Source organism: Ostrinia nubilalis, chromosome 14, assembly GCF_963855985.1.
Source record: "Ostrinia nubilalis chromosome 14, ilOstNubi1.1, whole genome shotgun sequence".
NCBI classification, from domain to species: Eukaryota; Metazoa; Arthropoda; class Insecta; order Lepidoptera; family Crambidae; genus Ostrinia; species Ostrinia nubilalis.
In genome coordinates this window covers 15,055,383-15,199,561 of record NC_087101.1, presented here as the reverse complement: position 1 = coordinate 15,199,561, position 144,179 = coordinate 15,055,383, and the positions used below count along the sequence as shown (strand labels likewise).

The 144,179-nt window shown below is 36.2% G+C and overlaps 1 protein-coding gene across 1 annotated transcript; it reads right to left on the bottom strand.

Annotated features, from left to right (window-relative positions):
- Nucleotides 1-60,671: 60,671 nt before the first annotated feature.
- Nucleotides 60,672-127,364, bottom strand: LOC135078233 (uncharacterized). The gene is made up of 4 exons (XM_063972835.1): nt 126,940-127,364; nt 69,649-69,708; nt 63,121-63,195; nt 60,672-62,846 (listed from the first exon to the last, which is right to left on the bottom strand). The coding sequence occupies exons 1-4, from the start codon at nt 127,066-127,068 to the stop codon at nt 61,848-61,850; spliced, it is 1,263 nt and encodes a 420-aa protein (XP_063828905.1). The 5' UTR covers nt 127,069-127,364; the 3' UTR covers nt 60,672-61,847.
- Nucleotides 127,365-144,179: the final 16,815 nt, after the last annotated feature.

Genomic DNA, 144,179 nt, shown 5'->3' with positions numbered 1-144,179 from the left:
GATGTTTTATTTTTGGACAAATGCCTTCCCTAAGGATATCCACAATGACCTACATAAAAATGTATTTTTACATCGAGCAATATTAAAGATGTATTAAATTAAGTATTCAATCTCTCTCGATACTCGCTCGATATATTCAAAATCCAAATAAGAAAGCCATAGAGAAAACCCTTTCTAAAAATATATTTTCTCCAGCTGTTAATTTTATTAATTCTTAAGTACTAAAATCGCGTAACTCTGTAATGCAAGGAACGTGTTTCAATAAGCGATTTATCGGAACAATCGCGAGGGAATATGGCTCGTAACATTAACGGCGTTAAGTGACGAAGTAAGTTTGATAGGACAATAAAATATTATGTTCAGGCTCCTACGCACATAGTTAGTGTTGTTGGGACGTATTAATAAGTATACTATACAGGGTGACAGGGAAACTCGACTTATTCCTTGAAAGGGAAATACTAGAGGTCATTACATTACTCATTAGCAATAAATTAAGTCTAGTGAACCTGGGGTCAGAACTGGATGGTTACTGAGTTATTCGATTTTTTAGAAATTTCTGACTTATTACCAAAAACCATTAATTGTGAATAAACTACTCTACTCTAAACATTGAATTGATAATTTTCTGAAAGATGAAAAATTAGGGATCTTTTAAACAAAAACCTCATTTTGCCCACTGTTGGACGTATGACTATCATTCCATCAAACTTCACAAAGCACGATCTCCTGATTTTTGTTATCCTTCTGAGGTTATCGGTCCACCGGTTTATAATTTTTCACATCATTTTGACACTCTGACTTCTACTGATTTATCTTAAAGAGGTGCACGGTTGACGATGTCTTCTTCACGTATAAGGGCATCAATTACAGTCCTAAAGATGCGAATACACATGCTTGCATGCTTAAAGACAAGAGAACATGTTATTTCTTGATAAGCTCCTTTTTTTTTTTTTTTTTTTTTTTTTTTTTTTTTATTTTAAGCATATCTGACCATGTAATCGACTCTTTACAATTAAAAAACCTATTTGTCGATTTCCCTTCCGACTCAACTTGTATTATTAATAATAAACTGTCATTAAATAAAATATTTCAACCGTGAAAACCTTAACTTTTACATTAAAACCAAGAATAGTTTTTAATGCAATATCCATTATTTCTTATTGTAGTCTTTAATGGATTGTATTAAAGTTTATTGCTTTCATGATGATAAAAGTGATATTGCTAAATTGGATTTTAAACAATTAACGTTGAAGATGTCACTTATAATGGATCCATCAGACACGGCTTTATATTAAATCGTTTATCGTTTTAAATGTGAAGTTAGGGACCTCGCATTAAGTATTTTTTTCGCTGTATTAGCATAAAATAAAATCAAGTATTATAATAAAATGAATAATCATTTATCAATTCAAAAATCAAAATCCAAAAATACAGTTTAGAGACTGTAAATATCATTTCAAACGATCTTTCAAACTTTTAAGCGGAATAGACAAGAGTTACATCATCATAGTGTGCTTAGGTGATATGTATTAGAATAATATTTTGCTTATTTATGTGTTTTACACATTACTTATGCACTTGCACACCATAAGTTAATAATAATGGAACTGGAGACCAAAAAGAGAGATCTTCTTTGAAGCCTTAAATGGGCTACAGGTGAATGTCTATGGTACCAATCTACTTATTTAATGTCACTATGCCTCCTTGATTAAGGGGTTAAAGCCCCAAATAACCCGTCTGTCCCCTAACCGTTGGGTGCTAGTTACAGAACTGTCCGCATGAAATAAATGGCGCAAGTCACACAGTATGATACCAAGCCTGCAGCCAAAGCTGTAATAAATCTTTGCTAGAGTGTCATACGTACGCATCTCAAGTTTCAAATAAGCTTCTAGGCTATGTAGCATAAAGAATAGGAACTTGGAAACATTATTTAAAATATTAACTATAAAAGCGAAAGGTTCTGACTGATTGACTGACTGAATCACTCACTCATCACGAAATCTCAGAAACTACAAGTGCTAGGAGTCTCAAATTTTGCATGGGGGTTTCCTTTTAGAACGTAAGTGCTTACTAAGAACGGATTTTACGAAACTCCATCCCTAAGGGAGTAAAACGGGATTCACGCGTACCAAGTCGCGGGCGGCCGCTAGTTATTGATAAGTATGATAAAAAGAAATAAACACTGATGAATGATAAGAATAGATATGATCCAGAAAGACAGACAAAAAGTAGCTCAAGAAAATAATTGCGACAGTCTATTTTATTATGGCAACACTGTTAAATATTTATGATAAAATGCAGACCTTTATAGTAACGTCACTCTGCATTTAATAATTGCAGCAAAAGAAATATAACTGCAAAATAAGCGCAATCCATCACTGAAAGAAAAAGATGGATTATGACAAAGTAAATACAAAAACTTGATCTATTACATTTAATTATAAAAGAAGTAGCAGAATGTAATTGGTTTTTTATTTAAGTGTCATCTACGAGTACTATTATTAGCTTTGTGACACTAAATTCGTTTCATCAAGTGGCTAAAACTATTTCTCATTCACTTAGAAAGTGTTAATCAATTTCTAATTAAAAACACTGAAAAAAATGCATTTTCTGTAAGACGTACGTTTTTGATTTCAGATAAAAAGAGCTATGGCATAATTAGTGGACAGTTTCCTAGACCATCAAACCGCTATCAAGATGTTAAAATTCCATACAATATCACAAAACAAATGACAACTTGAATTTTCAATAGTAAAACTGACATTTATATTTTAATTGCCAATGTTAAAACGAGTTAATGAGCAAAAAATTGCAGTCGCAGTCAGAAACAATTATTTTTTACGGCTATGAGTTGCGTTTACACCCCCCGACTTCAGTCATATGAAATAAGTTGTCTAATAAAAGAAAACATTTTGTAATTGATACTTCCTAATATTGAAAATCTCATAATACTCGTATTTTATTTAATAGCATCTAAATAACTTACATCTTTAATCAAATGTGACCATACACGTTCGTTCGTTCGTTTCAGCCAAATGACGTCCACTGCTGGACAAAGGCCTCCCCCAAGGTCTTCCACAATGAACGGTCCCGCGCTGCCCGCATCCAGGCTCCTCCCGCGACCTATACCAGATCGTCGGTCCACCTAGTAGGAGGCCTGCCCACGCTACGTCTTCCAGCCCGTGGTCGCCACTCGAGAACTTTCCTGCCCCAACGGCCATCGTCTCTACGAGCTATGTGCCCCGCCCACTGCCACTTGATTTTAGCAATTCTGCGAGCTATGTCGGTTACTTTGGTTCTCCTGCGGATCTCCTCATTTCTGATTCGATCACGCAGGGAAACTCCGAGCATAGCCCGCTCCATCGCCCTTTGGGTGACCTTGAGCCTTCTTATGAGGCCCATAGTAAGCGACCACGTCTCAGATCCGTATACCATCACTGGCAACACACATTGGTCAAATATACCATACCCAGTCGAATGTTTTTAATGGGATTTTTATGATCTAACAATGAGATGTTTATAATGAAAAATTATAAGATACTCGTAAAGCTTGCTAAGTACTCGTATGTTTCATGGAATACCTAGATTTTTTTAATCGATAAAACGCCCAAGGTCTTAGGCACACAAGTACTGTTTATGATATCAAAAAACGTTTTTCTTTTTTCAGATGGATTCAAACACAGACCGACCAAAACCGACCTGTGTAAATCCCGCCCATCCACAACGCGACCTGTCCCCGGATAAAATGATACCGTGCGTAAGTAGCTTAATAATTACCATTAACATCTCTCATTTTACGACTGCTAGTTTATAAATTAATGATTTTCGTTTTTTCAACAATTACAAGCAATATCCAAGGCCGATTTTATAATTCCAAGAATGAGTTTTATGTTGAAATTGCGGTCTTAATTTAATCCAATATAATTATATGAAAGCTCTTGGAATATACTGAGAATTTTCTGCGAGGGAATGTACCTACCATGATGTGTTATGATATCTCCCATTCAGGTGTAATTCTTTACCGTCATGTTTAATAATAATTTTATTTAACTAGACTTCTCAAACGTTTAGCTGGTTGTGTCGTGTTTTATAAAATTGGTATGATTGTACAAGGAAGTTAATTTTAACAAAACTGATTTGCCCGGCAACTACGAGTTATATCAGGATCAGTACAAATAATGAGCTAGTACCTACTATGAATAACTTTTACAACTGCTGGATAACTGTTCATGCTCTGAACACTAAGGCTGAGTTTCACCACCTAACTTTGACCGTAACTATGACGATAACCGGTGTTTTTGTATGGAGTTTGACAGATTTTTTACGTTTGTCAAAGTTAAAGTAAGATGGTGCAACCCAGCCTTAAAGTCACTCCAGTTCAATGAATTCAAACCTACAACCGTGGCTACTATTGTAGACCAGGTAGTTGTGAAGGTGAACATCAGTTATGTATGTTTATCATTCCCAAATATTTTGATGTATGTTTTTCCACTATCTTTAAACGTATTTTTACTGGATAGAAAATGTTTGTAGGACAAATAATTCACACTCGAGTTAGGTATAAACAAAGCATCTCGCTCGAAGAAATCTATACTTAATATTATAAATGCGAAAGTAACTCTGTGTTTGTCTGTCTGTCTGTCTCTCTTTCACGCCTAAACCACGAACTTATTTTGATGAAATTTGGCATAGCGATAGTTTGAGTCCCGGGAAAGGACATAAGATAGTTTTTATCCGGGTTTTTGAAACAGGGACGCGTGCGACAAAGTTTTTCTGTGACAGACAAAATTCCACGCGGGCGAAGCCGCGGGCGGAAAGCTAGTTCAAAGTAAAAGGCACTTTAATTTCTAAAGTTACTTTAGTTAGACTTTAAAAGCATTCGGCAACGCTTCACTTATCCCGCCTGCTTGAAGATTCTGAAAATTAAAAACAGTCCTTTGTATACAAAGTTGTGTTTTAGCAAAGGCCCGATTGTGTTCTGAACTTAATCCCGAAGTGATTTGAATTTCAGAATTTAAATCAGTACCCTCTTATCTATCTGATCTACTATGTTTGTTTCCAAATGGTAGATACTGTAGAAAGTCGGAAATAATAATTATGGTAATAGTTTTAATGGCTCATTTGAATGTAGGTATTAATAAAAGTATGGTTTATTTTTCAATAATTCACCAAGCGGAATAAACATTGGTTGTGCAATTATTAATTTGGGATATTCTTTTTCTATTTATGCTTGCTTGAACTAATTAAATTATTGTCTTTCAACTAAGTTTCAAAATACATGTGATTGGTTTTGAGTTCATTCCTTTAGTTCATTTATTTGATTTGAAGCCCATATATTAATGGTTGATTAATTGAAATAAAGAAACCTTAACACATAGCGTAAGACTGATTAGCAAGCAATAATGAATGTGTTTATAATTGATTTATTAGCTAAAAAGGTATTTAAGATGACGTGAATAAATCTGAGCACAAAATAATCATTTACATGCAAATGAACGCATCATTTTTACTCTTACAATTTCCATCAAAAGTGCCACTATCAATCTACATTGTCGTTTAAATTCTGGCCAGTCTGATATTTCCAGATTCCTGGAATATTCCTGGAATGGCTATCGATAATAGCGGAACCTCTTCCATCAGGCAGTTAACAATTACCGAAACCCTCGGGCCTCAAACGTTGATCAGCAACCACTTATTAAGATATCGGCCATTGACTTTGGCGATTATGCAAGGAATATAGCAGAATGTTAAAAATGAGAATTTTAAGTGGTCAAAGCCCTTGTTGATGATAGCTCAAATGGGTCAAAAGTGTAACTAAAAACAACAACAGGCAGTCCGTATTTCACAATCATCATTCATTTGTAATTATTACCTACTTATTTTTTTTATCTATTTTTTTTCTGTACTTCTGATTCTGACTTTAGCAACACAGAACGTATTTTGGTAAACTTCTTCTAAAATGTATTTTAACAGTACCTATCTCTACTACATTTAAGTACATTTCTAAAATGACTGCTCGGAGGTATTGTTGTAATTTCAAAAGAAAATGGCTCTTCATTTTAAGAAGAACTTTATTTAGATGAAATAATGCAGACAAAAACAAAGTCTCTACTTATTCTAGCGCTTAAACTTAAACGCTTTGCAAAAAGCTAAACCAGTTTAGAAATAAGTGGCGTTATTACACCACATACCAAATACATATTCATAATTCAAAATAAATCTTGTAACAAATTCCTTGGTGGCCACTTTGACATCGTTACCTGTGACAGTTATTTGACGATCAGTTTTTAAATTAAGTCTCATACCAGGGCCCAGTAATTTCACTGTAATACCACACGTCGAATCACCGTGACAGTCGCCAATAAATGTACCGTTGCTCAAGTTTGAAAACAACGAGATTGTCGATTTTAAACTGATTGGACGAAGATAATTTATTACGCTGCCCTTATGAGGTTTGGGCTTAAAATTCGGGTCAAAAGCGTAAGAGTTTTATTAAATTTTACAATGTTCATTTTTGGTTTTGTTGAAGGTGTTTGAATCTGTGTAAAGCGGACTGCTTTGCAAAGATAATAGTACAATCAATATTTTATTAAATATAAAGTATTTACATAGTTTATTTTTATTCAGAACAACAGATTTACATATTACATAAATATAAATATTTATGTAAAAATGCTTACACAATAAACCTGCCTACATGTAATATACGAGTACGTAATGCTCCATGTGTGATCCATATTACAGGTGTTCTCTTAAGTAAATAAAAAAACATCATTTCAGTATTAAATAAAGAATTTCACATAAACCTAAATATAACTTTAGATAGGTAAGTACCGCATTAAACAAATGGTAAAGTTACTGTTAGGGATATATTAAGTCCGCTACAGAGCAATAAACACAGTGGTTGGTAGTAACATAATAAATATATTGGTATCAAAGCACACGTAGAATATTTACAATAGAGAGTTCGGCACAGCCATTACACAGCTAAAGACAACATCACATTTGAATATAAATGACAGTTCTATCATAGCGGTTCCAGCTAGCCAGCTCTACGTTATACAGCATGAAGGTGCTCATCAACACACCCCCTCAACTCATGCTTTATACAAGGCACTAGAGTACGCGCAACCCTAACCCTTTACTCAGCAAGTGATGCCTTATACGAGGCAAAGGTTTGGTGAAAATATCTGCCAGCATATTTTCAGTTGCCAAATGTTCTAAAGTTATCGACTTATTGTCACGCAGCACATCCCTTATAAAGAAATGCCTAATGTCGATGTGCTTACTTTTCGCGTGATAAACACCGTGATCTTCAGCTAGACAGATAGCAGCCAAGTTATCAGCATGCATGCTTACCTTAGACCAATGGTGAAGACCAAGTTCCTTCAGTAAGCCATTCAAATACACTGCTTCTTTCATAGCTTCCGCTAAACTTACAAATTCAGCCTCACAAGTCGACGTCGCAACGATGCGTTGCTTTTGTGATGCCCATGAGATACCTGCTTTGTTAGGGATATATTAAGTCCGCTACAGAGCAATAAACACAGTGGTTGGTAGTAACATAATAAATATATTGGTATCAAAGCACACGTAGAATATTTACAATAGAGAGTTCGGCACAGCCATTACACAGCTAAAGACAACATCACATTTGAATATAAATGACAGTTCTATCATAGCGGTTCCAGCTAGCCAGCTCTACGTTATACAGCATGAAGGTGCTCATCAACAGTTACGATAGACACTGAAAATTACCAAACACCGATATCGGTTTTAAATTGAAATAAATTATGTATCTCCGTTATTATTTACTAAAGAAACCTAGCAATTTGGTAAATTACACATAAAAGCAACAAAATTGAGTGGATTGGAAGTTTCTATTACTCTGTAAATAATAAAGTATTGTCCGAACCAACATTAACTGTCGAAAACAGATCGATATCGCTACAAATGTCTTTTTAACGTCGAAAATATAACAAAATGTAACTACCGACCATAACAATGATCCAAATAAATGTCCCATACATCAATCATACTAGAATTAATCTATACTTAGGTAACAATTTCAAAGTTGACATGTTGCGTGCCTGCGCCCAAATAACGGGCGGTCAATTTACATCAAATTACATCGTGTGTCATTAACAAAATCCAACTGAATCTTATTTGGTGCACAAAAACCGAAAACTGGACCTTCATCCCACGGTATTCAGTTGAAATTGGAGCTATGGGTGGTATGACCAGGATTGGTGATGGTGTTAAGCTAAAAAGTGAAGCAAAAAGGTGGTCCCACGAAAATGGACAGCGCAGATGACACCACGGTGACTGTAATGACAATTTAATAGCTTCGCCTTCTGTTGGTGAACATGCAATCAAGGCAAATGATAAGGCCCCCATTACTGACGGGTTTTTTGTCAACAAATTGCGGTTACTTAGAAATGCTTTAGTTTGCCGAAGCAAATTACGGCTGAGGTTGGACGGATGATGCTGGGACGATTGGAGATGGGTCTATGTTATGTTTGTTATTACTGTTTCTTTGTTGCTTTCATTATTGTGGGATCTGTCCGCAGATGGTGATGTTTCTAAAAAATGAAACCAATTTTTTCCTTTTGTTATTAGGGTTCTTTTTGTATGTCATCCTTAGTGTTCGAGAAATTCGGATGAAGCTCGTTTCCACCTTTGGCCTGATCATCATGTTCCATCAACTGTGATGTAAGTAGACAAAGATATTATCCTTTTTGTGGATATAAAAATCTTCTCAAGCCTCGTTGACGTAAACATATTTCTAGATATTAATATTTTTAATTATGCTTCAAGACTTCCATTTATATTATTATCTCTGACGATAAGTAAATATTGACGGCAATTGCAAGGAAAGGTCCTGTAATCTCAAACGTCTGAGCCGAAAGCATTTGATACAGATATCACGTCTTTATCTAAAGAGGCTGCCGCGGGACGCCTAAAAGCTGGTCAAGGGTGAGTTTGGATAACATTTCTAAGTTCCGTATACTCAAAATGTAGGAGAATCATAAACTCTCAATGGTTTTTTTACATTTCTTATACTTTTAAGAAGTACTAATTAATTAATTATTTACTGATCAATTTTATTGTAACAACCTGTCAAGACTAAGTTGCACCATCTTATTTAACTTTAACAAACGACCAAAAGTCTGTCAAACTCAATATAAAATGACCCAAAGTTGATAGAGCATCTTTACTTTTTTTAGATTTTTCAGAAATTTACGAATTCAAACCTACTCATAAGTTGCAAGTTCAGTCAGAACAGTTTGAGAAAATACATACTCGTATACTTTCTTGGGAACCGTTTTAACGGAACTCCCAAGTATGATAGGTAACTTTGCCATTTTAAATTCACTGCGAGTACTTATTATCATGCGCGGGCTGTCTCTTAGTATGCAGAGCCTGCGACGACACTTATTAGTCTCAAAAATTCCCCCAGAAATTCCCCTTCTAGCATGGCCCTACTCCATTTAAAACTTGGGTAGTCAACTTATGTTTTATACATAGACGATATTGCTTTTGATAAAGCGGTTAGGGAATCTAAAATTTAAAGTGAGATCGAATACTAATGGTGTGGGTTTTGTACGGTTCGTGTTCATTAATATTAAACTGGAAACACATGGGGAAAAAGCCTGTGCTAAACTGGTGTCATTTAGAGTATACATTAAGCAGCGCACGTATACCCTCGGATAGTATAAGTCGACCAGTTTTTGGCTCATACATTGTTGTAATGGACCGTCCTGCCTTTTTAGTGCAAGTTTAATCATCTTTTTATTAATAAAGGATCAGGTAGATGATGGACAGCGGTTACAGACGTCCATTGTAATTATTTTTAGCATGATATTCTCAACCTGACAGCGGGTTTTATAAATGTCAATATTGACTATTGTTCCAGAAAAGTACATGGAGTTCACTGTGAGTGTTTTTGTAGAGCTATCTTAATTCCGAATCCAACTCACTAAATTGAAGTTATTAATAATAACCTTGCAAATAGGTTACTTCTGTAGCCTCTAAGGCTGGGTTGCACCACCCACTACTTTGACCGTAAATTTGACGATAACCGGTGCTTTTTGTATGGATTTTGACACTTTTTCACGTTTGTCAAAGTTAAAGTAAGATGGTGCAACCCAGCCTAAGAGAAGAACAGTGAAGTTATTTAGTACGCATTAAGGATTTTGAATCTCAATCAAGATGCGCAGCATCTTACAATGCTTCCCTGAAAAGTATTCTCGCATTATAGACCTTAATGACAGTGAATATTATTCTATAAACTTTATCAAATGGCATTGAGTTATAATGTACTACGTACTAGAGAAGACATGTCAACTAGACTGTTTCTGGCACGCAAATAGGTCCACGGACCGAAATTCAATTAGTATGTGCTCAGCGGTTGCTGTGACAACACGCTTGAGTGCAGTTTTGTTTTTTGAAATATGCCATCCTATAGACGAAAATACTGTTCAAATAACTCCAGATACATATTAAGTAAAAATCAAGGAATGACTTTTTACCATTAAGTTGTACATTTATGCAATTTAAAACACTAATTTAATTTTAATTTGTTAATTACAAGGCGTCACCGCGGCGGCAGCCATTTTACGAAAATTTCAAAGAATAAAAATCGCAGACTTGACACTGACGCATAAATTAGTATACGAAAGGAAGGTTAAATACAGCAATAAAAAGATTTTTTTAAAGATTATAAGCACTTTGCATTGCACAAATTACTAATAGTCCCGTCCAGCCCCTTGTGTTAAGCTAAATAAGCTTGGGTTACGGGTGGGCTCACACAATAGTCGTGCGGCATCATGGATCAAACTTGTTTGAATCTCACTGCTGTTGTTCGTATGCGACTGGTTAGTTAGTAAATCACCCTAATTATTGACACCTAGCTCACGAGATAGGCTAAAATTATAATAATTGTACAGTGTGTCTGGTCACCAGTGTCCGACCCGTTAGGGCGCAGTAATATGATCAATTTTATCGACAAATCCAGTATTAAAAAATTACAGCTATTTTATTTTATTTAGTTTCTGAGTCCGGATGGATTCATTTATTTACCAAATCTACCGATGTACAGGACCTATGAGTAAAAAAGTGATTCGTTCGACAGCTGAAAAAGTAAGCAATACGTTGTCATCAAAATCTTCCATTTAAATTTCTTAGAAACACTTGAACGTAAAAAAAATGATGCTTCTTTTTAGATTTTTCAATGTTACAAAAAACTAGAAAGTTTTACATTTTTAGATGCACTAAGTCATTACCTAAAAACTGAAATACCTTGGTTTTAAATCAACTAGTCTAGGTGCTAGCTACACAGGAGATGCAGCGGTGAAAAGGAGAGGTGGGAATAGTCCCGTAACTTGTACCTCACAGCTATTATACGTGTACTCAACCACTGAGATAGTTAACAATAGAGACAATAAAATAACTGAAAGTTTCTGACTTTCAGTTATTTTATTGGTTCTGGAGTGAAGGCGTGGGTCATCCCTAGCTTTGTTCCTACCGTGACGAGTGGGAATTTTTCTAAAATCTCAAGATGGACTGACTGAAGATAGCAGGAAGACGCTGGGTGCAGGCCACTATCAACTGGGCGATGTGGAAATCATTAGAGGAGGCCTTTGTTCAGCAGTGGACGTCCAGTAGCTAAAATGATGATGACGATGTTTCCTTACAGTATCCAATTCAATAGGCAGAAACTAAACGTAAACGAAGTGTCGCCTCTGTAATGGTATCATTATCTATAACTCATAATATTTCGTGCGCTGTTGGATGACAGTTTTAAACTAGAGATGGGTAATTTTTTTATCGAATTAGAAAATACCAGTTAACGATTTTCAAGGCGATTATCGATTACATTAGATTTTAATCGGGAAGAAAAATAATTAAAGGCTTAAGCATCAGTATGAAGCCCATACGCACTTGTAGCACAAGTAACACGATTAGCCTCAGTCCCCTCAGTTGTGAATTCGGAATCTACAGTTGTAATTTTAAAATCGCATCACAGAGTGAAGTAACTAACACCAAAAAACGGCAGAGCGAAGTGATTTCGAATGTTTCAACTGCTACGTTTTGTCACTTGTTTAGGAGGGCTAATTTTAGTCTAAGGGAGGGGAGTTTAGATTACATTACAGGAAACGCACAATATAATAAAAGAAAATAATGTAAGTAGCTGAACCTTTTTGCTATTGAGCACCATGAAAATTTAACACAATTTAGCCGATTTGTTTATTTTCACAATCGATTCACAATGTCTATGATGAGGCGACCGCAGGAACGTCACTATTCGTGCAATCCTATCAATGAAGTACGACATTTTCTGGTGCAGATTTTATCGCCATAAATTATGAAACTTGATAGTCATGGATTTGACTGACAGCTGTCCGTCAAATTCCCGCCCCGCACCCCGCACTGTACATATTTTGTTCGCGATGTCTGTTCTATACGTAGTAATATTACTTCAATGTCAAATGGGTTGTTTCTGTAGCGTCTAACGTCCGTATTTACAAATGTTACTATGAGGTCTCACAGTGCGCGTGGACGCACAGGGTGACACATGAACCAATCACAGAGCTCTATCCAACGCTGTGCGTTCGATTTGCTGCTTCACTCAAGCAAGCATCGTTTGTGAATACGGGCGTAAGAGAACAGTGAAGTCATTAAGGAATCGTTTTGATGCTACATTATTAGGATCTATCTCTCAATCTCAATCAAGCTGATCTGTTTACAATGCTTCCCTAAAAAAGTCATCTGGCATTAGAACGTGCTGCGTCCGCGCTTCGACACGCTTCGGCACAGCTTGACGAATCAAAACAAATTATTCAGAGATCTATTGTGCAGTGATGGGCTATCTTTGTAATGCTTACGTCGTAGTTGTAGTTGAGGGAGATCAGCTAAGTCAGTAATCCAAATACTAAGTTTATGTTTTAAGTGTAAACAAAGTACCTACATAAAGTTATTATTGGGTAATACAAAGTTGCATAAGATAATAGCTATGGTTGCTCATTTTTGATTTAGAACACAACGTGAAGTAGGTATGATTTAATTAAAGCCTTAAGTAGATTCTAATAAAACAAAAAAGATAATGAAATTACATTAATTATTACGATTAATCACGAATGCCTAAAATGTCAGTAATCCTAAAATTTTGTTTTCTTTCAGTATTTGCGGATATTTTCTACTTAATTAAAATATAATGTTGTTGCATCCTGTTAATCCCCCTAAAGGTTACAATAACTGGCTACTATATTATCACCTGGCGTTTGTTGCTATAGTGTGTATGTCTAAGAATTAAATAAAAGCTAACTTGGCCTGGCTTTTCAATTCCCACTATGTTAGAACTTGGTGACTTGCGTCAGATGAGGGCTCACAAAATGTTAATTCGTCCATGTCCACTCGCTATAATATGGAAATTTGGTTCTTGTTCGTTCGCATGATAGTTATGTAATATTTATTTTTTGGGTGATGTTGCGTAATTGAATTAAAATAGATTGATACAGAATCAAGTTTACTGAATACGTTATTTGAAAACATGTCATGTAGCCATAGTAACATTATTGTAACATTTATGTGAGGCAAAAGTATTACAATGCTCAAGACCAGCTACTTTGAGCATTTGAATATCTACTATTTGAGTACATCAAAAGATAACTATATTCTGTTTTATTTACTTTAGTGTAGTAGCAAACGTGAGACAGTTCGTATCTCATTTATCTCTGAGGTTCTAACTTCAGTTCCCATTGATGACGCACTAAATGATAAAGACACTCTAGCACGTTAAACAAAGAAATTTGATTTTGCATTTTGACACACAAAATTCCATCGATTGTGTCATATGACCGCCACACAAAAGAAAATTCTATCAAAATTGTTAAACAATTTCCCGATCCACAAAATAATATTTTAATAATAACACTTTATTTTTGTGTATTATGTAAATAAGTGATAATTTCACGCGTAATTTGTGTCAAGCATGACCCATATAAAGCATGCTGCGCCATTTTGCCCACCGCAAAAAACAAAAATGCAGTAATCCGCGTTAAAATATTGCCCTCGCTATTTTCACAACTTTCACAAACGATAAATTTTACGGAAAACGCTTCAGTTGCGTTTGTAAAAAATATTATTGGAGATACAAAATATTTTCGGTGCTAAATTGATTGTGTAATAGCGATGATAGGTTATGAAATTTTCGGTAAAGTTTTTGCTTATTTTTAGGATAGTGAAATTGAGGTCTATGCTTTACTGGTACGAGTTACTTTATAAAATTATTAAGAAACAAAGTTGCTATTCTACCTATCGTTCCCACCGCTGCGACAGCACACAACCAGGTTGATAAAATCCCGACTTGTGAAGGTCATGTCTGTCTCAGGTAAAATTTGAACTGTTATTATCTAAGAAGCTCTTAATCTAAGGAAGAAATACCAGGGTGTAAGATTATCAAGATTATTCACTGAGAAAAATGTTTGGTTACTGCTTACACAACAAAGATGACCACCGAACTAAGTGTTAACTATAACCAAACTAAGTCTAGCTCACTACAGAATTATTTGTTTAATTTACACAACATTATGTTCCTCATAACCAGTGTTTGGTGGTCACTTTTGTTGTGTAAGCAGTAACCAAACATTTTTTTCAGTGTTATTAAACCACATAATATAATTCAGATTACATAGTAACTAAACTAAGAAAACTCAAAGGGCCGACTCAAAATGTGTTTTCACCACAATTTCAAAAAGAGGGTCCCACTTGACTATGCACATACGAAAATGAACTACATTGTAAGCGAAGAGGCGTCGATCATTCGATACTATCAGTGATGAATAGCCCGTATCACCAGTAGTGAGGGGCTCGGAATAGATCACCCGTATCAGATTTGGCACTAGTATGCTATATCGGCGATTTATGTAAATGCCCTCTTTAGAAAACGCTTATGATAGGAGCATTCTTATCAAACAAGGCCCTTTCTGCATTTTGTTTGGGTTATCAGATCGCTGGCACACTAAAAATGATTTAGGTATTTGGACCAGGAAATACTGAGAAAGCGTTTTTATAATAATAAACGAAATAAGCTTGGTAGAGGGCTTGTATATCGGTGGGTCAGTGATTTTTCTAATATCGAGTATTTAACCCTATGATTTTCAATAAAATGTAGTAGAGACATTCCCGTGTTTTCCCAGATAACAGTGTCTAAAATAAATTAAAACATAAGTATTTATACATAGTTACTATAATTTTCCTCAGTGCACTGTTTTATTTATAAGGTCTATTTTCTTTATGGTCGAAATAAAACATACCTCTTTATCATTTAGTTTGAAATTATGTGACTTTTTCCTAAACAAAAAACATTCATAATTCTACATTTCAAAAAAGTACCCTCACAACGGTAGCAAATCAAAACCCATATCTCCAATCCGATCTCATAATAAAAATATTCAAAAACAAGTCCCGTATTGTGCCTACGAAACAATATTTCAAACGAGAGACGATTCGACTGAGATAAGCATATTATTATTATTGACTGGGTTTGATTTTTATTATTGGTTACTTACTTTGAAGTGGTGAACGAAATTTTGTTACGAACTAAAAGTAATTCAGATTTTTTCATGATCAACATCCTCTGAACATACATATTTAAAATACTTTACAGTAATATAAGTATATGTTAAAAGAAAATAATTATGAAGTCTGGTTCAGATACAACAGATGAAAGTATTTTGATGATAATATCATCAATCATAATTATGTTAGTTTTTGATTTCAATGTTAACTCACAACTGAACTCTAGTTAAATTAAAGCTAAACAGTTGAAGTAGCTCTAAGATCAATAAAGTAATTTATATTACCACTTTTCTAACATAGTTTATGTAAGTACCTTATCAGTTATGTTCTATCAAGTTAAAATGCCAGAATAATTGGGTTTTGTGATAAAAAATGCAACAAGAAATGACATTATTCAAAGTTACTTTTTCAAAGCAACACTCATGGGAGTGAAAACTGACGAATTTATTCAACACAAAGACAGAGAACATCAGACGATACACACGATCATGCATCGAGCTAATGCATAAAATATGAATCGCTCTGAATTTGTCATATAGAGGCGATGCTAATAACTTGAACAGACACACCCATCGAGTTGCTTTTGTTGTTGAGATCAGCTTGCATCTCTACAAGTGTACAAACCTGCCACATACTTCCTATTCGCATTTTAAAATGTTTTCTTGGTAGAGCTGGTTAGGATTAAGATTATAGGTAAAAGTCCTTATGAAGCCAACACATTGACTTGCTTTATCATAATGTTATTATGTTACTACATATTTTTTTTTGATACCAATAATCGAGTATTACTAAATATACCTACATAATAGTTTTTTAACATTAATATTGACTCTTCCAGTCAATAAGTATGGCATAATTATGCGCTCGATATTTAGGCTGAGTTGCACCACCTTATTTTTGGGTTCTTACTTATTTTAACTGTAACAATAATAGGTGCATTCTGTGTGGAGTTTGACAGACTTTTGACGTTTATCAAAGTTATAGTGAGATGGTGCAACTCAGCCTTACTTTATTTAAACTGTATTGCACCTTAGTATAATTAGATGTATACCATCGCTAATTTACTAAATACTTTTATTATTGTGTGTGACTATGTTTTATGGAATTTTAAGTGTTATTTCGTAATGTTACCTGTCTATCGCCCTGCCTACACAATCAACACGCACCGCGTTATTTTACCACAAAATGTCAAAGTTGTACAAAAAGTAAAAAGCTTTGACATTCAGACGCGAGCAAACAATGCCGTCATTGTTTGAGATTCATGAAATGTCAAATCTATGAGCGACGTCACAAATGTCGCTTGACACGACAGGTTGGAACGATGTTGTTTGTCGAATGATGTTGTATGGTGTTTGTCTATTGCTAGCTTAGATGAGGGTGAGGTTATGTTAGTGAATAAGAACCTACTTTTAATATCTAGCGGATTTTATTTCTAAAAGACTAAACGGGAACTAAAACAAGGTTTGCTACAAAGAATTGTTAAACTTAAAAGACTGAGGAACCAAAGGATTTCCACAAAGACCGGTCCTGCACCGCCCGCATCCAGGCACCTCCCGCGACCTTCACCAGATCGTCGGTCCACCTAGTGGGAGGCATGCCCACACTACGTATACTAATTTCATAGTATAAGCAATACCTATTTTGCAAAAAAAAAACTACACAAAAGCTCTGCAACTTTAGCTTTCTTCAAGTAATTTTATTCCCTAGTGTCAATAGCATTAGTTAAACTAATTATATTATAAAAGTGTTTTCAAAACTTACTTATGCTTAATGCTTAGTAACGCTTTCCGCTGTTTCCCTATCCATAACTTCCAGCAACGACCTCAGGCTGTGAAGCGGTGGATATGTGAAAAGCTGTGTAATATAAAGTAAGCTTACCGAGAAAACAGGAACTTTTGTCTGTTTTTCTGTTATTTAATAAACATTTGTGCTGTCATAGGTACAGACGTCTCAAGGAAACCCGGTAGCTGTCATTGTCAGCTATTTATTTACTTGTCAAGACAAGTTTTAACCGTTCAAGAAACGGGCTCGAGATTTGATTACTTACTAAACTTGGTTAAGTATTGTTTGGTCTATTACCAGCACTTAAATACCTAACTATTGATATCAATTTTTTATGCAGGACAAGGCAGGTATTTGACCGCAATCGTACCTGGTGTTAAGTAAGATGCAGTCTAGGATGGTACATATTTGCCCTGTAAGTGCCTATTCACTCTCGCCTTGAAAAGGCCCGGATTATAGTCTAGACCTAATTAAGATATGAACACGTGTAAAGATAATGAGTCTCGCAGATTATTATGGATTATTATCTTGAAATAAGGTAAGCATCCCTTAAATGCATAGTGTTGCCATTTGTCTACGAAGTACTTTTTTAATTATAAAAAGTAACACATTCTATAAGCGTTTCTGAACGTACGCTAATATCATAGGAAACATCATAATAAAAATAAAAAAACCGCAAATGAAGGTAGATTTGAAAAAAAATTAACCGATATTTGACGTAGCGATCGCGAAAGAGAAAAAATTGGTAGTGTTAAAATTTGTGGTATTTGAATTTCGGATTCAGTGAGAATTAATTGCTAAAACGATTGGAAAAAAATACATACGTGTTAGAAATAATGTAAGAATTCATTATTATAACTTATTTTTTGGTAATCTATCCCGAATGTGCCTTCGACTTGGTTTTTGTGTATGTAGCCAAATGTTTACACCATGCGTTTATGCCCTAAAATTGTTCGGATAGGAATTGTTCCATGGTTTGCTTATTTGGCTTTTCTTTTCAGCATGTTTGGCTTGCTATCTGAAAAGGAAATTGAGGCAGCTCGCTGCTTTAAATTATGGTGCAGTCTCAGAAGATGATGAAAATTTAGATGATGATAACATCGATTTTTACCCAAACTTACAGGATTTATTGCATGAACTTGACGAGGAGTCTATAGATCATAATCTACCCTTGGAACATAACGAAGACCTTACCCTTGGAACATAACGGAGACCCTTCCATAGTCTATGAAGAGGAGCATATTATTATATTAGTTCAGATGGTGTTTCGTGTCAGTTCTATTGAGATTCGTCTTAATAGAATACGAATATTTGAAGTAAACCCTTTTTGAGTAATGTATAAATTCGTTTCGACTACAATTTTCGAAACAATGTCATCGTTTATGAACTGGATAAAGATCTGAAATGGCTCCTCCAGGTCAGATATTTCTGTGGGCAGTTCCGAATCCCCTAAAAAAGCAATGCCATCTTCGTCCCATTTTTTTTTTTTTTTTTTTTTTTTTATTTGTGTTGAGCGGCTATTCTAGTTCAATAAAGTCCTAGTATCACTGCGACCGTTATCGATCTATTGTGATCGCCGCTGTTTTCCTTACAGTTCGCCTCCGAGTCCTGCATCCATTAGGAAGTGCAGTATCTTTTGGGGGGCGATATGTTTTACATCTTGTGGGCTTAGGATGTGTTTGCCCAGGTGTAAGCTCCGCTTGCGCATCAGAGGTCCGCAGTCCGTGAGAATGTGTAGTGGCGTTTCATCTGCCTCTTGGCACATCCTGCACGTTCTTGTTTCGGACAGTCCCATAGTGGACAAGTGCTTGTTTAAGCTGCAGTGTCCAGTGAGGGCTCGAACTAAGATGCGCATTTTGGTCCTACTCAGTCCTATGATCTGCTTAGAGCTTTTTCGATCATAGGCTTTTATGAGAGCTTTGGAATGAGTTAATCCTGGCGTGTCTGACCATGCCATAAAGGATTTGTTTAAATAGATGTTCTCCAGGGTCATTCGAGCGAGACTTTTGGGAACACCACAAAAGGGTTCTGGACCATATTGTGTTCCCTCCGCTCCCGCTCTGGCTAGTTCGTCGGCATTTTCATTGCCCTCGATTCCCGCATGACCTGGAACCCATCTCAGCGTTACTCTGTTCCGTTCTCCTAGAGTATTTAGTCGACTCATGCAGTTTTCTACCAACTTTGAGGTGATTAAGTTGGAGTTTAAGGCCAGCAGCGCGGCCTGACTGTCTGAGTTAATGTAAATTATGTGGTTGGCATAATTTTTTCGCAGGTTAGCTTCCGCACATTCAATAATGGCGTAGACTTCTGCCTGAAAGATAGAGGCAAATTTGCCCAGGCTTTGAGATAGCCTAAGCTTCGGCTGCTCTCCATACACGCCAAAGCCTACGTTAGGGCCCATTTTTGACCCATCAGTAAACCATATAAGGCTGCCCTTCTCACAGGTGACTTGCTTGTTCAGCCAGTCCTCCCTGTGTGGTATTTCCACTTTGTAGTTCTTTTGGAAGCTACAACTTGGAACCATGATGTCAGAAGTCATGCAAAGAGTAGGTGTGCTCTTTATAGCCTCCAGTAATGTTCTCATTCTCTGGGATATGCAATGGAAGCCCCCCTGAGCGTCTATCCTGTAGGCACTTGCCTCCGCCTCCTTAGCAATGTGCATACTTAGGGGCGTTAGGCACAGTAGTGCGTTCAGGGCCGCCCCAGGTGCGGTTGACATTGCCCCAGTTGCCATGAGACAGGCAAGCCTTTGCAGACTACCTAGTTTATCTTTTACTGTCTTTTGGCTGGTTTTGTGATACCACACTACAGAGGCGTACGATATAGTCGGCCTCACGATAGTGGTATACAGCCATAAGACAGATCGGGGATTCAAGCCCCAATTGTTGCCCATCATGCGGCTACAAGAGCCTAAGGCAATTTTTGCCTTTTGTATGATGTTATTAAGGTGAGTATTCCATGTAAGTTTCTGGTCGATAGTGACGCCCAGATATTTGACTTCCGTGGAAAACTCGATCTCTTTTCCATTTAGAGAGGGTTTGACTAGTTTGTTCAACTGTCTACGCCTGGTAAATGGAATAATGACAGTTTTATCAGCGTTAACTGATAAACTGTTTCTTTTGCACCACCCACCTATGGTGTTTAGCGCTCTTTGCATTATGGAAGATATTGTACTTTGGCAGAAGCCCCTTACTATGACAACAAGGTCGTCAGCGTACCCTTGAGTGTCAATGTTGAGGTCGGCCATTTTATACAGTAGTGTATCAACCGCCAGAGTCCAGAGAAGGGGCGAAAGCACGCCCCCTTGCGGGCATCCTCTGGTGGTTGTAACTTCCATAGTGGTTTGAAGCAGAGATACCTTAGCTCTCCTGTTGGAGAGCATCGACTCCACCCATCTCGTGGTCGTCAGGTCAAGGCTTTTTGCAACCAGACCTTCGACCAGCAGTGTAGTAGGAGTGTTGTCAAAAGCTCCCTCTATGTCTAGAAATGCGCAAAGCGCGATTTCCTTGTCTTCCAGTGCCTTTTCGACCCTGTCAATCAGGCTGATCAGGGCTGTTTCCGTAGATTTACCTCTGCGGTAGGCATGCTGTGTGTGGTGAATAGGTTTCGTTTTTAGTGCTACGTCCCTAATATAGATGTCAATTACCTTTTCCATAACCTTCATAAGGAAGGATGAGAGGCTTATTGGCCTAAAGGACTTTGGCAAGGCGTAGTCCTTTCTGCCAGCCTTTGGAATGAATATGACTTTTACTGTGGTCCATCGTTCCGGTATATGTCCCCAGGCCAAGCTGGCTCTGAAGATTTTGACCAGATGTGGAGTGAGGATTTCCATCCCCTCCTTCAGTTGAGCAGGGAATATGTTGTCCTCGCCACACGCTTTATATGGTTTAAAGGAGCTGATGGCCCATTTTACCTGGTTGGGTCTTATGATTATAGCAGCCCTCCGCCAGTCGTCATTCTTCGGCCTGCGAAGGTTGCTATGTGTAGTCGCCGTGCAATTGCTGCCCACCGATCCAGGGAAGTGGGTTGCTGCCAGCAGCTCCAATGTGTCGTTTTCACATGAAGTGAAAGTTCCATCGGGTCTTTTCAGAAGCCCAATCTGCCTAACAGGAGTTTTGGAGATCATTTTTTGGAGTCTTGCTGCTCGAGGAAGACTTTCGACATCCTCGCACAGTTTCCTCCACGATGCTCTCTTTGCTTTCCTGATCTCAGTGTTATATTTGGTTAGAGCTTTCTTATATGAGTCCCATTCATGGGATTTTTTAGCTCTATTAAAGAGTCTCCTGGTTTCTTCTCGTAGCTTTTGCAGCTTAGAGTTCCACCATGAGACTTTACTTGTGGATGCTTTGGTTTTCACAGGGCAGCTGTCCTCGTAGGCTTTGGTTATTCCTACTGTGACTACCTCCACTGCTAATTCCAAGCACTCCACAGTTCTGATGATTTTTGGGATCACATCAAGGTTGGTTTTTAACTGGTCCCTGAAATGGTCCCAGTCAGTAGCCCTTGGATCCCTGTAGGTTTCGATTCGCCTTGGCAGCGATGCTTCCAGGTTAAATCGAATGTGTCGGTGATCTGACATAGAGTTTTCATTACTTACCTGCCAGTCGATGACGTGCCTGGCTAAGGCATTCGTTGCGAAAGTTATGTCAAGAACTTCTTGTCTGTTACACGTTACAAAGGTCGGTGTGCATCCTAGGTTGAGTGTATGCAGATTGTTAGATAGAAGGAAGTCATAAAGTAACTCACCTCTTTTGTTGATGTCGGTGCTCCCCCACGAGGTGTGGTGGGCATTGGCATCGCATCCCACAAGCAGGTCGGCGTTGTGTCTTTGTGCGTAGGCCACAACGTTCACCAGGTCTTCTGTGGGATTGGGCTTATCACCGGGGAGGTAGGCTGAGCAGACGATTACTCTAGCCCCACTCCACCCTTGGAGATTGATGTATCCTGCGACCAGGTCGTCATTGCAAAGCTCTGGAACAGGTAAAAGGTCAATATTTTTGTTATGAACGATGCACGCCCTGGGTCTATAGCCACCATTATTGAAGAGAATCTTACCGGCGGCCCCTAGCCCCTGGATGTTGCCGTTGGATATCCAAGGTTCTTGGATCAGAGCGAGGTCTATGTTCTGTTTGGCAAAGCAACACTCCACCACCGCAGTCGCAGCTGCTGCATGATGGAGGTTACCCTGCAAGATCCTCGCTCTGCTGTTGTAGGGAGCCATTGGCTTAGCGTAGGGCGGGTGTGTGAGGCTTCTTGGGTAGGGGACGTGGACGTCCTCTATTCCCTCCGCCTCCTCTTACCCCCCTACGACTTGTGCCGCCCCTCGTGGCTCCACCCCGGCCTTTGGTCGACCTCAGCGGAGGCCTTTGGCGCGAGGTCCCCGCAGGGCTCCTCGTTGCCTCTTGCACTCCAGCAGAAGTCGACGGCCTAGGTGTTTCCACGTTGGGCTGTTCCGCGGCAGAGCCCCCCCTGACATTAAATATTACATATTTAAAGCCAAGGCCAGCTCTGCCGTTATTTGCACGGAGAGTCTCCGCCGACGGATCGTCCAACGAGAAGGTCACCACAGTCCCTCCCGCCTCGGCCCGCTTATGGAGAACTCGCCATAGCCCCGGGTTGAGACCATCATTCTGCGCCTCCAGCAGCGGCAAAGCCTTTTCGACCGTTGCCGCCTCGCTGATGGGTATGAAAGTGGTCCCCACCTGTGGCCTAGGCAGTTCGCTCTCGGGTATGGTCGAGAGTTCCGCCTCAGGCCACGGTTTGATTTGCCTGATCTCTCCCACAAGCCAGTCATGGCTTTCCTGGTTCTCACAGTTAACCAGGACCCACCCCGTCTTGTAGGAGAAACCAGCAAATCTAGGTCGCGGGACTCCCTTCTTCCCGGCCATCTTGGCGATGGACTCGAGAAGGGCGTCATGCAGCAGTCGCATCTGGTCCTCGCTCATGGGGGCCGAATTTCGGACACCCACTCGCACGGCGCCAGCTACAACGCTGTATTGTACCTTAGGGAGGGGGGTTGCCGTGACGTCCAGCCTAGAGGTTTTCTTCGGCTGTTCCCGCGGGGATTCTTCCTCCGAACGTAGGCGTTTTTTCGCCTTTGGATCGGGAGGAGGATTGTCGACCGGAATTTGATCCCAGGGCTTCCTGCAGAGAGCAAGGGCTTGTTCAGCACCAAGTTCCGCTGCAATCAGCCTCCGGAACCTCTTCCTGGCCGCACCACAAAGCCTGGCACGCTTTGTGTCCTTCGGGGTCTTTGTCGACCCTGTTTGTGGTTCAGCACTAGTGCCCCCCACAGACATAGCCGAGAGACTCTCCGAAATTTTGGAGCAAGGCGATTTGGAGGTCAATGAAGGCTCTCCGTCAGGCCTGTCCAATTGTTCCCCTAAGGGAGGAGTTTTGGGTGTTTTTATAAAAGTATTCATAAAAGTTCCCACGAGTAGCTAGGGAAGTAATCGGTCACCCTCGGCAGAGCCCCGCATGCCCAGGGAAGAGCTGAATACTGCACCGAATCGCTCTGGTCTCGGGCAGGCACCGTTCAAGACTGAGCTCCCTCTCAGCCACGCGTTCATCGGCACGGTTCGCATCACACCTTGAATTAGGGGGAAATCGTCCATGGTACTTTCCCAAGGTAGCCATGACCACACTTTTTGAGGAGGCTAAGGACCTCAAGGTTTGTGGTATCCCTAGGAGAGGAAGGAAATGCAAAAGCAAAGCAGGATTGGGGTAGGAAAAGGGTGTTAAGGAGCATGGGATGCGTCTGACCATTTCCGTTACGTCTGTTTCATAAGGAACCAGACCAAAAACAGGCGGCAACCACGAGAAGGATAACAGTCAGGCTTGCCTTGAGGATCTACACAACCAGCGCTCTCCCTCAAGGCCAACACCAAAGCAAGCGGCCGGGACAGACCGTGCAATGAGCGAATTGGCAGCGTTACAGCGTTAAACGCATATAAGTAACACACCCTTTCGCTCGCCCTTAAATCATCAATCATCTTAATTATCTTCGTCCCATGGTAAATTTCTTTTTTTCCAAATCATCTACGTGACCCGTACGGCTAGGTGATCAGCAATTCCTGGAATACCTGAACTTGATTGCGATGAAGTACCCGCCACAGGTTCCGCCATGGAAACACCATCTAATATGTGCTCCTCTTCATAGACTATGGGAGGGTCTTCGTTATGTTCCAAGGGTACATTATGATCTATGGACTCCTCATTCAGATCATGCAATAAATCCCGTAATAATAGATGTTATCACAATCTAAATTTTCATCATCTTCTGAGACTGCACCATCATTTAATGCAGCAAGAGCTGCCTCAATTTCCTTTTCAGGTAGCGAGCCAAATATGCTGAAAAGAAAAGCCAAATAAGCAAACCATAGAACAATTTTATGGCATACAAACGCATGGTGTAGACATTTGGCTACATACTGTTATTTTTCAAAAATATACTTCTTTTTCGTACTAAGATTTTTTTAATTATTTTTCCCCCTATCTGTGACTAAAAACCTAATTGAAATATTTTTTTCATAACTAAATAAAAAATCATGCATTTAAGGGTTATTGTTCATATAAGTAATTTTACGTGAATTACAGTAGTATTCACGTTTAATTTCCCAAGTAATTATTTCATTTTAAAACAGACTATCAATGTTTGGATTTTAGTGCATCAACATAATTTTCCGTCGTGATCCCGATCAGACGTTATTTACAATCTACCCTCACCACCGTAAATAACAAGCAAAACTATAAAACGTGAAATACAAGACGATTAAACGTTTGATGCAAAAACTGGACGGCAGTTAAAATTAGTCAAACTGCAAAACTGGAGAAGTTTATTGGTCGGCGGTGTTGTAAAATCAGCGGATTTATGTTAAAAGATGGAGCGGGTGACGCGGCCTGGGCTCGTGGTGTCTCTGGGAGGTTCATTTATACTTTCAGACACGATTTGGAGGCGATTACTGGAACATATTTTTTTAATTACAAGACATTAGGTAACTACTTTTTTTATGCACAACGAGGAAGCTCTTGGCCTGTATCTCACCTGATGGTAAGTGATGATCAGGCCGAAGGTAGAAGCGAGCTTCACCCGGAATCCTCAACCACGGAGGAACTGGCTATCTTACCTCTAACTGCTGTTAACATTGTTGTTATGGCGACAGACTTAGACTTACTTGTTGGAATCTTAGAGAGGTGTAGCCTATCACAGACGTGGAAGCCGACAAACTCTTTATAACACCGAAATTTCTTGACTTTGTTAGTTTTCCTTGATTTCTATCTGCTATAACGTGTCACTCAGTTTAACCAAGCACTACTCTCTATAAAGTCGAAAAATTTATCAGCCCTTTAAGTGTCGTTATGTAGAATTCATAGTGTAATATAAAAAAATATATACATATAGGTGTACCTACCTGCTGCTTCAACTAACCGGAACCCAACAAATAAGGCTGTGTTAGTTCCCTGTGTAACTAAAACAGTCGTTGAACTCGCAACGAAACTGATAAAGAAAAAACAAACTCTGATTAGTCCCAATACCAAGAATTTCCTTCAAAAACGAGCTCAAGCTGCAGGTGGTAAATCGTCAATTAAGGAACCAATATACGATGACAATAAAGGCATCGACGAAACCACTGCATTACAGATATTGGCGACTTTTCATACAAATGGATATTGCTCTGTATTCAATTAGGTTCTTAAAAGTTGCATGCTGTAAATATTTCGTAATTATCCTGATTCCCAATATAAGGGTTAGGGTAACCAAAAATTTGAAGACATTTTTTAAGCGTTAAAAAAGCCGGAATACAACTGGAATATATTGTACAAAGCAAAACAGTGCAGCATTTTTTTTAAGAGCTTAAGCAAGTTTTTGCTTATAATAAATTGTAATAAAAAAGTTCTGACAGTTGGTAACCCTAATTAGGACCACTTAAGTTTCGCATCGGCCATTATAAATGTTCCCCCGAAACTTGATTGGCCGATAAACCGGTGCTTACAAGAAAAACTCCATTAAACTGTAGAATAATTAGTTACAGGACATTATTACGATTTTTTCACCGAATGAGTGCTCGCATTTTTACTTGCAAATAAGGCCGGAATTTACGTAGCCGCGGGAGAACAGCCAGGTCATTTGACTTGAGACCGATTTATTCACAATTTCATTTTTTTTTTAATAATCGTGTAATTTTGAATCGTCTAACTTCTTACAATATACCTTGTTTAATAGGTAGGTGCTAAAAAGTTACGTAGGAGTTTTTCAATAGAAAATAGATAAATTATAGTGCACAGTGCACAACAAAGAATATTTACGTAAAAATTTGATGTTATTTAGACGGCAAATAGTTTTATGCCATAACAAAATTAAACGTGTGTTGTCAATTCATTCATCTGTTGTCAGTGTTGTCACACACTTAGGCTGAGTTGCACCATCTTATTTCAAGTTTGACGAACCTCAAAAATCTGTCAAACTTCATACAAAATGCACCGGTACCCGTTAAGTTAGGTGATGCAAATCAGCCTTAGTAATTTTAATAGTTTTCTGTATAGTTTGTTATGGCTGTTCTCCATGAACTGTGGAATGTGTTGTGTTGCCAGATCGGTATCTCAGTACGTTGGGTATGCTTTTAAGTGACACACAAAATGTCTTGATACGATACATACTTGAGGGTAATTGTCGAACAACTTAATTATTGTTAGTGTCGCTTCATACAACGAGTTTGTATTGGATAATTTGTCGTTGAAGATCGAAGTTAATTAAAAAAGTTTCTGGGAAACGTAACGAGAGGAGGAGATTTATACAAATTAATTCATTTACTTCATGAATCTGAATAACAAAGGTGTTAATTAAAAGAGAAAATTAATTTTCAGATCTGTTGCGATGCTATTTAATTTTAAAAGTAAGATAGAGATTGTACAATATTTTAAAACATTTACTACATAACACTAAGGCCGGGTTGCACCATCTTACTTTGACTTTGAAAAACGTCAAAAATCTGTCAAACTCCATACAAAACAGACTGTTAGTCATAGTTACGGTCAAAGTTAGGTGGTGCAATTTAGTCTAAGTTTATTGTGTGAACAAGCTTAATTAATTATTTCAAACCTTACACCAAATTAACAAGCTAGCAAATCAAAGGACAATCATATTATGTAAGCATTGTAAAATTTAATGGGCTGGCTCTTACAACAACAACTAAGTTACAACTTACTACACAACTACCTAATAATACATAGTATACTCAATAGATATGTAACATAATATTAATCTTATATTGCTAGGAGCTTCCATGACTGTAATAATAATACCAATGATGAATATGATATTAATACGAAGCCTGCTTGCTCAGACGATGCATTATTTATTATCAAAGCTTTGTTACTAATTCACTTTAAAACTTTCTGAACTGTGTGAATTCGGTTGGTATTTAAATGCGCCATAAAATTACATTTAATCAATTCCAATATTTAGTGAATTGTGACAGGTCCGTTCATTTAACAAAATCAATTTAGCTTCAATCCACCATCAGAAGCTTTGTCCACAAACCCACAAAGGAGTCATAAGCCTTCAATATAACGCTATAAAGCTCTTTTCAAAGCTCAATTCGATTTAAAAGTGAATTATTGCTGATTCATCGTTGTAGTAAATTGAATATCCGTTTGTAATGACCTTCGTTTGTGCATAAAAGCTCGTCCGAAGGCAGCCGGCGACCGACTTCTTATTACTTCAGGCGAGACACACTGCTGGGACGGACAGCCAGCAAATAAAAATATACTCTTTTTATACTTTGATCGCTAAATTTATGGCTCGCTATATTTCACTTAGTTTTACATTTGGAATGCTAAGTTTGCTCGTGTAGCCAAGTAGTGTCGTGCTCTTTCTTATATTTTCCAGAGTCGTGTACCTTACAGCCTATTATTTCTCCATTGTAAAAGATAGGGTTTCTTTTGAGTTATGGTGTCAAAGTGCATAATATTGATGACTTGATACTCATACTGTGGTTACGCTGTCAAAATTTCTCAAGCAATCAATCAAGTCTACAATAACTGCTTTGCTTCTGGTTCTCGCTTCATCTGTGTCGAGCGAGTGGCAGTTCACGCATCGATTACTATCCAATTTCGAGCAGCGAATATCTTTCGGTGGATTTTTTGTCACGCCATCACGCGTCGCGGCTAACTCTGATGGCTTTCTTACTGCCACAAAGTCTAAGATCAGACTCAGTCAGTCTCATGCAGTCTCATAACCTACGTAGCTTTGCTGGTCGTTCTTAAATCAGCTGTGTCTCAACGCGAGCGGCAGTTCACGCATCGATTACTATCCAATTTCGAGCAGCGAATACCTGTCGGTGGATCTTTTGTCGCGCCGTCACGCGTCGCGGCTAACTCCGATGGCACATGAGCGCTCTCTTACTGCCTCAAAGTCTAAGATCAGACTCAGTCAGTCTCTTAATCAACGTAGCTTTGCTTGTCGTTCTTACATCAGCTGTGTCTCAACGCGAGCGGCAGTTCACGCATCGATTACTATCCAATTTCGAGCAGCGAATACCTGTCGGTGGATCTTTTGTCGCGCCGTCACGCGTCGCGGCTAACTCCGATGGCCAATGAGCGCTCTCTTTCTTATACCAACACGCTCTGCTGGGCTGTGTGGGTGTGTAATTTTGATAAAAAACGAGCTTCTGATTGTACTTCCGATAGTCTGCGGCTGGTGGTGTAACAATTTTGTGGTTTTATAGCTATAAATCTTGTAAGTTGGTGGTGAAAGTTCTTTTTTCAATTGAAGTAACTTAAAAACTTATTTTCTACAATAAATGAATGATTTCATGTTTATGAAAGCATTTAAATTTTGATTATTGTTCATTCATCCCACAGACTTACTTCCCACGACAGTTTAAAAGGTTATGCTTATTTATGGATCACAATTGTGAAAAACAGCTTTGATTAAAGCTTCATACGCGTACTCGTAAAAACAGAACTTTTTTATAAGTCCATTAAAAGTTTGCTGTCTAATATTCTTACTATGTTGTATGTGTGTAAATAAATTAGATAGACCCAAACAACACACATACTTGTACATAACTTTTATTTGGTTTAACTCAATGGCTTTTTTCTTATTTTAAATTCTTGTTCCTTTTCTATGAAGTCTTGAAGTTATAATGTCGACTCACGCCATTCCGGTTACAAAAAATTGTTACCTAAAATACAATTATGTTAAATGAATTTAGCAACAGCCTGCGCTTAGTGTCCTATCTAAAATGCATAAAATGGAAATAGGAAGCATTAGCATTCGCACTAATGATTGCGAAAGCACGAACATTTAACTAAAATACCTCTTTACATTTACATTAGGGTTACACGAATGTTGCACAACCATAACCTGGCTTGAACTAGAAACAGTATTCAGAATTGAATGTCATCAAAATATGAATGCACGGAAATGCACCGCTAACTTCCTAGCTTTTTGGGCATCTCATAAAATACGAAGCGATGAAAGCTTTCATTAGAGCTTACAATTAAGCTCTTGTGCTCAGCTGGGGTAAAGCACAGTGGGACCTGATGCGGTAGGATAACTGAGCTTCCTTGGGCTCATGATCTACAACAGTAGGAATCAGGGTACGTTCCTTTGTTGTCCTAGTAGGAACTAATATCAGAAACATGTCTAATTTCACTACTGCGACTACTGTGTAACTATAACTAAGATTTAGTTTAGTAATTATCTACCAAAAATGAGAGCATACGATGGATTTTAGTGGATGGGTACCTGCTCTATACTTGGCTAATGACGTAAAGGGATTCATAACCTGCTGTTGTTTCCACGTATAGCCTTTTCTCAGAGTTAAAAAAGACTGCTATTCATTGATATAATTCTAAAAAATCTATGCACACTTTCATTCTGTATCCTTCGCAACACACCATACCCCGAGCTATTTCAAATAAAAACAGTGTAGTGCCAGATATTCACTATCTCATACTAAAGCAGATCACTTACCACTGTTGTAAGTAAAAGCACAAAATATAACAGAAGGTAAACTCATGTATGTACCTCGCTTTGCATACCTCTCTCGCTCGCACGCCCGGCTGTCGCGCTAGGGTTGTCTTGTCATGTGTTGCGTTTGTTTCGTTATGATAGAAAAATGTTACTCTTAATACTATGGAAGAAAGACAATAACAGATATCCACGTATACTTATGCAGTTATATTTAGTACGTTATTATAGTAATAGTTTGCAAACAAATACACGAGAAGGAAGTAGTATTTAGTTGAGTGGTTGACACTTTTATCCAATAATTCCTAAAACCTCTCTAAAACAATTCGTTATTCCTAATAATTGAGTTGGATTTCAATTTGTCAACGTTAAACGAACTATTGAAATACAAATAAATACCATACTTACCTCCCGGAATCAACTGTTAGTTTCAAAAACGAAAATTTAGTTTTTAATGTTGAGTGTAAGCAACCGTCTACTTAACAAATGTTATAATACCCCTTTTTTGTTGTTCACTAATTTTCGCACAAACAAAATAATTTTACGAACGCATGAGAGCAGCGTCACTCAAGCGAACGCAGTCACGCCTCGCATTCGTCCGAGACAGTCTTGATAACGCGTACGTGAGCGGTGTCTATGTGTGCGTGGCTCGAGCGCGCTTAGTATGGAGTTTACCTTCTGTTATATTTTGTGGTAAAAGCTAAAGACCCTACGTATTCTTCCTCCTTTACGACAAAGCCCACATCTCGCCTGACCCCGATCCGGCCAAACTATTCGGAATTCGCCTGAAACGAAATAGTGCCCAGTATTGGACTGGACCAATAAATAAACGAGAGCCATATTAAGATTTTTCATTTTTGGTGCTGGAAGTTGATTTTTAAACACTGACGACGTTTGGAATTGGAACTGCAGTAGTTCTTTATTTCTGAATCAGTGGAAAAAGTATCTACAAAAATAGACTTTCTGAATTCATGTATCAGAATACGGAATTCGTTTATGAAGAAATTTTACAAGTGCACAGACTTCTTCGGTCGTAATTTTATCAATCACGGTGATTCAAGCCTAAAGTGTGTAAATGCTAAAGCCAACTAAACTGGAAATTGACATATAATATTTTACTATTAGAAGAAATTAAACCTTTAGTTAAGCTACTATTCTCACTCGTTAAATAGGTACTACTATTTAGTCGCTTACACACAGTTATAATATGATCAAAACGCCAATTCATGACATCACGCCACGTCACACCACACTCACATTCTATCAACGGCTGTCAAATTGGACGAATAAATTCGCATCACGCCTCAATGACCTTGCACAGTTCCGATTAAGCGCTGCTTCTTCTCAGTACTGGTCCATTTATTGTCCAGAAGCAGTGGTAGGGTTAATACTGGGACGTTCGTTCGTTCGTTTCAACCAGATGACGTCCACTGCTGGACAAAGGCCTTCCCCAAGGTTTTCCACAATGAACGGTCCTGCGCTTCCTCCCGCGACCTTTACCACATCGTCGGTCCACCTAGTAGAAGGCCTGCACATGCTACGTCTTCCAGTCCGTGGTCGTTACTGGGACGTGTAAAAATGCTTTTTAAAAGCTTATTTGCAAAAATAAATAAGTTTTAACTATGCTGCCGCTGTCAAGAACCCACTCACCATAAAGTAAGCGGTTCCCAAGCTGTATAAATTAGATCACTTTTTAAGTAGCCGCCATCTAATCAGATGATCTCTGATTATAAGGCGCGACTCGAATGCCTCCACTTGATTCGATTAAAGTTTTATTGTGGATTAGAGTACACGTCAATCAGGCTAATAAGCAATTCAAATTTGTTAATCTAGGAGGGAGGACGGCCATACATTTGCATTGCGATGGGCTCTGTAGTGAGTCAGCATTAAACTGATGCATTTTGTATCTGTGTCAACGTGGGGTAATTGAATAGGCTAGCTTTGTCATAAACTGAGTGTAGCGTTGAATGTTCATTTGGATTTTGCATCGATTTCAGAGTTGAAATTTTGGTTGTAACCTTAATTTAATCTTAATAATATCACAAAACAGGTTCTAGGTGTGTATAAATTACAGAACGAAGCTCAAAACTTAATTCAAGTTCAAACTTTTTATTTTCAGTTGCATTTCATCCTATCCTATTTAGACCAGAATCTGTGACAAAGTCAATCTTTGAGGATTGAGCTAATCAGGGGAGCCTATTAAGCCGCTTACCCTCTTTGATTTATATTGTTCATTAAGTTGCAAAGGAATCTTTATAAGAAAGTTTATAGCGTTGCAGTTTTGAATTAACCTGAAAGAAACAATACAGAAATCCACGGTATTTTATGATGCTTCTAAGAATATCGGAGTAAAAGAGCATTGATAGTCTTCACACGTCACATTTTGTTCTCAAACGGTGCGCTCACCTCCATACTAAGATCGATGGGGGCGTAAACTGTGACGTCACACAAGTGCTATTTACGTAAAACATTTTTCGCTTTACCGTCCGTTTAGGTATGTTATTTATGTTTTGATTTTAAAAGAATGTAGCGCTAACTCTGTGACCAATCAACATTGCCAATAAAATAAACGAAATATTTAACAGATAAATACTACGTACCTACTTTAATTTTCAATCAAAACCTAGCATTAGTTCATCAAAATTGATTCATAATTATGTACTAAATATCCATAATAATAAAAATCAGCAACGTAGAAAAGATTATTATAAAATGCATACTATTAATCCGTAAGTAGGTAGTTAAAATTCTGCAATATTTTCTTGAACGGCCTCTACATCAATTTCAATAATCACCCCGACTAGTCTAAGCCCGCGGGTAGACTCACATCTTTCGATGTAACATCCAACCTCCGGGAACTGTGTATAGCCCCGAGATACGAGAAACTTACTATCAGTAAAAGTTGAATTACATACCTTCATAAGACACTATTTGTAAAGTATTAATTACCATAGTGTAGCTACCCAGTTACTACACTTAATAATAAGGTGATTGAAGCCCGTTTTCACCATCAATCCCTATTTTTAAGTGACCCTTAAGATAACAAAATTCCTGTTGTGGTACCATAGGGGTCACTTAAAAATAGGGATTGATGGTGAAAACGGGCATAAGTTTCTTCCGCCACCTCAGCACTAGCCGCTTTTGAGATGGTGGTAGGGCAAGCCATAATGGAACTTGTAAATGCTCTGAAAAGAGGCTACATACTAATAAAAAATTAATTTGAAAATAAATATGAATGTACCCCTACCCCCTTATCAATAAAAACTTACACCCGGAATGAACACTGGATTAAAATGACATTTCCATACTAAATGACAATTTAAACCAGAGTTAATTCAACTAGGGTGTAACTTTTATTAATAAAGGGGTTTGAGTAATTAGCACAAACATTAAAAAATCATGAATATTGAAAAATATTTTTATAACAGCAGTGGTTCGCTTTAAAACTCTTTTCCAGTAAGTGCGAGCTTGAAAACGTAAAATTTATTACTCTTCCAAGTGTATACCTACAGAACAGGGTACGTTAATGAAATATTTAAAAAGCCGTATATTTTTTCATCAGCAACTCATCCTTCCACTTTAGTACGGCCATAAAAAAGTATGAAACAAAAGTGGGTCACGATACATCGCTGGCGAAAAGGTTACAAAAAATATAATGGGCAATGTTTGTTATATTTTAACGGCCAAACATTGTATGTTATTTGTTGGTGCTGATGTTATGGCTGTTATCTGTAGAACTTAAATGCGTTTGTTGTTATACGGGATAACGACATCAGTTCGAGGGATATTCAGTTTCAATACTCAGAAGAAATAGACCCGTATTCAGCAGCAAATCGAACGCACAGCGTTGAATAGAGCTCTGTGATTGGTTCGTGTGTCACACTGTGCATCCACGCGCAATGTAAGACCTCATAGTAATGTTTGTGAATACGGGTGATAGTGATTATGTAATTATGCATTTGAGGTATTGATAATACGGCTTTGGTAATGGAATGAAACCCTTTCCTCTGTAGCTTTGTGTGGCCGTCACTTAAACCCAACCAGTCAATAGTGAATAATTCTAGGATATTATGAACTGTTTAGAAACCCGTCAGTGGCAAGGAAATTGATCAGATGAATGTATAGTGTAAAGTGGACTAGGGACTTTGTTTTCAAAATTGCAAATACATGACTGAAAGTGTATTCTATCTTTAGCCTAGGCGCATACCACCGATTTTTAGTTGGGATAGTTGGATCGGGCTGTTAATTAGTATGGAGATGTATGAATGTGCGCTATTCTTCTTACATATAAATTAAAATCGGGTCCAACTATCGGCCAACTAAAAGTCGGTGGTCTGCGCCTAAGCTTAGAAAGACTAGTTACATAATGTAACGTTGCCGTTTGCTGTTTTTTCACAAATTAATATTTCTTCTCAATATTCTGATTTTGGATACCACTAGCGACATCTATTGGCGTGATTTAGAATTAATTTGCAATAGATGGCGCTTTTTGCTCAGTTAATTGAAATATACTTTGATGAAACATTTCCTAGTGTCTTTATATTGATTATTCTATTTTTCAAATAGAATATTTTCAGTGTTCTGGAAATTGTTTTCATCATGGTTTTATTAGTACAGTATTTACTTTTTCAAACGGCGAAACGAAACGTATCGCGATGTCTATGACAGAGCGGCTGTCAGTGGAGCTGTCAAATCACTTAGGAATTTGTCGATCGTGCGCAACCGCAATTTGATTATTTTCGGGAATGTAATTCCTTTTATTTCAAATCGGGTGGTGCAAAATGCATCCACGATAATTTCTTGATGAATAAATAAAAATAACACACATGAGGTAAGTTCCCGTCGGAGAATTTATTTATTTTTCGTGATTGATATTTTTCGTATTCCAGTACGTGGTTATTTCATGTGATCGTTTCTTTCAGAGATTCCCTAAATTCTATTCGGATGAGGGTATTGGGTTGCTGAGGGCTGCGAGCGAAGCTCAAATTAGTGAACAGCCTTCGTAAGTATTTCTTTCCCATTGCGGTTTTTTTCATAACCTAATGCCACGTTCCACATGTGATGCTGACACACGTATTTTTCGTTTCAGATGCGGGATTTCATAAATTTCAAATTTCATATTTTCATATTTCATATTTTACGATTTTACATTTCATATTTTAGATATTTCAATATTTCATATTGATTTCTATAATTATTACTCCTTTCTGAACTGCTGATCTCTTCGCATTTCCTCCTTGTCATCAAACCTCTGTCTCTGCAAGAGTTTGAACGCTTACCTGTCAAAGAGATGCAAGAGCTTCATCTGGCACTGCGCGCTTGAGGCCGTGGAGGACGCCGCTTGTAACCTAAAAGTGTGCGAGACCCGTTGGACCCCGGAAGAAGAGAGGAACGTTCAGGGTAACGACTTATAACCGCATGGCTTCCAAGGTACCCACTTTTCCATCCTTCAAGTAGGAGTCTTTCCGACCTGACATCGCGCAGTTATCTTAACTAGTAGAGTCTTTTAATATTTAGGCTGAGTTTTAAGAAATTTGTAGTGGCAATAATATTCACCAAACCGAACCTATTTAACGACCCTGAATCCCTTGAGATTGGCACTATTACAGTAGTTATTATAATATCGTAATTGTTAACTATATACGAGTATACGAGATAAAAATAAATTGTGTCAATTGAGAGGGAGCTGTTTTATTTACATTTTTTAATTTCACACAAGGAACGGTAACTTATATAAATTTCTGCAAGCCGGACAGCCACTCTTTTCCACGTGTAGACAATTCACCATCTTCTCTGTCTGCACCGGTGGCGGTTCAATTACAGTCACCAAGCCGCCAGGAAAAAATCCTTACCTTGCAGTGGCGCCCATCTTTTGTTGTTTATTATTGCCACATTATTTTTTATGAAGTTTATGGGTGGAAAGCCAATAATAGAAGCAACATTGTGTGCTGACTATCCGCTCATACACTTCTATTTTATTGTTAAACATTTTTTATTAGGGAGTCTCTCATGTGTGTGCTGTTGTTTGTCTTGTTTATTTTTGTTGTAATTTAATTTATTTGTGATGCCCACATAATGTTTTTTAGGTTGTCAACTTTATACATTATTATTATGTTAACCATTATAACAGAGCGTACTACTCTATATGAGGTTAGTTTACATGATGTTAGGTTACATATTTTTTTTGTGTTGCAACTCTTATTTTGTATGTTGGGACAAGTGAGTAACATTTTTTTTTTTTTGTTAGGTTATATTTATTTTATACCTACACTGTTTTTGGGCTTTATAGCTTATAACTTTTAGTTGCTTACTTTAATTATTTTGTTTTTCATACAAGACAAACACAGTTTTAGTTTTAATTTTAGTGTTTATTCATTTGTACTAATATTAAGTAAGTACATAATGTATTTTAAAGTACCTACCTGGATATTTTGTTACTAATGCTAACTAAAATCTTTAATAATTATTGTTTATGTACTTAGGTAACAATTTGCTTTTGTGTCAATATGGACATATAACTTTTATTTCATGTTGCCTAGTACACATTACATATTTTGTATTACATAATGTTAGCATAATATTATAACCTTTAATTAATTTAATTTGGCTAAATTTTGATAACTTAAGGCAGATATTCCTATTAGTTTTTAGGCATTATACTGCAGTGTATTATAAGGTTTGGTACTTAATGTTAACTGGCTAGTGAGTTGTTTGTGGGTACACTTGCTAACTTGTTGATTTTTATACGGGAATAACTTAATTGATTATTTTTTGGTTTTGATAACAATTGAAAGTTGTTAATTTTAGTAAAGTGCCATTCTCTTAAATTTGTATAAATTAATGATTAATTTTCATTTAACTTTTGGAAAATATTTTTGCCACATAGTTTTTTTTCAAAAATAATTTTATTAGGCTACCTTCTTTAAGGAAGTTTTTTTTTAAATTATTATTATGCCAAGGTTCTCAGCCGTAGGACTTGTTTCACAAGTGTTGTTTGGTATTCTACCAACAATGACGCCAAGGCTACTTTTCCCTTTTAGGGAAACCTTTAGGTTAGTTTTTTTTTGTGATCGCCCCATTTAGGGTATGCGATTTATTTTTCTTTTTTCGAGTGGACAAGTATCTGCTGTATACTTGCCTCGTGTTTTTTTCTCTGTGACTTTATAGTCCAGATTTTTGTTTCCATGTGTTTTGAGCACTATTCCCTGTGGTTGTGTTTTGTTGCGATGACGTCCAATTATATTGTGATCAGCGACGTTTTGTTCTGCGGTTTATAACCCAGGCATTTTTATTTTATTTTAGCAAATAATGTTAGTTATGGCCGAAATAGCCTAACAACGTTTTGGAAAAAAAACGAGTAGAATTGCATGTCAAGTTCTACTTTACTGGGGAAATCGAGTACCACTGGTTCACAGTTGGGACTTTATGGGGAATTTTGGATGCTCGGACAGGAGAGATTTTTTTTGGTTGGTAGAACATCAGTCCTGGTAGATGGATCATTTTGGTTTGGTATTGCTTTTGTGAAAGTTTAGTTATAGTTAGTAAGTTAGTTTTTTTTTTCTCAATTGGACTTTTTGGGGGTCTTTCTGGTGTAAAGATTCACTTATTTTTTTTTCTCTCTTATTTTCAGTTTGTAGTTCGCTGAGGGCAGCTCAGATTCTTTCTCCGTGCGAATGTCTAGGGGGGAGGGTATTGTAACGTTGCCGTTTGCTGTTTTTTCACAAATTAATATTTCTTCTCAATATTCTGATTTTGGATACCACTAGCGACATCTATTGGCGTGATTTAGAATTAATTTGCAATAGATGGCGCTTTTTGCTCAGTTAATTGAAATATACTTTGATGAAACATTTCCTAGTGTCTTTATATTGATTATTCTATTTTTCAAATAGAATATTTTCAGTGTTCTGGAAATTGTTTTCATCATGGTTTTATTAGTACAGTATTTACTTTTTCAAACGGCGAAACGAAACGTATCGCGATGTCTATGACAGAGCGGCTGTCAGTGGAGCTGTCAAATCACTTAGGAATTTGTCGATCGTGCGCAACCGCAATTTGATTATTTTCGGGAATGTAATTCCTTTTATTTCAAATCGGGTGGTGCAAAATGCATCCACGATAATTTCTTGATGAATAAATAAAAATAACACACATGAGGTAAGTTCCCGTCGGAGAATTTATTTATTTTTCGTGATTGATATTTTTCGTATTCCAGTACGTGGTTATTTCATGTGATCGTTTCTTTCAGAGATTCCCTAAATTCTATTCGGATGAGGGTATTGGGTTGCTGAGGGCTGCGAGCGAAGCTCAAATTAGTGAACAGCCTTCGTAAGTATTTCTTTCCCATTGCGGTTTTTTTCATAACCTAATGCCACGTTCCACATGTGATGCTGACACACGTATTTTTCGTTTCAGATGCGGGATTTCATAAATTTCAAATTTCATATTTTCATATTTCATATTTTACGATTTTACATTTCATATTTTAGATATTTCAATATTTCATATTGATTTCTATAATTATTACTCCTTTCTGAACTGCTGATCTCTTCGCATTTCCTCCTTGTCATCAAACCTCTGTCTCTGCAAGAGTTTGAACGCTTACCTGTCAAAGAGATGCAAGAGCTTCATCTGGCACTGCGCGCTTGAGGCCGTGGAGGACGCCGCTTGTAACCTAAAAGTGTGCGAGACCCGTTGGACCCCGGAAGAAGAGAGGAACGTTCAGGGTAACGACTTATAACCGCATGGCTTCCAAGGTACCCACTTTTCCATCCTTCAAGTAGGAGTCTTTCCGACCTGACATCGCGCAGTTATCTTAACTAGTAGAGTCTTTTAATATTTAGGCTGAGTTTTAAGAAATTTGTAGTGGCAATAATATTCACCAAACCGAACCTATTTAACGACCCTGAATCCCTTGAGATTGGCACTATTACAGTAGTTATTATAATATCGTAATTGTTAACTATATACGAGTATACGAGATAAAAATAAATTGTGTCAATTGAGAGGGAGCTGTTTTATTTACATTTTTTAATTTCACACAAGGAACGGTAACTTATATAAATTTCTGCAAGCCGGACAGCCACTCTTTTCCACGTGTAGACAATTCACCATCTTCTCTGTCTGCACCGGTGGCGGTTCAATTACAGTCACCAAGCCGCCAGGAAAAAATCCTTACCTTGCAATAAAAGGTTTAGATACTAGCAGCAATCACAACCAAAACTGTAAACGGAGTAAGCAAATCTCACGTACATTTCTCTCGCCAACCAGTTGCTAGATGCTATCAATAATTGGCATATCTATGAACAGGGTGCGCGGGATCATTTAATTTTCTTAATAATTTTCTATCGGTGCGCGCCTCGGGCGAGGAGCGCGCTGGCCGTTGTATTTTACTTTTTAGTTATACTGTATAATCAATCTCTGTACGGTTTCTTAGGCCTAGATGCAGTAAATGGGGCGACGGCAGATGAAACTAAGACGGAATGGTTTTTGCTGCAGTGGGTTTTCAATCTAACTCATACAAAACCATGACAAAAAACTGCAGCGTCATTTGACGCAGGTATCGCTGGGTTGCGAAAAAAAGCCTTTTGATGAGTTGAGACAAAGCAAGAGAGTTAATGAAACGCTGGTTACGATCAATTAACGGAACTAGAAAAATCACAGAACCTTTTTATAGTGATAAAATGATCTAGAGACCATGCGACACTTTGACCAACATGTGGAACTATTAGAAGCATATTCGCATAAAGTAAAATGACTTTAACCACCATTATCATAGCAACTTCTTAACCAAAAGTACTTACGTGTTTTAGGCTGAGTTGCACCACCTAACTTTGACCGTAACTATAATGATAACCAGTGTATATTGCATGGAGTTTGACAGATTTTTGACGTTTGTTAAAATCAAAGTAAGATGGTGCAACCCAGCCTTAGTCATTTCCCTTGCAAACCAAAATTATGGCAATGCACTACCTACTCGTATACTGCCAAAGCTACGATCAATACAAGTAAGACTAGGGCTGTCTAATTTGATATAGGCTTGGAGTTCTTTTGTTCTTCAGAATATCGCAGCATCTGCATTTAGTTATACTGTGCCAGTAATCTGAATCGGTTGCGGGCAGTGCCAGTGATTTATATGAGGTGGCCAACGTCCTCAGAAGCCTCGTCTCAGTGAGGCAATTTCGCAACCGACTGACTCCCAGCACTGTACCCACTAGTTAACTTATAACGGAATTAGATGTACTTAATGGTATACTATGTAAAAGAAATGGATGTTGAGATAAGCATACTGAAAAGGGCGACTATTGTGACAATCAATTAAGAACGAAAAAGTGTTATGGTCAAAAATAAGTTATTAATGAAAAAAAAACATAAGAGACTAAGATTGAAGATGACTTCAGACATCAGGGTGTAATATCCAATGATAGGTGCTTTTAAACTAAAATATTTAGTTATAAACAAAGCTAGTATTACATAATTTGATGTCAATTTAATATACCTATTAAATTATTTATTATTTAGTATGTTTAAATTTGAAATCTAAGTAATGAAACATAAACAAACAGAAAAATTGTACGAAATTTCACTTAAGCAAGTTGACTGTGTCTGAAATAATGATATCTCAAATTAATATCACAAAAATTTTCACTAAAAACATGCTTTGATCATGAAACACATTCCGTGCTCATGAAAATTAATTAGCATTCTCATAAACTTCGCCAAAATATTTTTCCAAAAATACCCAGAATCAGTATGTTTACGGAGAACAAAGTAAACGTAAAGGTTGTAATAATTTACAAGAAAATAGCTATCATCCGAAGATAGACGCAATTTCGCCGGACACAAACGAGATTATAATGGGTGATACGGACTAACGCGATCCTGTGGGAACTGCGACGAATAATGACAAATTACTGCGCTCAAATTACAATGGGTAGAACAACATTGGACAATTACAGGTGTGGTCACATGTCTTGCTAGTAATGTCCAACCTTCATACGAGATACGAGATTATAGTGAGAACAAACCAACAGTAATTAGAAATTCTATTCAATATTATCTATAGAGAAAAAAAAATACGCCTAACTTATTCAATTGTTATTTTTATGTAAAGACTTAGTAATGTAACTAAAGCCATGTGGTGAAGTCAGAGTAGAATACATTTGTACACTCTTCCCGCGGGTGTCGTAAGAGGCCAAGCCAATACACCAAGTCTTAATTCATCATTTTCTATTGTCGTCGTCATGACGTTTCCTACTTGAGGAACTGCGTATCTTTATCTCATTTGTGTAATATTTTCCCATGAAATAAAAAACATAAATGATTTCAATCAAGCACCTCGTTATTACTCCATAATGTAAGCTATCAAATGACACCAAATCGAATCAGACGTAAACGCTGTGCGAACACCAGTATCTGATCTGGTATCGGAAGATAGGTCACGTAGGCAATAAGGCTCCATCGCTGTCGCAAAAACACGCAGGACTGCAATTCGATTGGTGTAAGGGCGCGCGAACGCTGAGATACAGATAATAATAGTCCATATTATGTAGCAAGCTATTGAATGTCCACTAAAGATCGTTTCATCCACGAAGACGCACCCCGCCAATTTTTGGTCGAGGGAAGCACGGGGCGTGGGGAGTTTGTATTTAATTGAGTCATTAAATTGTAGTGTGCGTGTGCACTCATGGATAATTTAGCGTGTACCGATAACACTCAAACATTAGCGGAAGAATGGTGGGGCGCGTCTTCATAGATGAAACGATCTATACGTATGGTGAATCAGCATTCAGCAACCTAAGGTGACGCTAAGAGAAAGCAGGCTTTCGAAATAATATTGTATCAATTTCAATGATCGCGCATTCATTTCTTGTATTATTGGATATTCAATACATAGGCAGTGCAGGGCCGGTTGTTGTGGAAATCCTGGGGAATGCCTTTGTCCAGAAACGGGCATAATTTGGCTGTAACGAATGAACAAACTGTATTATTGGACACTCAGTAGATATCTTTTCGAATTTGTGTCTCAGCTTACGCGCACCCTAAGGCTTTGGATGTATGGATTTGCTGGTGCCAATGTTTGTTCCAAAGTTGGAGGAAAGTTCTTTTAACTTGGGGATGTGGGTGGTAGCGTTTGTCTATATTTCTTCATGAGAATTTACAGGTGCTTTGCGTACATTATTGTAGAAGATAGCTTGGAAAACTTTTGGAAACGTGTATGATAACAAGATAAGAAAATAATTGGTTAAATTAAACGCAAACAAAATCTTCGTCGCATTTAATTTACGAATAATTAAATTCAGTCCATAGTGATTTTTTGGAACCATACATAAGCATTGTTCAGATATTTTGTTATCTTTCATTTGCTGTCCATGAATATGCTTTTGTATTTTTATCATCGTATTGAAATCCCTTTCAAAAACCCTAAAGGCCAAAATTCTTAAAATTGTTATCTTTTGATCCTTTTATTAGTACCCTTGTCGGATGTTTGATGCAGTCGGAGTGAACCAAACGTTGGCCGCCAACGTGACGTGACTGCGCGCGGCGCACGCGCAGTGCAAGCTAAGTGGAGTTTAGTAAATTGTATGTTGATTACAACGTGATACAGGCCTCATTGTTGCTTAGGGTTCCTTTGGTTTTAATGTGACTGTCTCCAGAAAGCCTTCTTTAAGAGATGTGTCCCTAATCCGTTCATATAATGATTAGTAAATTTTATGTTGATTACTACGTGATACAGGCTTCATTGCTGCTTAGGATTCCTTTGGTTTTAATGTGACTGTCTCCAGAAAGTCTTCTTTAGCAGATGTGTCCCTATTCCTCTTTTGCTTTAAGGCTGATTTTGATAAAGCCTAATCTTAAAAATTCATAAATTCCAACTAGCTATTCTCCTGTCGCATTACCAATCGAATAATTTTTATATTAAAGGATCCAAAAATGCATAAAATTACTTAGGTGTTTACACATTCAGTTTTGCACAAAAATTCTGTGATGTCAAAACTTTTCATAACTATTTCCATTAAAATTTAGATGTTATCACTTGGGTATCTTAAGACGAACTTAAGATAAATAATCATTTTGCCTGCAGACCCATCCTTTTCTTAGTCCGATGCACACTTCGCTGCGTTTTTACAATGTCCGCTATCTGGTGGATCGGATTTTTGCTGTCGGATCTTGAATAGAAGCTGTTTTGCTGTCGGGACAACGCTGATGCACTTTAAAGAGGTAATTACAAAGTAGGATTACACTTGAATACACAGTAAAATGTATGAGCTTGGATATTTTAGTATGTATACTAATCTTCTTCTTTTCGTGTTGACAACAAACCTACATAGTGTCAGCCTAAAACTCTGCTAAACAAGTGGCATCTACTAATGTAGGCTGTATTAGCCCTAGAGTGCTCGCGCTATGAGCATTTTGCCGCCCTCGGCAAAAAAAATCGAGTTATTTTCTACACGATGCGTTTGTTAAACTCAAGCGTTTCAGTAGCTGCCTCCCCATACTTCACCTCCATGTATTAGAAATTAGAAGAAATTTAGTGCGCAGGTGACCGCAATAGAGAACGATTGTTGAACGTATGTCACGTTTTGCGGCAAATTGCTCACTGCGCGACTACTGACGTAAGTAAAATTTGTGTGTCTGGTTTTTAGTGTAGTTGGAAGATTATTAGTTTTCATTGCGTATAATGTTGTTTTGACATTAATGACGTCATAACATTGATAATTACTATTAGTGCTTAATTTATTTCATGTCGTTTTCGGTAAAATTCACGTAAAATACAAAAAATGAAAAAACAAGGAAGTGGTCGGATTTCTAAGAAGCTGGTGCACTAAAATTAGTGGAAAATGTATACTAAAGTTATGAAGAAAGTAAACATAGTCATTACAATACTGTTATAGAACAATCAGCGGCAGAATCTGAAGATGATGTGCCAAGGGTGCAATAGTTGTGCAACGCACATTAAATGCACATGTGACAGGCCTGTTTTGTTGAAGCACATGTCATATGTAAGGAAAACCTTTAAGTGTGCTAATAAGTTTAATATTTGATGATGTATGTAGGTAAAAACAATAGTGTTTCTAAGATTTCTATAAATATTTCATAACATTTCCAAAATATTTTTTTTTCTTTAAATTTTAACCACAAATCTTTAATAAGCGTTATTTTCTAATAGTGTATGCTTTATTCTATCATTTTTAACTGATTTTCATATTTTTAAACTGTTATTTGACACACAACCGGACTTTATGTTTGGGCGGCAAAATGCTCATACGCGAGCACTCACGTTTCACGGAAAGGCGCGACTACTCTAGGGTTAGAGCCAAAGCACACGATGCGTTGCGGCGACGCCGGTGCGACGGCAGAGCGGTGTCGCTTTGTGTATAGAATTCCTTGAGGGGAGGCTTGCATACAGAAATAAACAGGCGTTGGCCATTATGATCTTAAATTTTTGATACAAGAAAAGTGTTCAGAGATGATGCTACAATAGTTAAATTAACGGTGAAGGTGTCCGACTGGCCGACTCGAGATCCGTGAAACGCTGGTGCAAAAACCATTACCGCTGGATTATTGTTGTGAGCCCACTCGTAAAACAAATATTTTAGCTTAGTTTTTTTATGATGTGACAGGAGGCATACGAGCAGACGGATGACCTGATGGTAAGTGATTAATACGAGGAGTTACAATACATAGGCACTAATATTGTTTAAAAAAATGAGCTGATGAGTTCCAACAGTTTGCTATTGACATTCATTCGCCCAACATTATGCCACGCGGTCATAGTTCATACGTCGCCACACCCGACTCCGGCGCAGCCCCGCCCACCAATTGATACCGGTTCCGGTAATGAGCGCCAGGTGGCGGCACCGTAGACAGTGGCCTAATTGAGGAACGGTGGATTTTTGTTGATTAGCGATGTAGGTATTGATGATGATGCTGTGATCATTGAAAATTTTCATCAGTATGCTTTCATTCAATCTTTATTGGTTAGGTATGTTAAATATTAAATGTTCTGGTAATGAGCGCCAGGTGGCGGCACCGTAGACAGTGGCCTAATTGAGAAAATTGTGTATATAAGTGTGTGAATTTTAATTGATTAGCCATGTAGGTATTAGTGATCTATGTATAATAAGTATGTATTTACAAAAAAAAAGTATTTAAGCATGTTTATATTCGTTGTCTAGTACCCATAGTACAAGCTTTGTTTAGTTTGGGACTAGAAGCGCAGTGTAAAATGTCTAAGGATATTTATATTATATTATTAATGATGCTGTGATGTTTGAAAATGTTTGTTCAGTGTCTACTCTCAATATTTATTCGTTAAGTTAATAGTAAAAGAAGGCACTCAGTCCTAGCTAATAGCAACTTTAAAAAATACAGGTTCAAATTTTAATTAAAGATCTAAGCTGGTGAATATAAACATATTCTACAAACACACCTTTTAATTACTAAACCTTATTATTAGAGTAGAAGATAATTATCAAGTTTACAAATAGTCAAACAAGTAAGTTATTTATTTACAAACCCTTGTCCAATACTAAATTTGTACCGATTGGTTACAGTGTTTGTTTAAACTATTAATTGTCTACAAACAGCTTCAGCAGTTTGTTGAACAACACGAAACAGGCATTGTAAATATCAATTAGATTAATTCAATTCCATTAATATTCACTTCCTACCCACATCCACCTCTACAATTATTGTAGACAAATATTTACTTGTACAGAGAAATGTTTAGGCCGGGCGAGAACGCGTCTTAGAGTCGATACTACACTCAACCCGGACGAGTTTAATGCGCACCTGGCAGCCGTGACGTCACATCGCCGCTCTGGTACGGACGGGGCGAATACGGGTAGTGCGAGAGAGAGTCGCATTCTAGCGAGGTGCGCAGTTAACCCGATCGGGTTGCACTTGTAGTCTCTTTCATAGATGTCGAGAAATTAGATCTCTACTGACAGAACTGCGCATTGTTTTCTCAGTAAAGCAAAACATGCTTCAGTGAATACAGAGATGATTTTTTTTATGCAAGACAAGCAAGGTATTTAACCGCAATCACACCTGGTGTTAAGTGAGATGCAGTTTAGGATGGTACATATAGTACATAATAATATCTGCCCTATAAGTGCCTATTCACTCTCGCATTAAAAAACTTAAAACTATTACCACAGAATAATAATAAGTACTTAAAAAAATGTATGCTCAATTTAATTAACAATATGGTGTAATTTAGCCTGTCTCAAGAGTCAAGCACCATTTTGTTGACAAACGTCAGTGATCGGCACTGCGCCGAAGCTATAGGGCTGACTTCGGTAAAATGATGTGACGTGACTTGACGTGAGGTGCCAAACTGCGGAAAATGGCGGAGGAAATACATGATTTAGCATGAATTATCATGAATAATATTAACTACTTATTTACCTCTCAGTGTCTTGAGGCAACTTAAAAAATTACATTCTGTTTTTTATTATTATTTAAGCAGTTAAATACTGCACAGTATTTAATACACCATTTTCTTTATTTTCTTCCATCATACACAAGAATACGCGTGCGTAAGTCAATGTTCGCTCGTATGTGAGGCCTTGTCGAATAGTATCCTGTAGGTGGGCCATCGTGCGTGTTTTGTTTTCGATGTATACTCGCGGAGATGAACAGGCCTGCTATTACATGAAAGTATTTGAGTAATTATTTTATTTCAGGTATTCTGAAAGATTTTCACAATAAAAGTAAAAATGGGAAAAAATTTAGCACGAGTGCCTTAGGAAGAAAATACTGTTATTATTTATCTCCGAACAACTTACACGTTACTATCGTACTGGTTGCAGAATTATTACCTATTCGCAGGAAAGAAAAACTGGTGATACGCAGCATTTCACAATAATTATCTCCCTTTCTTGAGAATATTATGAACTATCCGTACCTCTAAGTTACCAACCCGTACACAACATAGGTGATTCAAGCGAAGATTACTAGAAAGGAACTTCAAAGCAACAACGTTTGCGATCAACACTAACATTGTACCAACCTGTTCTAGTTAAGCCTCAGATTTCGATCTCCGTGCTCGGGCGGCCTTCTCGCCTACGCGCCGACAGCCGGTCATTAGCTGGGCTGCGCCTGCGTCGGCTCGAGGGCTCTCATCTTAAGGCGAAGATTTTGTAGCTATTCTAGCAACTAATGTTAATTTGGAAATAAGAAAATTATCATTATTTGTTGAAACAATAAGCCTGGGTTGCACCATATTACTTTAATTGTAACTTAACGTCAAAAGTATATCAAACACACAAACACTGGTTATGGTTATAGTCATGGTTAAATTAGGATGATGCAACTCAGCTTAAGTATTCAACAGTCAATTTACTATTGCTGATAAATAATAAATAAATATCCTTGGACATTTTACACTGCGCCTCTAGCCCCAAACTAAGCAAAGCTTGTACTATGGGTACTAGATAACAAATGTGGTTGATTTTAATATGTTTTACTTGTGGATCGATTGCGGCTCGAAAGCGCAGTTTAAGACTAATAACACTTATCGAGCGATAAGTATGTTGTCCCGAAGTGGTGGTAGAGCACACATTTTCGGAACTTGAGATATTACACGTTTCTTGAAAAGGGTTGGACATACATATAAAGTGTGAATTGGATCATCATCATCATCTCAGCCATTGGACGTCTACTGCTGTACATAGGCCTCCCCCATTGCTTTCCATGTTGCATGGTGAATTGGATACTACACCAAATTATGGAACACTTTCATTCGCTACTCTTGATGTTCACAAGTGGCTAATTTGATATCACAAAATGCAAAAGAACAACCCAATGATAAGTACCTTCTCATGGGCACCGTTAAACTGAGCCTTAACGCTGCGCGGATGGAACTGTCTCTAGTAGATCTGAAGCTTCAACTGAATAATCATGGGGTAATCACTTAGGCTGGAGCATGGGGCTGGGGATAAGTCAGGTCAATTGGAATAGAATGATTTCAAGGGTTAGAACAAAGAACGAGTCGTTATAGCTAGACTTTATGACTGCGACTTGGAAGGCTAACGCCCGTATTCACAAACATTACTATGAGGTCTCACAGTGCGCGTGGACGCACAGGGTGATACACGAACACAGAGCTTTATTCAACGCTGCTTTCGATTTGCTCCTTCATTTAAGCAAGCATCGTTTGTGAATACGGGCGTAATTTTCCAGCGTGATAAAGTGATAAAGAATTGGGGTCACTATAGTATAGCACTTAACTCATAGCCCTCATTAATTCAATAGTCCATCAACTCAAGGGGATCAACAAAACAGCTTGTAAGCTACGTAGTGTTGGATCTCTCTCTCTTTTCACGTTTGGTAGTAGACTGTATCCATTAGCAGTCTGCAACTAAACGCCCTTGGAGCTCAGAACTTTCGAAGTTCAATAAAAACTGTGAGCACATTATTAGGTACTTTAACCAAAATCGAAAAAGTGCCGAAAACAAAAAACAAAAAAAACTCAGTGCCTGAGGTATGGCCACGGAATGGGTGACATTGACATATTATGACGTGACAGAGCATGCACATCTGAAGGATCACTGAAGTTTGACCGTCACAAAAAACACTCTCACGTGCCACACTCAAACCTCAGGAATTATCCTCCTCTATCATCCTCATAACTTAGGAACTGACTCAATTAAGCGCTGGACCTTAGTTAGCTTGCATTGGGAAGTTCCATTTCCAGCAATGAACAGATCGCATCAGACTATACACTTCTGTTGCAATTTAGCACTTATTCCAACTAATACTTAAGATACCACAGCAGATAGCTTGATGTGCAGTCGTCTGTATTGACTGAGGCAGGCTAATAATGATGAGAACAAATCATTGTCCGTCACGGTCTAGTAAGACTGACATTAAATTTAATCTTTTATATCCAGCAGTACATGTGGTACATTATGCGCTCTGTGTATGAATTTCGCGTTGTCACAAATAAATCCATATTTAGCTTCCTAAGATCAAAAATACTACGTAATTTTCAGCAATATCACAGAAAATTTATAAAAAAATCTAAGTTTGGAAACTAAGGGTTTTCCACAGTTATTTTTTTTTATATTTTCCATCACCCCTTAAAGATTTTATGTAGTTAATGTCCCTTTATAAATTAACTACAACCACTTCATGGCAATATTGCTAAACAGATAGAGAAACCCAAGAGAGATATTTATACTTCTATACTAATATTATAAATGCGAAAGTAACTCTGTCTGTCTGTCTGTCTCACTTTACGCCTAAACCACTGATCCGATTTTGATGTTTGGCAGGGAGATAGTTTGAGTCCCGAGAAAGGACATAGGATAGTTTTTATTCCGGTTTTTGAAACAGGGACGCGCGCGATAAAGTTTTTCTGTGACAGACAAAATTCCGCGCGGGCGAAGCCGCGGGCGGAAAGCTAGCTAGCACAACTTTATTTGCCTACAAACTTGTTTTTGCTGTACCCATATCACTGTTCATCCGACTTGTTTCCACAACATTTTCTTTACCCCAAGAGATAGATGTTCTAAAAAAAGGCCAGCCGTCAGTACTACTGCTAGTGCGTAAAGCTCTCGCGTTGATACGTCCGCGATAAGCTTCCTCCGGGCGCCGCTTGACACTGCTCACCTCGGTAATTGCGTAACGTTCTGCGCAGAACGCCGGTTATTATACAACCGCGGTCGCCGCGCATCCACCGTAATGAATGTGTGTAATCAACCATTTGATACGCAAGGAATAGGTTACGGTTAATGTGCTGTTTGCATGGACGTTTTTTAGTTGTAGGTGAAGCTTTTGCAGATATTTACGCATCCTTCTTTTGATTGTACTTAATAATATTGTTCTTTCGTATAAATAAATAGCTTGAAGGTCTTTAAAGGAAATTATTTGTAGATAATTGTTTTAATAGTCATTAATAGATACTTACTTCAATATTTTTTACCTAGTTGTAACAACGATGACATACAGTGCATTTTGCATACTTGTATGTTAATTTCGAATTACAGATGTCGTCTGGAAGTGTTTCAATGAGTTGATTTTTTATCTTTTGTGTAGTTTTTGCTATATGAGCCAATAAAGTTCTTCTAAATTTCATAATCATCGTTTCCATCTTTTATTTTCACAATTATACAGTGTATTTGGATTCTTTAATAAATTATTCATATTTTGTCCTGACACTTTTAGCTTCCCTCAGAATTAAAGTTAATTCTATTCCACAGATAAAATCCACTCTTCTGCAGTATATGAGCCATAGCTCTCGATTGTATCGGAGCCGTAAGAGATTGTTGTCTTCGCGGTCGTTAACAAGAAAGACTGTCCTACACATTTGCTTTGCATCTGCCATTTAGATAGCAGAGACTTAAAATAGGCAGATCGACGCGTTGTAAGGCCGTGGCTTTTGGCCAGCGGTGAGAAGTTACAAGTGTATTGTATATTGATAAATCGCAAGTCACAAGTGAGACAGACCCAGTTCACGTTTTGGAACTTGTTAACTGTATCTATTGGTGTGTAATCACACTAAATTACATAGACTGAAAGTGATCTTGTACAACTGGATCATGAATAAACTTCGACATTGAGAATTATCCTTGAGGAAGACAGGGAGGCCTTTTTCAAGAAGCGGATTTTCTTTGAATGTAACGATATAAATAAACATAAAATCCACGACTCCGGTTATAAATGTACGGTTCATTATACTAACATTTACTGGTCCTAAGGCAGGATTCGAATCCGCATCTACGGCTGGTGTTGCACCTACTTTACTCTTGTTTATCTTATAGTTTATGTCATTGGTTGGTAGCAGGTAGCTTATTAAACTTCATTTCAACCTAGTGACGTTGCTTCCCGCTACATTCACCAGATCATCCTAAATAAGATTAGCAATAGTTTACAAAACACGAAAACCCTTCCCTCATCCTCGTGCAAAACCTCCCCGCTGTCACACCACCACATCCTCCATCCACATTACTTTATCAGTCCTCGTATAGCAGAGGCTTGTAATCGGGGGATAATCCCAATCATATGATATGGAGAAATATTATGGGACTGAATGCCGTATTTCCAATACTTGTTATCGGTTTGAAGCGGTTTATAAGTCGTTCGTGAAGTGAAGGCCAATTAGATATAGAGCGAAGTAACTGGCTGTTTGCACGATTGTAGAATCAATTTGAAAATATTTCCTTCTATATCTTTAAAAGGATACAAATAAAAGCAGAGCTGTAAAGTTGTAACGATTATGGTTTATAAATAAAGTTTGAATCAACTTTTGTAAAGAAAACACAAAGATAAGGCTTTTTTTTTCAACAATTTTGTAGAACAAGAGTGAGCTTCTGTCGGACTACTCATAAGAGATATTTATCTCGATCCGGGGCCTTAGATATTTTGTATCCCACTTTAAGATTTCAAATTGATTTATCTGAAAATTGAATTCAATTATTACGCTTCCTCCATGTTTCGGAGTTCAAGTTCAGCCGTATAGTTAATTGAGCCATGTTTGACTTGAAGATTGTGTTATATTACAGGTTTCCTAAGTTTCAAAGAATTTATACGATGATTGTATTATCTTGAAGAAGGTGGATGATCCCCAAAACATGTTTTTGTTATCATCATCAACGTCATTTTAGAAAGAAAGAAAGAAAGAAAAAATATTTATTTGGTACTAAATGATACACATTGACATTACAAAGTAAAAATAATAAAATTGTTGTACCAAATTGGTCTCTGCTCAGTATGAGGCCATAACGTACTCGGGAGCACGTTACGGCCACTGGTATTCTGCAGAAACCATGAGAGAGGGGCACGTGGCCCACAGCGAATGTTACAACTCACAACATATTAAAATAAAGAAAGGAGATTAAGTAGGTGGGTACATTATTTGTGCTATTTTGCGCTATGGAGCATCTTATAATGAATATAATGTATAGTAATATAATAAATATGAGAGAAAATATATAATTATGTGTGTATAATCATTTAGCTATCATTATTATGTAATGTAGATATTTATATTATATACGTTTAGGTAGGTACTTTAGATATCCTTTTGTATAGATAATAGATGTAATTTTAACTTTACCTTGAAGGCTCTGACTGTGTCACTATTACGAATTGGTGGAGGAATGTTGTTCCAACATTTTGTTGCTAAGTACCTGAAGCTGCCACGAAAAGCGGCAGTCTTGTAAGGAGGACATATCAATCGATCTGTAATACGTGATTGGCGTTGCGTGAATTTCAATTTGTTAAACAAGTAGGGAGGACTTTCATAATTTATTACTCCAAAAAGAAGACTCGCGAAATGCATTACTCGTCGTGACTCCATGTTAAGAAGGTCACTTCTATTTAAATATGGCGTCACGTGTGCTTTGCGAGGGATCGAGAAACAATATCTGGCACAGGAGTTCTGGACGCGTTGAACAAGCTTCTTAGTCCGTCCTAGCAGGCAACCACCGATAACTGTATCAGCGTAATTTAATTTTGATAATATCAGAGTTTCACATAGGCGTACTTTCAATCCTTCACTCAAATACTGTCTGATTTTAGCCATAAGCCGTCCACTGCTGAACATAGGCATGCTAGTCCAGTAGAATTAGCTTTTAAATCGGAAATAATTCCTACAAAAGATTTTATTGTTTTAATGGCTTCATTGGTTGCCCATTAAGACTCTCCTAAGTTTTCGACTTCGACGGAGTTGTGCTTAAGTGGTGGGGGCCCCCGAAAGAGGCATTTTTTCGGTTTTCCGGTTATACCGCGTAAAGGACTTACCCTATCAAAAAGTGGTCTTCATGACGGTTGAAGGGCACTTAATCCTGCATTGAATAAGACCAAATTCATATGTTTTGGACAAACCGTTCTCGCGCTAAAGTTCGGCAAAGTAGAGAATATACGTATAATTAATGACCCTCTCCATGTCCAATGGTTTGTTACCCACAGGCTTCCAAGTCTTGAAAAGGGCCACCTCAACCAGTGTAACCCTATCAAGGCTTACGAGCTTGATGCGCCTATCCTTGTTCGTCCCAGCCGTTCCTTAACTGCGGTTGCTGCACCTCTTCCTGGCACTCACCTGAACGACTCTGTGTTACCTACTGTGGCTGCCCCTCTTCCTTGTATCCTCCTGCATGACTACGTTGCTTAGCCGTATGCCTGGTCTAAGGTTCGACGCCAAAAATCAACAACAACAAGTTCATATTAAAACGCTGAAGAGTTTTTTGTTTGTTTGTTTGAACGCGCTAATCTTAAGAATTACTAGTTTGATTGAAATCATTATTTTTGTGTTGAATAGCTCATACATTGAGGAAGGCTATAGGATATATACAATCACTCTACGACTAATAGAGGCGAAGCAGTAAAGAAAAATGTTGCAAGCACGGGAAATAGTATTTAAACTATTTTCACTCGTACGAAGTTGATTTTGTGGCGTCGAACCTTGGACCAGGCATATGGCTAAGCAATGAAATCGTACAGGAGGGTACAAGGAAGAGGGGCAGCCACATTAGGTAACACAGAGTCGTTCAGGAGAGTGCCAGGAAGAGGTGCAGCAACCGCAGTTAAGGAACGGCTGGGACGAACAAGGATAAGCGAATCAAACTCGTGAGCCTTGTTAGGGTTACACTGGTTAAGGCGACCCTTTACAAGGCTTGGAAGCATGTGGGTAACAAGCCATTGGACGTGGAGAGGGTCATTAATTATACGTATATTTTCTACTTTGCCGAACTTTAGCGCGAGAACGGTTTGTCCAAAACATATGAATTTGGTCTTATTCAATGCAAGATTAAGTGCCCTTTAACCGTCATGAAGACCACTTTTCGATAGGGTAAGTCCTTTACGTGGTATAACCGGAAAACCGAAAAAGCGCCCCTTTCGGGGGCCCCCACCACTTAAGCACAACTCCGTCGAAGTCGAAAACTTAGGAGAGTCTTAATGGGCAACCAATGAAGCCATTAAAGCAAAAAAATCTTTTGTAGGAATTATTTCCGATTTAATCAATTTTTGTGTTTAATTCTACTGGCCTATGCCCCATTGATTTGATTTGATTGATTGATTGATTTCATAATGATTTTATTATTCTTTCTCGTAATAATTTGCTATTGGAAATATAGGTAAAATATGTAAAAGAATTCCACCGTAGCCGATACCAAAAACATTTCATTACCGAAAAAAACGGTACCGCACAGAAACCGAAAAAAACGGTATCGGACCTCCGGCACATAAGGAATAAGTAATGTTCTCAAGTTCTGCAATAAATCTTAAAAGAATGCTTTGGCTGCTCCCAAAAGGATACTCGTAGAAGCGTTCACCTTCTATTTTCCCGTTATTTATGAGCCTATGCTTTACACTGGGGCCGTAATGCAGGAATGCTTAGAAGACCTTTTTGGATTAGGTATGATCTGGTGGAAAAACTAAAATGTAATATGAACTATGTGCAACTTGTACAAGGCAGTAATTTGAAGTATGTGTCTGTACAAGGATGTGACTGACATACGAGTAGATTATCTATAAGATTTTAAACTGCAATTTAATGTGTCACATTTGCAATGTGGTCTTAAACTGATTAAATACTGTCCTTTAATCAGTTTAAGACCACATTGCAAAAGTGGCTTTTCGCGCGATTATTCTACTCTCTCCAAGAATTTTTAAGCTATAGGGAATAATCAGCAAAAAGTATCTAATACACTTATATTATAAGTAACATTAATATTTCTACGATATATTTGCATGCTATTGTTGATGGCTGGATAGGTGATCATATTTTGTTATTATCGACCTTCTGTAGACCCTATTCAAAGACAAATAAATATTTCTACTTTTTCTATTTTTTTTTCTATTTAACTTTCGCGTTCCATTTCAACTAAAATTAATAAACTCATTAATAAACGTCGCATTAAGACCCGTGTCTTACCTACTATTTGAGTAGGTATCTAGTTGGTGGGATCTAGGACGTGTGGTGTAAGTTAATTAGGGAAAGAAATAATGAGTTAGTTTTGTTTTTCGGTTACATCGTGTTATGATAAGGATGCCAGCTGTTCATTATGTCTTCGCTTTACATACTTAATTAGCATTGGTGTTGAATGTTTTACCTACCTTATTTATAAAGTTATTACCATTTCAACTGAACGTATGATTTTGTCGTTCGAGCTTAAAAAGGGCCGACAATACTGCACCTCCCGTCACTGTGGGTTCACACTAGAACCGCGGGCCAAGAATAAAATGGGTAACTAAAATAAATGGCTGTATGTTACCATAATCATAGATTCCCAAACAAATGTACCGGCTTTTTTCCCTAATGAAAACTAATGTCCCGTATTCTGTGCCAGTTTGTAGGCCTAATTGTATATTTATTACCTTTTTTTCATCCGCGGATGAAAGAAGACTTTTCGGCTATCTCTGCCGCTTTGCTTGGCTCATAAATAATACAGTGTAGATGTTAATATTAACTAGAGCGAATGAAGTTATCAATAGTAATGAACTGAATAATAACATTGAGGACAAAATTGACCCGGTGTCAGATATGGCTCTATTAGATTAAAAACATAACGTGCCTTCTGAAGTACAGAATCATTATCAACTTTATCAAGCTGATTCAAGCAGGGGCGTACTTTTCAAAATGTGAAAAAATACACAAAGCATCTAATTCTATACTACACTAGCGGCCGCCCGCGACTTCGTACGCGTGGATCCCGTTTTACCCCCTTAGGGATGGAGTTTCGTAAAATCCTTTTTAGCGGATGCCTACGTCATAACATCTACCTGCATGCCAAATTTTAGCCCGATCCGTCCAGTGGTTTGGGCTGTGCATTGATAGATCACTATGTCAGTCAGTCAGTCACCTTTGAGTTATATGTATATTTAGATATTTATTATTATTGGTAATATCACAAGTTTAACGGGAGTCTTTCTCTAACATCCACCATAGCGCCTGTTGGCAATCAACTACAGAAATACCTGATGAAAAAAGCCCTACCTAATACCATTCCTATTCACAGCTAAGACAGTAACTCAGAAAGATAAGGGAGGTATCGTTTAGAGAATACTGATATGTAGGATGTTAATAGTCCTGTACTTTCTTTTACATAATATTGATTGCCCTAAGGACACTGTGGTACGCACTATGCATACTGAGCAAGAAACATTTAACATTAGTTGGTGAATATGCAAACGCGTAATATTACCATATGGCTAACATTAAAATCGCAAAAACTGGTTCTAACATTATTGGGAAAATAGGGCTGTTTCCAATTAAACTGCTCGAGCTGTTGGTACGAGTATTAAAGAGTGCATTTAATGTACGCGCAAACGTTGGTACTTACAAATTTTGCTTTGGAGATAACATCGAATGTGTAAAACGAGGTTGTGCAAACATAATTGGCGATATACATAGTAAATGAATGGCGCAAAATGAATTTTAATTTGATTTTTGCAAGGTAGTGCGTATTAAAATTGCACTCCGATCGTAAACATCGCGCAAATTGTAATTAAAATCATAGAAGCGATGCTACTCCTTTCTATTTGAATATACGCCGCTATTCACATTCCTTTTCATAAAACAACACTCGTTGATTACGAAAATATACTACAATGATATTCTGATTATGAAAATTCAACTATCAAAGTGGGATATTTTACTTTTGGTGGTCTTCGTGGGAGGTGTCTCTAGTAGTGGACTGACTACGGCTGATGATGATTGTCATTATGATGATGAAACGATCGTAGGCCTTGATTTACTGAGTTTCAATCGAGTTATAAACGTCATGTAATATTTGGAATGGGCCTTAAACCCTCAATATAAAATGACACTGAATATAACACAAATATACATAGATTCATGTGGTTAGTCTAAATATTGAATTTACTCGCCTACATGAAAAATAGGTCCGAAACTGTGAATAAGCTTGACTTCCGAGCATTGTTCAGACAGCGAGCCTAAAAGCTTACAAAGCAGATTAAAAAACAAAACGTTTATCCATACCATTTCAAAAACGAACACAAAAACGCATATCTAATCTCTGTGAGTTATACGACCCCATGATCGTAGTCATGGCTTGACTTGCCTTCTTCCATTTACAAGTCATTTACATTAAGATACCACATTTGCATCTTGGAATGACCTTTTCATAACCATCACGTTGGCTCCCAACTTGGCGATTAACTTAATGGATTCCTCAATTTAATGAAACCCAAACTTGGTAATTGGCTTTTAAAGAGATAGGACAGAATTTACGATGACTTCAGGTTTTTTGGACGCTCCAGTGGACTTTAAAGTTTTATTAAAATTCTTGACGGGACAAACAGAAGGCTCGTTTGTTTTAAAGGTTACTTCTATCGGTTTTATTCGTTTGTTTTTGAGGAGTGATTCTGCTACCTCTAATAGAACAACTTTCCTTATGACTGACCACCGTCGACGAATCGTATCGCTTGTTATGGTTTGGACAGCTTATGTAAGTTTGTTATTTCATAGTTTTACCTAGATTATTCTCAATTTTGAAAGTCGTTATATTAATAATCATTGAGTAGCTTGTAATAACATTTTTTAGGTAATAACATTTTTTAGGCAATCTTAATTCGATATGGTCTTAAAGGACAATGTTCGTTCTCCATACATTGTTCGCCGTTAGATCAACAGTGCCGAAAAAATACTTTCTAGGTTCTAAATGACACAAATCTTTATGTAAGAACAATTATTCCTGGCGGACCAATTCTATAAACTTATTGATAGCAATATTGTTATCATAACCTCTTACTTACTAGTATTGTATTATATTATTTTATGCACTTCGATTTGGGAGATGTTCTGTATTGTAGTTGTCGCAGCCAAATTGTATTATAATATTGGACGGGTTTTGGAAATAGCTCGGCGTTCCACTTTTATGATTTACTTACTTACATTTTGCACGTAAATAAATAACATGAATCCTATGTTTACTTTCCACTCTTGACATTTAACACGTGACTTACCAAACTAACTATCTCCATGGTTACCGTCTTAGTCTATGCATGACTAGGGATTGAACAACTTTTAATTGAATATTATTAACAATTCTCGATAATTATTATCGATTGAAAAATATTCGGTATTTGAATCGAAAGATATATTCAATTTTATCAATATCAAAATATTCAATTTTAATAATAAAATAAACATTATTTACTACTACCTATGAAATGTTCTGAACATTGCCTGGAGCGCTCCCCCAATCCTGGGTTTTCCCTTTCCAAGCTGAGAGGACATCATTTTGGTTCTATCGATATGTCGCAGGCAAATTGTATGATTCCGCATTTTACAAACGGCGTCGTCAGTTTACAAACGCTCGCTGTTCTATGAAATGCCGAAGGCAAAATGTAAATTGCCTTGGCACTTTATAATATGCCAAAACATTTGATAGCCAATTCAATCGCTGTTTATAAAATGCCGCGGCAAATTGAAGTATTTAGTTCTTTTTCTTACCACGCGAGGCGCTGCTAATCAAAACAAGAAAAATGGCGTCGATTAGTGGTGTTGTGATACAGAAAACAGTGCAAATTCTACGTATTCAAAGGACTTTTCACAAAAAAAGACATTTATTATACTTAGTGAATTAAGAAAATTTTACGATTTACAAATAGGAGCAGTGAAAAATCTATGGAAAAATAAAATAGTTTTTGAGGTTATCCGGCACGTAAAAAACGCTAAGGTGACAATGGAATCTGGTGCTCGGAGGACTGCAACTGTGGAATATATTGGTATAAAAAATATTGTGTTATGTCTTCTAGACTTCTTCTTGGTATAATTAAAATGTAAGACTTATCTAAAGGAGTGACTATCGAAACTTATTTAATGTCATATTTTTATGTACCTACCTACAGGTACGTCAATAGTTTAAATTAGTTTAGTGTTGTTTTTGTTACGAAAATATTTTAATTCCTTAAGGAGTAGCAAGAATTTTAGGTTTGTCTTACTTGAAAAGATACCTACCTGATTTCTGAAATTAAGTCTGATTTGTCCAACATGTGTTTTATGATGGTCACCCTATTGCAACAATCATAGTCGAAATTTTATCAATTGAACGAGTCGCCAATTTGCCTTCGGCATTTCATAGAACAGCGAGCGTTTGTAAATTGACGACGCCGTTTGTAAAATGCGGAATCATACAATTTGCCTGCGACAGATACATTATAAAGGTACTTAATATTTGAAATGTATTACCAATTATTGTTATAAGCATTTTGAGCGAATAAAACTTTCAATTCTATTAGAACTTTAGACATTTCTCTCACTTTAAGCGGCATTGGATTTTTCATCGGATTTTGAAACTGTTACAGATATATTAAAGATGATCCCATATTGTTGTCATTGTCTATATCAGTGTTATGATCACAATTCTTTTTATTTTATTCATAACCTTCGACCAGTTGGACACATTAGATAGCTTCTTGTAGTATCGTGCAATATATTTTTAACTTTTAATTAAAATCTAGTCATACTGTAGCAATATGGACGATTTATTTTATTTACAAGATCGGTATCTTATTGTCTATGATGACCGCAGTCAACATCACTATTACATGGATTCCTAACAATGAAGTACGGCATTGCCTTGTGCCGATTTTACATAGATTTTATCGACACAAAAAATTTGGAACTTCATAGGATATGGAGCAGGCCACGCCCTAAAATGTCCGGATGTCGTCATAGTATTATGGAATACATATAAAAGACTTTTATTATTTCATTTTCTAATCCTCAAGTGTCCGTTACAGTCTAATTAATATTTAAGTATTCAAAAAGTAAGAGATTAATTTTGATACTTTACTGCTGTGCCCAGGAATCTAAGGCGGTTTCTGACAATGTCCTTTATTAGCTTGGCACAACTGGATTTTCTTAATGTCTCTTAATGTTTTGCTTATAAGTTTTACCTGATTCCTATCAGTTCCTCCAGACCATAGGGACCTTTGTACTGAGTCATCTAATATTCGAATACTTTTACTATGCCCATTATTTGAGCCCCAACGACAAAAATCGAAGCGGGGTCTCCACGTTTTCTGACGCTTAAATCTTTTTGTTTGATCAGGCATTTGTTGACAACAAATTCGTTGACGTTAATCCCCAGACAATGGCTCAGTTTAATCCCAATGACGGCTGGCGAGTGTCCTTTTTGAGTTAATGCTAAAACGTCGGGTTAATATTTGTTTAAAAGATCTAAAAGGAATTAATACTACGCCGTTCGAGCGTGCAACCCGCAGGAGGTCCGTTTAGGCACGTCTATTTTGATCTAATGGAATAAAAACATTTTGCTCCATCTATTGTCACAAGATAACTGTAAAATAACTTTTGTTAAATGTCAAAGGAATTCCAAAATGAAAATTCAAGTTAATTTGGCAGACATATTTATTTATATTCGTTAAAGTTCAGCGCCATTTATAGCAAGTAATATTATTTACAAATTCGAGTGAAGGTACAAAATAAATCACGAAAATAAATAATTTTAACACCTAACTTACGCTACGCAGATTTTGGTTCAAAAACAAAAACTAAGTTATCTTTTGTCCGAGCGCAAAATCGTTTTGGCCTTCTCACTCTTTTCTCTACGGAAAATACTTACGATATTTAGTTAAGTACGCTGGTTATGGCCTAACATCGATTTTAAACAAATATGACTACAACTCGATTCATAACATGTAATTACAATGAATATACTAAGAAACTGGAATCTATTGATTCTGGCTTTTTATAATCATCACGTTTTACACACCTCAAAATATTATCACTTTTACTCGAGAATCAGAGATATTTGTATTGACGTCCAAGAAAAATATACTTCCTCTGTATTTTTACAATAAATGCTTCAAATATTTACAAATAGATACATTATATTTATTGCTGAAGAAGACATCGTAGAGTTCACTAGAGTGAGTAATTTCTTCGACAAAACCTATTAATAGTAAAATATATCTAACAACTATATTAACTAAACAGTAATAAGGACTAGTTGTAAAAATAGTTCTAGTAAATATTTATAACGATAAGTCTATAAAACATGATTCCGTACAGAGATTTTCCAACAAAAACACAAAGAGAATCCACACACAATTCGACGGTAGGTACACATATTATATCCATTATGTACAAGCAGTATATAAACCAATTTTTATAATTAGAAAATTATGTTTTCACTATCTGCTCTTAACATATGTACATTACTATATTTTCTGGTGTTAACCTTACTGTGTTTTCATAAATACATTAGAATATTTTTCTCAATTTACATTTTCCCTAAAACTACATACAAAAAATTCACAATAGGTGTTTTATTACAGCGGCATATTTCACAGTGAGTTCAAAGTTTATTACAACTGAATAACATTAAACACAAAAGTTAATTTCAGAGCTCGTATATTACGATTCTGTGTTCACTTTCACACGTCCGACCCATTTGTGTAACGCAAACTCCACTACAGTTTTGTTAACGCGATATAATTTCGTCCAAAATTTTGTTTAGGAACTGAAAGTGCGGTGTTCTATGGACAGCATGTCGAAACTATGACGTCACACAACCACATCACGCGTCGCCGTCTCGTTGGAAGGCGCTTCAGGGGCCAGGACTGGCTGGACGCAGTGTGCTGTTGGCACGAAATCCTCCACCAGCTTCCTCTTGAGCACTGATGATGATCCCACATACACATTGGTCCCTGGGAAGGTGCCTCGTCGTCTCCGCCTCCACACAATAGCAGCTAGCACCGCCAAGCCAAAAGCAATCATGGCTGATAAGAAACCTAAAACTAATTCAGAGTCAGGTGCTCGCTCTGGCATCCTTTCCCCTCGCATAGAGCTGACGAGGACCGACATGAGTCGGTCCCCCTCGCTGACTTGGACATCCTGCACGCTCTCAGTCGAGACGCGTTGAGCTCGACTCGTGTCAATGGTCATGGTCTCAGACCTCTCATTGTCAACACCTGGTGTGCGAGACACGAGCTCCACTTGTATATGGTAGATGGTATCAGGCCACAACGAGAGAGTCACTCTTGTAGAGTCAGTGAATAGATTACCCTTGAGTCCACCACCGTCGACTTCCCATGTCACTAAATATACTCCTCTAGCTATTCTCGGTTCCCATGCGATTTCCCCGATGACGAGAACCTTCTGATGGATGAGTGAGATCTCTTTCAAAGTCCATTTGTGTTCGTCATGGTTAGAGGTGTTGGTGTCGTGAGCGACCCAGGTTTCGTCTGGGCTGTAGATGGTGACTAGTCCTTGCGGGTCTACCACTAAGACTCTGAGGAGTGCTCCTTCGTTGTTGGAAGGGACTCGTGTAGCGAGCAGTTGCGTTTGGATGATTTGTCGCCATGGCCCTTCGGCTGCTCGTCGCATGACGACGTAAACGAGGGGAGCGGGGCGGGAGGCGGCGCGCGGGGCAGGCGGCGGCCATCTTGCGAGGGCCCCGCTCACCCTCATCACCCCCTCGCCCTTCGTGTGGATGACGGGCTGCGTTTGCGACGCACGTGCTGCCTCCGAGTGGAATTCGCACGCGACTTTGCAACCGGGGAACTGCAAAGAAGGATTTAATTAGCTAAGTGAGGGGAATTAGGGCGACAAAGGATTAACGTTAACGAATAGGTGACTTAAACTTTTGGCAGCCGGCAGTTTGTGACTAAACTGTAATGTTTTGTTTTTGTTTTCAGGTACTGCGACGGCATGTCTATTAGTATGCTAATGGTAAGTAGTTTCACTTTAAAACAATATCGCAGGTAATGTAGCAAATTAAAGAAATATTCTATCAAAACTATGTACAAATTATTCATGGTTTATCTTTTCTACTTACACAAATATCTTTCTCGTCACACACAGCGCCCCAAACTTGATAGTTTGACTGGAGCAGCTCGCAATTCTCCCAACACTGTAACAATACAAATTAGGTTAGTGACATCACAAGCGAGTTTAATCTGGCAACATTCGCAAGGTTTATGTAGATGAAATCATTTGTGGGGCTCTTTAGAGGATTGCTTTCATTATAATATTTCTCTTTTGAGCAGACTAAAATTATCTTTATTAATTAATTTTCATTATTTAGTCAGTTGAATACTAAAAACAGATTAGTGCTTAATACTTCAATGCGTTTACTGTAATTATCAACGAGTAAGTATCAGAACCTAGCTATAATTTAAAAAAACTTCACTAAAAGACACAAAAGAATGCATCCTAGTGACCTCAATACATCGAATGAAAATAAAATAAAGCTTCCAGCAAAGCACATTTAGTCCGAAGCTGATCGTCACAACTTGAACTTTGATTTATCGCAGCGTACGTCATTAGGAGCAAGCGGAGCGTCAGCTATACGTCAGTTTGATGCTGCATCAAAGAGCGGGCGGTTAAAATAAACAGCCTTACTTATAAACGTTTATTAACCCTTGGCATGCCTGGTAGGGTCTGTCAGACCCACACCAACGCGCGAACCGTTGTAGTTCGTTTAAATTTGAATTTTGTGCCTCACCGTTTTTAGTAGCTGGCCGTTACTAACCGCAGAATGCCCTCCGCCCACTTCCCCAGTCCGCGGCGAGCTACGAGCGTAAAAGGACGTGCGTAAAGTGCGTGCGGGTCCCACAGACCCCACCAGGCATACGGCGTGACTTTATTTTGTAAGTATTTTTCTTTCTTTCTTCTTATGAATATTGGCATTTGTCCGTTAAATAATATTAGTTTGTACATTACATTAACATATATTTTTTTTTTTCAGTTTAATCATGAATAAACAACTAACAGACGAGGATATAACTAGTTTACTATTCCTAGAGTTCAATGAGGAAGACTTAGTTGCATTTGATTCAAGTGGAGAAGAGTTTGACGTTGCTCTAGAGGATGAAGAAGCTGTTCCTGAGGAATGCTGCTGTCATCTCTCCATCACCAGATGGAAATGGACGTAGCTACTGGCGCAAAGGCATCTGAGATCATAAGTTTCTACAATCGGACAAAGAGCGCCGTAGACAATGTCGATAAACTCATACATTCTTATGATGTGTCGTGCAACTCAAGAAGATGGCCACTGACTTTGTTTTTCTGGATGCTGATAATACTGCTGGAATCAATGCCAAAATTATCCAAATACTTAACATTCCAGAAGATAAGAGCAATTGAAGAAGTTTTAAAAAGGGTTTGGCTTTAGCGCTTCTTGAACCACATTTGCAATCAAGAAAATCGAATATTCGCCTTTCCACTGATCTTCGTAAAAGAAATAAAAGAATAGCCGAATGCACTGGTGAGAAAGGTTGCCCACCGTTAAAAAAATCAACTCCTGGAATAAAGCGCAGATGCCATGTTTGTCCCGCGAAAAATATCGGAAAACCCAGTACATTTGTGAGACATGTAGTAGTCACATTTGTCTTGACCACTCGATTTTTCAATGCGCAAAGTGTTACCAAACCAAAGCTTTACAAAGTGTAAATGCAAGTGATGAAGACTAATTATTTTGTTATTTAGATTAAGTATATGATAGTGCCTTACTCTGGATTAAAGTCTGATTAAGATCTCATTACTTTTGATACTAATTATATGTTAACAAAGTTATAGTCTCGAAATGTTGCTTAAAAATGTGAGTTAAAGTTTAATTTCAAATATTTAAATAAAGTTGATTAATTTCTAAAGTGATTTTTTTACTATCTCTTTTATGCCCTTTAAGCATGCGTCTTGAATCATTAAATCACCTTACATAATAAAATTTATAGAAAAAAAAGCTATTTTGAAATCGGGGTCTGAGAGACCCACCAGGCATAGCGTGTAACTTTTGCCCACCAGGCATGCCAAGGGTTAAAATTAAGACACAGTTTAAGGGTCTATTAAATAATATCTTAACTTAAAAACGATAATTAGTGTTAACCAACGTCTTAGTGACTGCTTAAATAACTGTCAAGTTAAACAGCGTCGGACCCTTGTTTAAAGCCCTAATTACCAAAATGGCGGATCAAAAAGTTAACAGCTGATGCGTGACGTGCCATGCAACGCGCTGTGTTGCTGCGCTGCGCGAAGATACACACAAAAAATAGCATGAAACACATGGCAAAGGTTGGCGCAAACATAATACAAAGTGAAAGTATAACAATAGATAGACATTACAACGGTTGGTGTTTCTTAATACCTACACAGTTAAAATAATTCAATGGACTAATAATACACAACATGTTACGTCGGCGAAACCCGAAACACTAAAAAGACTTGAGTTAAACATTCCGACAATAAAATCCTAAAGGCTTCCTAAGGGTGCATGTGCGTGAGAAACTAAAATTACCATGCCTTAAAATTGCGCTAAAAACTAACAAAGCATTTACATCTTAAGTTTGTACAAGAAGTATTACAATTATCTAGTGTATATTATTATAATTGGTACATAATTTTAATATGGCGTATGTGGGACATAGTCGCTACAGTACTTTTGTTTGTTGTTGTAGACTTGACAGTTGACTGACAGACAGCGTTTCATTTGACATAACTTTGACGTTTATTATTCTTAATTTTAGCATTGGCTTTCGGCATTTTGGCATTAGAACTGGTCTGAAGTTCGGTTCAGGTGGATTTAAAAAAGAAAAACTCTAATTAACAGTTGATTAGTTAAGTGACGCTTAAGCAGTGTTTATAAGTGAGAAATATTTAATTACTGATTAAGAAGTTAACGAGTCATTAGTTAATTAGTTGCTTAGACGTTGATTAGTTGATTTTTATAAGTAAGGCTGAAAAGTTTTTGTCAAATTAGTCAACTGTCGAATGAGCGTGGTTATGATCATTTGTCATCGCTGCCGGATCGGGGCGTGCTTGGAAATGTGGTAGAGACTGGAAAGGACACTTTTAATGCATTGTAAATGTGAAAGTATAGTTTGACTCTACCTAAACCGTTGAAAGTGAAGTATTTACAGATCATAGACCCAGAATAAAATGCAATTGATTGTATATTTAGAGAAGTGATAGGAACGAAGGAATCTCTTGGTAAGGTTTGTACGAGAAATCCACCTTTTCTCATGTTGCATGTAGAATCTATTTATTTTATAAAATTTATTTATTTCGTTCGTTCGTTTCAGCCAAATGACGTCCACTGCTGGACAAAGGCCTCCCCCAAGGTTTTCCATAATGAACGGTCCTGCGCTGCCCGCATCCAGGCTCTTCCCGCGACCTTTACCAGATCGTCGGTCCACCTAGTAGGAGGCCTGCCCACTTTTTATTTAAATCTTATAAATTATTTTATTTATTTAAATCTTATAAATTGATTTATTTAATGAAATAAACTCTACTATTATATTTAGTTACAAAAGTAGTAAGTACTTACAAACAGATGAATGAGTTAGTAACGATGATAGAATTAAATATTTTTCATCCAGTCAAAAATATAAGCACCGTCATAACAACTTGTCCGCGCGAACGTCGCCGGAGAAAAACGTATTTATCAATTCAACGGTGTACCAATTACGGGTGAGTTATGGGCCAGATCTAGCCAAAATTCGAGTCAAACACAGCATTTGTCATTGGGAGCGCTCATTAGTTGGGTTGACGTTAACTTGACGCTCGCCTCGGCAAGCTTTCATAATTATAACTGCCGCTATAGGGTAAGGAGAACAAGCAGCCCACTGCGGATGAAACGTGGCGCCAAAGGTAAGTTAGTAATAGCCAATAGCCAAAACGTATGAGTTACATAGTACATACATAACGTTGCAACAATAGCATGTCAGTGGATAGGTAAGTAATAGTTGTTGAGCATTTTGACGATTTGTAAGTACTAATTTAATTAGTCTACAGGAATAAAGATAATTTTGATTTTGATTTTATAGGTAATTAGATGAAAACACGGATTACACACAAATTGGCAGCTAGCACATTTAATATCACAGTAGCTTTATATCCTTTTCTAATCTAATAAAACCAATCGGTATGTATCACCAAACAAAATATAGACCTTCCAAGTAGAGTCCACCGAAATAATTTTAGTACCTTTGCAACGAAGTACTTATATGGTCCAAACAATTTTAAAACTTTTTTTTTATGACAAAACTTTATGAAGCTTAACTTTATAAAATACGTATCAAATAGGTACGTATAATACCTACTTGAGCTTGTTAAATATAAGTTAAAGAACTGGCTGTTCTACCTTGTGCATGGTTTAGTTGACTTGAGTAATTAATTACTTGTATTGACAATCGACTACTCGTAGATGGTGGCGCCTTTGAAGACGTATTTTCTTGATTCGAGCAATTTCCTCCAGCAAAGTGAAAATTATTTTTAGAAGCAAACGCTTTAGTTAGTTATAATAGTGTTCCCTTAATAATATTCAAACTTGTAGCACTGATGGATCTATTAGGTAGGTAATTGGAAAAATAATCAATTTAACAACTACAAAGCGCTGCTAGAAAAAAAGATTTTTTTAGTTTCATGAAATTCAGATGCTCTAGGTACCTGCTAAATCATCAAAGAGATACATAGGCTGAATTGCACCACCTTATTTTACCCGTAACTATAACGCTAACCGGTGCTTTTTTTATGGAGTTTGGCAGATTTTTGACGTTTGTTAAAGGTAAAGTAAGATGGTGCAACCCTAGCCTTAGATAGATGACGGGACTATTCCCACCTCTTGTTCCCACCACTGCAACTCCTGTGTAGCCAGGATTTACAGCTTGACCGCCACAAAAACCCAACCAATGAAGGTCAAGTTTGTCCCGGGGGAAAGTTAAACTGTCATTGGACCCGCAACGAAATTAATCAGAAGAACATAGGAGGAGTTCGAAATTAAGCCTTAGATAGTGTTAATGTTAACAACATTACTATGGCTGCAAGTGATTTGCTTGGGAATGAGTAGTGGAAATTACCCTGATTTTATCGACAAGCGATTTCAACAGCACTATTATTAAATTGCGGTAGCGGGGTCTGTTTTATGATGTATTTGTTACTAAAAATGAAAGTTTTTACGACTCCGTTGTTTATGCCGCATAAAGGAAGGCCTTCGGAATTACTTCCATTAACCAAACACTAAATCTGAATACAATTTAACATTTAATGCTTCGAACATAGCGAGCCTTAAGTGCTCATCGCGGGATTACTGCAAAAGTTGAGGAGGAGGCGTAAAATGTTATGGGAACATTCTGATTACGCCAGGCGGCGGGCAGACGAACTAAATAATGTAGGTATAGATGGGAAGAAGCTTCAAAACTAGTCAAGGTCGTGAAGAGCATGTAATCTGGTACCTAAACGGATTCTATTAGTAATAACATTGACTTGAAATTGGATCTACCACAAAAAGTCTAGTGTGTCAATGATTAAGACTTGGATCACTACTGAATGTAAGAAGAAAGAAAGAAAATACATTTAATTGGCACTGGCACACTAAAGACAGCAAATTACAGAACTTAAACATGATTACAGAATTTGAAAATGATGCCAAAGAGGCTTCCACTCAGCATAATGCCGCAGTGCGTAGCACCACGACCCTGGTTTTCAGTGGTCGCCTGTAATCATGTAGTCAGTAAGTTTTTATTTCAGGACTTATCAAGTGCAAATTTTATCTTGATAAGCTATCGTCCATACAGTACAAAGTTACTAATGCTAGCTGACCCGGCGAATTTTGTACCGCCTAAGTTCATCAAAAATAATGTGGAATTCTAATGGCGAAAGAATTTTTCAAATCGGTCGAGTAGTTTCGGAGCCTCAATAAAACAAAGAATCAATCTTTCCTCTTTATAATATAGAGTGTATCAAAGTTAAAATAAGATAACAAAGAAAGAACAGATAGTCGTCTTTGTATGCTAGTGTGTATTATAGGGACTTTACATGATACAATGTTAACACTTATCATACTTAGCAACGGATTAAGTCCATGACTGGTTTGTCCGCATTTTATGAAACTGTTATCGACAGAACACTTTAGCACCAGATCGCTACATGTTCCGCCACAAATTGGTCTCAGTAGAACACAGATAATGCTCGTTGCCCACGTGTTTGGAATAGGGTTGTCCTATACAGTCAAATTTATCCAAATAGCAAATTGATCGGAAGTTTGTTGTAGGCGAAGATGAATAAATTGATGGTCAAATAACACTTCCCTTATTAGAAGAATATTAGTAATTTTCTAAAAAATTCGAATTAGTATTCTGATAACATTTGAAGGAATCGACGGTGGAAAATTATGAAAAGGATTTGATGACAAGACCAACCTCTTGCTTTAAGTCTCCTTTTCTTTTGCGTTTCTTCCACAGGGTACTAGAGTTTTTAGTTTGAAGTTAGTTCATATCTATTCTCTACTAGCCTAACGTACACCTTGATAGTGTTGCGATCGTTCGAAAGCAGCAGCCCTGAATAAATCCAAAGCAGTGTAAGCACTTACCATAAAACAGTCTGGGCCCTGAAGACACGACGACTCCCCGCTGGGTCGCGGCGTCGCGAACTGTGAACAAACACACTGCACGTCAGTCAAGGGACTTTATTACGTAAAACTATACATCTGATCTAAATTAAAGTTTAGATTGGCTTTCTATCGCGTGGGTTGCAACGACTGATTTCCCAGTATTGGACTTATAAACCACCTTATGCGCCTGATATGTCTCAATTGAACTGACAGTTAAACGATTCAAGGTTTCATTATTATAACCAAACTATTTGTAGATTCCAACGAGCTTTTGCGTAATAAAAGTGCGGGGTATCTCTAGCATGGTATCCTTCCGTTTGGCCAAATTACTTTTCGCCAAATTTCACTTCGCAAACAACTTATCGCCAAAGTTTCATTTCCCAAATGAACTTTTAGCAACTGTACTTTTCGCAACTAATTCATTTGGTCAAATTATCATTTGGCCAAATTTTACTTGGCAAATGTTTATATAGCAAATGTTTTATGTTGCCAAATATTATATCCCAAATAATTTGTTTGGTCAAATTGACACTTCACATACTTACCCACCGTTACCCACAAATCAAAGCATAAGGCACATGATCATGGTTTTCACAATAATTTTATGTAAAACATTGCAGAAAATAGTATGGTTGCAAAAAGTAGGTATTGCAGAAAATAGTAGGTTAGGTTAGGTTAGAACAGTGACCCTTAATGCGCGAAGGCGAGCGAAGCGTGCCGCGGCAGCGGCCGCCGAGCGCTAGAATCACCTCTATTGTTAATGAATCATATGGAAATTTCGATACAAAGATTGAAATAAGGAAATTAATGTATAACAAATTTTATATTAACTACCCACTAAACAAAATAATAACCACAAGCTAATTTGTATACCATTCTATGCACCAATCAAATTATTTTGTAAATAGTTTATCGTGAAATATTTTTTCCTAATGAAACATTTGGCAAACCATACTTTGCCAAACAATAATTTTCTAAACAATAATATGCCAAAAAAAACATTTGCGAATTAAAAGTTTGCAATAAGTTGCTTTGCCAAATGAGAATTTGCCAAATGAAAATTTGCGAAACGTTGTTTGCGATGTGATAATTTGGGAAACGTTTTTTGGCCAAACATTAGTAATCCCTCTAGCATACGTAATTGTATTCCATAACTCCATTTATTTGTACAACCTCAATATTTTTACAGTTAAAGTAAATCTTTACAAATGAACAAAATAGCTATGGCATATTTTTCGCTGTGACGCTGATTGTGCGAAATTATCCGTGTGCTTACCATGAGTTTACGTTAGGTGTGCTCGCTAGCGACTGCGTAAAATAAATGACAATTGATGACATATTGTGCAGCGCCCCTAGCAGCTACTTTCAAGAAATAAAATCTTCATTGATTTTTTGACGTACTCGCTAGCGAGCACACATAACGAAAACTCGCAGAAAAAAGCTGAATAAGAAAATTGTTTACTTAGTGGGAATTTAATCCACACATCCACAATAATATCGATATCAAAACAGATCCCGCACAGCGCAAGAACGCGTCCAATAATAGCAGTAATTTCTGCGTAAGTACAAACAAAACAAAAGCATGGCCGCCGTAAATTAGATTTGATCTTTGTTAGTGTCCTTCTGTTCTTCCAAGAATCCTTGGCGATTCATAATTTATAAAAGTTGCAGCGATGTGTTGTAAGGGTGAGGTCACACGACTTAAATCATTACTTGATTAAATCTTAAATCTTTAATCGTTCTTTCATTCTGCGTTTTTGTAGTCTGTGGTTTTAATCGCTAAGTTACTTTGACGATCCCTTTGAAGGAATTGTAGCGTCTTATATTCGGTCCTTCGGTAATCCCTTCAAGTCTTGCGAAGATAATTTTACTGTGCATTAAGCATTTTGTGGCCGTAAAATAAGAAATAGGACGATGACTAACCATATCATCTCAAAGTAGATACGTAGTACTTTTTACACCTGCAAAGTTATTGATAAAAAAGTAACTGATGTGGGTGTGTCCTCTCATTATATTCAGCGCTGTCCTAGTCACGTGTCACCAATTGTCACATTATTATGTCAGTAGAAGATGTCAACTTGACAGGAGGTTACAACCCACCCAATATCGAATGTGATAAAAAATTATACACCGTTATTCTTCGATATAAAAAAGAGTCATTGTCCTAGTCCACATGACATTATTTATTACCCACATTATATGCATTTTTATAGTAATATTATCTTACATATTTCAGTTTCTCACATACTTAACAGGAAATCAAAATATTGCCCATTCATAAAATAAATCGGTGCGACTTCTAAAAAATTACACATTAAATTAAATTGTTAATAATGATTTGGATTAACAAGCCAAGTCTCATGTGTACGCAGCTTTATCGACGAAAAAGGAAGCGGCTAGATGTACATGAGATGAATAGAGTCGGCTCATACATTTTTTGCCGCGACAGTGAAACCTGCACCGAACTTCTTTTGAAATCTTGATATGTTTGCAAGATATGTTTCTTGCTGGGGCGAATTGAATCGCGTTTATAACTTATCGAAACACAATAAATTCAGCTCAGGTAGTAAATTGTTAATGTTGCTACTTAGATGTTGATTAAAGTCATTAAAGCCAATTTCGTTATGTACATTTTTATAGCTTTTAATTAAGCTCACCGGGGTCTTGATGAAACATACTCAATGTAATTAATTTACTAAATTACAGTAATGATACCAGCTTCTTTTAAATTAACGATGTAGTTTTCATAAAATTAAGGTTTTATACTTTAGGTATCGCAAATTCGTAACAAAGAATCACACGCAAATATCAAGTCAAATCCTTCATTACCAACCACATTAAAACTTGTCGTTGGTAAAAAAGCGAGGAGCTTAATTAGTGTTGTCCCACAGCACTTTAATTCGAACCCAATATAAAAAGCTAAGTTTAATTATTCGACGGGGCACCGATACATTACTCGTTATCTTCGGTCCGAGAAGGTTTTATGCTCGGAAAAAAGGGAATAAATGGTCGGGTCGAGCGGCCAGTTTAATGTATTTGATAAAGGTGACAGCCATCTGCTTACCGTTGCCGCAGTGGCGGATGGTCAGCCAATACATTGATAAAGTGACGCTTTTGGTGATATGACACTTTTCTATTCAGCGCGTATCAGAATCAGAAATATTTCAATAGAAAAGTGTCTTATGCCCGTTTTCACCACCAATCCCTATTTTTAAGGGACTCCTATGAAAACAACATTCCTGTTATGTGTTACCACATGGGTCACTTAAAAAATAGGGATTGATGGTGAAAACGGGCATTAGTGAAATAAATCTGTCATCAAATATTAGGTAGGTACTTACTTACTCTAGGGTGACTAAGTACGTAATATTTGTGACAGATTCAATTTTGCGATCAGTTATCGAAGCAAAGTAAAGTAGTTAAGTAAAAAACGACGTAACAAAGCATTTTTAAGCGTAACTAAAACTGTTACGAGTTATTGAGTTTATGGGAGTTGAAATATTTCTTTTAGTGTTACTAAAAACATTAAGTTTTAATATGTTTGCTATGTAATACGAGGAGAAAAATATAGTATTCGAGGAGAGTGTAAAAACATAGTAAAACATCACTGCGTATAATTTATGGCCTAATGTAGAGACCATTTCATTTGTTTAATGTTCTATTGTCTGTTTACAAATATAAGTGAGATTATGATGCAATACACACGAGTAACTACAATTTATTATACTATACAGGGTGTCCCAGGGTGTACCAGCAGCTGTCTGGTGTAAGAGGACACTAACTATCGATACTACTGTATACTACATAGGGGTTAAATCGATAGGTAGGTTAGTGTCCTCTAACACCAGACAGCCGCTCGTACACCTTTCATGGGCCACCTTGTATTAATGTTATGAACTTACTATCTCTCCTTATCAAACGTTTTTACCCTCATTAACTCTCTTTAATGGACACTACTGTACAATTTTATGACTCTATCCAAGTGGGCTGGCTTATTCATCTGTTCTGTACGTCTCGCTCACTTTAATTGCTCGATATGAGACAGAAGCTCAAATGTCAAACGTTTTAATGCAACGGATCCGGAACGGGTGTTTGTCATTAATCCGTTCAAGTGAAAGGCTCCTTAACCACAGTCGGAGAGAGACGCAAATGAGGCCGGATTAGTCAACATTGTCAGATATTGTTGGAAATAAATGATAGCATTGCAATTTTTTGCAGTGCCTATGTCTAAGTGAAAAAAATAGAGTTGTTTTAGCCGAGTGCGCCAGAAGGAGGGTTATTTTTTGAAAGAACTCAATCAGATGTAAGCGCTAATTCCACATCTATGGCTTTCGTCTTTATTTTTTTCAAGATTTAAATGTAGTTTTCGTAACAAGTGGAATTGCAAAAAGCTCTGTCCCTTATATTACATTGATGAGCAAAAACACGTTTAATTCCAAAGTTATTTCAATTTCAGTTATAATGAAAATGTAAAGGTTTCGATAAGTTATATACGTTATTTTAGTATGCAGCGTATATTTAAATGTATGTATTTAAAATTAGTACGCGATACCTGAGGCGAATTTGCCCGTCTTCACGAAAAATGCATTTTACCTACATGCATTTTGATACACAAATTACAAAAATAACTAAAAATTAAAGCTCACTTATCAACGTACAGTAGTTAATTTATTAATTGACTGGAACGAGTAGAGATATAATGATTCTAGAGGGCTACTACATTCCAGTATGAATGAAAAATAAAAAGCAAGTTTAACCTCCTGGGGCCCGAGAATTATTTTTGTCGTGAATTCATATGAAAACTATCCAAATAGTATTAATAATTGATATAATTATCATAAAAAATAAAATAAAAAAATTTATCTGGAAAACGGCAATTTTCTCAATGTCATATATTTACGACATCGGTTCCCAATGTCAACGACTTTTTTATTTCATGTACAGGATGTCCCATAATAAATTGCACAAAAGTAATTCCTAGTTAAGTTTCTTGACTATCTACAACGAATTTGAATCGATTTTTGAAATATATTGAGATGCCAAAAATTTTTTGTTATATTTTTAATTTTTTTTCTGCCTGTACTTACTTTTTTCTATGCAGTGGATGCAACTATTGATATTTTTTAAGTACCTTTTCGTTAAAATGTAGCTAGATAGATTCTTTATCAAGTTTTATGTCATGTTTGGGCAACAACATTGCATCTCTATTTTTTTTTAATAGTATTTCAAAATTTTATTGCATTTCATTTGGATGACTCAAATTAAAAAATCCTCGTGATAAAAAAATGCATCACACCAATGTGTAATTAACATTAAATGATGTAGATAAGGTCAATAGCAATAAAAAAAAATAAAAAACAATTTGATTAAGTGCCTTATGAAATTATTTTAATTTCATAAAAAAAATCAAAGTGACTTGAGGTGTTGATAATACTTCTGGGCCGACTTTACCAGTAAAATCGATTTTTGAGTGTTCTTATATGTTATATTCGCATATATCTACCTAAACAAATAAGAAAATTATATCAGATTGTATGCTATTTAATAGAAAATGTATAATGTCATACAGGTATTACACTGGGCTCTGTCAGTTTACACTAGTAATTGGGACCTCATGTAATACCTGTATGACATTCAGATTTCACCATGGTTTTCGTAGTTTTCATACGTATTTCCACAATCAGTGATACTCAGATAATAAAACAGTTCAAATCCCAAAACGAATAATAACAAAGGCTTATAGAAATCGTTTATATTTTAGTAAAAATTTCATTATTACTAACCACTTGTTCCCGGTCGCGGCGCCGTCGCTAGTTCAATTAAAGATAAAAAAATATAAATGTCACTTCACTAGCCAATCACAGCTAAGAATGATGGACAGATGCACCATCTAACTAACTAACGTAAAAGTTCTGGTAAATTTCAACAGATAGCGTTGATTTATATTTTTTTGTTTTATGTAATAAATATATGACGCCAGGCCCCAGGAGGTTAATTGCAATGCTTTTAGCATTAATGACCGTAGCAGATATCGGTTAATGTGTCTTATTAATTAGCACAATTTATAATACACATTGCGTAGTTAATCTATGTACTTGGAGTAAATTAGGTGATTTTTAATACATATTTTTATACATTCTGGCTAACGGGACTATTCCCACCTCTCTTTCCCACCATTGCAACTCCTGTGTAGCCAGGATGTACAGCTTGACCGCCAATAAAAACCCAACCAGTGAAGGTCAAGTTTGTCCCGGGGGAAAGTTTAACTGTCATTGGACCCGCTACGAAATTAATCAGAAGAACATAGGAGGAGTTCGAAGTTAAGGTTCGACTTCCATCCGTTGCAAAACGGATGACATTTTGACTAGAGTAGTTGACAGCAACAATCAATTGACCTATATTTTATTATATTCAAATGCGAATCCTCTTTTGAAATTGATTTTAAAGAGGAGCACTTGAACGCCAAATTAAATGAATAAACTATTTATTGAAGTATAAGCAACACGAATCCTAATTTTACTGTCCATCCAAAACTAATTATTGGGACCTTAGGCTCTATATTATTTAAAAAAAATAAGTTCAAACTCGAATTATTGGGTAATCATTTATTAATTAGCAAAGGAAAAACTTGATTGCTAATATACATTATTTTTGATAACAAGATTTTATAAAAGATGGAAATATATTTTTATGGAAAACAAAGTAAAATTTTAATAACTTCTCTATAGCTATTTTGCGAAAATTGCCTCATAACCCAACAAAAGTCCACCATAATGTATTTAATATTATAACAGCTGTTTAATGAACTCATTTCCTTCCCGGAAATTAATATTGCTCTTTAAAATTACCGCCCAAAATGCTTCTGCGTCGAATTTTGGGCGGAATTTTAACGTTTTTCATATTTTCCCTAAGCTTAATGAGGATTTAAATTAGTGCTTCAGTAAATAAATAAAAAATATATGTTTTACGTTACCATTTGCAATGAAAAATTGAGTTATTAAGTAGGTAAACATGTTGAAATTTTTATTAAATGATGATTTTTTATGCTAGTCGAGGCAGGTATTTGACCGCAATCGGACCTGGTGTTAAGTAAGATGCAGTCTCGGATGGTACATATCTGCCCTGTAAGTGAATGATCTTCTATGCTAGAGGAAATTACACAACTATACAGAATAAATTATTTGCAACTTTTCTTATATTATTTAAAAAAAATTAACTTTGTCTTAATGTAACATTTTTGAGGCGATCGCATCGTACTTGTACCTACATCATTCATAACGCTTTCTCCAAACAAAACGAGAACTCATCCAGTCATCATTACCGCTAATGACGAATCAACGCGGTCATGAGCGTTGATAACACGCAATCATCGTAACTTTTCACACAATTTGTTTTTTTTCTTGAACACTTGAACTTGGTTGTATTGCGGTTAATGACAGAAAGAAGTTTTTTATAGCCACACGTACAAATTAATGTAATCATCACTTTATGTTCCTAGAAATGAATAGCTGCATGGTTAAGATTGAAACTTTCGTTTGGCAGTTCGTTCGTTCGTTCATTTCAGCCAAATGACGTCCACTGCTAGACAAAGGCCTCCCCCAAGATTTTCCACAATGAACGGTCCTGCGCTGCCCGCATTCAGGCTCTTCCCGCGACCTTTACCAGATCGTCGGTCCACCTAGTAGGAGGCCTGCCCACACTACGTCTTCTAGCCCATTTGGCAGTAGATTATGCCAAATATTTAGAGCGAACTCAGATCAATGTCCAGACAAACCCGCCCAATAGCAGACTAACTATCAAACGGGACTATTCCCACCTCTCTTTCCCACCACTGCAACTCCTGTCTAGCCAGGATCTACAGCTTGACGGCCAATAAAATCCCAACCAGTGAAAGTCAAGTTTGTCCCGGGGGAAATTTAAACTGTCATTGGACCCGCAACGAAATTAATCAGAAGAACATAGGAGGAGTTCGAAGTTAAGGTTTGACTCTCCTCCATTGCAAAGCGGATGACAGGTGACAAACAAAGGTTTAGTAACCTAGACTAACTTATCAGACAGCCAAAGGCGGCGCCTTAGAATAAGGAGGATTGACTCCTAAAGAAATGAGGAAAAGGCATTATAACAGAAGTAAAGAAGAAGATGAAGAAAGTATGCGACCGCACTCTCAAGTGTTTGTTTCTAAGTCTAAACAAAGTAACATTTGTTACAGAATCATTTCGTAGCTAATCGCTTCACGATTACTATAACTTAAGGCTCTCTATGTTCATACTTAGTGATAGTTATAACTAAAGTAAAGGCATTACTAGTACTTCTTATAATTAAAAATAAGTAGATAGAGGATCGCCAATTGCAGGTTATTAAGACAGGTGTTTACAGAACAAATGAATGTCATTATGAATTAATTTGTAGATAATTATGTATGCATTTATAAAAGCGGTAAAATATCAAACCCTCCATGTGAAAGTGACATGTGTGAACGTTTATAGAATACAATTTAATTTTTACACTTTGTGCACATGCAACATGTGTGTGCGGTTTTATCATTCAAATTCAAATATTACAGTCTTTTAATGCTACATTGTAAGTAGTGTAGAAGACTATTAAGTTGGATATTTCTTTGTAACAAAATACATAATAATTATGTTCACTGTTCAGTCTATTGTTTTCAGACTTTATTGCCAATTCGGTTAAAAAAGGGATTTTTCAATTAAGTAACTTACAGTAACTATTTTTTTGAAAGTGCATTGCTACATGAACAAAGTTAGACGCAATTGCGTCTTATTAACCTTACCAAAGTTTACATCCAACACGAATACAAATTTCCAGAATGCAAATGCAATTATTATTATCAACAGATCTAAACGAAGTGAGAACTACAGTCCCCTTTCACCGCGCGAACAATAGTACTTCTAACGATTTCATTCATTTTTCAAACAAAACAAACGTACTTCTAATCAAAACACATGCAATCTGAACATCTCAGAAGCCAAAAAATCGCTTCAGTAATCATTCAATTAACTTTCACTTGGAATATACCACAAAGAACTCAACCAATTCAATTATGACAATTGTAACGCGCCTCCGCTTGAGTTTTGATTTACACTTAAGAGCAAGTTAATTGGGCGCACTTATTAAAACTATAATCCGGGCCTTTTCAAGATAAGAGTGAATAAGCAATTACAGGGCATATATTTATGTTTATCCTAGACAGCCTCTCTCTTACTTATTTAACATCAGGTGCAATTGAGGTGAAATACCTGTCTTGTTCTGCATAAAAAAATTTAGGCATTAATTGTTTGAAAATAGGTATTAATAACAATACGTTTGTGAGTAAGATATAAGATCTTCTTTCACAGTTAATAATTTTAGCGTCAGCGTAATGTGTAACTAATAGATTGTACAAATACGAATGGTCGTTACTTACTAAGAGCTTTATGATGTTATTGCCATCCTAGTCTAAACACATACAAAGTTTGTTTATTTTAAAATTTCAACTGTCAGAATCAATAGCACACTGTGGCTTTGAATGCATAAAAAAGTAGACTTAAATAGCATAGCATTTGGAACAACTGACCACAACTGGCCAGTACAAAGTCTACTTAAAACGCACTTCAATACGTTTCAACGTAAAAAAGCGCATTAAACCATAACGTCAATAACTCGTCCAGTTTTTTTGCTCGCCACTGTACGTAAGTCAAACAAAACAAAACTGTTCGGCGCGGCAAAGGGAAGAGTGAGTAATGAATGGTGATTGAAAACAACGTATTTTTGTGTAAGATGCCGACCAGGATTGCGCCATTGTTGTACAAACAACGGTTATTGAATATTATAGATTAATCTTACGTTTTTGACTTGGGACGTTACATTAGTTTAATGTTTTAATAGAAAGTGAGCTGCGGAAACGCTATTGATTGAAAAAAATACCATTACAATTGTCAGACGTTTCTCGACGTTCTTTATAGATTTTTTGTATTCCTGACTTCAAATTGTTTTTATTTTGAATATTTTGTAGAACCCTAAACCAAGAAGAAAAGAGCTAACAACGCAAGCTTTGTTAAGATTTCTCAGTTTGAATATTTATGAGATTCGAATGAAGGTTATATTTGATTCATTCACCTAAAATAATTCGATAAAACGGTCCTTCAGCTTCGGCTCTACGATAAAAATAGACTTTCGATCCCAAAAGTTTTGGAACTTGTCAATGGCAGAAAAGCTGCCTGAACTAAGTATTCTGATTGTAAGTCGACGTTTTACGAAGCTTACGCTGAGTTACACCAAAAACTTTGACCGTAACTATGACGATAACCGGTGATTTTTGTATGGAATTTTAAACTTTCGCGTTCCATTTCAATTAAAATAGTAAGACACGGCGTCGGGTCTTAACGATGGTCAGCTTGTGACCACGGCTGCAGCATCGCAGGAAACGTCAAGCCGTGAGTACATAATGTAACTCATTAATAAACGTCGCGTTAAGACCCGTGTCTTACTATTTTAATTTTTGTATGGAGTTTGACAGGTTTTTGACGTTTGTCAAAGTTAAAGTAAAATGGTGCAACCCGGCCTTAATCTTCCGATGTTTATTGACAGAAGCTTCTTCCAGGAAATCATGCAGGAAGTGGATCTCTGATGTGTTTCTGAGAACAGAAGCCTTCGCCTGCTCACCTTAATAAACTTCTGGGTAAACTGCTTGTTTTACAAAGCTAATGGTCGCTTAACGCTCAATTCAATCTCAAACCTTGAGTTCAGGTTTGGATTGATTGAATTCAATATCAGAGAACTGAAGTACAGATCATACAATATCAGAGTACCTAACATTGGAAGGTATATTTCCAAACCTAATACATAGGACCTTCATCAAAAAAAAAAGTATATAAGTAGTATATCCGTTAAGCTAGCACCCATAACACAAGCATTGAGTTGCTCACTTTGGGGCTAGCTGGCGCTGTGTGAAATTGTCTAAAGATTTATTATTATTATTATATTATTATTATTATTATTATCATCATCATAAGGACGCCCACTGATCAACATAGGGCTCCCCTAATGCTTTCCATGTTGATCGATTGATAGCGGCCTGCGTCCAGCGCTTCCCTGCTACCTTTATGATGTCGTCTGTTCACCTTGTGGGTGGACGTCCCTTACGACATAGAACCTTATTCGTAAACGATTTAATACATTCACATTCATACACATCTTATAACGCATTTTATGACACATTCATGTAATCCATAAAAATCTGTTTTAGGTGTACCTATTCCGGCCTAATTAATACAAAGAACCTTATTAAAGTATTCATTAAATTCTGATACATGTAATCTAATATTATATTGAAATTACACATAGTTACTTTATATGATTTTACAACTACACAAGTAGGAGATAGAATCTATTACAACAATTTCTAAGTATACAGTGTTTAGCTTGTTATGGTATCTTCCATACTGACAACTGTTGACCAGTAACAAGGTGTAATACCTCATACAACCAACATGGTGACGCGAAAATAACTGTACACAGATATTATCACCTTAGAAGTCCGGCAGTAAAGGATGCCCTTAAACGCCAAGTATTACATATTCATCATAAAAAGCAGTCTGGATGTGTATCGGGGTTTATGACAGCATCAATAGTGGTTGTAAACCACTTGCCAATTAAAGGGATTGGATATCTAACGCGGATCACGAGGAATCAACTCAGGCGCATGTTGCCAGTTATGTTCTAAAAAAGTTTTATCTTCCGTTAGAGAAATGTTTTATTTGTCATCATAATAAGTTAGTTATTGAAAAACAAAAAGAAACTCGTCAAATGCTACATACTAAAATACCTATTCTAAAACAATTTACAAGTATTGCTTAAAAATCAAAAATGAGCGCAAGCCAACTTGTACCTTATCATGTAATCAATAGAGAACCAATCGACTAAACCCATGCGCTTGAGTTGACATTAAAATCAAGATTTAATTTTAGAACACAGGACTGAATGACCGGTAAAGATGGGTAGTTCGAATTTCATTATTATTAAAATTATCGGAGGGTAGTTTGTTTTACTATCAAAATCATTTTGTAGGGTATCAAATTTCATAACGTTTAGTTCGATGCTGCGATGCGTTCGAGACGTACAGCCGTGCTATGATTTTTATTGTGTAAAAGTATTTTAAGTTTATGAGTTTGCTTACTTTATTCAAGTTCAAACTTTGTAGTGAATAAGTGATAGTGTATTATTTAATGACATGAGTGACAGAAAAGTGAAAAGAAGGAGGACATCTGACATCAGTAAGGTAGGCAATACTTATTACGTAATTAATCCTTCAAGGCCCGCGAATCTAGACACAATAGATAATCAATTGTTATGACATTAATGAATGCCGTCTGGGACTCAAGCGGTTAATCTATTAATTGAACCCAAATTACTTATTGACAGTTTTTGGAGCACTTAACATACTAATTTTATGTTCAAAGTTTCGTTGAGGTACCTACTTGTCTGTTTTTCATCCTAGGCTTGCATCCACAATTTAACCTTCTGTAGCAAATATTATTTTAAATATAGGTATGTTTCCTACCTATAGATATCTTTAGTACCATACCAATACAAAATAACGATTTACGATACACAATATCGTTCATCAAACTACCACTGCATTTATAAAACCTCAAACTCGTTCAAAATAAGATGATTTATTGCCAAAAAAACATCTTTAGCGTTTAACACGTAACCTTTTCGTTATTATTCCGTGCGTTCACCCGAATAGGAAATTGGGGTACATATTTCGGAGGATCACATACCGACACTCAAAAATCTACAGAACCCATTAACGATAATCGTCCGTTAGCCAGCCCCGGGCTACCCGAAATGTGTTAGGGATGCCAATAACTTTTGTGTTGGGTTATTCAATTTTACATCGTTATTTTGATAAAATTTAGCAGATAGTTAAATGTGTAACGATAACGGCTGTCAGTCAACATAGATTTGAATTTGAAATTTTTAGTGGGATTTCCCAATTTGGTTAAAAGAGAACTGATTTTGAACACGTTATAAAATAACATGTTGTCATGTCGTCGGTGTGATCGAGCCATGTTACAGCTAATAAAGTTTGATATCGCAGTTGTTAGAGCCCACACAATTCTACGACAAGTTTGTGAGATTTGTGTAAAGAAAATTAAACCGTTTTGCATTTTATGAGGGAATTTGGAACAAAACACAGTTTATATTTTTATCTGTTATTTTCCTTTGCAAAATAATGGCTGACTTGGATTACCTTAACTTTAACCGTAACTATAACTATAACCGTAACTGTAACTATTACCGGTTTTGTGTATGGACTTTCATAGATTTTGACGTCATTTGCTATAGTTAAAGTAAGATGATGCAAACCAGGGTAGGTGCAACGGATTGCTTCAGATCATACGTTGCGATATTTTACTGTCCGTTTCGATAAAAATATTATTTTTCCCAATTTCGGCATCCCTAGCACGAACTAATCGATAGCTGCGCGCACGCATAGCCGTCTACAATCAATCCATCAGTACCAACTACCGATGGCGTTCATTTATCATTTTGTTTTGTGGGTAGCCGGCGTTCGGGTCATGCTAGAGGTCTCAACATATTAAATGCCTCAGTCTTACGATATGTGATATGTAAACATGTTTTTTGTTATAAGAAGCTTCTGAGTTTGTTTTTCCTATTCGTTGAATAATGAAAGAAAACAAATGAAAGTTCGAGAAACAAACAAAACTTGATATTTTAGCTCAAAATCTACTTGCTTACTTTTTTGTAGATTCATTGAGAAAGTAAGTTTTATTTGAGTTACTTACGGTCATAATTTTATTATTAAGTTTCGTAGACATAATCTAATCTAAATCAAAATCTGTGCCATTAAATCTTGTGTTAGCCATTATAGTGAAATTGACGTAATAATAGCATGCATTGATTGGTGTTTATGCCCCCATAGCATTGGTTGACGCAGCTCCAATTACACTGCTGAACGTTCACATACCAAACTAGTCGGATGGCATCAATTAACCGCTATCAGAAATTGCAAATCTTATCGAACACAATAAACAATGGCAAAGTGCGACATTTACATCTAGCTGAGATAGAAGCAAAAACATTAAACACCTAACAGCCTCCGAAGGAACGCGCAAAAACGACATGAATTATGATTTCGCATAAAGATAAAATACAATCTAAGCTGGCGCGGCAAATGGCGGAGAAAAAACGCAATTTTCTACGGACTCCAAGTACGGAAGAAATAGTGCAAAACTATGTATAGGCCGATTTGAATGCAAACAGATACCTGTGTTTGTTTCATGGCAACATTCAAGCTGAAGTTAATTTTCTATTGGCAAAGTAAAACGCACATGCAATCATTTTAACTTTGCGAAAATTTGCGCTAACTTATTTTGAAATTCCACAATAAAATAGTATTTCGTTGTTCATAATCAATAATTCAATTTCAATCTTTGTTTTCTTATTGCTTTCACCTGCAATAAAACGAACTGCTTCATGCTAACGGTAAATTCAAATTATAAGTCGAACACGAACAAACGTTTGCACTAATGCAAAGCCAGTACCAATTGTTCCAACAAATCTTGCAATGTACACTCAGAACACGACAAATATGTACCCGTAGCTCCAGTTGGTTGTTATTTTATTTGATCTGCAGTAGGTAAACTCTATTACCGGACCGTTTTTACAAGTACAAATTGAATTTCTGTTCCGGTCGAGTTCTAAGTCGAACATGTTATTGGACTCAGTGGTTCTGACAAAAATATCCTAGCCAGTAATTGGATACCATTGTCAAACGAATTCGAATCGGAATATGAAATCGATTGTAATGATTTATGCAGTTGCATTAGATGTTTCTATTTCCCTTACAAATGAAACATCGTGATATAGTAATAATAGTGCTACTGACAATGATAAAGTTGAAACGAAATAGAGAATTATACGTTTGCAAGATCTAAAGAGAACATATGGCATCATAATAAACGATTAATGAAAAATATTGTCCCAGATGGCTATAAAAGATGGCATCGGCATCATTAGGACCCGGCAACGATATGAATTTTTCATGAAATATGGAGTCGTACGGTCGTATATTCCAACGCATATAATGTCCTGTGGTATTATTTTCATCATACTTTTTGTGTCATTATTGAGTTCAAGAGCTTTAGAAAACATGCTTGTAAATACTTTAAGAGTCTTCCAAACGTGGCTATGAATTAAAATGCGCTTAACAATAGACCAATAAGAATTACACATACAAAATTCATGTGGAGATTTTTAAACTGAAAATACACCATTTTAAAGAGCAAACCAACCATAGTGTTGACCCGTTTACTCATTATGAACGCATCCTGCCAATTTACTTTATTGATGTTATATTATAGCATCATTAAGTTTTTATAACCATTGCCGCTCTTAGGAACCGACCCGTAATTATGATGATGCGATACTAAAGTTCTTAAACTATTTTTAAATTATACCAAGGCGGTCTAAAAATCTGCCCCAATAACAAAAGGATAATGTGTGTTACGACCTCAATAGCTTGATTGGTACCCATGAGGCTATAAATTTTAACGTGGTTTTTAAACAATTTGAACGTAAAATATGGAAATTGACGCAATTAAGTGAAATATTCATGAAGTAATTACGTATGGAAATAAAATTGTCCGCTTGTAATACATGCATGCTCTGGAGACAGTATAAATCTTTATTTGCATTCAGCTTGTAATTGTCAACGTTGAAGCGCCTTAAACGGCGTCCGAGTTGGAAAGCCGTTTTGTGAAATTGGAATTAAGCCGGTCCCTAACAATGATATAAATGGTCACAAACACGTACCAAATTTGATCATGCGGCGAATAAATTAAATGGGAACACAATCAAGGATTAAATTACTGGTTTATTCTGCGTCCCACGCGCGTTGCGACACATGCAAGACACTCCGTCCGCCGCGGCTATGTAGGTGCCTGAACATATAATATCATGGCACATTGTGCCCGCCGACCGCATATAAATGCGAAGAGCAAATAAAACGGTGCTATAATTTCAAATCATACGGACAGAGAATGGGTGTGGACCCCGCTCTCATTGTGTGGAAATGATGTAACCGCTATTAAAAGTGTGGGCCGTATCCCTTGAATATTTCTTGCACCGAAGACGTAGGGTCATATCGGTATTTTATATCTCGCTGGAGACAATAGGTGCAGTGCAACAAGAAAACTTGCTCAGTACCTGAACTGGATCCAAGTCTCCATATTATTATCAACATTTGCTGTAGTTCAAATACGAGTTCCTTTAATTGAGTCATAAAAGTCATAAGAAAATTTTGATGAGACGCAAACTACTTCACATTCCTGTTTAAATAGTCATCGACGATCTGCTAGAAATACGATACCGAGAAATTTGTCATGTTCTAAAATTGTTTTTACAGCATGAAAATTTAGTGATGGCGTTTTAAAACGACTCTGTTATTCTAATAGGTTAATAAATAAAAATAGTTTGGATACTGATTTTATAGTCGACATCGTACACTGTCACAGATGAAACAACAACGATAAATTTAAATAGTTTATGTAAAATAAAACGACCACTTTTATGGGATAGTAAAACGATTCGGAATTAGTATAGTCCAAAAACAATATTTCGTCTATACCATAAAGTTTCGAATTTATTTGGTTTGCCACTATTTGTGGACCATAAATGGTTTTAAATGGGCAGGACGCGGCGCCTGGAAAGTCGCATAGTTTAAGAGGACATGGTTATGTGTGCTGCCTTGCTCCTCTATAATTTTTTAACTCCATAACTTAAAACGCTTAGAAATGTATCATAATAATATCATAATAAAGAACAATAAAGTCTGATAATATAGACTGATAATATGTATCTTGTTTCATGATAATTAACAATACAAATATATTGAGCCTATAAATAAACTAGTAACTAAGAATATTACAGAATTTATAAATACTCAACCACAGCCAATTAGATAATGCGAGCTATTTGAACCCTCTCTATTGTCAAGTTCCCCAAATCCTTATAATCCAACTTCTTTATTAAAATCTTGACTGCTAAACCCTCCAAAATTTCAGAAATAACAATTTAAACTCCCGAAATCTCATAATCTCCTGGCAGTCATGGCATGCGAGTCTATTTCGTCCGGGACACAAATCTCGAAGGTATCTTTACGACAGACATGCAAAGGATTACACGAACTATTATTGTTCCGTTTAGTTTCGTAGAAACTCTTTGGTTTATGTCCGGATTTCGGATTATTTTGGAAGATCGTGTAATTTTAGATGAGCTTTGTAGTTTGGGACTTGGTAGATTCAAATGGAAGATGAAGGGTTAGATAATGAAATGATTAAATTAATCTTTCAGAATCCAAAACAGATTATTTTAATTCACCGTTCCATTTCACAAATAAATCTAGACATAGTTATAGGAAACGAAATCAACATTTAAATTGAAACAATCATCAATATGAAGATCATAGTACAACAGTAACAAATGACCAGTAGAACTAACAACCCAAATTGAAACGACAAAAAAACAGAAATATTGATCAATAACATTTACTGTGGCAATATCGCTTACGACAGCTCATGAATTCTGATTAACGCGTTTTTTGTTAACCCAAATTTTGTTGGAATCCATCGAAGACTATTGGCTGTCGCCTGTCCCTTTCTATCTCGCTGTGGCCCACCGTTTTTTGTCTCGCTGTCCGTTTTTGTAAGACTCAGAAGTTCTCTGAAGCATAGGACAGATGTGCGCTTGGTTGCTGTGAGCAACGATGCTTGAGGAGATCTGTATAATCAATCATGTCTTTGATTATTTAAACAGCGCCGGTTTTCAATTTGTTATGAGGCTGCTTGTTTTTTATTTAATGAACTTCTTTAATCATGTGTTTTTGAAATTACAACACTGTCTGTTTAGTCGTTTTGTTCTAATCAATTTGTAGATATAAGACTGACTGTAAGTGATGGCTTCTTTGCAGGGGATTTGCTGCTTCCATCAGTTTTGTCCATTGATTGATTGAATCCATTAATAATTGTTTTTGTTTAGAGTTTTTATCTACGCTAAACTTTCAATTTTCTATTGTGTCTGTTATATGTAAACACTATTTTTCATTTTTAATTATTAATGTTATTGGGATTACATTCTAGAAAACTAACAACTTTTATAAGCAAGATAGGTAAAATATTATTACCTACTTGCTACTAAGAATACAATGGAGCATTAAATTGAAATCTAGGCCCTTATTTACGAAAGAATTGTATCGTTGATAAAGTCTCGTTATTAAAAAGCGTATAACTGAATATCAATTTTCAATTTATCGACATTAAATGTCTTAATTTAACGGAATCAGAATCAATTTTCTTCGTGCTAAAGAGGTATAATTAAAATTGATTGCGCTCTATAATGAAAGGACTAGATAAATTGAATGATACGACAAGTGGTTAACATTTAAAATTTCTTGCAAATTGTGTGGCTATAGATTGGCGGGCAAGTTTCCGCCAATCATTGGCCTTTGGAGCTCACTTGGTAGTATCCGAACTCGATGCTAGCGTATCTGCAGTTTAAACTTATCCGAGATAAGGCGTTGTAATCAAGATGCAAGACTATTGTGCACGATGCAAGGGAGCCGATGCGAGACCGTTAGATCCCGATATTGGCACCGAGTGCGATTGCCGCAATGCGAAAATTATCCACCATACAGTCGGCTTGCTTAATATTTGATCTTTTGTACCGATAGGATTTTGTTTGCGGAAGCAATTTACGGATTGTGGGCGTCGTTCGAATGGGGGAGCTAACTGCAAATACGAAATAGTGTTGCAATTATTGAAACTTTATGCTTTTGACCCGCGTTCCAAAAGTATCTGTTTTGCTGCTATAATATTAAATTGGTCTGCTGTCTATTTCAAATTAATCACACCTTTGAAAAATCATTTGTTTGTCGTTTGCGTTTTTATCATAATCTTCAAAATAACATACTACTTTGACGTTAGTTTATTTATGTACTTCAATTATTACGATTATTAAAAAAAAATATTCTTGTAAAAAACTGAAAAGTAATTCCATTTTGAGGATTTATTGAAACTGTAGCCGTAAAATGGAACATTGATAAGTAAATATGGTAAGTAACAGTGGATAGTCACTTCAATATTACCATTCGCGAGTCCGCGGCGTGTGCGTTTCAATATGCATCAGATTCGAGCTGACGTGTCATTTATAGTGCGATGTGATCGGTTATTTCTGTTTATGGGTTCTTGCTCTTAGTTTAGAATTGTTTAGATTAAATTGTTGTGTCTACGACGGCTCAGTATGAATATTTTGTCTGTTACGATATCGTAGAATAGCAAACTGCTCACGTTGGTGTAATAATGATACTATGTATTTGACGCGTCTGATACAGAGCTGCGCTAAAAACCTTTTTACCTGGTTATGATTGTCCTTAGCTTGTTAGGAAAGAAAAACATGCGTATTTTCATTTATTTATGAAGCTCCAGGGTTAATGTCAACATTATCTCCTGTATTTGATCAATGACGAGATAATAATGTGAAACGCGCACAATTTTTCCTGGAATAATAATGAAGAAGTTTTTATTCAAAACCGTATTTGAGAAAAATAAGAGGCTTCAATATTTAAGTAGAGCATTAATTTGAATAAAAAGGCAAATTTCATGTCGATACGGTAAAAATCGTTGATGATCCGAGCGATTGCTTCTGTTTATTTATAAAAACATACGTTGCAATAAAAAAATGCGTTGAATGAGTGATTAAAGATTTGCATGTGTATCTTGATACATATGATAATTTGATTACTATAAGAAGATGTCAAACGACGGGAAATTGTGTTGAAAATAATTTTGCCTAAATTTCCGCGGAGGAGTGTACCTATCTATCAGAATCGTGAACAATAGAGAAGCATTAGCGCCGAGTACAGTTGCACGAAACACTTCTGAGCCGATCTAGGTGTTCGCTTATTGAAATCCGTTACAGATATAATTGAAGTTTATTTCCTGATCCAATCAGTATAGTATTTTGTCCCTAGAGTACAGTCAGACTCTTTTTAATAGTAATACATTGATGCCCGTATTCACAAACATTACTATGAGGTCTTACAGTGCACGTGGACGCACCGGGTGACACATGGACCAATCACAGAGCTCTATTCAACGCTTTGCGTTCGATTTTCTGCTTCACATAAGCAAGCATAGTTTGTGAATACGGGCGTAAGGATTGATGATTTGTTATCAATAATGTGATTTAATAAATCTAAAAAAAATGTTCCATTATCGATCTTATTACAACCAAATAAGATGCCACAGAGTTAGCTTGATGTGCCGTCATCTATAATGTCAGTTGAAGATAACTCTCTCATTAATAGCAAAGAAAGTTTAAAGTTAGTAAAACAGATCAAAACGTAACATGATTACACTCGTGGGCGTCTCCCATCAGCCTAGTTGTTTCATATTAATCGACTATAAGATGGAATAGGTCAAATAGAACAGGCAAGTCATTTTCAAATAAATAATTTCAAAAATCTACTAGGTACTGTGATATTCATCATATTGGAGAGCAGTAACTATTGATGACATTATTTAGAAACATTACTTTATAAATTCCCCTCGTATACTTAATAACGTTATGCAGTATGCGTCTACCTCAGTACCGTTAATCGTGGTGATGCACTTGAAAAAGTGGCACTTCGGTTCTGTATTATTTCCAATAATATTAATGTGCATACAAATCACTTCGTTTTCTTGTGACTGTAACAGCTTACTAAACAGTCAAGGCTCAATCTGGCATAATACAGGGTGACTGTCATATTTGGGGAATGTAATGTATCATGAGTCACGATAGCCGAACGGTGAAGGGGTCGGAGTGGCCGAGATCCGAGGAACGCGGGTTCGAATCCCACCGCCGCTCGACTATTGTGGTGAGCCCACTCATAACACGAACTTATTTAGATTAACACGAGGGGCTAATGGGACTATTAGTAATTTGGTCATTACAAATTGCTAATAATCTTTTTTTAAAGAATTTAAAAAAAATGGGTAGAGTTTTATTTTGAAAGGATACCAACGACTTCAAAGTCACCCTGTCGTGTAGTAGTAGTCTGCGATTATGGGCTAGATATAACATTAAATTACTGAACAAAGTTCTTGATCCAAAGAAGACAAGTAATAATAATAAGTAAGTTGATATACCTTCTACCATGTCGTATGTCCCGGCTGTTTAATGTTCCCTGTGTCCTCGGCCGTATCAAATCGTCTCATAACGACTAATAAGATTAAGTCCACTTTTTACTGCGAGTGACTGATGCACCTTAATTATTCCCCGCCAGAGGGCGCTGGCCGATGAAAATTACGGAATAATCACTTTTTATGGAAAACTCAAATACATCAAAGTTTTTACTTTCTGAAGCAATTATGATAAACTAATTTACGAAAATAAACTTGAATTATTAAAAATAATGTTTCTATGAATAGTTTTTTGTAAAAAAGTTGTAGTTTCTCAGCTATCTTTACGCTTCTTTTCTTTCCTTCACTTCTTCTCAAAAGAGACTCTAAAGTACCAACAATAGAATTAAAATGGGAGCAATTCAATTCAAGGTTACTCTAAACTAAGTATATTAACAACTCCATCTCAGATATTTTTAGCTCCATTATGTCTCAGACCAAACCTAGGGAAGGTTTGGTTCAAAAGTAGTTGGTTCTGACTCCATAAACTTTTAACTGGAAACTACATCTCGGTTTAATGGTGTTTACCTTGAAACCAATCAGTAGCAGGGTGGCTTAGGCTAACTCCGCGTTAAAAATAAGAGCAATTAAACCAAAGTTAAACCAAATATTGGTATAGGATACATACTCGTATGTGAGTAAATAAGTCTTCTTGATCCTTAAGACTAAGAGGTTAGAGACGAAGCTCAAACAGAAAGCAATGGATGCAAATATCCAAAGCAATGGATGCAAATATCCAAAACAAATATGAATGCACTGTATGAAGACAGAGTTACAGGTGAATGTTTGTAAGGGAATGCTGGACTCATATCCCTAATTACAGAGTTAATTATTATGAGTTAATATAACAAAATTATAAAATACTAGCGACCCACCCTGACTTCGTAGGGTACTGAGTACACATTAAAACCTCGTCTATTAGAAAAACCGCATCAAAATCCGTTGTGTAGTTTTGAAGATCTAAGCAAGTAAGCATACAATAGGGACAGACAGGGGAAAGTGACTTTATTGTATAATATGTAATGATCCCTAATAATACAACTAATCATACCATTTTGTCCATGTCCTAATTACAAAGCACAACGTCTAAGTTTAAACCAAAATTAAAGTAGGTACCTACTTTTAATTTAATAATCAAGTTAATTCCTTGAACTCTTGACTTATCGTCTTCACCACATCATCATCAACCGTCCTCACTAGTAATCGAACCTGATGCATCTACGTCAAAGACTAGCCACGTAAACAAGGACACAGCTCATATCAATCAAAATATACTATCGCACGACTGCATTGCGCTACCTAAAATAGTGTAACTACCGGATTAGCATGAAAGAAAGGGAAGGCAACAGCGTAATAAGCCCTTTTTTCTTGAGAGTAAACAGGAGGGAATCATCGCGGAAAGTGAGGTAATCCTAGACACAAACTAGGCTGTTAAGGGGACGCTCTCCAAAAAATTACCCATTGAGCAATGGTAATATAGTAACCACATTATTTTGAACTTTGTTGCCTCTTGTTAAAGTTCAAAGATAATGAACCATCCGATTAAGGGAAAAAAGGCTTGCTTTTTGTAGCATCTAGAGATTTTAAATTTGGAAGGTTTGAAAGATTTTGGTGTTGCATAGAAAAAAAATTGTGCTTTTAAGCCACAAATTCTTTCATTAAAAGTTTCACCTTCGTTCACTAGATAAGCCCATTTCAAAGTAGCTAATATAAAAGTAAGTCAGGTTATTAAGTAAGTATATAAAAAAAAGTTAACAACGTCTCTAAGTTTTGTATTACTCATATTATCAGTAATTTCAAGTTTCAATAAACCAGCATATTTATGACATGTTATTATCGTTTTAAACGAGTTGTATGCATTACGCGAACGGACCCCGTTTATGTTGGCTAATATCCTTGATAAAAGGGGAATTTAAAATAATATTTGCGATCGTAAACTTGTTTTATCTTGTCGTTATCTTGTTTTTAGTTGGTTGCCCTTGATTGCGTTTATTGGTTGTAAAATGGAGTATTTGTGTCAACGTTTCAATTTTGTGTTTATGTTTATAAATCATTTCATAACGAATCGTTAACGCGACTAATTCTACGACTGCGACTTCTTTATAGTCAGTATCTATAACTTGGCCTCCAATAAAACCCATTGGAGGCCAAGTTATAGATACTCCTGGGGTTTAGCTTACTAATTTAGAGCCCACAACGAAATTAATCAAAAGAGTAAAGGAAGAGTTCGAATAATTCAAATATTATTATGTAGTTACTAAAGTTGACACATTCATTTTCTAAAATATTTACTTCACGTATCAAAAATATATTCAGTTCTTTTTGCCCGACCTTACCCTTAACTGGTTCCCCGTGATTCACAAGTGGGCGTCTACATTGTGTTGCTTCAGCAATGTCACTAATTGTCCCCACCTCACTCTAGTAAGCTAGGGGAGGGCTTGCATTAGCAGCTTAGATAATGAACCTAGTTTTGTGACTACAAGTCCTGTATATAAATCAGTTGTGAGCTTGTATACAGGCGCTTTGTGCAAAGCGGGGATGGTTTAAGATTTGCGATAAGTTAAATGAAACTACATAACATAATATTCTGTACCTCTTTCTCTTTATTTTGGCTCACGTTAGTTTTTGATGTCTTGAATCTACCTATTCAATGTATTCATGTAATTGTTGACCAAATGTGAATTTGTCATAGTGAAAAATAGACATTATGAAAAGTTGTCTTTTAGCGAAGTTGACAAGTTGTCATTCCGAGAAGTGGATATTTTGCGTCCCGGTTGTCATTTTGAGAAGTTGTCATTATGAGCTGAAACGATATCGGATACTTTAAATTCAGTGCAATTTAATTTGGGTCTTGTCATAATCGAATGAGAAGATTTAATAGAAAAATACAATGACTTTGTAAAAATTCGATTTATTCTGAAGCAAAGATCTTGAGACATCTATTTAGTGCTGAAGCTTAATTATAATTAGATGTCCCACTTAATCAGCTCTAACTGAATAACAACACGTAATACTATATCCCAACAGCACAACTGTGCCGAAGAACAAACAAGCACTTCGCACGGAGTCGCGTTACAGCTGCGATCTTCGGTTTATTTGGCGAAACAAGATAATTGTCTGTGAATTAAGCTACTTGAGTTGTGGGTGTTACGTTCAAGACGAGCTTAGTAGATTATCAGAACATGCGACACATCAAACTAAATACTGTAGCATCTTCGTCATCATCGTTTCAGCCATAGAACATCTACTGCTGAGCATATTATAGGCCTGTTCGTCCAAGTCTAATGATTTCCATATTGACCAGTTGGTAGCGGCCATCTTGTGTATTGCGATTTTGCAACAAAAGCTGATGAATAATATCAATATCTTTTTCGAAATTTTTCTTTTTGAGAACACTCCCCACTTCTCTAGTATTTTAAGATTAAATCCCGAATAGATGTGGTTCTTTGTTGGATCAGTTATTATTTTGACAGACTCACCTGATTACTAATGTTTTTGGTAAAACATAAATACTGTAACTATTTTACTACAGATTTTAATTTATTTGTGCTTTGTCTAGCGTTTCTTAAAACCTGTTGATATGAAACTCTGCTATATCGACACAACATTCAAATGATATTCATAAACCCACTCAGACTAAGCTGGGAGCAAGCATTTTCAATAAAGAAAACAAACCACAGGGATGCTTTAATCAAAACCAGTAGATATCAATCGCTCTCTGAACATGCTAGTACGCACCTCGGACAAATGCATTGCAACGTCATAAATATCAAGTGACCGACACTGCGGCGCGTGGGAGGTGCAGAATGCACGCAATTGTTCTGTTTAAGGCTCAGATCGATCTAGTTAGGAATAAGCTGGCCATTTTAGATTTGGATTTCCGTATTGTTGAGTTTAAGGGGGAGAGGATAGTTGCTGATGGTCTAAAAATGTTCATGCGTGACAAGGAATTGAGAGAAATTAGTCAGAATTAGCAAAGTTATAAAACTCAATGCTTCCAAGAGTTGGGAAATGGTTACAGCAAAATGAAATGACAAATATTTTAACTCATTTGTAACTCTAGTATAAACCAATTAATTCCCCCACTTTCTTTGATGTATCAAACGAACGTCTGGTAATTGAAAATATTATGCCAGTACACCAAAGAGTTGTCATTTAAACATACATAACGGCCAATTAGCGGTACAAAGCTCGAATCAAACTATGTGCCCGCAGACGTAGCCTTAAACCGTTTATATTCCTTTGATACAAGTATGTTGACAAGTACGCGTTTGATTTATACCGACTACTAGAATAGTGCAGAGTTATAGCCCTGTCTCTTATTACTGCTCATAGAATTGACTTCCAAATGAGGATTAATAAGGATTTATATGCTCGGAAACAGAATAACCTCGGCATCAATGGGAGCGGGTGAATCAATACTTAGCCCAGCGTTTTCTATTGAAGTGTCTCGGCTCTCGGTGCAAATGCAGTAATAGATTGAGGATTGTCCAGCGCGAATTGGACTGTCGTGCGCATTGTTTGTATAATATTTTCTAGCTTATTAGCATTCTGTATTGTCAACTTGTCAGAACTGCAATATGAGGGTAGTGTTAAAGTTGCTTTGTGCAACTTTTTATTATGCCGATAGTATCTTTAGCTCGCGTACGCTTTTAAAAGCACACTAGATTTTTCAGTGCGTTGTGAAATAAGGAATGAAATATATATTTTAAAACAGGCAAACGACTCCCGTTTTGTTTTTTTCCACCGAATTTGATACTTTTAAAAGAATCACCTGTTATGTCACCTACATGAGTGAACATTAGATAACGTTCAGACTAATTTTATCCTTTATCAAAGTGTAGAAGTAAAGTTTCAAATTTCAAAGTAAAGAAAGAGCAATTGAAGTATCCTATTTAATTTATCACAAGTTGAGCTAAAAGTGAAGCACCTGAAACGCTCTCATGCTAACTAAAGCAATTTCAAACTTCAAATACTTAACAAGTTTTAGATTACAAAAGTAGGTGCTAAATAACAACTTCACAAGACGAATAAATTACTGTCAAGATGCCCAATTATTATTGTTATAAAAGTACCATTAAATATCTGGAAAGGCATCAAAACTATTTCATTGCTTTTAAATAGGTAATAAAGAATGGGTATTCAGGTGATCCAATATAATATATTCATGGTAGTTTAATAGTCGATAATAACGTCTGCAAGTTATGAAATATATTCAATAAAACTCTTTTTAATAATGTTGAGAAGCTGAATGATGAGAATAATGACGCAAACAGTTAAAACGTGGACGCCCTTTGGTCCATTAGAGGCGAGGTTTAAAATGACAAAGTTCCCGACCAACTAAAGACTGAAGCTAAGAAACAGATGTGGCTGACAGTTGGAAACAAGTACCGAGTTTCTTTATAAAAAGTTAGCTTTTAAAACCCTCTGCGATAAATCAATAGAAGAGCGTAAGAAAGAGAGCGTTAAGCGGATGTTTCTGAACAATGGTAAATTGGACGGTACATTTTATGTTGGCACTTTCGCGTGCTAATTTAGGTTATTCTACGATGCTAATTCTATTAAAAATTATTCAACCCCAATGGCCAGACGAACGATAATTGCTAGCAGTCAGCTGCTCTTAATTTTGGAGTAAATGTAATTTTGTGTATTTGTGTTAGCTTCCAGATACTATTTTATTTATCCATTTACGGAGAGTAATAAGCCTAATTGGATCAGACTTTTAGTGTTTCTTTGTACCTACGAATTTTATATTTGGATGATTTGTGTCGGTCGAAGGTACAATGTACTAATTAAACATTTTTTCATACATCATAATCAAATTCACATCCCTACCATTTCACAACAATTATAATTAAACCACAAAATTAATGAGTCCATTAACATCCGTTACGTTAAATTTCATAACATGCATTTGTTTGTTAATTACTGAACATCGATTTTGGCGTGAAATGAGCAAATATTTTTATTTGAATTTCAAAATTAATTTGTGAAAATTGCTTTACACTAGAGCCATCAGAATCCAAATATTTGACGCACTTCAAAGTGATACTGCTACAATATTACTAAAATTGTAACATTAAAAAGGTCGGTTATTGATCGGTTGGGAATTTGACTAAAAATAAAAGTCTGGACCTAGAAATATGGCATTGAAAGTAGAGTTCCTGTCCTGACCCAAATCCCTGGAACTATTTGTCAAGCTCGCCCGTGATCCAGCAAGATTCGAGATAATTAATGCTCCGACTAAGTTTGTTCGGCGCAAGCCACTCATTAAACCTCTGGATTAATTTCGTTTTGAATGCCCATAGGTCGGTTATCAACAGTTGGTTTAATGTTTTATTGGCTCGATAAATCTTTGGGAACGATCATTTATCATAGAGAACAGAAAATTAAAGGATGTTCGGTAATTTCATAACTCATTTAAATTCTGTAATTTTAACACCGTCATAACTATTTATTTATCAAACAGCATTTAGTTCTCGGTGAGTTTGGATAACCGTTTAACGTATTATTTCCTATGCAACATATAAATTCCAACATTGTAGACAGAGTAAAAACTTTGACAAAAATTTCAGAATTGGTTTTACGAGTATGGCTTAAAAAGCCTTGAAGTTCGTGCAAAAAGGTTACTCTACTTATGCAACAGAATCGTGCTACAGTAATAAACGATACAAAAGTAGCATCACAGAACTAGTTCCAGCCATCACAATGTTGTCAATAGCAGAAGCGTCGAGACCTGCCTATTGTCCAGCGAAATTACGTAAAGATGCCATTGAAAGGGTTTTAGAATATTTAGAGTTCCGTATGATTGGAATGTAACGAAATATCCCGTTCTCAGTTCAATACAGAAATAATCTTGTTGGCACTGTGATCAAATTTATTTGATTCCGACCTTTGAATGATTTATTTCTATTTCTTGTTATTGAATTTCAATGGAAATTCTTATCTCTATGTTAGAATTAGCTTATTGTTTTGCAAAAGTTTACTTGAGTCTTTGACAAAGTATGATTGCTAACAAATCTCAAACATAAATCAATAGCAATAAACATTTTGTATTAGAGCAAATTAGCTACCGTAATACGGTTAACAGATACTTAAAGTTCTTGAATTATTGAACTAGCCTTTGAAATGCTGTCTAAATGTCAGAGTTAGAGTCAGTTAGACCCAGAAACAAATCGGCAAATATTTTCACCCCCTCTAATGTAAACTTCCTTATACGGAACACTTGTCCTAAATTCAAATGGCCTTTTTTCAACAAAACAGTCACGGTTCGACTGGTATCCAATTTAGCCGGTGACGGAGTCCCCGGTACCCGCCTCTTTGTCGCGTAGTCACGCTACCAAAATGCCTCGTTTGTAAACGTAATAGCTATTTATTTGTACTTTCTAATTAAAATATTCGGATACCTGTGGATGTGGTGACGGTGGTAAATTGGATTTTGGAAGGAAGATATATTGTAAGCAACCTGTATTTACCTTCACCCTACAAAAGGAATGTAGCTTTGTCAGGCATTTTTGTGCCTCAAAATCAGAGCTCACCAAACTCGAGAGAATTTATATTAATAAACAAAGTTGCTTATTTTACATAGCGTCCGTAGGTAAATAAAGTACCTAGGCACCTAGCTGGGCATTGTATCAAAAGATGACAATGGAATATTAACAACGGTTCTTAGAATATCTTTCGAATTTTCTAATGAAGGTCTTTGCATTAACTCAAAATCAAAACGCCCGAAGACAAACATCAAGTAGCTCTTGTTAATAATACCATTGTTCCTACATAAGGTTTTGTTAAAGAACAACAAGCACCTAACAGTTGCTCTCGGAATTTATTTCATAAATTCGAGAAAGGAATAAACTTAGTTACGTACATAATTAGCTGAACAAGGGGAGTCTTTTCAGGAGTTTTTATAAGTATTAGTGAACAAAGGCTGGTTTCTTGGGAGTTTGTAGGAATATAAGATTATCTACTCGCGAGTTCTAGCTTTTTAGAACGGAGCTTAAGTCAGCAAAAACAAAGAGATAAGGACTCGGTGAGGAGTTACCGGTGTTTTGCTAGCTTCCTGTTTATCTTGAGTTGGTATTATCTTTGAAACTATGTTGCTTATAAATAGTTTGCTTTAGAAACAACGTAAGCTTTTGTTTATATTTTTATTTCATAACAATGTAGTGCATTGATAAAAGCATACTGTTATTGTCTATTGGTATGTAATATGTATTTTTGGTCTCATGAAGGATTCTAAATTTATGTATCAGACTTTACGTATGTGTACCGAGGTGTGGTCTAAATCCTTTTTTAACCGATTGAGTCCCAGACGGCATTAATTAATGTCATAACAATTGATTATCTATTGTGTCTAGATTCGCGGAGCTTGAAGGATTAAAAGTCCATTAACCTTGCTGGAATCCGTTATTATCAACAGACAATCGACTAGAGGACTTCCCCCGTTTTTGGAAGTCGGTTAAATAACTCATACATTAATCGACCTTGTAAGAGTAAAATCATCAAGGAGAGTACCCAATCAAGCAGGTCACATTTTGTATTCTAAACGGGAAATATTTCGAATGCAAATCTTAAAGGAAAATTCGCTCAACTTTCAATCCCCGTTGATATATTGTGAAGTGGATCTCATAATGCCGGGTGACGTCACTCCATTTGTCAGGCTGAGCCAGCCTGCATCGGACTTATCTAAGAATGGCTTTGCTTCGTGTCGTGTCATATATACCCGACCCGATATTACTTGAGTAGATTTATGTGAAGCGATCGAGTTAGATTTCTTTCTTAGGGCATTGCACTATTGCCATAGGTTTTGTATGAAAAACCCAAATACTTTAATGACACGGCAGGGTGATATTAAAGTTCATTACATTCAGATTTTGTGATTATAAAAGTATAGGTAAGGTACAATTTCCTAGTAGAACTGGATAATTAAATATGACAGACCAAAATCAGGATAGGCGTCGCCGTAGGCCATGGTTAATATAAGATAAAACGCACATCAAATTAATGGCCACATTATATTCAATAGGAACAGTCGCCCGGTTTTCGCAACTCATAATTGTCCAGTTTATCTCAGATTTAATAGTACACTATAATATAGCTCACAAACTGCAATAAAATAAGCATAAACAGTTTAACGACTGACCCACTAGGAGGTCCGCAGTTGTGCGACGATAGTAAAACGCTTCCAGTCTTGCCTGACCCCTCGGCACACGACATTGTCTCCGCAACGCATCCGATAAATGACAGAGAGGGCAGTCACAGAGTCCAACGCAAACTGGTTTTAAAGTATCGGTTTCCGAATCGGATATCTACAGATGGGCTTGAAGATAACGTCTATCACATCGTATGAAATATCTGAGAATTAATTATTTACAGACGTAATGCGATTACTTATCGTGCATTCTTGCGGTAGCCATTGTAATCTTGCCACTGAGCCCAGATAAATTATAAGGCTGTATAGAAAATGTTTTGACTTTATTCGTGGTTCGCTGGACGATGTTATTACTTTCTTTTGCGCGGAACTTGTATGTGGGTAGTTGTTTCTTTTCATCTTGTTTATTTTGTGGAAAACGTATTACTAGCTTCTCGTTCAATTTCTACGTCCATTCGACTGTTGCGAAGTAATTAAATAAAATACGTAAATCTATTTCAACACAGCTGAATAGTACTTTGAAGTATGCATTTTATACATTACTACTGACTCATAAAAACGGTAATTCTTTTGTTGTTTTAACAAAGAAAACTTCTGAAGAGTAATAAAACTTGTAGTTTTTTCCTTGCACATTATTTTTCATTTTTAAAGTTTCTTTTTGCACTACAAAACAAACGTCGATATTGAATACATAAAATTATCGCAAATTCAGTGGTCTTCAGTTTAGAATAGGTACCAAACATGATTTACATAACAGAAGGATTATCGAATGCCTTTTATTGTTACGGATTTCGTCACCGATACCATTTAGCGTCACCCGAGCGTCCGGTAAAAAGCCAATTAGAATGAGGTATTGGCCGCTCGTTCCATACAATGGCACTGCGGGACTGGACGCGTACCATCCCGTCTCCAACAAAGAACGAATTATAAACACTCCACTTGCCACAACACTATGGCCCCACATAACTTCCTGCCGCCATTGTTATGTTGCTGCCAATACAATAACTTTTATTAAAATCCTCAGCCAAATCTATTTGGACGACATCATTCTTTTCCTAGCTGAGGTTAAAAAGAACGTCCGGTCGATCAAAGGATCAACATTGGCACAATAGGTTGGCTGTTTGCGACAAATTTATGTCAGTTACGCATTAGAAAATAAAAACTTACAATGTGAGGAAGTGATCCTTCCTGCGACAGAAATTACCTGCAACAAACAGTCACATTAGTATTAAACGGATGCGGCACATATCACAATGAGAGTATTGAAGCGGCAAGTCATTGTATCGATGAATGGTTACAAAAGATCGTACACACGTCTGAGTTTCACATCTGTCAAAATCACGTGCAACTTTTGACACATTGACGAATTTTATTGCGGTTAAACGGTTGTGAAATTTGGGGATATAAAATCTTGTGTGCGGTTGTTAGCACGAACCCATTTGGGCGTTCGTCGAATCCGCTTTCAAGTGAGGATTTTATGTGTTTTCATCAATCATGGTTTTGTTAAGTGAATTCTGTGAGCAGTAGCGAGATTTAAACAAGCCTCGAGTTTTAAATATTGTAAACGATATCGATATAAAATTTTCGTATAAAAATGATTCATGCAAAGCAGATACGTCATCACTGAGATGGAGATATTTTGAGGCAGTAAAAGCTAACTGAAATGTGCGAAATCAATAACGATTCTGATAATGATAAGCATCTAACAGATAAATAACACAAACTATCTCAATTGGGTACACCAAAACTGTGCCTAGATTTTAAATCTTCACCATGCGTCGGTGGATAATAAATATAAAATAATTACAGGCTCACAAGCACAGGCCACACTTACACGACGCTCATCATTATGTACAGGCCGTGGCTACTTAGGAAGTGCTCATGGCGATGTAATCATAGACTGGGAATATTAAACGGTTGTCTGAATGGCCTAGCGTTGCAGGTCAAGCGCTCAGCCTGTTAGGTTATTAATAAAGTAAATTTTGAATCGAGTAGGTAAGCTTGAGGGTGACCTGTAGATATAAGGTCACGGACTTAATTGAAGTATTAGGTTAGTGGCTATCTAAAGTTTTGATGGAAATTGTGTTACGCAATTGTTAATTAAAGTTAGATTTATGTATAGGAATACTGTAGGCACTAATTTACTTTCTATCGAGTTTGGTATCTCTATCTTACTATGATCATAGGACGTGAAACATTGTATCATGTTGAGAATATCACTACTTTCATTACAGTAAAGTAATAATTCCTGTGTACATAACATAAATCAGTATCTAAATAGGTCTATTTGTCTGATAATACTGTTCCTAGGCCATAACTTGAAGGAAGTGTGCCCATGTTAAGACGAACAAGTATCATAAACTTATTGACTATTCAGTACAAGGCACATTACATTTCCTTACAATATTTCGCACTCGCAACACCGAGTATTTCATTAACTAAAGGTGCGTACTGACAACATCTGTAACTGCCAAATTTGTCGCTCGAGTAGATCAAGTTTCATAAATTAGGGGTTTGCTTTAAAACCCTTTGTTGGTGAGCATCTGCAGTTATTGCTTAATAATTTGTAACGTTTCGTCCACAATCATTTCTAACCGTTTGATGTATAATGGTATGTATGTGAGTTCAATGTTACCCATTATCATTGTTGGACAATATCCAGAGGTAAGCCTTTCTTAATACTCATATTTTGACTTTATGATATGATAAGTCATTTAATTGCTGCAAACTTGGCATTAGTGATATTCGTAGTATGTATAAGATAGTTTGAACATGACATTCCATTGCGTAACGTTTTCAATATTGACAAAAGCATCAGCCTCCCATTCTCCAAATTTGATTACCTCAGTCCCGTCCGTCAATTGTTTGCGCATTCGGTTACAAGTGTTTGCTAATATCTCCGTGCACCTTAATGCAGCTAGATGCACATATGGGGCCACATTACCACTCATTTACAGCGGCCGTTGGGTCAACGATCCGTTGTACAGTTATCTTAGGTCGCGGGCACACTTGACTGATCGGCCGTTAATCAACTGTTTATTAATAAACGTATTGATAAAAAGGCTAGACACGTCAAAGTAGAGGAGTAGCTAAATATAATAGATAGAGTTAAGGAAAGTGTAAAGTAATCGGTATTGACTGGTGATAAAATATTTCAATTCACCTATTTTTTTATTTCGAGAAAAATAGACAGGTAGGATTATAAAAAGTTATTACTGCTCGTATTAGATCTTTTATTTATCACAAAGCCTTTTATTTTTCACTTGAGTAATTATTTATGTTAAGTAATAGTTTTCAGTAAGTTGAAATTGAAAAGCTAAATAGCTCTTGTTTAAATATCTATTAGTAGAAAGAATTAGACTACGGTACTTCGAGATTTACTATGGAGTTAAATTGTGCAAATAAATCCTTTGAAAATAACCACTCTCTATTGAAACTACCCATTTACAGAAATTACCCTGAAATGAAACGTCTCCGAAGACATTATGCCTTGTAAGCTGGCCCGTAATATTCACGCAACATTGAACCTTAATACGACGTAAAAAGGATTACGCACTTCTTACTATCGAATATTGGATGTATGCTCGACCACACAGTCTGTGATTAGTGTTGAAGCTAAATTGGACCTTAAACATTATGCGTTAGAAGGCGTTTTGGTATTTTTTAACCTAAGTTGGGATACAATTTTCTCGAAAATGATACTAGTCAGTTGTTAAGTGAAAAAAGTAATTATTTTACCTCGTTGAAATCGGTTTAATGCTGCTCGTAAATCTATTTTTCATGAAGTGAGAGTATTAATTTTTCCAATAACTTGTTAATAAATGAGTCGTTTTTAACAACATTCAATAGCGGGAATTTATTCGCTGTTTGTAAAAAATATGATTCTCTTTATTCATTTGTGATTCAGTGTTGTTTAAAGGTTTTATGTTTTGGGAATCGGCTTAAATATTTATCATCACGAGGATTAACTGTCGTTATTTAAAGTTACTTAAATTAATTTAACTGATAAAAATACACAATAATTTTGGTGTCATTATTTGATCCAAAAGTTTAAAATATATTATTTTTGTATCTGCCTCGTCAGCTACAGGGTTTATGCTAAATCTATTTTTTCTAGTACTATGATCTGGGGGCACGGCAGTGCCCCCACCAAGTCGAGCAAAAAAGCGGCACGGCCGTACCATCCTTTTCTCGAAGCAATTCAGGCCATTTTCGACCGCCTGTAACTTCGTTGTGGATAAAACTAGAAGGCTGAATTTTCATTAGCTATGCAGGCATTGTAAAGACACGGTATATATTAAATTTCATTCAATTTGAACCAGTAGTTTAAGAATTATAACGGGTCAAAGTTACTTAATTTTGTCACTCACTGACTCACTGACTCACTGACTCACTGACTCACTGACTCACTGACTGACTCACCGATCATCAAAATTCTAAGGCACTTCTAGCAGACCTAGAAGCTTCAAATTTGGAATATAAGTAGTGTTTGGTGTATGAATCAAGGAAAAACTAAAATATTTGGGGGCACGGCAGTGCAACCGCCAAGTCGAGTAAAATTTTTCAATTTCGGTCCAGTTTTCTAGATACATAACTGCTGTCTACAAAATACAAAAATAAAAGAGATTTGGGGGCACGGTAGTGCAACCGCCAAGTCGAGTAAAATTTTTCAATTTCGGTCCAGTTTTCTAGATACATAACTGCTGTCTACAAAATACAAAAAGAAATGAGATCCCATCAAAAACAATACTTGTCAAAAAAACCAAGTCTCGCAACTCAGTTGTTCTACGGTAAAAAGTTGTGAGATCCATGTAATACCAAGTCCAGGCCAGGAAATCTTTAACGTTTTACATAAATTATTGACTTGGCCATCGCATGAAAACACGTGTAAATTAAATTATTTAGTGATTTTGATGGGATTTATATTTTTTCCAATAACTTAATAGCAATAGTTGAAAGCACATCAGACTCTACAATATTGTTTCAAAATAGCATTTATTACGACTAATAAGATCCGATAGCGTTTAGCTTAGACTAGGCGCAGACCACCGATTTTTAGTTGGCCGGTAGTTGTGCCCGATTTTAAATTGTATGAAGAATCGGCCAAATCAAATCGGCGTAATATGCGCACTTCCATACATGCCCATACTGATCAACAGCCCGACTAAACTATCGGTCGATAAAAAATCGATGGTCTGCGCCTAGGCTTAATGAACAGAGGCCATCACGCCAAGCTGTTATTTATTTCATGGCAATAGGTGCTCTTTTGCAACACGATTGTATAGCCTGTCGTGCTGTTGACTGTATTTCGTACTACAAAGTATGAATTGTAAATTCAGCTAGTAATCGTTGCAATGAGAGATTGATGTCAGTTCATTTGTCGCCGACGCGCGTGCGCCGGGCGTGCGGCGCGCGCGTGACTACGCATAAATGTATACATGAGCTGTATACAAATTATACATTAATACTAGATGAAGAGAAATTACTGGTTAAATGTCGTAGTACAGCTCTTTTAAGTATATGTTTTAAACTTTTTAATTATTCTTTGCATAACAATACATAATAATAATAATGTATCTATTTGATAAAGCTACGTTGGTAAATTGTAACAAATGCATTGAATTGACCAATGTCACTTGCTGCGGAAGGATATAATGACTTTAGTGATAACATTTTTAAAAACCAATGTTATGCCCATACTTAAATCCAGCTATAAAGTTGATCTCCAAGAAATTATTAACGTCATGTTGATTATTACAGCCAAAAAAGGATGCAATAAACCCCAATCCAACAGCTTAAAACAATCGTAAAATCAAAAACCCTTAAACAAACAAAGGAAAACAAAAAAGAAATAAAATATACTCCTCTTATCCGTTTAATTAAAAATAAACCCTAAATAATTTATGCAACGTTGCATAAAGACTGCACGCGGGAACAATAAGAATACTTCATTCCAAACTTGACATCACATAAAGTTGTGGGCGAAGGGAATAAAAACCGAATCTTTTTTTAATTTAAAACGGAGGGACAATGAACAAACACAGATGGCGGAATGCAAAACGAAGCTGTGGAAAAATAAAAAGCTGCGTTAGTCGAAGCGGTAGCGAAGTAATTTATGTGAAAACAAAGTGTCGAGGAAAAGAATTGTCACATCACAACCGATAAGCGACAGGAGATAAAAGGAGCAACGCAGACAGAACGACGACCGCAATAATAGCTTTGTTTACTACCCTCATCACAGAAGCGGTTCAAAGCTAGATAAGGAGTCAAATCTAATAAAAGATAAAGATTGGCACGACACAATTCTAAAATAATATGCAGAATTTTATCAGAATACTTACAATAAGCTGTCAATACCAGACTTCTATATTAAATTGGGATTCCTTGAAATGAAAATGAATTAGGTACATTGATCGAGGCAATGTCCAAAGTTATTGGATTAGATTTGAACAAAATTAAAGTTACGAATTCATTTTTGCACGAGCGAGATTTCATTTGTGATTTTAGTTAAGTTAAACTAAGTCATAAACTCGTTTCAGATGCTGAAGCTGTTTAAAAATAAATTAAAACTAGAACAGGTCGGAGATAGCCTGGGAAATCAACAAGACGCATTATTGTTGTGACTATTGCCGTCCATAAACTGAGCTTTAATTAACATCAAGCGGAACTGTATAGAGGTGCTCAAGACACCGCCGACGAATAAACACGTCCGATTAACGCGATTCACAACCAAAACAACGATATTTAGGAGTCAATTAAGTATAAACATGGTAGAACGCGGCGGGATCGCGTAAAACGCAGCTAATAGCCGTTTGGATGGTGGAACAATGACGGTTCTCAATATGGCGCTGCCCCCTGGTGGGCGATATGGAAATTCAGAATTGGAAATAAATGAAAAACATCAGTTTTGTGTCATTTTTATGCACGAATATTCATAACAGTTTATTTATTTATTTATTTATTTATTTGAACACCAACAAGGTTACATTGAGGCTTCACAAAAGTAACTATAAAAAATGACACTTGTTAAATGCAAACTTAATTATAGGTGAAAACATCATCTGTTGTCTGCAATCTCAACAGTTATTATCAAAAAATGAATACCAAATTATGTAGGGCAAAATATGGGGAAATATCAGCGAACCACAATATTATGAAAGCAGTACAGACTTGATTAAGAAATGCAAATAAGTCATTAACCTGATCGTTATCATTTAAATAAAAGTGTTTGACTGGAAGTAAATGGGATACAGTAAAAAAACAGTTTGGACAGATACGAAAAAGTTTGAGAAACTTCACTAAACCAGCATGATGTCTGGAGTGTGCCTCTCAGCAGGTACTTCACTCAGTAACGACACCTGAACTGCTCGTATTGATTGAATTTGCAACAAATTAAAAAGTTTATCGGCCCATTCTACAAACTTGACGTGGGTACACTTCTTGACTCTAGAGGTTGCAAACTGCTTGTTTGAATTCTTATTTATTAAACACCTCAAAATGTTGTGCTAAAATCTTTTTGTAGCTGAAATTAACGTTAAAAGTAATTTGAGAATGTCAATAATGATAAAACATGAAAAATAATAAATCATTTTTCTCGATCCTCGAGAGACCTTATTATAGGAAAACGGATCCTAATAAAACCGCGCTCTAAGAGGGAGATACTTAATTAGTGGCTCAAAGTTATAAAGGATCACGATATTAAAATACTGCTGAAATAGAAAAAAATATTTTTTGCTTTTGAGACTTGATTGAGAAACGAATAAAATTGAATCTTATTTCAAGCTTTGTATGCAAATCAGGTAAACAAAATGAAGTCATTGGAAGCTTACCAAATGAAAGGTAAGAATTCTAATAAAAAGACAATAGCAGCTATTGTGAAAGGTGAACCCGTTTACGACTTACGAAGCCGTATCCGCGGAACCAAGGTGTCATCTTTAGAACGCAAGCGATACCTTAAATCTGTCACGTGAAATGTGTGCGGCTGGCTAATGCTGTTAATGACGCAGAAACTTGAGGAAATTCTAGAAAGTGTTAAAGAAAATACTTTTTGTTTTAAGCGCAGTTTAAAAGACTGTTCATAACATATTAAACGAACAAATTGTTTGTAACGTTTACGTTAATTTCTTTATGATGACGTGCAATTGTATGCTTTTATTTTTTATCAAAAGTAACTCAGAACCTCATAATTATTAAGTAGATGATAAATAATGAGGTGAGAAAGTGAAAAATGCTTGCTCTACAAATATCCTTTGACTTGAGTTGTAAACACACTCAGGTTATCTATAGGAGTGCAGGATGGCAGACGTTGGACTTATGTAAATTTGTAACGATTGGTATCTTTGTTTATGTTGAACAAGTCGAAAAGCTAAATTCAAAGTTTCTTCGAATTTAGAAATTGAATGTTCAGAAAGACATTTTGTTTCTTGTAAATGTTAAGCGATAAAGTCTTCCAAAACCCCCAAAACATCAAAGACGGCAACGAAAAATCTTAAAAGTCCATTCGTGTTTGGGAAACATTTCGAACGCGCCGCGACCATACAGTAAATTAACAAGAACGTGCACATTAACGTTTACAAAACACATACGCGAACGCTTAAGAGTTTAAAAAGATCGAAAAGAAGCTTCAGATCGTGACGCCGGAACCTCTCAAAGAGTCGTACCGTCAATTTGTTTACGTATCATGAATAAATTCGTCCCAGTAGACAGGAGATCTCTCGCGGCAATCGCGTTGCGACATTTCAATAAAATTTACGATTCTGACTTAAACTGTGTGTCCGAAACGGAAAAAAGAACGACGGTTTTATTTTAGACTCACTTTGGCTTCGTTAAAATATCTTTGAGTCGATAATAAAACTGTCCATGCGGAGTAATACAACGATAAATATGAGGATGTAATCGATACTAGCCGAGAGATTTAAGTTCAGGTCTGGGACAATCGAGTTGGTAATGATGGGACAACTTAAAAAGGCCATATGCCCAATGATGGTGCTACCTCGTTCGGAGAGTTTTATTGCATTTTCATTTGCAAGATCTTAAAGCTATCAAATATAAATTCAGGCAATATTATACGTAATGAACAACATGTATGCTTTATTAATTAGATTTACTGCCGAATTTTTTTTTTATCCACAACGAGGAAGCTCTTGGCCTGTATCTCACCTGATGGTAAGTGACGATCAGGCCGAAGGTGAAAGCGAGCTTCACCCGGAATCCTCAACCACAGAGGCATTGGCTATCTTACCTCTAACTGCCGGAACACAATAATGCTGTTAATATTGTTGTTATGGCGACAGACTTAGGTAAGATGGTGGTAGCTAGCCAGGCGGACTTAGAACAAGCCCTACCACCAACCAAACCGAACAGACAAATCTGCCCCCACTGGGAATCGAACCCTGGACTTCTGCGTCTGAAGCAGGTAGTCTTACCACTAGACCACAGAGGCGGTGCATTCAAGATATTCAAAAGTACTGATGCGAGGTTTAAAAAAATCTTGTTTCGAAATTTAGCGTACAGTTGGCCGATTAGTTTGATGAATAAATTTGATTGATAGTGAATTAGTGACGAGGAAAATTCACCTATTGTAAGCACTTTCTATTCGGGCCAGCGATTTAATTGTCTGCTAGTTTGTTGGATGTTGGAAACAACGTATTTGAACGCTGTTATGCTTTCGGAATTGAGCAATTTAGTTGAGTTTCTATAATTTAGCTCTGTGTATTCAGCGAATGATTGTTATGATGTTAGTTTATCAACTCAATTTATCGTCCTTGAATGAGCTGGAGATAGTTGTAGCATATCTTCGACAGATATTTATTTTAGAATCATTGCCTTGGACTGTTAGTTACTTAATTATTATCTAAACAACATTTAAATTTCATTTTTCAATTTAGTTTCAGAAATTGCTTTTCCTTTTATTTATTCGTCCGATGTTGATGAAATAGCACTTTTTGGCATCTTATCGACATTAATATCCTAAAATGTATTTAAGTCACGGTAAAGATTAAAGTCACCCGAAGCAAGGTCAGCAATGCATTAATCTCAGCACTGTAAAAGTCAATAATATTGTCTCCTCCGAGTATAGAACTGGCGACAGTTGCACGCAACATTGACGCGCGCTATCGGGCGACAAGGCGTCGTGTCGCGAGTGGCCTATCGCGACATATCCACTGGTATTTTTGTTTTGTCTGCCGAGTTCTTCTATAGGGCTGTCAGCTGAAAAGCCATTTGTTTCAGGCTCTTAGTACAAATTAAAAATAAATTTAAGGGTATAGTGCAACCCAAGACACCTTTTTAATGTATTTCTTTGACTTTCATGAGTGTCATAATTTCGATGGGTGCCTGGAATAAAGCCGCAATAGCCATAGTAGCAGTTTTCCGATTAAGTGATTTTAGTAAACTGCGGGTCCCTATACACCTTTTGAATTTTTTCCAGAATTTTATCTTTGAAACTGCCTGATTAACCAAAAGCACTATGGATATTGAATCGTTATTCCCATTCATCATTTAAAATTTGTTGACCGGAATAATCGTGCCATATACAGGGTGTAAAAAAACCTATCACGAAGACTGAAACTACGCCTTCTGTACACCCAACCAAGTAATATTACAAAATATTATTGGTGGGAAATATTTTTTATTTTTATGATTTAAAAAAATACAATATTCCGCAGCCCGCAATGTACAGCGCGCCACGCAACGCAATGACCGTGCCTATGTGTGTGTGTGAGTGTATTGGAGCGTACGCGCTTTCCCGCCACTACCTACCGCGACCGCAGAAGTATTTTGTACACAAAATTACCAGATTATTCACTTCCTACATTTAAAAAACACATTCCTTTAGCATTTGTTTAGGTTTAGAACTAAGTACTTACCGACTAATCCCCTTCGATGTCGTCTGGAATCGGCCGCTCCAACCGGACAAGTTGTGGCTCGAACTGACGGCCTTCCACGTGCAAGCAAACGCGTGCCAGGTAAATCGTGTTTTGATGCGCGCTCCAGTATTCCTTCACGTACAGACCGGTATTTAAGGTCCTCAAATCCGACACAATACACGCCTAGACGAGGCGGACGGAGGCACAATCGGCTGATTGTCCAACAGACGTTGTACAGCCAGAACAATAATACGTGCATCAGTACGGTGGTGCGCTGTAGGATGTTCAGCCCGATACCTACAGCCTGCAGGGCTTCAGATGCGTTTCCACGTGCCCTCCCATAACAGTAAACCATGTTTACGTACTCACGAGCACTGTACGTATGGTTAGGCATCTTTCTAACACACATTCACTATTACCACACTCACTATCACACGTTCACACACTAACTATCCGCACGCGAAAACAATCAAAAGTCGCAAGCGCATTCGACGGCCGAAGAAACCGAACTGGCCTGGCCGTACGAGGCGCGAGCGGCCCCTCGAACAAAGGCACTGCCCCGCGCGGCGAGACTGACTGACCAATAACAGTCAAGCAATACGTCTATCGAATGTGTCGTCGTGAATCGGTAGCGCTTTGTTATTACTCTTCATTTTCAACTACAAATTTACGTAATTTTTAACTTAAAAAAAATGTAATTTCATCACTTTAGTACAGGCAAGTCTATCAACGAATGAGATTGTAAAAGCGGCGGCAAAAATACTTTGATTAATCTTTGTTAACTAAAGATCCGTCCTAGCATACTTAATAATAATTAATGCTTTAAGCAAGCTTCCAAAATACTCAAATTTGAATGAATTGTAATGCGCAATCGTTATTAATAAAACAATAAGAATATGAATACATTTTGATAGTTATTCCGTGTAATAAAGTTACGTTCATTTAAAATAATCACGAACAAGACGATGAATCTTTTTATGTTGAAGAATGGAAGTAATTGGTATGAAAGAAGTGCTAAAAGATATGAAATTTTGTTAAGTTTCTAAAATCAATCGAGTTTAAAAATAAAATCTTATCTTTTAATCTCCCATCGAAAGTGAAGGAGCAAGAGTTTGCCAGTGTGTTATTTCTAGGCGTTCAGATTGCAGTAATAAGTAAGTTAAGTTTTATTTTATTAATTACTATCGTAAAGACGTAAAATTTATTAAGTTAGAGAGCTAGAAATAATGAACCTGTGTGTAATAGCATTTGTCATTTGTTAACAGTACTTTTTAATGATACAAGTTTATCACATCTGCTTATTGCCTGTGATTAACGATTAAAATTACGTTTATTTAGAATCGCGTGCATAACCATTATTTATTTCAAGTAAATTATGAAGAAAGGAAGTAATGAGTATGGAAGGAAGACTGAAAAAGAGACCTTTTTATTTAGTTGCTGAAATCAATTAAGTTTAAAGAACACACAATCATCACTCCTATCGAAAGTGAATGCCTTAATCAACGATAGGAGTAACATTGCCAGGTGTTTACTCTAGGCGTTTAGAGCGGTGTGGTGTAAGCAATAATTTGAGTTTTACTTTATGAATTTTATTACTATCGTAAAGACTTAAGTTATTGAAGTAGAGAGTTATTAATGTAAAGAATGACAGGCCTCATTCAAAAGATCATTATTCATCTGTTTACGGTACTTTTTAATGATACCTACTTACGCTTATCACACTTGCGTAGCTAATAAGACCTGTGATACTACATTGTGATAGAATAACGGTTATGCGTAAAAGCACGGTTTAGTTAACAACCTAGGTTCTGTAAGATTATTTAATTTGCGGAAAGAAACAAATTCGTGTAAAGGGTTTTTATTAATTAAAATGTAATTTATTATTTTTTAGAATAAAAACTAAACTGGTAAGGTGATATTAAGGTGTAAGTAACTAATTTAAGTACTCATTTAATTTTTACAAACTAGGTAGATTTGGATTAAGCTCAGTTCAGTTGGTCCAGTCGTAGTCGTTGAACTCACAGTAGAGTTGAATGACTCATGGGCGAGCGCGGGTTGCGGTTCGGGGCGTGGGGGCAGCGCTTGAGCGTGTGTGCGCGCGCTGATGTTCATTTCTTATTGTAAAGACAAAAGCCTTATTGTGACGAAAATACTCAAAATTTTAATAAGGTTTCTTAGAAAAAAAAATTTTAAACAACGAATTGAAATTGATAATGTAAAAATCTTGAAAAAAATATTCTGACTTTGACCTTCAATATCTCCTAAACCACAAGTTTCCCAGGCATGGTCCCAAAGAAAAAAATGATCCCCATGATGTGGAGAATAAGTAGTCTTCGGCTTCGGGATAGGTTTTTTTACACCCGTTACAATGTTAAAACTTTTATTTAAATCTTCTACAAGCAAACGGCTATTACTGTATCCTTCAGATCAGCGCCTGAGGCTGCAATACACTATTGCTGTTTGATTAATTGCACACTTTTTACCGGAATAAAACCACAATGGACTCTTACGGAACCGACTTTCAATGTATGAAGTGGCAATATGTATTTCTACCTTTTTTAAAGTATATTCTAAGCACTATAACCTTAAGCACATTAAATGTTACTCCAGAAAAAATAACGCATCGTTTGATATACAAACCGTTTTGATACGCCTCGTAGTTTAGAATTATTCAAAATTGACACTAAATCTCTTCTCCTGTAAAATTGTGTTTTGTCGATTGTGGCTTTATTCCCGGCACCCATCGATTTAATAAGCTTTCCATTTTGTCCACTCACTGTCTGATTTAAGGCCTGTCAATTTTTTAAGAATCTTCCTCAAAATGATGTTGCGACACAATGACATCATGTTCTTCATACATAGTTCTTTTTTGACGTAGCTTTCATACTTTAGAAATCGTGAGCTTTTCGTCAACATTAGTATTTTGGTGACAACCCTGAGACAACTTAGTCCTGTCGTCCAATCGCTCATGTTTACTCAGATGAGTCGAAACTTTAAAATTAGGCGGGTGATTTAATGGTGACGAATTTAGAAATGGCCACAAAAAATCAACGAAGATTTATTTGGAATGGGGCAAACGGGACATAGTTAGAACTTAGTATAACATTTAACATCAACATGCTGTGCCGTTAGACAAATAACGTTATAAATAACTAAATAGGTACTTGTTTCATTTATTATTGCAGCAAAGAAATGCAATAAAGATTTTGAATTTGAATTTGAAAGCATGTCCAGAATTATTGAAATACATAGCATGAGACGATATAAGTAAAAATTGTACAAAGGAAAGTGTAAAAAATGTATACTAAACAGTCTTTTTTTCCTTACAGGTACCTACTCGTCGGTCCAGGCGGTTGGCGGTGCAGCACTGGGTAAGTCCAGTATTATGTTTATTCTTATGTATTTTAAATGCTTCTTTTCTTTTGCAGGCAATATGTAATGAGATATACAGGAATGCTTCTTCCATTCGAAATTTAAAAAATACAAAAAAGGTAAGCCAATAATCCTATTTTTTGTTGTTAGCAGCACTACATAATTTAGATATTAGAGGAATTTTCAATAAGTTTGGCCACAAGCAAATCCATAAGTATACAACAATGACAAACAATTTAAAGACCAACTATGTTCAAAATCATTCTGAACCCACAATGGCACTCTTAGCTCACAAAATTTCCGTTATCCCTACATGAAAAAAAGTCGTTACCAGTGTTCAAAGCAAATAAAATTTAATAGAGCCAATTTTCAATAACACCTCACGAGCAATCATTGACAGTTAAACTAATTCTAACCTCTTCCAAAACAAAACAGGATTTCAAAAACAGGCCGTAAGCAGTTTGTGGCAGAGCGTTTAAAACTGAGCGTTTTACATAAAAAAGGTTATAAAAAGGCATATTTCATTATTTTTTCCCTCTAAAACAACGGGGTGCCTCGTGTTTTTTGTCAGAGGAATGCCAACCGGGTCGCGCCTACGCGATCATTGGTTCACACTTAAAGTTCGAATCGAGTGAAGTCAGTAGGGCCACTTAAACAGGTGGTTTACGTAATCTCAAAAGGTCCTACGTAGCTACTTGCCTACGTAATATCCAGAATTTTCAGGAACAAAAAAGAGGGGTTCTATATCATATTTTATATTCCTCTGTCATACCTGGAGATCGGTACCAAATTGTGTAGTCTTAAATATCGAAGAAGAACAGTTTTCCTTTTTTTACCTGTTTTTCTTTATGAGTAGGTTCAAGATCTATATTTTGTGTAAATTTTTCCCAATTATCACATCAATCAGTAGCATCCTGAGTAACATCAGATTCCTTAATAAAATTTTTCACATCTAGATTATCCATCGAAAATGATCCTTTTTCACTTCATCAGATTCATTAAAAGACTATGCTTCATCTATTTCCTTTATACTCAAAGTGCTAGTACAGTAACAGACTGAAACAAAGATACATTCATCCTAACTGAATTGTGTTAAGGTTCAAAATCCAGCATTTATTAGACATTTTGAGACAGTAGTGAATAATATTCTTGAACCGTACTATTTTTGGCTTCCATGGAGCTATTGGTTACTACAACTTTTTGTTAGATAACGCGCGCTTTGATCTGAAGTAACAATGATTACTCTGTTAGTGATTTCTCAAGTGGCAGTAGGGACCATGATTTCCTTAATGCCGACTCGGTTGAACTTGAAATAAGTGTTCACTTTATCTTTTTCTTACGTTCTGTCTTACATTTTGAATCCTCTGGATTGTGTGAACGTAGTTTTTGTTGATTACATGATTGAAATACACAAGTAGTATTACTATGTTTTTTAAATAATACTAAAATGCATTGATCGCCAAAGCTACATGCCGGCTGATCGCGTTGATTTGGCTGAACCTTTAATTTTAACGAAGTAAAAACTGAGTAGTTGTTGCATTGCTATTAATAATTTCACCTTCAGATAAAATATTATGATCATTTTGAAATACGCATTTAAGATTGGCAAAAAAGGAAACAAAAAATGAAATTAATGGTCATAAGAATTCCATTTCAAAATTAAAATTACATTGCTAGTAACATCTAGTGGCAAGATTTAAATGGTGTGTCAAATCCTGCTGCGACGGTCCCATGTAAAATTCATATTTGAGTTGCAACACGTTTGTTTACTAATAAATCAAAACTTTCGGAATGTATCGTCCCGCTATTTATTTAAAGGGACTTGTTTCAAACTACAATATTCGTTTAAGACATACTTTGGAGGTGTATCGACACCTCGAGGAATTTTGATCGCCGTAGATTTAGGTGCGGATAAAGAATAGGACCGTGTACGAGGACCATCAATTTGGTACAAAATATTTTAGTAGATTCATTTTATGGTTTCTGGAGATTAATTCCCTGATAGAGAGATTTGGGTCGACTCATCCGATGGTGTTTGGGGACACGATAAATTTTGACACCTTTGTTTTTTGGACGGAACAAAAAGGAACTAATGATTTGTGTGTATTTGTATTTTTAGTATCAAAGGCTTTCGATGTATGCAAAAGGGCGCACGTGAATTACAAAAGGGCAAGCTTTTTGTTTTTATTTGTTGAATTTATCGTTCGCAATCGTTTGTCGTGGGTTTTTGTTTTTGTTGATTAAGGACGACATAATTTGTTTGTTGTTTTTGAACTTAGAGTTTAATATGAATTTGAATTAAACGTAGTACTTACAAGGTTTAAAGAAAGAATACATCTTCGAGCATGAACCTCCTGAAATGATTTTAAAGCCGTTTAACCAGGAATATTTTAGTAGGGATAATAATACAGTTGCAGTTTTATTGAAAAGCCGGTTTTTGTCCACTATTTCAAAATACACTACACTACAACAATAGGTACATTGATGGAATCTCAATGCAACCACAACATTTCTAATAATTTCCCAGAAGTGTTGAGTTTCATGGAATGATTGGAGTGGGCAGTTATAATGAGGCCTCTTTTTGTTCCCCCCACCATGCGCCTACGCAGGCCCCGCCCACCGCGCATCCTCCAGTTTTAAAACTGCCGATGCGTGAAGTACCTACTTTGTTTTTATAGCTACTAGCTATGAATGAAAGTTCAAGTTGGCTAATAAACAATTTTTATGGTCTACTAGTTAAAATTGAAATAAATTAATTACCCATGCAAAAATTTTACACAGTATTTTTGGGGAATGAAACGCAAAGTATGTAATATTCAAAATAAGCCAAATTTAATAAAATCTACCATAACAACTATTCAATTAATTCGTAGTGATTATTAATAAAACATTTTAAAAATATACTGTAGCAGATTCATACCTTGTAAGTTTAAAACGAAAGTCTCGTTTAAAATGCTTTATCGACGGCGTAGAATGTTCCAAACGATTTTTTATCAATTAGTAAAGTGGAAACATTTAGAACCTCCAGTTATCTGATTTATCGAGCGACCGGCGACGGTCATCGATCGAGATTGATGTAAAGATGTCCTAATTAATAGACGTCCGATTGTATCGATTGTACTGTTAGAGGAATCGAAATATTTGATTGATCGATACGGTTGCATTGTATGGGATGGTGCGTGATTTGCCCTGCTGTTCATTTTGTTTTCGGCTACTTGGGAAACTTAAGTTTCTGTAGCAGATAGTATATCTCTGGTATGTCTATAGAATGAATATAAGTAAATAATATCTTCTACTATTACTTGAATTTACTATAGGGATTTTGTAAATGAGTGAGCGAACAATGTTAATCACTCTTCAAGATTATTAAACTTTTTACCAGACAGTTGCTAAAGATACGAAACATACTTACATACTCATCCTGCTACGAAGATTTAAATAATATAAATAATACAACCTGAGTTAATGAGACTTCTTCATCTTACCTACACAATATTACTAAGCAATAGTAGGTAGGTACCTGCAAATCAATTAAAAGCACCAAAACCGAAACAAAAAGCTAAGCCTTCCCACAAAACATCTGTCATCGTTAACAATCCTCTATTTGCATAAAAAAGACGAGTAGAACTCATTATTTGTTTGTCCGGAGCCTTTCAGCGGACTGCTCGGGCGGAGTCTCGAAATGAAATTTACGAGCATTAAAACTATCTCTATTTTATCGCATGGAGCCTTAGAGCACAAGCTGAAGAGAACAGCCAAGCCATAAAAACAACCACAAGCTTGCGATGAATGTCACAAGAATCAAAGGGTACGTGTGCGAAAACCTCAAAATAAAAATTAACAAGCAATATTTTTTTGACAGCAACTTCATAAAAGATCAAGATACGACACTGCAGTCTTAAATAATCCAGAGAATTATTGCAAATATTATTAAAAGTCAACATGAAATTTTAGTTATAAATGAGTTCTGTTGAATCAACTTTTAATACGCTGACAATGATAAAGGAACTGTTTCGGAGGGCGAAGGAAACTTGTAATAGCAAGCTGGCAGAAAATTATTAAGGGAAATATATAAAGCCACCGTATCTGAGCGTGACATGACAAATACTTCCTGGAATATTATCTGGCTATTCTCCTTTGACTGTGGGCTAGAGGCAGCTGCTTCTAATCGAATCCCAATCAACTTCGGGACGATGTAAAATGGTTTTACTGTAACATTAAACGCGGAGTCGACTGCCGACAACGCTCCTACGACTATTAAACTTGAGATATTGTTTCATAATTTCTAATGTTTACAACTTTCCAACTATTTTTGGTCTTTATTTACGAGACTGTTAAAATTTTGACTCATTAAAGCAGGTTCTTAATAGTAAATTAGAAATTAGAACGTCAGAAAAGTAGGCAATCTCGAAGTTTGTCGTGTTTAACAAAAAACAATGGAGTTAATCTAAAAGCTCGTTTACTTTTAAGGGACCAACGCGTTATCTCAAACCGTTGACATTTTGTCCTTTGTTCCAAATAATAAAGATAAAGCACCCCATTAAATGTTGATTGACAAATATCAAGATACGTAGACTACACATTCAGAATATTATTTAGTTTGAAACTTGGACTATGGCTATCAAATTCTTGTAGAAGTCATAAAGTGTTAAAATATTCATGTTAAAACCTATGACAAAAAGCCAATTCCAGCTATTTCACAAACACTAAACATCAGAGGTTGTACTAAAAAATCCAAGTAATTAAATGTCTGTCGTATTTTAGCACTAGCGGGATTTGACAGGTTCAAATCCTACATCTGTAGATGTAGATATTTGTAAAGAAACCAACAGGCCAAACAGCCATCTAAAAATGAAAGATATTAGTGGTAAGACCCACGACGTCAACACAATAGGAAGGCAGGACTAAGAGCGAAGAGATGTAGCGGTAGCTTACGACCATTTATCAGGACAAACCAACGCTGGTCGACCAAGGTGATTATTTTTAGATCTGTATCAGTTTGATGGCTCGAATCATTTATTTGCTTTTTCAAGTGAATGAAAAAAGCTGGGATTAATTTATAGCTTTTATATGTTGATCAAATATTTCACTTTAAAGTTTATAAAACGGGAATGCGAATAATCGGTGAAGATTCAAGATAAAATATTATGGTTATGATTTAAAGATACTCGACGGCGACACAAAATTACAAAAGTAACTGTGACATTAAAAAACAAGTTCCATCCAAATACTTAATAAAAGTTATTTAATGTTTCGCTATCATTGAATCTACACTGGGTGTTTATTTTATTAAATATACAATTTTGCTAATATCATTCTTAGATACCGTTGATACCATCCAGATTATCTTGGCGCGATATTTATTTCAACTTGTGTAAAATTTCAAAATTCAACATTTATTACGATTGTAATCGATCGATAAATTAAAGAATTAATGGTAATCCCCGTGAAGCGAGCTATTTATTAGTCAGTTGTTGAAATTTTAATCCTTGTTAACATTTTGCAATCTAGATTATTCTGATTTATGAATTAAGAGCGGAGTTAAAAGATCAACTTTAATATCAATGATGAGTTGTAAAAGATTTATTGTAGAAGTAAGTAATTAATTTACAACCATCAGAGTAGGTTTTTCCAATCAATTTATGATGTAAATTAAATAAAGTTTATAGTAGTTTTAACATCGAAGCTTAATTTGGATTCAAGTCAATATCCACAATCCTCCGAGCGTGCTTTATCGAGCGATCGCGTGACTGGCGTTCTTATATCAAGCTCAGAACAAACGGCACGTCATGTAATTTCTAGTAACGACGTGTTTCTTTCATTGTCACATAGCACCAAATTATTAAATTATTTATGTGTAGCCAACGAACTGCCTCAATGACTTCATTAAGTTTTAATTTATCACCAAGAAAACTTAATTCTACAACCAATAATAAGGAAACTTGTTTATTGGAAACAATGTATTTACACCACAAAAAATAAGGCTCCAACAATTATACCAGTCGGAAAGACAAACGATGTCATGATCCTTTCTCAAGAGTTGATTGATCGTCGGAATCAAAACGATCCCGTAAAAGGACGGCTACATCCAATAAAGGATTTGTCCATAAACGATTCAATACCAGTGATGACAAGTAAAGTGGAGACGATGATGATGATATTGATGACGCTAACGTAAATGATACCCTTCAAGGCCTTCAAGTTCGAAGCGAAATTCCCGACAATTTTGTTTACCGGACAAAAATTAAAAATAATACACCGCAATTTGCATTCCCAATTTACTTTCAAATTGATTGTCATAAATATTAAAAACAAAATTAAAGAGAGTCTCAAATGCCTTTCCGTAATAAAAATGCACGAGAACATTAAACGTTGGGTCGTTCCGTTGAATAATGTCGTTGATACGGTCAACTTGTTACACAAAACCTATAACTTCACACCAAAGCTGATTGTAACATCATCTTAATGCCACCAAACGTATAACTCTCCGCTTATCTGAAATCTTCAAGAAACCCGAAACCGTGAACGTGCGAGTTAACTATTCACTCGGCGTCTCTTGGGCTTATACGTTGAACAAAGGCGCAGCATCTACACTATTTCTCACTACATCGAGAGATGTAATCAGAGAAGACGACGTGTCGTACTTATTTATGTATGTAGGGGCGAGGGTGGCCCAGGATACAAACAGAATAATATTGATGACACTGCGCTGCGAGGGGTCATGAATCATTAATCGTCTACTCTCGTATACGACTCTATTACGAATGCCTTGGATAAGCCACCCTCGGAGGTGAGGCTCGCAGTCGTTCGCAGTACTGGCCTTTTTGTACTGGGTCATTATTATCAATGTGTGGCAGTAATGACGAAGAGTGTGAAAACAGCATCTAATAAAATGTTTTGTTCTTAATTTGTTAAGAACCGATGATTATGCGTACAAAGATAAACTTACGCGTGGAAGAATTTACTTAGTCCATACTATGTGAATGTAAATTGTAAATCTAAACTAGTATAGTCGTTCAAATGTAACATAATTATACCTTGAATACATGTAATTTAAGGAACAAAAAAGTAATGTCAGGATGTGGCAAATTATGTTACTTAATATCTTCATACAAGGTCTTTAAAACTGGTACAAATCAGTGCCAAAAATTACAAAGTTCCAAAGAACAAAATTAAACCATATTTTCAATTATAACGACCGACTCAAAAATTATACGAGCACGAAACGAAACGCAACGCAAAGCAATCTTCTTAAACACAAAAAGCCAAGGCAATTTAAGTTAATTCAGTAAGCAGCAGACATGGCTACTTCCAAATGAACTCAAACGTCACAAAAACGAAAACAAATGAACAAAAACTCGGGTCATTTCGACGTGGACTTTTTAGTTTATTTTTTCTAAGTTACGTGGCCCGAGGACGTGCATCCGAAACCTTGAGGTGTTTTTTCTTCGGTTTTTAAACGAACACAATTTTTACCTCTCGTGCTTGACTGAACAGCGATAAAATAATAATGCTCAGATCCGGACAGGTACCTCCAAATAGAACCGTAAGTCGAAGGCAGAACGCGCCTAAATTTCTAATCGAGATTTTATTTTATCGGCCGACCCAATCTTTTTGCTTTACTTTTTGCAATTTAGGTCTCAAGGTGAAATGGGTATTATTCTTGCCGTTTCTATAGGGACTGTCGGAACTTTAAGTTCGTGCAGTAAAACATAAAATGGAACAATAAAAGTTGTTCACTCAAAAATTCTGAAATTGTGCCAACAATCTGCTAATGGCCTCGAAAAACATGAGCACGGTGAAGTTTTAAAAATGATTAAAGACATTGTTTTTACAGTTTTCAACTAACAACTTTGAGTCAAATATGAGCGCGTTGATTGAATATTAAATAGCTATTTAAAGAATTTAAAACGCATAACCATGTGAAAATAAATCACAATAACAATTTAAATTCAAAACGCGTCTCATAACAATTTTCTCGAATAATAACATCCGAGGAGAAGGCTGAAACAAATTTGTATAAAGGGTACACACATAAAATTTACATGACAAGCCAACTTACATAGCTAATGTAGTCATAACCATATCTATATCTTGGCACTTAAAGTACTTTTTAGAATTCATCACGTGTACCTGCTGCCTTAGCTTCGAGGGAGGCGCGCTTTACAAAAACGCTTACTAACAAAAAAGTTAAAGAAGATACAAAAAATACGAGGCAATAATTATTTAAAAAGGACCACGTTCCAATGGGACACAATGGTGGAGTTGTATTTGGCGACAAGACTTTGACAATGTCTTGATTTAAACAAATGGAAACCGTAAGCTCAATGTTTTTGCAGATCTAACGGGGCTCGGAGAGTTTTATGAATACGCGTTGATTACATAAAATGACAGCATGCAAATTAATGCTTTCTTTATTTGAACAAAACCAGATAGTGACTGAGATCATACTTCATATTGTCATAGTTGCTATAATCTACAGTTCTTAGAAATACGACCAACAAAGAAACGACAAAGCAGATTTTTAAGGACTTCAATAAGTGCATGTCATTATCCTTTAAGCAATTTGCAGTTCCCAATGCGCTCCGAATCAAAATATATTATTAACCCAAATCAAAAATATCGATAATCTTTTTGGGTCTCTAAACCACTTAAATTGTAAAAAAGTTCGGCAATTATCCCCATGCGACTTTGATCTTCGCACCAAAAAAGTTCACAATCAAGGCTATTTATGTAATTTGCGCATTTCCTCACGATACCCTAATTTCGACAAAGGAACGGAGGCAACTACCTATCCTTCCGCCCTACGGTACGTCACGCACATCCCTTCACAAACAAAATAAAAAATCCAAAGGCCGAAGGCTCATTGTTAATCTGTCGCAGGTAGAATTTATAAAAATACACCCACTAAAAGCATTGCCCATGCAAAAAGTGTATGCGTGATCACACCAAATGCTCTAGGATTATCAAACACATGTCGATTTTGGATGGATGGCGATCATGATACGGGTGATTTTTTTGCATTCATACCTGGAAATACAAATAGACCCGCATTGAATAGAAAATATTCCATTATAAATAGTTATCAAATGATATTGCTATAAAAGGTGGTAATAGCATCTCGTAAATTCTTCAAATTTTCTCACAACCCTTGTGTGAGTTTGCTCATGCTGATTCACAAGGCGCTAACATAATCAAAGCCTGTCGCAGACAATGGCTTCATTTCCTACTCGGCTCGTCTTACTGCTATTACCATAAAGATTGAAATCGTGTGCTCGCACGTAATCTAGCCTGTCATTACACTACAAACGCTTGGTTGTGCCACAAATGCTATCAATTTACTTCAACAAAAGGTTCGATTAAGGGGCACTTTCAAGTAATTTGATTCACATAGTGCAGGAAAGCCAGTGCCTTAGCTACTGCCAATTTATGATTCCATTGAAATTGGACTCAAAGGATTTTAAGTGGCGCATAAACTTAGAGCGCACTAATAACTTTGAAACGACTTTATAAGCCCACATCTAAATCATTTTATGGCTGAATACGTAACATTGAATGATCCGATAGTAAAATATCCTGTGTTGGAATCGTAAAAGGCTTAACATTTACTAGTCACGTGTGTTGTTGATACACATGAAAATGCACTTATTTATTCTAAATAAGTTAAAACTTTATTCTTTCGAAGTTGTTTCATTGTTTTGTATAAAAATGAAGTGAACCCGCAAACTAAAATACTGTGTTGTTTGAAAATATTGAGCTGAAATTTGCATACACGTGCTGTGGAAAAACAACAATCGAGAAATTTAGGAGACCTAAAATTTTCAGACGCTGGTAAGAGTAATCCAAATCAAACTTTTTGAAGTTTTACAAGAAACAAAACAAACATTAACTATCTAATGAGCCAATTAAATCTAAGCCGAAAGGGAAATAATTAACAAACAATATAATTTATTGTTTAATCTCTAGCCGTGAGCTGAAACAAATAACTTTATACCAATTTGAGAGGATAGCCGATACAAATTACATTTATGGTAGTATCCCTCAGATAACCAGCAGGCAACCTGTTTGAAATGGTTCAAATAAATAACAGAACCAGTTTAGATAAATTTCATCTGTAAATATTGGATGGTATAAATTGTGCTTATCGTGTTTGAGTTGAGATAAGTATTTCTAAATCACACAATTGCGTTTCAGGCCTGATCGATTGATAAACGATTAGTGCTTCGAGTGCAGATAAAGCATATGCGATTCCGGTTTGTTCTCGGTTTAAATAGGAATTATAAGCTGCCTTTTTGATTTATCGATTTCAGACAAACTGTGATAGCGATATCTGATATATTGCCCACCCTGATTACAATTGTCTGTTTCTTATCATTTCCGATTCCTTGATTTATTTATGAAGACGCACGAACTGCACACGTTTAGAATATAGTACAGTCGGCAGAAATATCTAAATTAACGTTTTTGTAGCAATATTTCATTTAAAATATTCCTTTCTAGAGTTTTTATTGCATTTTTAATATCGTCTATAAAAGGCACAGATTCTCTCTTCAATTATGCTTCTATTGAATTATTTTAATAACCTCCAAAATTAACATCCTCATCAATCAAAAGTAATTAAACGTGGATTCGGTATCCATTCTTCCTCAATTTTATCGGGTATACGTCTAATTAAGAGAGCTCGGTGTATTCAATTCTATGAATGAGCTGAAACAGAAATTTCTTCCTTGACATCTAATGAATTATTATTTCTTCGCGTGGCGTTCCCAAGGCTTTCACATAATATAGCATTGTAGTATGCCGTGATAAGCGTTCATTTGCCCAAATTTATCCACGGTATCTTTTTGCTTACTCCTATTATTATCCAGGAAAACTTGTTAGAAATGCTATTCATTTCTATAATGAAATTCCTGCTGATACTGTTACGGCAAATATTTCATACATAAATATCATAACTTCATCCAGTAATATACACGATGCAATTTCAAATAATTATGCTCCGTAAAAACAAATAAAGCTGAAGTAAATTATCCGTTATAACCATAATTATATTTAAATGTTTTGAAAGAAAATTTAACAATACCCGTTTTGTTCATACCAGTTTGGTAAGGCAGAAACAACAACTTCGCAATCCAATGAAAAGCTGTAATTATACTTCATATTATGGACTTCTCAATTTAACCCATAAAGTTGAGAAACCGGTGAAATATTCACTAACTTTTAATCGTTTGTTAGTCGTATACCTCGAAATCAAAAAATCCTTGTAACTTTTCTACATCTCTACCTATTCGCATATTTTCACCGTGTACTATCCCTTCAATTGAAGCTTTTCTTTTTCCCTTAAAAGTTTTCAAATATTTTTATAATCATACCATAATGTATACCAATCATCATCATTAGGTCATACATTTTTGGTCTCTTCTGTTAGAGCACAACCTATCTAGTATATCAGACGTAAAAGGACAATTTTGGCCTACGCTCCTCGAAGATGGATATTATTTTAATTCCTATACCAATATTTCTTTCTTAATCATTGTAATGTCTTTAATATTGCCACTACATTAAATGTAATCAAACTTTCAACTATCAGTTCTGAATAAATATACCTAATCGAACCGTTATCAGAAAAGTAAATATCTAAGTGTTCAATAAACGTCTCATGTCAATGAAACCATATTGATGGAGTAGGCTCCAAATGACTATATATTATCTATTAGGTCTGTCTGTTTACGAATTCAACCATAATTACATCGTACAAAGGGACAGGTTGAAATGTGTTTTAGGTTATGTGGTTATTCTAATTTATTATGCTGTTGTACATTAATTACATACAAAATTTAGTTACTGTTGGCTACATACGGCATAGATTATTCATTCTCTTAAAGATTTATTAATTGTTTAGCAGTAAATGACGTTTTTATGTTTGAGTTTTTATTTTGACGCGGACGCAGTAATATCAAATTTAATTATCACTGTAGGTAAGAATACACCATTTCAATAAACGGATAATACAATGCAGGTAAAGCATGTTTGCAAGGATTAATGCATAGGTATGGATGGGTTAACAAAAGTATAAACATGGTTTTCAAACATTAAGCAGGTAATATTATTTTCTTATAGTAAATTCAGGTACGTTTGTAGATGCAGTTGACGTTTATTTATTTCAAATCAAAAGAGCGCCTATATTTTCAATGTCGAATTTGGAGTGAAGTTGTCATTCTTAATTTTCATTTAGTTGGTAAGTAGAGGTCCATTTCTCAACTTAAATTCCATTGGTTTCAAGCAAGAATTTAAAAATATCTTAAGAGTCAGCTTTACCGAAATACTGCTTGCCGGTTTTTTTTTTTTTTTTTTTTCAAATTTTGCACCTTTTTCTGTGTGTAGAATATCTTGTAAACTACACCAAATATTGTTTGTTATGAGAATGAGTTTTGAGCTAAAAACTAATAACACAAAGTAAGCGGAATAATGTTTGCGTAGAATAGCCTAGTTGACTAATATTTGGGTTGATAAAAAACTAGCCCTTTCAAAGAATAATTAAAAAGGTTGAAATCTCAATAGGATCAACTAATGCTACGAAGCCAATGTCTACAGATGAGCAAATATAATAATCTAAGATTTAGAGAAACCTTACCTTTTGTAAACACGTAGCTCTACATTGCGCTACTCGCAGCGGCGAGGACACCTCCACTTCAGCTAAAACTCCAATCCATGACAGTATTACAGAAAATATGGAAAAACTAAACAACATTTTGGCACACATCTTCTTTGGTATTCCTCTTTAGATTTCAAGTTTCAGGCGGAGCTTTCCGCTTATCATAAACACAATCCAACTGTAACGGTCATGTTAACTTCGCGAAATCGTCCAAATTTTCGTCACATTTACAAAAAAAAATACAGTTCCCTTGTCAATCCTTGGGAGGCAATCCGAGCGTGCGGCGTACGAAAATCAGTCAACACAAATCGAACTAAAGCACAAGATAAAAAATCACAACTCGATTCGTTCTCGGAGAACGGTTTCCAGAAGCCGACGCTCCCGCTACCGCGGCCGAAAGCAGACTAACCACCCCGCTTGAAGAAGCTCGACTCCACTCCCCTCCGTTCGGTTAATTTTTGTCGCTCTCTCGCTCCCGCACAAGGGTTCTCGCTCGTCCCTTTCCCTCTCCACACAGCACGCTCGTGGCTACTACTGCGTATGTCGATCTCTGTCATATCTACTAGTGCATATACATTGTTCTATCTCGTTTCATCTCAGGCGGTTTTACGTTGTTTTTCCTTGATGCAGTTTAACGGATGGGAATGTAGTGGTTATTGTTAGACAAAGATGGTGGTAGAAATTTTAGGGTTGTTCAGAAAGGGGTGACAAAGAATCGTGCTAATTCAGGGCCTTGTTTTTATGGGAGTTCGGGTGGTAAAAAGTATCCCGCCTCTCTCGTTTGTGGAACTTTATGGTTCTTTCGTCGTGCAGTATTAATAATATTAATGGGGATGCATGCTTCAACTACACAAGGTTTATGAATAATAAAACGCTAATTTTGTTACTTTTTGGATTACAGATTTAGTTATTTTGGGGTCAACAAGTAGTTGATGAGTATTTTTATCTGTTTTTAAAAGCAACTTGTTTTGTTGGGGGTTTTGATTATGCGACACGTGCGTAAGTATTGTATTTTTTGCGTGACTGTTCCAAGAACTGATTACCATAACCAATGTTTCACAATAGGGTCTGATGTTCCAGAAACATTGCTCAGAATTCCCGTCCAAGTAATTTCACTCCCGCATATTTCTTACTGTACAGCGGCTCACAAAACCTCCGCAAAAAGATTAAATAAAAATGTAGTGTACGTGACAGAGCCGGGCCTTTCCGAGGAGTTTTTCGTTTTCTCCGGATCCTTTAATCTTGCAACCAGGCTTTGTCTATGCAAGTCTACGTAATTTCAATGAGGCGGGCTTTTGTGTGGCAACAGTATTGTACTTTAGTTGTTATATACCTTCGCAACTTGTATGTGATCTTGCTAAGCTAATATCTAGCCTCGAGTATTTTATTGCGGGACTTTGATATTAGTTACTTGAGGATATTATAATTGTTGTATGCGCTTCTATTTATATCTTTAAAAAACCTTATCTTATGCGGAAAATAGAGACAATTACTTAGCAATTGGAAAGATGTAGAGTGCGAACAATGTTAATATTTAAAACTACTACTGCTATTGTCAATTAACCATGGAATCACATCTGCAAAATAAAAGTAGAGTAAAGGATCTCTTCTTAAATGCTTTTTGTCTTAGGCAGAATTATAATTTATCATGTACATAATGTCTTATAATATCGTTATTTTTTTCTTGATAGTATCGTTCACACCTTGTCCACAAATTATGTATTATTTTATTCTGTTTCGTAGCAGTTGGTCAGATTTTCCAAAATTAAAATTTTCAGCAAATCCGTCCCAATAATTTCAGTCCCCATCCCAGGCCTCCGCTAGTCAATCCCTGAAGTTATTAGCGTGTATTGTTGACAGATACATCCCGCCGGTTTATGAAGGCTGACGGCGGCTCGTAAAACAAGACAAGCCTGGAAAGGTCAGGATTATCAAGCCATGCCCTTCTTCTTTGTTTGATTTCAGTGATTTGTTTTCGGCAAACTTGGTGCCCTTTGGATGGGAATGAAAAGTTACAAGGTTGATCTTTTGAACACTTGGGTAATTTAGTAGCTAGTTTTTAATTACACTCTTCTTCTTTTGGTAAATGAGACGCGGTAGTGTGTAGTGTGAATCCATACATTTGTCTAATTTTTGAATCCAGCATTTATTTTGGACTTAAAGTAACATGATAATGAGATTGATATCAAGGCTCCAACATCAAGAAATTTTTAACACACAAAAAGTTTGTCTGGAATTTATTTGTTTTACTTTAGACTCGAACCCAGGACTGTCGGGTCGAAGAGTCAACCAGATACCACAAGACAACCTGTGTGTTACCTTCAATTAATAGCAACCTTACTGATAAAGTGGAAATAAGATTTTAATTAAGATAAGTTTCAACCTGTATTGCACACTGTGGTAACGGGTACTGTGGTAAATTCTTGACATTTACAGATTTATGGTCTCCTAAACTGAAATACTATGATGTGATTGCTAGATTTGAGATTGACTAATTGGCTGCCATAACTAACGCCGCAATGCGGATTTCTTTATAAGCTTTGTCACAGTTTCAAATTATGATCCGGGAATTTATTATTATCATAAATCAGTCTGATCGAGTTGGAACTATTAACTGTTTTGAGATCTCTATCGGTAACATGATTAAAATGTCAAATAAGTCAAAGTATTTTTGTAAAGTATAACAGGATTTGAAATTCAACTAAAGATGTAGCTAAACTATAAGTATGTGGAGAAAAATTCTTCATGTTAACAGGGATTCACGTGATAATTTTTAATAGATTTTTAGTTATAACAAACTGCTGCTATCTTAATTAAATTTGGCTTGATGAAATTAATTTTCAGCGTAAATTCCGCAATCTAATTAAATTCGAATATTTTGGAGACAAAAGACTAAAATGCAATAAAATACTTTACATAAGTAGTTTCCTAATATAAATTCCAAATTACTTTTAACGAAACACTTCAAAAATGTAAGATTCTAATAGTCTCAAAATCCTTTTAACATTAGCATTAACTGCTTAAGATCAGATCCCGTTCTACTTAAGACTTATCCATTCATATTAAATGGCGTTTCGTTCTGAAAACCAGTTGAAAATATTAAATCTCCAAGTCCGCAGAAATCTCCGCTGCCCCGGTTCGAACTCGTCATCATAATAATGCATACTTTCCTTTATTTCTTCAGTCGCCATGTTTTTATTTTTCAGTTCTGTCGCGCACAGATCGTCTAGGTACAGAGGTGACACTATTTTTTACAATGGGTGCTGTAAACGTAGTGTCATTAAAATTTATGGCTGATAGATGGCGCTGGCTGTATGTACGAGTATAACTATCGCACAATCCCTAAAGCTTAGAGTACGAATTATTTAGGGCCTAATATTTTGTTTTCTTGCCTTTTGACACTGCATAAAACAGTATTTATTTTAACTGCTTGGGCTCTTGAGTTTGAGCTCCGTTCCATAATACGACATATTTATCAAGAGTCGACCTATCCATAATGCGAGTAAGAGTCGTTTATAAATCCATTTCCTATTCAATAAACATTGAAAGTTTTAATAATATAATATAGAGTCTGTAACATTTATTAACAAAATAGGTTCCTTGAAATGAATGCTCGCTTCGTAATGTTTAGAGAAATAAATGCCTCATCAAAAATTTAAATCATGCTCTTATTCATAACCGCGGTGATTTAAAATTACAACTATCAGCAAGAATTACAACGTTCTCTACAGTCCTGTTAAAAGCAATTCGTTATTTAATGGTTCAAATGACGCCGTAGTCACCAAAACGTCTATTCTACATCCCATCTCGTTTAATGACGGCATGAAACCCTTAACGTCTCGTCATTCCCCTTTTTATCTTGCCCTATAAAGATAATTGTTAATCCCAGTAGTCGGGACTGAAGCCACAGTTGTGGGGAAACAAACAGCACGTTTGTATCAATGTTCCTACCTTCGCCAGTTTCACCTCTGTTGATTTTGTTTTTTCGCGGAATTACGCGTATCAGGAACTGGTTGTACTCGCATTTACATTGTAAGAAACCTACTGCTATGTTTGCAGGATTAGGATTTTTAATGAAGGAAAAGTTCTCCGAATTTCATAAGCTTTTCCAGGTAAATGTGTGTTATAGTTGTTGCAATTCACGAAGGCGAGTGAGCTTTACTTGTGTGTATACGTGTACATGCACATAACTATAGTGTAATGTCTATCAAATCTTTTGAAAAACTAACAGTAGCTTTACAGTTTAGCAGTAGTACACTATCGTTATGTGCATGTACCTACACGTACACACGAGTTGCAAGAATTATAATAAAAAGAGCATCAGAGTCTCTGATGTATGACCTTTATTTCGTGATCACTGGCTGAAAATTATTGTTTTGTCAAAAAAAGTTTGATACATTAAATTTTTTATAAAATAAATGAAACATTAATAATTTTTAACTTTTCTTACTTTAACATCATCAGATCTATAATTCGCATAGACTGTTTTATTTTTCCTGTGCTAACACTGAACTTTTATGTGCGGTGTGTAATGTGTTGTTATTGATCTACAAACTTCAGTGTCGATTGGTTTACATTATACGTGATTTTATGGCTCGGTGTTTCGTCTTAGTTATTGGGGAAACAATATTTTATAGAAATATGAGCGTAAAACTTCCCGGACCATTTATTGGGGCATAAAACTTGCACGCTATATTTATTATGGCTGCTTACTTTTTAATTATACAATAATATAGGTAATACTTTCATAAAACGCCAGAATAAATACCATAACATTCCTTTCACCCACGTCTTAGAAAAACGTCACGTCTTAAATGTAGAAAATAAACGGTAAAGAAAATGTCAAATCCTCTGTGTCACATCCCGATTGATACTAACAAAAATATAAAATGTCATCATTGATGAAAGTAGTAGAGAAAACAAAAAATGTTTGATCAGATTAAGATAATAGCTGACTAAATACGAGATACGTATTCTTTAATTAACTCCTTGTAAGTTCCAAATGAATTTAATGTAGATTGTTCTGTTTCAAGAGGGAAAGTTATATGAATAAATATGTCATCATTTATCATTTCACTGCTAGACGTAAGCACATCCCAAGGAATATCACAAAGCGCCATTCCACTTTTCAAGTAAAAAATTAATCAAATGTTTCTCTTTATTTCCTATACTCTGTGCACAGCGGGCACAATCGAGAAGATGGAACTGTAACGGCGAAGGAGGAGCAGGTCCCTCCTTGTTTAACTCTTTTTGTGACGTCACCCGCAACGAGCTTGTCCCGCCGTGTTCAAGAACACTCATTTCGGAGTTCCGTTATGAGTTATAAAGAAAAATCTTGAGTTTTCTCAAGCTTTAAGTCAAATTGACAAGTTGCAGACCACAAAAAAGAAACTAATTACGAATGTATAAGATATTCTGTATTCTGTAATGAGTATTCTAAATCGTAACCTGGTTTCGAAATCATAAAATCACCGTAATAATTATTTCCATATCATGGTTTTCTTCAGAAGAAACAAAAATCAAAGAACTTTTGATAAAGATAGAGCCAAAAATAAAGCCGATTCTTAATAACCTCCTCCTTTTTTAAAGTCGGTTAAAAGTGAACTTAAACGCTGCTCCTATCCGATTTTAATACAATGTAACGAAACCAAAATGTTATTGGACTGGATCAGATGTTGAACCCTAAACTTTTATTAAATTCAGACTTGCCTTTTCAATTTTCATATTTTGTAGATCGCTTCAGTTATGAGATTTAAAAGTGGCATTATACTAAAATCTATTTTGATAAAAAATAAACCTTCTAGTGCGCTGTCAATTATTTATTTCGCTGATGGGATTTGATAAAATGATAATTATTTTAATATGTTAACAAAAATTTACAGTTTTTGAGCAATTTATTGATTGACAATAATTATTTGACTCATCCTTTTGAGGCATTATTCGCATGTCAATAAAACGTTATATTGATTGACATAAATCGTGCATGACTCGGACCATTAGCTTAAAATGTTCATGCTAAAAAGCCTATTAATTATTTTTAAGTATTAGGTACTTAAAAATAATTAATAGGCTTTCTTCATTTTTCTTTTCTCATTTATATTTCATTTTCTTTGAAAAATACTTCATGTGATTGCGTCAGCGAATAAGTCAATTCATTTCTACGCACACTATGATTAAGAATTGCATTGTTTATACTTTTAGTTAAAGTGAAATTATTATACTGGCTTACTCATATATATCTTGTAGGTACTTTAAGTCTGCTGAAAACTTAAAGTTTTGAACTAAAAATGGGAAGTATACCATCCAAAGTAATCCCTGGCGACTAAAACCTTTTAAAATTAAGTTTCCCCGGCCATGCAGCTAAGATGCAGGAGTTTGCAATGCTTAGGGATCCGTAGGATGATTTAAAATAAAGTTAACACAGAAGTAAACATTGGTTTCTTTGATTTAAATGTTACGAAATCATTATCAATGTCATTATCAGCGTTTATTAATTTATCATTCATTTACAAGAATTACAAGGTTTTTGTGCTTACATATTTTCGTCCAAATAACTAAAATCATAAAGCTTATTTATCAGAGGGTATCATGTTAATAGTTTTTTATAAGTTGCACCAAGAGTTACTGTAGTCGATACTTTTATTAATTAAACGCTCAATTTTTACACGGAATACTATTTAACCCTACGGTGGTCGCGCTCTAAAATATTACGTTAATGGTCGCGCGGATTACATGCGTAAGCCATTTTATGGAGTAAAAAAAGAAGACATATCTTTATAAAGACATGTTTCTTTATTTTTTATATTTATTGTTATGTATTAGTTAATGAAATAATCCAACAAAGAAACGAGCAGTTCTTCTCAGTTTTTATAAATTAATCAAAACATAAACATCATCATTTTTCATCAAGAAAATGTCAACTTTGGCAGTTTAGGAATTATCCAGTACTAATTGCACTTATTTATTATTTACATTTTGAACAGAAGATACAGGCCATCGTGGAATGATAAGGACAAATAAATTTGTTGCACAAATTACAAGTATTTCCAGTACTTTGATTTCGCTTTCTTCCGTAGTAAAAGTAGCGACCTAAAAAACTCCGCTGTGATGGTTCTGAGTTAGATGGCTAATCACTGGTCTGAGAAACTTGTTCTCTTGTGGAAGAATGTACACTTCTTCATCAGAAACCGAAGACTCGCAAGAAGATACGCTTTCATTGTCAATTACTTCTAGCCATTCTGCAATTTGTGCTTTTTGTCTATTGTTCATGATTTTTATCTGAAATACAATGATTTTATTGAAAACACAAATGTAAATACATACCTATGCCGTAATTATTTATTATAAAGCATTAATTTACTCTAATAATGCAAAAACAAACACATTAAGTAAAAAAGGTAACTTAAAAAATACTTACGTAATTGGTCGCGCGGATTACACGGGTAGACCATCGGCATTTACGGGGCTCCTGCGACACATCCACAAGCGACCTGGCGCTCACATGTCATTAAGTGTGATCTTCGACTATGCAACTTAAAGTACACAAAGTATCAAAACGATCGCGTTGACCGATTTCAAAATATTCGACAATTTGCACGAGTGGATTACGGGTGTAATCCACGCGACCACTGTAGGGTTAATAACAAAAATTTACTAACTTTTGTACGTGCTTATAGCCAGCTATTTTCATGAGGTCATCGGTCCATGGAATAGGTGTTCGTCTTAAGCTACTACTGTTTCCTATTATGTAGGATCTTTATTGAAAGTCTCATAGCTTCTACTTTCCTTAGTTTCATTGATATTGCACACATACTCTCTTATCAATTGACTTACATTCTTCTTCTTCTTCGCGTTTGTTACATTTTTGACAAAGTGGTTGTGGTAGGATGTTTCTGGCCTAATAATATCCCTCCTTTCCCTGTTTGTTGGTGGTCAATTCAATGTCGGGAACTAACATTAACAATACTAAATAAATAAATAACATCAACAGATCGCCTCACGCTTGCCAAGTTTCGTGCGTAGCCGCTAGAGCTCTCCCTAGAAAATTAACCGAAGAAAAACTCTTGTTTCCAAAGTTTGCGACTTGGATCCCGATGCGATCCTTTCGGCGTATAAAGGTTGATCCATACAGATTTGATTTATTTCATGTCAGCAAGAAAACAGATAATACAGAATTGAAAAGATGTTTTGCAATAGTATTGCCTTTAATTATAAGCAGTAATGATATGCAGAATTTTCTAATCAATATGAGCAGACCCCAAAATTCTACGATCTTGAAACATGATTTGATCTACTGTAACTAAAAGTCATCAACCTTGTCGCAGACAATCCCTTTCAGTGTCATGCTAGGGTGCTAGCCTGGTAGCCTGATGGGGAAAACATAAATTGGACTTTTCACAATCGAAAACTAAGCAAAGTTTATGGTTAGACTGATGTTCTGAATCAGCAATTCGACACAATCCACTGTTAGACTATTTTTACTTCAATATTTTTTTTATGTGACAGGAGAAGTGTTTTTTTTTTTCAATATAATAAGCAGTTGCGTAATGTATTAACCCCTATCTAACCTACGTCGAAAATATACCAGAACGGTCTGTGTGAATCCACCCTTGAAGGAGTTTTGGTCTCAAAGGGCGAGCACGTCAGCGGATACATTACAACTTTGGCCCATTCTCCTCCGTGGCCGAGACTAGATCGATACGATATCGGCTGCAAGATGTTGCAGTGGGTACGTACTGATATTTTTATTACTTTACAGTACTAAAGGCCTTTGTCCAGCAGTGGACGTCTTTCGGCTGAAACGAACGATCGAACTAAAGTATTATACATCTTGTTGTTGATTAACTAATGGGATAGTCTAATTTAACCGCCTCTGTGGTCTAGTGGTGAGACCACCTGCTTCAGACGCAGAGGTCCCGGGTTCGATTCGCAGTGGGGGCAGATTTTTCGAAGAAAAAGTCACTTAGGCTGAGTTAAACCACCAAACTTTGACCGTAACTATAACGATAACTGGTGATTTTTGTATGGAGTTTGACAGATTTTTGACGTTTGTTACAGTCAAAGTAAGAAAAGACAGCTTTGTAAGTATGTATAATATCTTTTAGTTATGTACAACGTCGTGACCTTTCACGATCGAAGCGGTTTGATAAGATATCATAACTTTATATTAATTTAACTGTAAATGTATTTACTTGCTGAAACAAATAAAAAGTCAATTGATTTTTAAGGAAGGACATCATAGGTGACGTCTGATGACGACAATCCAGAGATATCAAAGATAAATCAACTTCACAGGCAGTTGTTTACAGATCGCTTTCGATTCCTAATCGCGATGTTCGCAAGAAACTGTATGATCCAAAGTTAGGAGTTCATAAATCAAACCCGTCACGCGGTCAAGTCCAATCTTGCCCGCGCCATGCTCAGAGCGTGTGAAATTTATGGAAATTGCACTCGCTCGGGGAGTTTTCTCGGAGGACTGACGGTGCAATCTTCTACCTCGTTGCCCCTGTTTTGTTACCCCAAACTTTTGTGGGAGTTACTCCAATTATTGTCTTGGCTCTTCATTGTATCGTTGATGAATGGAGCTGCAGCTCAGTTCAAAATTTGTGTTTTAATTCTTACTTAACCATCAGTTACATCAACTCGAGTCATCAGTTACTTTAACTGCAAGTGTTTGGTAGACTCAAACAAATCAATTGATTTTGGAGTCGATGAAATAGGTAAATAAAATTGATTTATAACTGAGAAACGCTACCAATCAGCCAATCTGGAAATCATTGGGAGAGGCCTATGTTCAGCAGTGGGATGAAAGATTATAATGATGAACTGAAAAAAATACGAATTGGGCCATTAACATTGTGCAGTTAGAGTGAAGCTCGGATAAAAAAAAACACGGTAAGTGGCACGGGAAAGACCTGCTTTAAAATGCTCGATATGGTTTAAAAAGGTTCCTTAGTGGCCAAGTCATTTGGTTTTGAATAAAAAATCATCACGTTCTCGTATCTTAAGTAGGTACTCAAACTTATACTAGTGCTCCAGCGAAACAACTTAATAAATATCTAAACTTTTACTACTTTCTTTAAACACCCATTAAAGGAGAAGCAATTAAGATAACCGAACTGCATAAGTGTTGAAATTAGCGTATGGTACCTTTATAAAGGACCATAATATTTTGTTCATCCCATTTTAATCAGCGGTTCTAAAACTTTAAGGAAAACCCACTTCATTTTACCCCCTTGTCATCTTAACACATTTTTTAACTTTTGTTTTTATTCGTAAACTTTTGTTAGAGTGTTTGTTACACACTTTAACAAAAGTAGATGAAACAACATAAAGTACTAATCTTCGAAAATTGCAGACTTTTACCAATCTGCCATAACGACCACCACCACATTAGATGTAGAATGGAATATATTCCCTATATTAGAAATGATATTTTAACGACTTATTTCCTACCTAAAATACTAGGTTTATTGTTCTCCATAGCATAATTAAATACGACACCTAAATTATAAGTTTTCAGTTCGCTAGTCGCTCGTATCTTTATAACAATAACTAGCTTTCCGCCCGCGGCTGCGCGCGCGTGGACTACATTATCTACATATTTTACGGAACCCTATTTTTTTCCAAAATAAAATTTAGCCTATGTTACTTGTGGATAATGTAGCTTTCGAATGGTGAAAGAATTTTTAAAAACGGTCCAGTAGTTTTTAAGCCTATTCATTACAACCAAACAAACAAAGTTTTCCTCTTTCTCATATTAGTGTAGATAACAAAACGTACATTATCACAGCCTCTATCTCCCACTGGGGCTCCAAAACACCATAAGTTCAGAACCGTTGTTTTAAGATATAACACGATCATAAAGGATCCTTTGTGTAGTGGTATAATAAAAGGAAACTTCATTAAAGTTCGCCAAATATACCCAAGTCATTTGGACCGCAGTTCTTAAAGGGATGTAGTTCAATAAACAAATCATTGCAAACATGAATTACCCTGTTAATGACATAATATTAGTTTGTAGCTAAATGGTAATAACAATTTTAGTTTCATTTACCTGAGATCAAGATAAAGCATAAAATATGTTAATAAATTGCAGTAGATTTCGTTAATAATAAGAAGATAATATTATAAAATTCAATTTGAGCCAGACCTAATCAGTTCGCCGTGGAAAATAGAGTGTGTCTTTGGTTATTTAGAGAAACGTAAATGGAAACAAAAAAAAATTCAGAAAACATGAGCTATCCCGTCTTGGTTGAAAGTTTGATCGTATGGTGTTACTTAATAATTCATCATCATCATTTCAGCCACAGGACGTCCACTGCTGAACATAGGCCTCCCCCAATGACTTCCACATCGAACAGTTGGTAGCGGCTTACTTAAAAATTTACATATAACAATTATTGAGTCTTATCTAAATAAAAAAAAAACAATAGTTAAGCTAACAACCTTAAAAGACGTGAACAACAATGTTGCCATCTGAATTCTACCTTCAAATTGCTTTTTCCTTTCTCCAGCAATAAACTAGCTAACAAAAGGGTCGTGTGATGTTGGTCAAGGACACTACTCCAGAAACTTCGAAAACTCCTCCTTAACTGTTAGACAACACTGAGTTAGGAACGGGATTAAAATTAGAAACCTGTAAAGTTTGTGTGGTTACCAAATTGTCCGTTCGGTGTACAACTAAGAGTATCAAATCCCTTTATAGTATACTAGCTGTGCCTGCGACTTTGTACGTGTGAAAATAGTTTGAATAATATTCCCGTTTTTGCAACATTTTTCTTTACTGCTCCGCCCCTACTGGCTGTAGGGCTGTAATTTCCAACACAAAGATACTTTTTGGAATTGGACCAGTAGTTCCTGAAATTAGCGTATTCAACCAAAGAAACAAAAAATCTCTTCAGTTTTATAATATTAGTATAGATTAGATGAGGAGATCCGTAAACGAACTAAAGTCGCTGACATAGCCCGACGGATCAGCAAGCTGAAGTGGCAGTGGGCTGGGCACATAGTACGCAGAACTGACGGCCGATGGGGCAGCAAGGTTCTGGAATGGAGGCCACGTACCGGAAAACGCAGCGTGGGACGTCCACCCACAAGGTGGACCGATGACCTGATAAAGGTAGCGGGAAGGCGCTGGATGCAGGCCGCTACCAACCGTGCGATGTGGAAGTCATTGGGGGAGGCCTATGTTCAGCAGTGGACGTCCTGTGGCTGAAATGATGATGATGATGTATAGATTGTGGGCGACTAATTTAGAGCACTATCAGAATATTCGTAGTACACGAGGCTAACTTATTGCCGATTAGTAAAGTTTCTGATATTATACATATTATAACATTATATTGAATTTGAATTTGTTAACAAACCAAATGACGCATTATTTTGTCAAATTCGACTAGAAACAAAATTGAACGTATAGATACAGTAAATGACAAATGCAGTTTCAAAGCTACATGGACCAATGACATAACGAGAAATAAATGGTAGTTACAACGGAGTTGTTGGAAAAGACGGACCAAATATCGGTTCTTGCGAAAGTCTGGAAAATACAAATGTATACCTCTATAAACAAGCAGACGATAATAATGTTTAGATTGATTATTCGATGTCGCAGCCAAAAAGACAGCATAGCTGTTTGATAGTCAAAGATTCGTCAATTAATTTCAAATGCCTAACAACAAAAACGCCGGAGCCCAGCGGCAAAGAAAATAGGAAACATTTGTGAAATTCTCGTGATTCCAAATTATGCGGTCCAACTGAATTAATTTGAAATTCTGTCATTCTTTGCGTTTACCAAATTTCAAATATGTTGTCCAATTTGACTTGTTAAATCTTGATTAGGTATATTTAATTTTGGAAGATTCACAAAAAATATTTGGAAAAAATTGTGCTCTGAATATTTTTGGGACAAAAGGCTGGCAGATGTGTAATTAAGTTTAATTTATTGCTGATTGCGATTGATCGGTTAACAATCGCAATTAAACTTGTAAATTTAAAAGGCAAAGGCGGCATTTTTTAAGGTTAATGTCCACAGCTGTTGTCACTAGTACAGTAACTTATTTGGAGTTTTTATTATATGATTGACATTGGCTTTCTCCATCTTTCTTTTAATTAACTGAGCAAGTACTTCGGTCGTATTTACAATATTCTTAACATATTTTTGGCGATTTTTTTTTATCCAGAACGAGGAAGCTCTTGGCCTGTATCTCACCTGATGGTAAAGTGATGATCAGGCCGAAGGTGGAAGCGAGCTTCACCCGGAATCCTCAACCACAGAGGAACTGGCTATCTTACCTCTAACTGCCGGAATACAACAATGCTGTTAACATTGTTGTTATGGCGACAGACTTAGGTAAGATGGTGGTAGCTAGCCAGGCGGACTTAGAACAAGCCCTACCACCAACCAAACCGAAAAATCCTTGTTTTCTTCAAATAAAGAGAGGACTGAGACTCATAGTTACATGTCACGCTTAGTGACTTTAAGCTCCATTATAATTTAAGCTTGGTCTTCTTCTTCTTTTATTTTAGCAACGACTTGGTACTGAGAACCATGATTTCGCCAATGTCACGTAAACAGACAAGCTTTGACATCTTACTTTATTTGACAAACGTCAAAAATCTGTCAAATTCCATACAAAATACACCGGTTATTGTTATAGTTACGGTTAAAGTAAGTTGGTGCAACTCAGCCTTAGTTTCCTGCCTTCAAATATGAAAGAGGATCAAAACTCACGAAACCTTAATAACCTACTGCGTTTAAAATAATTTTAAAAAAGTAAGTTTTACTCCACAAGCTGTGCTTACAGATAAAATAGACAAGCTTGAAGAAATCCGAAGTTTCCTTAGTCGTCGGCGATAAATACAAGAACAGTTTTCCTGTAAATTTTTCAACGCACAAACATACATTTTCATGGGAGCAACAGGGACGTGAGCTCGTAACAAACCAAATAAATTATAAAAGGAGATCTCGGGTGGGAGACAAGGCTTTCTTTACGATAGTGTTGGGGTGCTTTGACTTAGGACATTGTTAATTTGTCGATAATCTTCATGTTGCTATGAAAGGACTAAAAATATTGAAGAAAATTAAAATTTTAGCTGGTAGGTACAGATACGGGTGTGTCCTTTTTGGAACTCTTAATAATATTGTTGTCTTTGCATTTTTTTTGTGTGTCAATTAAAAATTCAGTGTTTATTCTATTGTTTTAAAATGATTTATTATTACCTCAAAAATTGATTACAAAGTTACCAATAAAAGAACACTGTATTAGTAGAGTCCAATATAATATCTAGCGCTTTTTCTATAGCATTCTGCTCTAACAGCTTGCGATTCGTTTTTGCTTTCCGTATGCTATTTTAATTCGTTCGCCCAAAACTTTAAAGTATTGTAAAACTTACAAATACAATATAGCATGTGCGTATTATTGCAATTACACCAGATATTAGGAAACGTCTCTCTCATCTGCTCTGCTGAACCAATTTCTCAGGGAGCAATGTTTTTACATTCATGTAATTTAAACTACATATTTTATCGAATTCGATATCGACTACCGAACCTCATTGCCCAGGGACAAGCCGTAAATTTAACGGTCGAAGGCATCCTTATTTCCCCTGGCTACCCGTGGTTGAGCCGCAAAACTATCCCCTTTATGACTAATAGAAAACTGTGTTCAGCAATTTTGCATGGCCCTCCCCCATTCAAGAAACCGTAAAATCTGGAGAAGCAATTATTTTTTAGTTAGTTAAGTTGGAGTCTTTGGAACTGTTAAAGCGTGCCGTTATGTTTTCATAAGTTCGCGTAATTAAGTGCGTTTCAAGGGGGAAGTTACGTTAGTGAATGGATAAAGTAGATTCGGTCTACGAGTATCAGATGAAACAGAATAGATAGTACATAATATTTAATAGACTTTACATGAGAGTGATATTTTTTTTACAATTCGTTCGTTCGTTTCGTCAGCCAAATGACGTCCACTGCTGGACAAAGGCCTCCCCTAAGGTTTTCCACAATGCACTATACGCTGCCCGCATGCAGGCTCTTCCCGCGACCTTTACCATATCGTCGGTCCACCTAGTAGGAGGCCTGCCCACGCTACGTTTTCCAGCCCGTGGTCGCCACTGGAGAACTTTTCCGCCCCAAAGGTCATCTTTTTCATCGTATACAATTCGTGAGACTGTATTTGATCACGCTTTCCAAAATGTAATCATAGGTGTGACTCTATTTCTTACAAAGTACGTGTTTGTACTATAAAAAAGAGCTGAACGGATTTTTAATGACTAATTATAAAAAATACGTTACTAAAATGTGCAAAAAGTAGAGTTACATATTATGGTTTTTACGTCTTAGAAGCTTAATACATCTTAATCATTAATTGCCTCGCATACTAAATTAAAACATTACTCATGTTTTAAATTACATGGCTGCTGTCTTAGCTATGGATATAATTAAACATACTAAGGCAACTATTAGAGAATCTCGTGAAGTGTTAACTTTGGAAGCCATAGATCAGCGTCGGCCCTGATTGGTCAGTCCGAGTAGGAGGTTATCAAAGCCGCTGTAAACCCATTAAATATCGAATTACAACGCCCAGACCACAGTTTATGGGATATTCAGTATGTTCAGTGAAGCCTTGTTGAAATATGTTTGAGGCGTCAAAAAGACGTAGAATGTTTGTTACGAGTGTGAATGGGATTAGTACACTTTGGTAAGAGTCTAACCCAACATCGAAAAATAAATAAAAAAACAGTCTAGAAAACTAGAACCACAAAACTCGAGCTACATTAAAATGCAAAGATTAAAAGCTTTTGATTAAGGCTTTTAATCTTTGCTGGAATTTAACTCGAATAGGGCAGTTGACACAACCGATAAAATGAAATAAATACTTTCATGATAATATGTCAATAGCTCTATCATTGTTAAATTAGGGGAAATAAATAATAGGGCAACAAGATTGTTTACAATTGTGTACAATTAGAACTAGAATGGAGAGTCTATAGAGAAGTTGTGCCTTTGTAATTTTGGTATGGTATGTTCAAGATACGAGTCTAACTTTCCCTACTGTTCTTGTCCCAGTTGTGTCCAAACCACGGATCGTGTGACTAATCGGCATTAAAGGTGCTGTTATGTCTTAATTAAATTATTCCGATAATACTCGTGCCCGACTAATTCCCAACTTTACAACGTTACAAATTTTATACAATACAGATATTCTGGAGGTTTTAGAGGCTTAATTAAAGGATAGGCATTCGATGTAGCTACGGAACGAGTTTCGAAAGATGGTGGAATTAAATAACAATGAATTTTGGAGAATGGAATCCAGTCAGCTGTGTACAGTGAAGTTGCAAAATAACACCTAACACAATTATATTAGAAGTCAGTATTTAAATATGAAAGTACAGCCGTGTACAGACGACAGCACATCAAGCTTTACAATGTGGCATCTGTGTCGTTGTAATAGGTTTTTATTTGAAACAAGAAATTGACTATTTTTTTTGTCATAATTTGTTCATCTTATATTTAAATCACTTAGCAATAAACCTGAGAGATTAATAAACTTTCTTCTATTTTTACAGATAACATCGATCCAGATATTGGTAAGTTACAATGAAATTATTATTTCAATAGTTAGCTTTAACAAATGATTTTGTGTAATTTTAAACTTATTAAATTAGTTTTAAGCAAACAATCCTTCACCATCTAGTATATTTTTAGACTTCAGATGCAAAAATATAAGCTTCGAATATTACAATATAATATTTAGGCTGGATTGCACCATCTTACTTTAACTTTGACAAACGTCAAAAATCTGTCAAACTCCATACAAAAAGCACCGGTTATCGTTATGTTATGATTAAATTTAGGTGGTGCAACTCAGCCTTAGTGTCAATCAAAACTCTTTTTCCACATCTACAGACCATTAGTACTTAATACTGTCTCTCACATTACAGTTACTCTATTTCTATTTGATCTAGTATAAAAATATTTCCTATATTTATAACATGAACCGGAGCCACGAGACAGCTTATTATAACGCCTGAGATAAACCGAGCGACAGGAAGGTGTACTAATAATCCCTTACCTTCATTCAGGGCTAGTGCTTTACTTGTAGCTGGATTATGGAAGGAAAAGTATCGATAACTTCTTCTAATAATCGATAATACTAGGCAATGAATGAAATGAAATCCACACACTATTAATTTCGTGTATCTTCCAATGATATCAT

Excerpts from the sequence above, each read along its gene's own strand:
- LOC135078233 (XM_063972835.1), bottom strand. The coding sequence starts at position 127,068 with ATGTGTGCCAAAATGTTGTTTAGTTTTTCCATATTTTCTGTAATACTG. Across the intron at positions 69,709-126,939 it reads GAGCTACGTGTTTACAAAAG|TTCGCGACGCCGCGACCCAG; the intron begins GTAAGGTTTCTC and ends GTTTGTTCACAG. Across the intron at positions 62,847-63,120 it reads GTGACGAGAAAGATATTTGT|TTCCCCGGTTGCAAAGTCGC; the intron begins GTAAGTAGAAAA and ends CCTTCTTTGCAG.